The sequence below is a fragment of the Trichosurus vulpecula genome, chromosome 9 (genome assembly GCF_011100635.1).
Source record: "Trichosurus vulpecula isolate mTriVul1 chromosome 9, mTriVul1.pri, whole genome shotgun sequence".
In the NCBI taxonomy this organism is placed as follows: domain Eukaryota; kingdom Metazoa; phylum Chordata; class Mammalia; order Diprotodontia; family Phalangeridae; genus Trichosurus; species Trichosurus vulpecula.
This window is the reverse complement of record NC_050581.1, coordinates 203,791,691-203,932,543: the sequence shown is the minus strand read 5'-3', so window position 1 is coordinate 203,932,543 and position 140,853 is coordinate 203,791,691. Positions and strand designations below refer to the sequence as shown.

Genomic DNA, 140,853 nt, shown 5'->3' with positions numbered 1-140,853 from the left:
TAACCTCCCACACCCCCCCCGAGCTGGCCCCAAACCTTGCTTTCAGGCCTCCGGGGGGCCCAGACTGTGGCACAGCGGTGTCAGCTCAAGCAGGACCCTAGGCCTGTCTGTCCTTGGTGGTCCTGCATGGGCAATGGGCCTAGAAGAAAGACTTCATGCAGGCCTGTCCCCTGCAGCCCTGTAAGGAAGGCAGACCTGGTGAGAGGCAGACTGTGACCAGGCCCGCCTTCCACAGGTCAGGCAGCTTGGCTCAGGGGAGCGCCTCCCTGGCCTGGCCACAGCCCTGCTTACAGAACCTCTCCCAACAAGACGACCTGAAGGACAGCAATGTGCATCAGTGAAGGGAGCGAAGCACAGGCAGGCCAGAGAATGGTCTCCAAGTTTGAGGTCACTTAATTTTAACAAAGGAATCACTCATCTCCTCAAAAGAGATTCAGGATGGATGGCATAATGAAAATGAATTAAAGAATGGGTGCGATTGGATTTTTTTAAATGATCTGTAAATACAGCAATCAAAACATTAGGAAAAAACCATAACTTTCTCAGAAACTGCTCCCCTCTTCTACTCCTGAAACCCCTCTGCCACCCATCGCACACACTTCAATCTCTTGTCAACTGGGGCGTTAGGGGAGAATGCCCAGGGCCCAGCACAGAGTAGGGGCTTAATCAATGGCTGCTGCCTATGGGCAGGGCAGACCCCCTTCTTGAGATCCTTGGGAAAGCAACAGAGGAGGCCTGGCTCAGGTCAGCATCACACCATCTTGGATTAGGGTGCCATCATGCCATCTTGGATCAGGGTACCATCTTGGATCAGGGCTCCATCTTGGATCATGGTTCTATCATGCCATCTTGGATCAGGGCACCATCTGGGATCAGGGCTCCATCTTGGATCATGGCACAATGACACCATCTTGGATCAGGGCTCCATCATGCCATCTCGGATCAGGGCTCCATTATACCATCTCAGATCAGGGCACTATTTTGATCAGGGCTCCATCCTGGATCATAGTTCCATCATGCCATCTTGGTTCAGAGCTCCATCACACCATCTCAGATCAGGGCTGCATCTTCGATCATGGCACCATCACACCATCTTGGATCAGGGAACCTTCTTGGCTCATGGCACCACCATGCCATCTTGGATCAGGATGCCACATTGGATCAGGGCACCATCTTGGATCATGGTACCATCACGTCATCTTGGATCAGGTAACCATCTTGGATCATGGCACCATCATGCCACCTTGGATGCCACAATGGATCAGGGCTCCATCTTGGATCATGCCACCATCATGCCACCTCGGATGCCACATTGGATCAGGGCTCCATCTTGGATCATGCCACCATCATGCCATCTTGGATCATGGCACCATCATGTCATCTTAGATGAGGATGCCACATTGGATCAGGGCTCCATCTTGGATCATGGCACCATCACACCATCTTGAATCAGGGTGCCCTACTGGATCAGAGCTCCAGCTCCAATACCACAGCCCTGCCTGAGCTCCCTTTCCAGGAGTTTGCAGGATCCCTCACAGATAGTCTGGTCCATTTTTTACAGCTATCACAGTTAGTATGTTTTTTCCTTAAATGCACTGAACTTCTTCCACAAATTATTTAAATACCCACTCCAATTCAAGGCCTGACTCCAGGGGCTGAGGGAAACACAAGTTGGCCCTCAGGGAGCCAACAGTCTAAGAGCGTCACAGAATTGAGTTTGGCCTTCTTGCCACTTTCACCCATGGCAACCCAAGGGCTGCCGGCACCTTCCCCTCCTCACCCCCAAGATCCCAAGGCATTGAGGAAACAAACACCTGCGAGGACCTAAGGGCAAGGGAAATAAAGAGGGACCCTCCCTCCCTGGGAAGAATCAGCTGCTGGGGGACCAAAGGCCTTTTCATTCTACTTACATAGGACGTTTTAGCCTCGGCATCCCAACAGTCACAAGCATAATGAGCCATCTCGTTGTCCATGTGCTGCCGGAATCGAAGCTTCTCGGGGGACACCCCGACCTTGGTGAGGTAGAGGTAAATTCGGCCAATGAAATACCCCAACACGGAGTTGTTGATAACACCCTGGAAAGAACAAAGAGACAGGAGATTCAGTCCACTCCGAGCAACCTTTCCATGGTCCTGCAGACAGCGCTACAGGATGGGGTCTAGGGGGCAGAATGAAGATGGAAATTAATTTTTTAACAGCTTCTCATCCTCCAAATTGGCATTCCAGTAGCTCCTTGAACTTTGCATGTTGGATGACGAGCCCTCAAACAGGAATGAATGGATTAAACCCTTTGTTTCTATTAAGCTTAATATCCAACTCACTGACCCACTAAATGCCATTCCTCCCTGGTCTGGTTTTCAGTTTTTCCCTCAGGACATCAGGGGCCCCCTCGCCCTCTCCCTCCCTGACTACTCCCTTCCCCCAACTCCACACAACCCCTCACACGTGGCCATGCTGTCTCCCAGCTCCCTGAGGGTAGGCACCATCTGCTGGCTCTCTGGGTCCCTCGAGCCTCAAGCAGCGCCTACCACAGCAAGACTGGAATACAAACTTGCTGGCTGACACATGGAGCCCCTCCCTGCCTACTGAAAGGGCCGCACGGGCCCCAGGGAAATCTGGTCAGCAAGATCACAAATGGCTACAAAGAACCAGCATGATTTCTCAATCTCTAGCTTTTTTTCTTCAAAACAGAACAAACCAACAGCTTCCAAGACGGGGTTCACAGAACTGGGGCATCAAGACACAATCTGATTTCCCTAGTTATTGAAAGTGGTTTACTCCAGCTGTTTGAAAATAAGACTCCCTGTTTGCATAGAGAACACCATGGTGGGGAAGTGCCCCGGGAGTCTCAAAGGCTCTGAATCCTACTGGACCTGGAGCCAGGCCAGGTAAGGCTCAGCCTCAGGGGCCAGCCCCCAGTCAGCAAATGACTCCACCTGGGGGTAGGTGAGGAGGCCTATGATTCTCCAGGGACAGCCCAGTTATGGGATCCTGTCCAATGGAACCAGTGGTCAGAGATGGTTGCCCATGGCCCCACACAAGACACCACAGGGGTAAAAAGCCCCTAGCCTTGAATCCAGCCTTTCTGTGACTTCCGTTCTCAGCAGAATTTCCATCCATGGGGAAGGCCCCAAATGCCAGTACTTTCATGAGTGCCAGTCATTCTCCCACTAACCAAAACTCGCAACCAGCCGAGATCTCCAGAGGGAGCACTCCCTGCCAAGCCCCAAATACCCAAGGGGATCCGAGGTCCGATGGAGGCCCTCAGTCTGGGAGCCCTGCCCCCGCTACCCAGGAAGCAGCCAGGACGCCCCTCCTTACCTGCTCCACCGCATCCCCAAGGCGCATCTTGTGCGCGGACTGGCCGCTGACCTGGGCTCTTGCTGAATACAGGGAGATGGTGAGGTCTGCCACACTGTCAAACTTGGGGTGGTTTTTTTCCTTGGGATCAACAAAGTGCTCAATCTCTGCCATAGTGAATTCTCTAAACCAAAGACAAAAAGCCCATGATGCCCACGTCTGCATCAGAGTAAACCTTCAATTTCTAAGACAATCAGATGCTCTTCACCAGATGATCATGGCGGGCACAGGTCAGCAGGCCCCAGCGCTGTAAGGGGGAAACGGTGACCTCCGGTGATGGCCAAAAAAGGAAGACGAGAGCTCTTCAGAAGTTACTCATCTCCTGCCTCAACTGCCGTTTAAAATCGATTCGACCCCTCCTCCCCAAAGATGATGGCCATGACCCCCTCCCACAAAGACAACTGATCACAACGAGAAGCAACAAAAGCAGCCCCAAGAGGCCCCAGAAGAAGGTCGAGGCTTGCTCCTAGACAGCTTCCTCCAAGTTTTAGCTAGTGAGAAGAATCGTCATCATCATAGCAGCTAACACTTAGATGACGCCTACTACGTGCCCAGCCCTGTGCTGGGTGCTTTATGGCGCCTACTATGTGCCAGGCCCTGTGCTGAGCATTTTACAATATCATCTCATCAGATTCGCAAAACAACCCTGGGAGGTCAGTGCCACTATCATCCCCACTTTACACATAAGGAAACTGAGGCAGACACATAAGAGACTTGCCCAGGGTTGCCCAGGTAGGAAGGGTCTGAGGCTGAATCTGAACTCAGGTCTTCCCGCCTCCAGGGCCTGGGCTCTGTCGCAGCCCCCACATCATCAATGAAGACAGAGGAGTGAAGCTCCCTGTGACAACACCTCTGTGGACCTGGGAATGAAGGCAAGAGCTGCTCTTCTGCTGCACTACCTTAGCTACTCGGCCCAAGAACAGCCTGGATCTTGGCACTGTGCGGCTGAGCATGAGGGGGCCCCCGGGACAGGCCAGCAGGGGAGGAGGAAGGAGCTAAAAAAGCAGCCCCAGAGCTGCGAAAGGCACACAGCTCACAAGGCCTGGGGCCAGCACATGGGCTGCGCTGGCTGCGGGAGAGTCGAAGAGCCAGGCAGAGGTGCCGGGCCAGAGGCTCCAGGGCAGAGACGCCAGGGCAGAGGGCTGAGGGCGGCTCCTCCAAGGACTGAGCAGATTCACTTCAGATATCGTAATCATATTTCTCCATCACATGGCATGGAGGCAGATGGGGGCACCAGGAGGCCCAGGGTCAGGAAGACCTCAGTTCAAACCCAGCCTCAGATACTTCCTAGGGGACTGAGAAGCCACTGAATACCTGTCTGCCTTATTTTCCTTCTGTAAAATGGTGACAGTAGCGGCACTTCCCCCCACCCTGGGTGTTGTAAGCATCAACCGAGGCAGTATGGGTAAAGCCCTTGGTGCAGTGCCTAGCACACAGTAGGTGCCAGAAAGTGCTCAGCACAGGGCCAGGCACACAGTAGGTGCTTGATTCTTCCTTCCTTCTAAGCCTGCATTTAATACAAACAGATCTTCGGCCTTGCTCACTGATCCAGAATCTAGTAAGCGCTTAGTGCGGGCAGAGCTATTGTGTGCTCTACGGAAAACAAGCCTGGCCCTCCAGAGCCTCTGCCTTCCAGGCCCTAGACTTAAAGGCTCACTGCTCTCGAGGCTCCTCTGTGTCCAGGTATCGGAGCAGGAGCATCAGCCAGGCAACAGACTGACTCCGCCTGCCGTTTCAGTGAGACTCCCCTGGGTCTCCTCCAGCGCTAAGAACAGAGAGCGTCTGTTTAGCAAGAAATGAAGCTCATCTGTCAGGTCCCCTTCTTTCTCCTTTTCTGTTTAAAACAGAGTATTTGCTATCAGGGATGGCGGAAGGGCGGAGGCGAGGGAAGAGAGAGAGGGGAAATCACCAACAAAAATAAATTTAAGGAAGAACCACAGTGCAAAGACGTTGGAGCAAGGTCACGTACATACAGGGCTTATTCCGGCATTGGCCCAGACTCTCTGGTTGGAGACCTGGGCTCTCTGGGTCCACGCAGTGGCCACGACTCCTCCCTCACCGCCATGCCTGGGGCATCGGGGGCATCCAGATGGTGCCGCCCGCAAGCCCTCCTGTGAGGCGCTGACTACCTTGACAGGGAGGAGCAGGGGGGCATCCCCTCTGCGGCCAGACAAACAAAGGGGCATCAGGCCTCATGGGCACACACAGAACAAGATGGTACCTGACTCGAATCAGTCCCGACCGAGGAGAGATCTCATTCCGGAAGGAGCTGCCGATCTGGGCAGCAGCAAAGGGCAGCTTTCCCTGGTTGAATTCCAAAAGCCGCTTGAAGTTGAGGAAGATCCCCTGGGCGGTCTCCGGCCTCAGGTAACTGGGGATGAGAAGGAAGCGTCATCAGTACAGAGACAACCCCACCTCCAGCTGTCCCCGTGTTCTGACGAGCTGGGCATTCTGGACCTGACAACGCAGCGCTGCCAAGACTGACAAGCTCAAAGCCATCCGTCTACAGAACAATTTCCTCATTAGCCAACAGGAAGCAGCCGTCCGCAAGCACTTTTCCAAAACCACTCAAGCCCGGGGTGGCAGTCACAGGCCGAGGGCAGGGAGACTCGAGAACTTGGTGCCAAATCAATTCCAAATCTCTGCAGGTCCCGCTACAGGAAGAGGCTTTGTCTGACATGACAGTCAGTTACTCTAGGTGAAGACCCCGGCACCGGCGGGTCCTTCCCAATATGATACCTGCTGTCTGAAGAGGCCCGGGCTTGGGCTTGGGCTCAGGCTCTCTCACACACACACGTCACACACACACCCTAAGCTACATCAGACTCGAGGTCCATGCTGATTCACCCTCTTTGTCTCTCTGTCTCTCTCACACTCACACACACACACTCATCCACCCCGCCACAAACATCACACACAACACATACACCCACCCTCTCAGACTCAAACACACACTCATACACTCACACACACTCAAACACATACATACATGTGCTCTCTCTTACACACACAAACACATACACACACGCTCTCACCCACACCCACACACACGGTCTCCCAACCAGCCTCGGGAGCCTCGCCTCTGCACGACCTAGACCAGATCGCCAGGAGATGGCGCTCGGTCAGTCTCACAGTGGTAGGACAGGCCATGCAGCCGGTGTGCTCCCTGCATGTGGCCTCGGGGTCCTGGCCCAGGCTCAGGGCAGCTCACATACCCAGGCATGTTCCCTCCAGGCCCGATGAAGGTCTTGAACATTAAATTGAAGGATACAGGTGGGGACAGGTCATTCCCAGTCAGGGGGGACTTGACATTGTAGTTGACGAAGAGGTCTGCAAGCTCCTGCTGCCCATAGTTGTCCAGCTGCCAAGGCACAGAGGCAAAGTGGTCAGTTTAAAAGCCTGTCTACAAAATCCCCACCCACCATCAGACAGCTGCCCCGCCTCTCCCCACCCCACCCCACCCCCCCTGGACCGGACTCCGGCGAGCTCCAGAGCTGGCAGAGGGGAGGGACCGTGTCCTATTCCCTTCTGTGACCGCGCAGCTGGCAGTCCCCCAGTGTTTGCTGAGTGACTGAATGGCTGCCTAACAAACAAATGAGCCCTCCGAGTGCGGGAGAAAGGACTCTGGTGATAGAGCGATCAATGCACACTGAAGGATGCCAGAGCACAGACCATTAGCAGAAAAAGGGGCATTACATGTTGGGCAATCCGTGACGACAACATAAACGGACTGTGGCTGCTTCTCACCTTCCCTCACTCCCAGGTGGGTCTTCCCAGCAAACACAAAGAGCTCTTATCCCAACACCCATCACAGCACCTTAGATCCCAGCTGATCCCTGACCACTCCCTGCTGGCAGCTGCCTGGCTCTCCCACCACCCTAGCACAGGGAGGGTGCCACAGAAAAAGGCACTTAGCTGTGGGACCCTGAATCAGACCTCTCAACCTCTGTCTCTCATCTGTACAATACGGATCCCGAGGGCACCTCCCTTCCCAGGGCTATGGTGACAGTCAAATGTGATGTTCTCTCCAGGGTGCCCTAAACCGCACAGAGACTTTGGGGACACCCTGAGCATGCTCCAAAACTGTGAGCCCTCACTGCGGGGACCACCTCCCTCAGAGACCCCCCATCAGGGAAGGAAAAATGACCATGTCAGCCAACAAAGCCCTTTCAATCTGGCCACTGACTTCGTCTCCCCAGGGGTGACCAACGAGCTCCTTGGCCAAGAGACAAAAGGCTTTCCTTGTGCTCAGCCCATGACCCCCTGCCCTCCCTCTCTGACCCTCTCCTGGCTTGGATCCCCATCCAAGGCCCACCCAACTGAGAGTGTCCACCTGACTCCCACGGGCTCCATGACCCACCCAGGCAACCCCACTGTCCCTCCTGAGGGGGAGTCCTGCAGCAGCAGCTTCCTGAAGACAGACACCCTGGACTGGATGTCTGATCACCCTCCCCAACCCACTCCCATAAGAACTGTCCTGTTTCTTCAGGAATCCTCAGCCCACGGAGCTAGGCCACAGCCAAGTCAGTGGATTCTGCCCCAGCTTCTCTTGACTCCCCTTCACCCCCTCTCCACTCTCAAGGCTGCCAATCACTCCAGTTCAGGCCCTCCTCACTTCTCCCCCAGCCCTAAATCGCTAAGCTCCCTCAACGACCCTGCCCACAGCCACCAGGTCACCCCCCGCCCCCCCCGCCAACCGAAACACAGGACAGACACCCCCAGTACTCAAGAAGCTGAGGATTAAGTGGAGCTGACAGCTGCCGCCCACCCACGTGCAGGCGCCTCACCCGCTGACCCTGCTGTCTCCCACGTTAGACAGGGAGCTCCATGACGGCAGCCAGCCCATCCCCACGTGGGGTTAAGTGCCACAAAACCAGTGCACAGAGATTAAGTTTTACAGTTTCTCTACCAAGGGTCATGGGCCCAGAAGGAAAACATGGGTAGGAGAGAAATGAGCTGAAAAGTCCCCCTCCCACCCTACAAAGCGAGCAGGGTGTGTAGCAGGAGGCAGCCCCAGGATCACATGCCCTACTGCCTGAAATGCTCCAAGCTCCTCCAGAGAAGGCCCAGAGCTCACCTAAGGCAGGTCACAGACAGCCCATATCAGGGCGCCAGTAGAGGGCAAGGCCCTGTAGGAACAGGACAGGGAGGACAGGTCTGGAGAGCAGGAAGCTGCCCTCGACCCAGCTACACTCACAAGAATGGGCCAACCTCCCAGCAAGTCACCAACGCACCCTAACTGACCGGCCACCAGGCCCACCTGCCAGCCATCAGGTGAGGCCTAGGCCCAGCCCGTCCCACTGGGGGGCTCTCCAGAGCACTCACCTGAATCAAGACACCTTCCATCTCAGACTTCTTCTCAGCCGAACATTTCTTATCAGACATTAACTTCTGCAGATGAGCTATGAACAGAGAAGGTGCCGTCAGCCTCACCGCTTTGGGCAGCGCAGACCAACCTGACAATAAATGCGTCCACCCTTCGAGCTGTCCAGTTTGGGTCACTCTAGGACCAAGAGACAAGACCCTCGACCCTCCAGGATGAGAGGAGGGGCCTCAAATCCTGCCAGTCAGAAGAGCTCCTTGTGTGTCTCTGTGGCATCAGAGTGTGGCACTTACACCAACATTTGGTCCGGATGTAAACGGTAAAAACAGTTAGAATGACCAAGCCTAGAAAAAAGAAGGCCCATTTCCCCCGTCCCACTTCTGGGGAGAGGTGGGAAACTATGGGTGTGGAATAGGGCATGCATCAGTCATTCAACAGTCTGACAGCTTGGCTCAGCTCTGCATTCTCACTTCTGTTTTTACTGTAAGTTCTCCAGTAGGAGGCATCAGTTGATACCAACAAATGCAATCACAAAAAATAAGACACAATTTTGTTTAAAAGGCAGTTGTTTTGGGGAACGGTTGTATTTCGTTTAACTCCCTGGACCACGTTTTAAGTCCCTATGTAAGCCTTTGCAGGATCAAAGCGGGGAGCCCCAACACCTTCACATGTGCCTGGGCTCGTGTGAAATGAAACCCCACCTTTCAAGAGATGATCAGCCCGGAAACATTCTCCACTTTTCACGTCTTTCACCATGAAGTCGGCGAACTTGTCGACGTGGCCGGAGGTCCTGCAAGAACAAGGGTCCGGCTGAAGGCAGGCGCTCCTGACGCCCATGCGAGGTCGGTGACAAGGGAACCTGCCGTGGCGCTGAAGCCACTTTGCAGGCCAGCGTCCGCGGGGATTTCTTCACCACACGTGCTGTTTCACACCAGGGCTGGGTTTTAGGTAGCTGGATAGAGGCAGGCAGCCGACACTCCACACTAATTCTATGAGCGGGGAGCGCTCCGTGTCATGGGCAAAGTTGCTGGATCTGGCATCGCATCACAAGGACCCAAGTATCAATCCTGCCTCAGATACTGACTGCTGGAGTGACCTGCGGGCCTCAGACCTCCCTGGCTGCCCCTATAATAACCTCCTCTTACTAGGCACTAAGCCCAGGCAGCACCCATGGGGATGCGCTGTGCCCCCAGATCTCAGCCATCTGCCAGCTACCCCAGACAGACTGAGAAGCTGGGTTCAGAAGCTGGCCTGGGGGGCACAGCCAGTATGCGCTAGTCTCTACGGGCAGCCAGAGCAGTGGCGCGCGAGCTATGCCCACAGGAAACAGGCGCCCCCTGCCCATGTACCTGAGAACAGGCTCTGGGGTCAGCATCGTGCAATCGATCTCCAGGATCTGCTCCTCCTGGATAAAATGCTGCCGCCACAGCTGGATGACGTTGTTCTTCAGGGCGCACCCCACAGGCCCCAGGTCATACAGGCCACTGACCCCTGGGAGAAGACAGAGAGAAGGGAGGAATGCAAGCTGTCCCCGGGAGGCCAGGCTGCCCGGGGCCACAAACCGAGCCAGGGTCCCCAGCCGACGATCCCATGAGGCCAATGCTCCATCTGCAGTGAAGAGCCCGCCGACGCACTCAGGAAAGTATGAGGGGCAGACAGACACATGTCGGGAACGGAGCTTTGCTGCCATGTGCCAAAGGGGGCTGGGATTCAGCTCCCTCTCTTCCAGACCTGGGGATTACTGTCCCCTACAACTCCCCTGCCAAAGAAGTGAATGAGGAATCTGCTCTTGAGGCTGTCAATAATCCAACTTAAACTTTCGGCATCAATGTCTCCGATGCCAGCTTGGATGCCGGCACCATCTTTCAAACCTCAAGTCCGGTTTGGTCAGACTGACCGTGGGGTCAAGGTTAGGACAGTCACGAAGGTGAAGCATCCGGCTCTCCCTCCTAAGCACACAGTGGCAGCCCATGACACCCACAGAGATAAATGAGAAAAGATCCCACCCCCCATGACTGTGCTCCTCCCCCAACCTGTCCCACAGACCCTGGTCTGGAGACTGCCCAAGTAGCAGCTTCAGCATTACCCAGAAGGTCCAATCTCTCCAAGGGAGCACAGATGTGGCAGACATGGCAGTCTTCACCCAGGCCCACCAGCCCAAACCACCAAGGCCCTCCAACCCTCCCTCCACTGTCACGGCAGAAAGAAATCTAGCGTTGAGGACAGAAGGGCCTTTCTAACCTTCGTGGCTAAACATTCTCACACCACACGCAACCTTGTGTACCAGACAGGGAGGCGGGCCTGGAACGGGCCAGAGGACCAGACCCTGCCAAAACTGGGCCCTGACACCTTGGACAGAGGCCTACGTCAATGGGTGCTGGTAACAGAACCAGGATCCAAAGAGAGACTCGAACAGAATCATCCCCAGTTACACTCAGAGCTGAGCCAATTCCAATTTCAGCCCCGGGGGGAGAGGCAGATACAAGAGAGACCCTGGGTTTTGGCTGAGGGGGAGGCCCCTGGGGATCCCCAAGTCAAAGAATCAAACCTGAAACAACCTGCAGCATCAGGCAACTCGAGAAAACAAGAACTAAACTGTCCAATTACGCCCCTGATTCAAAACCCAGGGCACCAACGAGTGGAGCGCGCAGAGAGGTGCCGTGAATCCCATACCTCCGTAAATCGCAAAGGCTTGGTCATAGAAGAACCTCCGCTTGAGGGTGTCTTCCATTTTAACACGATCGACAATGTCATCTTTGGGCTGCAGCGCCAACTCCTGGAGAAAGAAAGAACACAGGGCTGTGAGTGCTGGCCAAAGGCACGGGCTGCATTCCACACATCCACAAGGAATCTGGACTGTTCGTAAACATTTACTGGGCATAAGACTGGCCTTGGTCCAGAAATAAACAGTGCTCTTACATCTGTGGAGCTCCAGGATGACGATTTAGTTTAACAACCAGGAAAGTTGGTCATACAGCACACAGTAGGTGCTTCCTAAGTGCTTGCCCCCTTCCCTGACCTTCTGACCATCCCCCTCACCCCCGCTTCACTAGACTCGTCACTTAGGACCATCTCCTCCAGCCATTGCTCTAAGCCTGAGATCACTGTCCTCCTGGACCCCTCCTTCCCCTTCTCTGGGGGGGCCCCTCTCCTCTTGCCACCTCAGCTCCAGATTACTCCTATCCACAGCCTCCTAGGGGTCCCCACTCCTATCACACGGGGATGAGGAAATCCTGCCTTCACCAAGCCTGGCCAGCCCCAGGCACAGCGATGTATTCCCCTCCTCCCCTCCCAACTCTGGATCTCACCTCTGGCCCCCCAGAAGCTATTCCTGACCTTCTTTACTTCCCTTCTCGAGCCTCCCACGATCCCCCCCACCAGCCTCTTCATCTCACCATCCCATCCTCCTCACCTCTTCCACCTTCCAGCTCCCCCGCAGGGGCCCTTGGTAGCTGCCCCCCAGGCCTCTCCGGAAGGCTGAGTCCTCTATCCCTCTCCCCCTCCACGGCTCCTTCTCTGCTACTTTCAAACAGGCCTTAGTCTCTCCTCTCCCTGAAGGTCCTTCGCTAGGCCCTAGGTGCCCTCTCCACCCTTCTCCTCTCAGCCAAACTTCTTTAAAAGGTGTCTACGCTGGCTGCCTCCATCTGCTCCCTCGTAACCAGGCTTTTAATCTCATCACTCAACAGAATCTGTTCTCTCCAAAGTCCCCAACCATCACATGCCTGATGGTTTTCTTCCCCCTCTGTCCGTCACCCTCCTCTCAGCTCGGTTTCCACACATGTCCTCTCCTGGGTCACCCCCCCCACCCCCCACCGGCTTCTTAGCCATATCCCTCCCTCACTGTCCTGGGCTCTCCGTTCTCTCCCTCGAGACCCTTTCCACTTCTCATCTCCAGCCCCACGGCTAGGCCCAGCCTCACCCCTGAGCTTGGGGCCCAAACCACCCCCCACCTCATACACTTGGAGCCAGCTGTCAGAAGCCGAGGGCATCATCCGTCCGAGTCCCTGATCCTGCCCCACCTCCGTACCATGGGGATCTCTGCACCCCCCACAGGTCCTTCTTTTCACATACCACTCTGTGCCCATAACCTCCTCCTCAGCCTCCCTGCCTCTGACCATCCCATACCCTGCAGCCAGAGATTCTCCTGACTTGCAGAGCTGACCTGGTCCCTCCCCTCCTCAACCACCTCACTGCCTCCCTAGAGCCTGGAGGTGAAAACATGACACCTGGCTTAACTTTCTCTGTTCTTGCATTTACAATCCATCCCCCCCAGCCCCTCTCCCCCTCCCCATGAAGTAAGGGAAGCTTCATCCAAACAAAGCCCTCAGGGCCTCTCTGATGGTCAATCCCCCCCCCAGAGGACCTTCCACCTCCCCCCTCCGCGCCTTTGCCCTGGCATCGGCCATGTCCCTACCTTCCGTGGGAAGCCTCTCTGGATGCCCACCTGCCCACCCAAAGAACCCTGGGTGACTGCTCTGTCCTGGGGGGCTTCCTCCCCACCTAGAAGGGAGCTCACAGATAGCAGGGACTGATTGCTGCCTCACCTTGGCTTCCAAAATCCTCTTGCGGGCCTTGAGCTCTGCCACAGCTCTGTCAATGTCCACCTGGGGGGCTTGGTCTTCTTTCAGCTTCCTCACCAGATCCCCCTAAAAGACACAGAGAACCACCATTAGCCAGGAAGGCCCAAGAACAGCATCTGCAGGACAGTACCGAGAAGGACTGGTCCTGTTCCTTTTAAAGAGCCCAGCTGAAAATGGGGAAAGGGAATCACCCAGGAACTGGAAGAGCCCTCCCCCCTCTCCCCCCACACAGAGGATGCATCAGCTGTCCTGTCACGATCAGCAATGACGAGTCCAGCCCACAAACATGGCCTAAGAGGCACCATGCCATGAGACCCCGCTGAGCAGAGGGCAGGGGAGAACAGTGAGTGGCCTCCTCCCTCCCTCAAGTAAGTTTAGTGACCGATGTTAGGGACTAGGGCAGAGCAAAGGGGGGCGGTCCCAGAGCTCAGCTTCCAAAGTCCAGCACGCCCCAGTCACAACTGACCTCTTCGCAGTTAAGGGAGAAGATGACAGAGATGGGTGGCGAGACTGTTGGCTTGGAAGGAGCACATGCAGAGATTCTGGAGACACCTCCTTGTACCAGGAGAAGGGAAGGCAGAGGCCCTGGTGGCAGCCAGCCCGCAGGAGGGAGGGAAGGCACAGACCAGGAGGAAATGCATGCCAACAGAAAAGGATTGCGCAAGGTTCAGGGGTACAGCCGGACCCGAGGATGCGGGAGTCAAGAAATTCTCCTGTGGGGCAGCACCACTACCCTCACTACCTTCCTCTGGAAGTGATAAGGCATGATGCCAGGGCCTGGTCGGGAGGAGGGGCCTCCCACCAGCCGGAGAGAGACTTACAGACAACATCCATGAGTCAAAGTTCCAAAGAGACTGAAGGGAAGAAAGGAAGGGGAAGTGTTTGCTGCAGAGGGGTCTCAGGAGACCTATCCTGGGCCCTAGAATCCAGGGTGACACAAGGCCTCCCTTTCTCCTTCGGTCCAAGCTCCCACAGCTACGCCACCATGATCATCAGATAGCGGGGGCCAGCCTCAACGGCTCTCTCCATCCTGGGCCTTCCCAACACTCTCTCGTGCATCCCCTCTCGCCTCCCCTCCTGGGGCTTCCCCAGGCTCAATGACCATCCCCGTGCACAGGTGGTTCCCAAATGAGTCTCGCCCAGGCTCCAAGGCTCCATCACCAGCTGCCTGTTACGAGCCGGGATGCCACAGAGACGTGTCCCACCAAGCACGTCCCTACGCAGCCTCGTTCATCCCCCCCAAACCTTCTCTCCTGATGCTCAGGTCGGTCTCTAGCGTCCGCCCCTCCCAGACACCCCTCAGCTTCCTCCAGGCTCCCGAGCCCAGAGGCCAAAGTGCAACTCACACCGTCTTCCTCAGCCAGCCCCACCCCCCCACCCTGTGTGGCCGGGCCCGGCCCGCCTCTCCAGGCTGAGCCGATGTCCTCTGCAGGCCCTGTGGGCCAAGCTGGCCCCATGTACCGTCCGGCGTGACCTCCGTCAGGTGGTGCAGACTCAGTTTCCCTCCCAGGGCTTTGTGAGAACGATCCCATTCATTCTGCCTCCATTGTGTCTGACTCTCCATGATTCCTTTCGGGGTATTCTTGACAGAGATACGTTTCCTTCTCCAAATCATTTTACAGATAAGGAAACTGAGGCAAACAGGGTGAGGCGATTTGCCTAGGATCACACAGCTAGTGTCTTCTGAGCATATCTGAACTCAGGTCTTCCCAACTCCAGGCCCAGCGCTCTACGCACTATGGTGCCACCCAGTGGCCTCACATGTAAAGTGGCTTGTAAACCTTAAGGTTTTACAGAAAAGGTGGCGAAGATGATTCTGCTCTTCCTCCCCAGAGGGCAGGGCTGGCTTCATTTCTCTGGGTCTCTGTATCCCTAGGGCCTGGTCTTCCATCAATGCCTGTTCACCTACGGCTGAACCAGAAAAAGGCAACAGGAAGAGCATGGAATTCCTCAGGACCAGAAAACCCATCTGCCTTCTGGGCAGAAGGGGGAGCCTATGGGCAGTGTCGCACACCCCGGCAAGCTGTGATGCCCTGAACTTGTCCACTCCTTCTTCCGGGTTCTGTGATCCCAGGCATAGCTCCCTGGGGAGAAGAGTCAGTGGTGGCCTCTGCTTCCATCCCATCTCAGCACCCAGGCTGGAGGAGGCAGGCAAGGAGGGCAGAGCAAGGCACAGACTCTGGCTACAGCTCCTTTCAAGGTCTGCCAACAAGCTTCGTTCATCAGGACTCCCCACGCGCTACCACAGGAAGCGTGTCTACACTGTGCTCCCCACCCAGCTTCACTGGCTGTCAAAATGCAGAAGTTCACAGGTCCAAGGAAGGAGGGGTCAACGAAGCCTGGGTCCAGCAGAAGCTCCCAGATGATCCACCACCCCCCCCCCAGGCCTCCCTCCAGAGCTCGGCTGGGTCCAGTCCTCATGATGACCAGCACATAGTAGGAGCTTCAGACCTGCCCTCTGACAGTCTGACGGACTGACCTTCGACAGCTCCGTTGCCCCTCAGTGTCCTATCCCACCAAGCTTTTCTTCCTGTATTTGTCTCCATGGTGCTCTAAACTAAGTCTTCCCTCCAGAGTCTGCCTCCATTAATGAGCCCTCATCTCCTCAGGCTTCTGCAACAACTCTGCCTCAGACTCACAATTAAAGATAAAATTATATACTGTGCGCTGTTTTATATGCGTCACAGCACCTGAGCCCCAGCTGGACTCCCTCCTACAAGAAAGAAGCTGACCCACCCAATGGGGAGGCTCCATAGAGTTCCTGCTGCCTCTCTGGATCCTCCCACTTACCAGCTCAACACCCCTTCTGAGAACCATGGATGGAAGGTATCTTATGATCGCCATTTACAGACAAGGATACTAAGACTAGGAGAAATCTGAACAGGATATGATCAGAGCTCTTCTCCAAGCCCCTTAAAAGCTCAAGCACCAAACGGCACATGGAAGGAGCCCTGGCATTAGAATCCAGGGTCCAGGGCTCACTCCCCACTTCACCAAAGCCCCTCATCCGTCTGGGCCTGTTCTAAACCTAGACCTCAGCCTCCCATCCATGGAGAGAAACTGCAGCAGTTCTCTATGGGAGGAAGAACATTGAAGGTTTCCAAATTAAAAAAAGCAACAAGAAAAAAGTCAACATCCCAGCTGGTCATCAATAGAGCTCTTTACCAGGGACACAGCAAAGCCAAGAACCACAAAAAGTGCCCACTCATATAACCGGCCAGTCGAGGCAACAGATACACATTGGAATAATGAGGAAGAACAGATGCTACCAAGTTAAAAGTCTTCATGTAGAAAATCTGTCTTTCAAACAGGAGGTCGGGACATTTACTAGAACCAACAAATTACAGAACTGTGCTGCTTTCTAAAAGTTCAACATTTTGGCTTTTCTTCCAAGTGGACAAATATTACTCAATCCCCTTTATTTTAGGTAGCTGGTTTTACCCAAACAGCTGGTCTGCATTGCAGTCCCAGGCTAACGTGGCAGAAGGAGGGGTTTAAATGTAACAGAACATTTTTTTTTAAACCCATGCCTCGTTTCCAAAGGGAGGAGAATGAAAAGTTGAGAGTTACAGAAACCACAGCAAAATGTGGGGCAGTCAACACCTCTTCTGACCAAGGAGATGCAGCCAGGGCATGTGCTCTAGAAGGGCGTGTCCCCCAATGCCTGGGATACCAGTCCAAAGACAGGAACAAGGGAGACCACCGGGAAGGCTGCAGATCGAAACCTACCCCAGCAAGGGAGGGCACCAGCTTGCAGCAGGGCAGTGCTGGCTCCTGCTGCTCTGAGTCCTCCAGAGGACCCACCCTGCTATTAGACTGAGGCAGAAATGATTGCATCAGGCACCTCGGCAGGAGAAACCAGTTTGGGGTTTAGTCCTAAATGAATCTGACTGAATGTGCACATCCACTTAAAACAAGATACATTTTCCTATTTATTTCCAGAAGCAAGAATGGGAATGGGATTGAATTCCCTTACTCAATTCTGCTTCTAGAAGGGGATCTATATCCTATTCACCGCCTGATAAATAATTATGAAATGTTCCTTTCTGAGGTGGGCAGAAAGCAGCCAGATATAGTGCAAAGAAAGGTCTAAGAGACAGAACACTCTGCCATACTCGCACGCACGCACGCACACACACATGTACACGCACACACACACACCCCTACTTATCCAGCCTTCCAATCTCCAAATGCCTATTGAATACTTGAACCAAATGCCCTACTGACATCTTAAACTAAATTGTCCTCCTTGTTGTTTGTCCTTCACAACAACCGTCAAACCCTCTTCTCTTCTTAATGTTTCTATTTCATCAAGGGCACCACCATCATCAGAGCTACTAGGATCACAACCTAAATATCATTCTCAACTCCCCTTCTCTCACCTTCCACATCCCAGCTTTGACAAGGCCTGTGGGTTTCACCTCTGTAACATCTCTCAATTTCACCTCTGCTACATCTCTCTTCAATTGCACGTCTCTAACATCTCTCCTCAATTTCACCTCTGCAACATCTCTCCTCAATTTCAGGCTCTGCAACATCTCTCCTCAATTTCAGGCTCTGCTACATCTCTCCTCAATTTCACCTCTGCTACATCTCTCCTCAATTTCACCTCTGCAACATCTCTCCTCAATTTCAGGCTCTGCAACATCTCTCCTCAATTTCAGACTCTGCAACATCTCTCCTCAATTTCACCTCTGCAACATCTCTCCTCAATTTCACCTCTGCTACATCTCTCTTCAATTGCACCTCTCTAACATCTCTCCTCAATTTCACCTCTGCAACATCTCTCCTCAATTTCAGGCTCTGCAACATCTCTCCTCAATTTCACCTCTGCTACATCTCTCCTCAATTTCACCTCTGCAACATCTCTCCTCAATTTCACCTCTGCAACATCTCTCCTCAATTTCACCTTGGCAACTTCTCTGGAATAGCCCTCTTTTCTCTTCTGAGGTGCCCCAGCCTGATGAAGGCCCTCATCACCATCACCTGGATCACTGCAACAGCTGCTGGAGGGGCAGGGGTGGCACCCTGCCTGCCTCTAGTCTCTCCCTACTCCAGTCCATTCTCCAGTTACCACCAAAGTGATTTTCCAAAAGCAGACCATGTCAACTCCCTACTCAATAAACTCCAGTGGCTCCTTCTTACCTTCAAAATGAATTACAAAACCCTGTTTGGTTTTTAAAGCCCTTCAAAACCTAGCCCCTTCCTACCTTTCCAGTCTCCCTCCTAACCCTTGGGTATTCCGCAATAGTAACCCTGGCCTCAAACAAAACTCTCCATCACTCAGCTAGCGGCATTATGCTACTGACCTCCCTGGCTTCTTTCAAGTCTCAACTAAAATTGCATGTTCTACAAGAAATCTTGCTCAGTCCTCCTCAAGGTTACCGTCTTCCTTCTGGGATGATTTCCAATCCTCATCTATCCTTTGTTACATACATGTAGTTGTTTGCATGTTGTCTTCCCCATTAGGGAAAAGCTGATTTTTGCCTTTCCTTGCATCCCCAGAGTTTAGCATATGGCCTGGCACACACAAGGCACTTAATAAATGCTTGTCGACAGGCCAGTGGGGTGACTCAGTGTGCCAGGCCACTCTCTAAAGCTCTCCACTGAAGAGTTACCCATCAGTCGTTATGAGAAGATAATTTGCACCAGGAGTTCCCACACAGAATCCAGATCAATGATCCCACCATGCCCCACCCACAACAAACTCCTGACTTTTCTACCTCAGCTGCACAAAAACATTTCTTTCAATCCCCCAAATTCATACTTCCAACTGGGAACCGAAAAATCTCCTTTATTCCTGACCCCTTGGTTAGTTTAGATTTCAAAAAGCGTGTCCGTGTGCAGGAAGCATTTAGAGTTACACGTGTATCTGTGTTCAAACTTCGGTGTTCGAGATGTTTTCAGGGTCGATGCTGGCCTATACTTTTGTGCGGCCTAATTTCCAAAAACCCTGGCACACCTGGCATCCCTGCCTGGACTGCAGGTTGGGTGCTCTCTCCTCCCAGGCACTGGAGTAAGGTAAGGAAGGCTCAGGCCCCCAAGGGCCAGAGCACGAACCCCAGCCCAGTCCCCCCCGAGAAAGCCGCATGTGCCCAGGCTCCAGACCGGCAGAGCCTGGTTTGCTCATTCCTGGCATCCGCAGTGCCCAGCACCATGCCTGACACACAGTGGGCGCCTAATAAATGCTTGCCGACTGACCAGCACCCAGCTGCCTCCACCACGCAGAAGGGACCAACAAGCATGTGCTTTTGGGGCAGGAGCGAAGGGTCATCCCGAGAGGCCACAAGGTCACGGAAGCCTGGGAGGCCGGGATGATTTATGGGGTGCTGGGCGCGAGGGGGGGGGACGGGCCAGGAGGGGCCCATCTGGTCCCAGGTCGAGCCAGGCTCGGGGCGGGGTGGGGGGGAGGGGGTCGTGTCACTTTCCAGGGGCGGTCACTGAGGGCCGCACAGGGAAGCCACTTCACAGGAGTCCAGGAATCGGGCCGAGGGACCGTCCCGCGCCACGCACGGATCTGACAAAAGGGGAAACCGAGGCTCCGAGAGACTGACCGGAACGAAGCCCGCGGGCCTAGAGGGGATCGCAGCGTCCGTCCTGTCCGGCTCCCGGAGGCCCACGAGGGCGAGGACCCTTCCCACGATGCCAGCCGCCCAAACCGAGGCCCAGCCCCCTCCCCCCTTACACAGGGGTAAATCGAGGCCGGGGGCACTTACCTGCTGCCGCACGGCCAGGCGGAAGGGGCCGAGTGCGGCCTCGGTCTGGGCCTGGGTTCCGTCCATGCTGCGGCCCGGCGGCCGCGCCCTCGAAGAGGCCGCGGAAGAGGAGGAGGTGGAGGAGAGATGGGCGGGGGCGGGGCCTGCGGCGCGGGGCTGGGGGCGCGGGGCCGAGGGCCGCACTCGCCGCAGGGCCGGCAGCACCGGTGGCAGCACCGGCAACAGCAAAAGCAGCGCGCGGCGCGGGTGCATGGACCCGAGGGGGCGGAGGTGGCACGGAGGTAGACGCAGGGCGCAGGCGCGTAAGCATGCGCGGCCCGGCCCGGCTGATGAAATCATGCAGTGAGCCCGCCCCGCCGCGTCCCGTCTGCGCCTGCGCCAGAGCCGCTGCACCTACTCTAGAGAAGCCAGGAGGAAGGAGGGCGAGCCCTAGTGCTCTGCCAAGCCCCGCCCCCTTAGCCCTCCGGGATTCCCGCCACCGACTGCGGCCAACGCGCGAGCCCCAGGGCGCAGGCGCGATCCGGCTAGACTGGAAATTGATCTGAGTGAGCGAGAAACCGACGCGTAGCCTGGGCGGGGCCGGAGGAGGCGGGGCAACGCTAGCCTCAAACAGAAGGGCGGGCAGGCAGCCTCCTCGCTCTTTCTGCTTCCCTAAGCCTCAGTGACTTCATTTGTAAAATGGGTGGGGGCGGGGAGGAGGGCAGACTGCAACCGCAGAGCTCCCAGGGCCCGTCCGCTTTGAATCACCCAGGAGACCCCGGGCAGTGACTGCCCATCTCGGGGCCTCGGTTTCCATACCTGTAAAGGCTAGAGTTGCTCTTGGTACGTGCACCGTCCTTAGCATTCTGCTGCTCCGACTCTCGGAGCATCGCCCGAGGCACCGAGAAGTGCCCAGGGGTCTGTGCCTACGAGCTGGGCTCTCCGCCCGCTTCACCTCCTTTGAAGGGGTCCGCAAAAGACGTGACTCCGTCAAACACCACCTAGGGGATAGTTATCCTTACCATCCCCAAGCTACATCCGAGAAAATGGAAAGGCATGTCTCAGCGAGTAAGGGTTGGAGGTGGGATTCTGACATTTGCACTTGTGTTCAGCAAACAAACTCCACCACCTGGCTGGCTGGCCGCGTGATTCATCTAGATCAAGATGGGGGGGGGGGGGGGCCCTAACTAGCCAGCAAGTTCATTACAAGTCGCCAGCCTGGTGAAGCTGCCTCAAAAGCCCATGGGATCTTTGTAAGGGTGGATTTATATACTACTTCCTCCACAAAAGTCGCAATCTGACGATTCTTCCCAGCATGGAGGTGACTGACAGTGAAGCCCAATTTCTGGCAGCTTCTACCAAAATTCCAAGGCTTCTAGGAGGATGACCCCTGGAAAAGCCCAAAACTGTTTTCCAATGACCAGTCTGACCAATCTCAGAGAACTTTTGGCCACAACAATGCGCCAATCAGAATTTTCACATGGCCCCCAGACCTGCGCAGTCCCTTTCCACCTATGTAACGACTGGCTGGAAAGGGGCTTAGCTGAGGGGGCGGAGAACCACAGCAAACGTTAGCCTTCCAATTTGTGCTTTAAATGTGAGATCCTTGTCGGAAGACCGGGAAACACATGGCTGCAAAAGCTGAATCATCTCCTTCTTCACGTTCCTATTCTACATGTCCCCGGGAGAAAAAGTGTTATTTCACAGGACGTTTCGGTCATGAGCTATTGCAGGATTCATCATGAATATTTCGTCATTGGTATTTGCAAAAAGACACCATAAAAATAATCGCAGTTTGGGCTCCAAAATCCAATGCTAAAGACAAAGTAGTAAAGAAATTCTAGGAGGAATTCAAATCACTTCCTCAGTTGCCCTGACCCTGGGTGACTTCACTGCAAAAGCAGGAAAAGGTACAACAGGGAGAAAAACGTGGGGAAGTAAATGTGAGAGGCCAAAGACTTTTAGGATGATGCAGAAGCCTCACACACCATTCAATGTCACAAACTCATTCTTCAAAAAAGGATTCAATAAGCGTGAGATGTGGTGAACAGCAGCTAATGTCACAGAGAATGAAGCTGACCACATCTTACCAATCAGTAGCATCAACTATGCATTTTACCAATCAACCAACCAGTATTTATTAAGCACCAACTGTGTGCCAGGTCCAGGGCTGAGCTTTAAGGAATACAAGGATGAAGGAACAATCCCTACTCACAAGAAACTTCCACTCCCGGGAAAGGCGAGTGCCCTGGAAGTGTAAGGAGGGCCCTTTCCTTAAAGAGTGCCCTGTTTGGTTCCAGTCCACTTGGAGGCTTAGTGGGCCTCTTTCCAGGTACCGCTGAAGGGAAGGCGCTCTTCTCCCTTCCCCCACTTCGAGGCAGTGACATAATATTGTAAAGTGCTTAGCACAGAGCCTGGCCCATGGTGAGCATCATGTAAATGTTAGCCACTGTTATATTAGGTGTAATTACTCCATACTGGGTTTTGAATGCATTTGGTCCAGAATGCCAAAATGCCTAGCTTTAGAAGAGATTTCAGAAATGCACTCAAATGGCCAGATGTTATTTGACTGGCAAGAAGTTTGTTACATTTTTTACAATCCATTATATTGTTTCTATTGCCGTTAGCCTCCTAACTTTTCTTATATTGTGAAGATAAGAGATACTGTCAATTTTAAAACATATATACCCAAGGGGGTACAATTGTATCATTTAAAAAAAAGAGTTCTCTTCTAATCTGAATAGGAAGAATGTACAGGGGGTCAGGGAAGCAGACACAAACAGATGTCAGTTGGGTGCAGCACACGGGACCGGGAACAGACGTTGTACCCGATGGTGGACAGATGAGGGTTGTGAGTGAGCGGGCAGAGAGGGGCAAAGGCAGGGGTGACAGTCTCTCTAAGCAACTGGTCTGCTTTTACTTAGAGGGGTTTTCTTAGGGTTTTTTCTAGAGAGGGCATGGGAGATTATGGACCAGGCCTGGCCCATGAGCAGAGAGCACAGCACTGCATGGTAAAGTTAACATAGGAGCATTTTGGAATGCACATTTCTTTCAGAATCCTTTACCTAAAGGTCAGTTTGTGTAATGCAAATTTACATAAAGTGAGGACTGTCTGTAATGACGTTTGAGAAGCTGGGACCCCTGTGGAGAAACCTTACAAGTGTGCTTCGAGTACGGTGAGTTTGACCTGTTGGGTTGTTTGGCTGTCCTTACGAAAGTGATAAAATTGGACCTCTCGGTAAGTATGTATTTAAGTCACGTCTTTGAGCCAACTTAGCGATGACAGACTTTAGATTCAAAGATTTCATGTTTGCCTTGGGGCTTGGTAGGCAGTACAGATTGGAGGCCTACCTAGCCTGCCTTTTCCTGGGCTTTGGAGGCCACTGTCATATATTGTCTGTATGTGTGAAGCTCCAGAATGTGTTATTGTGCATTTATAAATGAAGGATTAAAAAATATCCTCATATGTGTTCATCAGGAACCGTTATTTCAACATAAGAAAAATAACCTAGTGAATTTTTTCTATTTGAGGTAAAATCTCTTGGGATTATGTAATGTGATACTATTCTGAGTTTTTATTGCAGGTATGAAGGTCTGAATTGTCATTCAATCAATAGTCCGTGATTCAAAGGAAATGCCCTGTGCTGGCCCAAAGGGAATATAGTCTGAGAACTGCTGCGGGTAGATTCTGTGCCTGGGAAGAATTGAGGAGACGCCGCTGCATAGGCCTCAGACCCAAGCATGGAAGGATGAGTGGATGAGAACAATTTGTTCCAATAGCCACGAAGGCAGCTGAAGCAGGTGGAGTGCTTAGAGTTTGCTTAGACATGGAGGATGCCAAGGTCACCCGCTGCATCCTGGGCCATCACCAGTCATCCTGACTTTTGTCCTGCCACTGGACTGTGATGAGTCTGGAAGAGAGAGTGGGGCTGATGGTTTTGTGCAGCTCTGCCTCACTTCAGCCCAGTTCACAAGCGAGTCAAGGCATCACCCCATGACGTCATTGGACATCTTCAAAAACAAGGACCAACAACAGCAGGAAGAAGTAAATGGTTCTTAGGCTTGTCCACCCCGGCTAATAGTTATATATTTATGGATAAGATAGGCACCGCTAGATGGCGCCATAGTGCACAGAGGGCCAGGCCTGGAGGCAGGAAGACTCATCTTCCTTGAGTTCAAGTCTGGCCTCAGACAGTTAGTAGCTTAACCCTGTTTGCCTCAGTTTCCTCATCTGTAAAATGAGCTGGAGAAGGAAAGGGCAAACCTGTTCAGTATCTTTGCCAAGAAAAGCCCCAGTGGGGTCATGAAGAGTCAGACATGACTGAACAACCGTGACGTGTGTGAGATTAGGTCCCTAAAGCGTGTCATTCTCTCAGGGTGCTATGTATCCTCAAAGGAGAGGGATAGGAAAAAGGCATGAAAGTTTGTTTTTTGTTTTTTCACGGAGCAGTAAACTTTGAGAAAGCAGCAGGATTAGACCCTTAGAAATCTATACGCAAGTGACTTTCAAGTGTTTCTAGTAGGAAATACAGGCTTTGAGTACGTTTTAGTTCTAAAAATTAGATGAAGGCTTGTACTTATAAAACGGCGCTAATAATTGTAAAGAAATGTTTAATGCCCCTTGTTTGTGTTTTGAAGTCTCCATCTGATAACCTTAAGGGACAGAGGGGCCCATCTTCCGGGTCAGACCCTCATGGATCCCGTTAAGATTTTCTCTTCAGCCTCTCGAGGACATTGACCATATCAACTACAGGGTCTGGGCAAAGACAGAAAGAACCAGTGCAGCGGAAGAAGGGAAATTCTCACAAGTTTCAGGTAAATTCCAGCTTCCTAAATTGGTGTTCTTCTGGCTCTACTGGTAATAGCATCAGACCCCAAAGGTCCGAACTGAATTTTGCCACGGGAGCTACTTGCTGTAAGGCCAATCTGATTAGATTTGATTACTTTTCCCTAAATTACACTGCCTTGGGACTAGCTGGCCTTTGCAGCATTGCCTAGACAATCTCTCCAAGCCTCCTGGCACCAACCACCTGCCCTACTTCATGCACAGATGGCCAAGGGGTGTCCAGGAAGTAGCCACCTGGGCGCCTGAAGATCATGGACACTGCCAAAGGACTTGACTTTCCTAGAGCTGCTGGACTCCTGACCCTGTCGTAATTCTGATTGTTTGATTCTGTCCGTGTGTTTTGGCCCTGCTATCTGTTCTGTAAGATGCTTATCATTTCTGCTTGGACTGATCACGATTTGGGAACCTTGTACTGAGAGTTTGTAGGTTGTGGTGCCTGCAATCTTTAGGCAGGGCCTGGCATAGCCACTAGCAAACTTCCTTATCAACAGTTTAACTCCCCAAAACTGAAAAAGCAGGGAGAGGGTGGGCGGCTTGGCCCTTTGCACACCTACAGATTGACTCGAGTTACCAAAGTCTTTGGGCTACAGATGGGTTTTGGTGTGCTGAGCCCAGCTGAACCATTGGAGAGAGGCTTTTCTCCATCCTGCTAACCAGTCACACACACCAAGGTAGCTGAGCAGACGGCCCGGATGCATCGCTCCCATATGAAGCCTGCTGTGATTGACCTCAGCCCAGCCATGACTGAGAGCCCTGCTCGGTCTTGGACCCAGTTAAGTTAAATCAGTGGTCCTTGGCCACCTGCTCATTGGACCCTGAAAATTAAGACCTTCTCCCTTCCCTGTAACCTCTCAGGTTGCACTTTCTGCCCCGGATGCTTGGGGGAGGGGGAACAGAGGCTGAAATGCCAGGCACACCTTTAGTGGAGATGCACCCAGACCCCTTGCACCTTGGAGAACCGTAAGGCCACTCCTACTGTGTTATGTACAGAATGGGGCATGGCAGACGGGATGTAACCATACCATGTCCCACTATAAAGACGTGACTATCCACAAGGACCAGGGATATGCAGAGGCTTTCTTTCTAGGCGGGGCCAGGCACACACTGACGGGGTTTTAGGATAGCCCCTCTGGGTTTTTAATTTTGTGCAATAACAAAGCCTACTATTGGCTTCTCAAAAATTGGCAGGGGCGCTGTGGGATGGGCAGGGGTCTTCTTAGCCCTTGGGCACACACGCCATCCCCACAAACACATGCTCATACCGCAAGAGTGAAACAGTCCAAATATCTGCCACTTATCCCCATTAGTAGAAGAACCTGCTCCACCTCCCGCACCTTACTGCCCATGTACAGGGCACCTGTAGCCTGGCTCTCCTGAACTGAAGGAGCAAGTTTTTGAGATCTTTATCAGTGAAACCAGAGGTACCATGTAGGGTGGGGGAATTTAGTACCACAGTTTGAGCACTCAGGGCTGTGGCCTCACCAAAAGGCTGACTCTAGACTTCCTACTGGAAGAATAGGGAGGGGGTACATACCTCCATAGGGTGGGAGTGCTGTGCCCAGGGGGCCTAACAACGTCATTCAGACCCACCTGGGCTCCTAGGCCCTGGAGTCAGTTCTAAGCAGACAGAAAGGAGCCTTGGTCTCCATGGGAGTAGCTACCATCCTGGCTCCCCAACTTTCCATGCCTGAAGTATTTATTTATAGGTTTTCCACGGGTCTTTTTATAGGGATCATTTGTTGCATGTGTTTACAGTGCCTCCCCTGGAGTAAGGAACCACTCCCAAGGCCAGCCCCCAAATTACAAGTGGCCAAGACCAAGATGGTACAGTTGAGGATAGAAAGGGATGAGTCCAGCTATGGGCTTCACCATGACTACGGTTGGCACTAAAGTGAGGGAGAGTGAGTATTGTGAAAAGTCAACCTAAAGGGCTCCAAGCTGAAGCCTGCTGAAGATCTCAGTGTCTGTGCCTGCAGGAGAGGGTGCTCTGGAAATGCCTTTAATTCTGCCTGTGCGCCAATCCCAGGTCCCAGTGATACCACAATGGGGGCTGAGGGTGGGGGAGGGCTGAGCATCACTCTTCCCTTCTCCTCCTGACTTCACACTGTCTTGCTGTGCCAAACAAACTTCTGCCTTTTGACTTCCCATGGGCAGGAGCTCTGTCTTACCAGAAGACAGAGGCTCTGATGGCAGCAAAGAAGGTGTGCATGGCCACTGTGGAACAGCCAGTGCCAAGGCCTAGAGATGAGAGGTGAGATGTCTGGGCCAAAGGAAAGGCTATTTGGGCTCCATCCCAGAGGGCCCTTGAACCCTAGATTGAAAAGAGCAGGAACAATACTTTCCAGCCTTCCTCCTTGCTCCCCAGACCCGCTCAGCCAGTGAGGAGCAGACACAAATATATGTACAGAGCTCGGGCAGTAGGGGCCATTTTAAAATTGTCAATAGGAGCATTTACACATCATATAGGAGTCACTACTTGGTTTGCTGTTTTGTTCATTGTCTAGAACAAGGGCCAGCAAACCACTGCTCTCACCCAATGGGGCCATCCAAACCAGGTGGAGGCCACCTTTGACCCGCTGGCCTTGGTGCTCTAGACTTCAGAAGATGAAGTATGTCCCAGGCACTTTATTTGTTTCTTTTGGGGTGGGGGAGAGCAGCTGGTATTTACCAGCACAGACAGGAATCTGAACCACCTGAACAATTGGAGTTTTTAGTATAACTGTTAAGAAGTCTTCCACTAAAGTGGACATCAGCAATTTGGGGCTCCCTTGCCACCTTTCACTGTCCCGACTTCTTGTGGCTAGCTGCCCTGGACTGGGAAAAATTGTTGCTGACATTGAAGAAATTCCTTTTCCTGAGCCTGACTGCTCGGCTGCACCTTCTTAAGTCCAGAACCCCAGGGCCTGGCATTTACAGAACTTTGCTTATTCTCTCATTTGTGCCTCCACAACCCTGCAGAGCCACACTATGAACACCCTCATTTTATGAAGGAGTAGTTGGAGGCAGAAGGGCTAAGAGACTGGTCAGAGCCATTTGAGGCCAGGCCTTCCTGACTCCTGATTAGAGGCCAAGCACCGACTCCGTCAACCACCAAGGTTCCTCTCTGCCAAGGGGCTTTCTGGGGCTTTCCCCAGATTCCCTGAAGCATCAAAAACATTGTCACCAAACCGATAAGCATGTATCAGCCCACACATGCATCTGCTGCTCCATTCCATCATATGGCTCCACCACGTTATCCATCGTCGCTCTGCCTTGTTCTGGCCTCTGGAATTAGCAGTAACCAGTATATTAATGCCTCGGTCCTCGATAGCATCAAAGGGCTGTATAAACCATGTCATTACTGTCATTGCTATTACAAGGACCTCCTGACTCCAGGCTGCCTCTGAGCTAGATCTTTGTGGTTCTCAAGGCAGAATCCTCCAGGGGGCTGGAACAGGATGAGCCTTGGTGGAGCATCCTGAGCTGCCCAGGAGAACTCTGCCCCGGGTTTCTCTCTTGGGACCAAAAAAACGCTAGTTGTGGGCACTCCTGGCCAACGTCCTGAGCCCTGACCTGGTTACAGAGAAAGAGGTCGGGGCTCCTAATACTTGGCGGCTGTATCTCTATTTGCTCTACAGTGAAAAGAGTGCCCACCCGATTCCAAGAGTCCCTTTGGTGTCTTGGCTTTGCTCCTTGCTCAAACTCTTTGGGCCTCCTTTTCTTCATGTAGGACCTCCAAGGTGCTGTGTCACATGGGTGGTCTATGGGACTGCTCCTGCAAGGAGCCTTTTGGCACAGGTCCCACTTGCAGGAGACTCCCAAAGCTTCTATCCAAGAACTGGCCATCAGTTCTCCTTCCTCCAGGCCCACTTAGCCCTGCTCTGCCCAGCCCAGCACTGCCCTGCCCTACCCAGCCCTGCCCAACCTGCCCTTGGCCCAGCCCTGCCCTGTCCTGCCCAGCCCTACCCATCCCTGCCCACCTCAGGAGGGAAGTGTGCACACCCTCTTCAGGGTGACAATAGTAGAAATCAGAAGAGCTGGGTCCTGCCCTAGCTTCACCATTCACTCCTTTGTGACTGTGAGGCCTTGAACCAATCACTGCAGAGAAGTCATCTAGAGACCAAGTCCAACCCCTGCCTGGCTTTATGGAGGCCCTGGCTGCGTGACTGGCCCAGAGTCTCCTAGTTAATCTACGTCAGGGCTGGGACTTGAACCCAGACCCTCTCTGCACTGCACAGTTCATCTGGGCCTCCGTTTAGTCAGACTCTCTGAGCTGTAAGGTCCCTCCCCTTTCTGGGCCCACAGCTTGGAGCCTCTTGGAGACCATGCTGAAGGGGCAGCACAGGCTGCATCTCATCCAGCAGGGGGCACCACAAGCACGTAGATGAGCACATCCCACAGCTGCTGGTGGCCAAAAGAGGAGAGAGCCTTGAGGCTGAGGTCATCATCCTTCCTTCCAGCCCTCCCTCCAGGAGAGCAACCTTCGCCCAGGAGAGCCTGTCTCATGCCCATGCACCATGCCGTCCCATCACCCTCTTGGGCGATGGGGCCAAGGAGAGCCATAGAGCAGCCGGGTGTTACAGAACTCCTGCATGGAGGCAGCCAGACACATGGCGGGTAGGAAGGGGGAGGAGACAGTGTGATCAGGAGCGTCCAGAGTGGGAGCCATCTTCCAGGGGTGCGGCTGAGCCTTTGGAGTCTCAGAATTGGAAGGATGCCCAGAGTCCAGCCTCCCCCTCAGTGCCGAACCCCTCCAGGGACAGAGGGAGGAGGCATCCTGTGCCATGGCTGGCCTGCCCCTGTGGTAGATGGGTTCTTCCTTCTACCATCATACAGGAAGGCAGCTGGGGGCACCTCAGGCTGTACTAGCTCTGTGACTCTGGGCAGGTCACCTAATCTCTATTTGCCTTAGTTTCCTCAACTGTGAAATGGGGGTCACACCTCAAAGGGTTGTTGTAAAGATCAAATGAGATGATATTTGTAAAAAGCACTCAGCACAGTGTTGGCACATAGTAGGCCTGTACAACCTGGGGCCCATGGCGGCTTGTGGCACCCTCCAGGCACCCCAAAAGACATTTCCTCTACAGCTTTCCCAGGCTACTTGAAATCCCCTGGCATTCGGCCAGCTCAAGGGCTTCGAGGGGCCACAGGCTGTGAAAGCCTAATGTACATGCTCCCGTCCCCTCCCCTCCTTCATTTATCTCAGCCTCATCCTGCAGAGAAACCCCAAGCTCTTTCATTGGAGTGTCCTCTAGGGATTGGATGTGTGACCTTGGCTAAGTGCGATCATTCCTCTGGACTTCAGTTTTCTCACCTCTGAAATGAGGATTCATTCATTCTACGTATATTCATTGAATAACCTACTACATATAAGACACTGCCAGGTGACGAAGGAATGTCCTGAAAAGATGGCCAAGGTGTGTTTCCTGCACGTGGTCCAAGTTGCCAAGTCTTAACTTGCTCTCTCTTCCCTTCCAAATTCCTTTTACTCTTCTTCATAAAAGATGGCTTCCAGACCCCTTCCATTCCTGTCATCCCCTTCTCAGTGTGCTCCGGGTGGTTAATGTGAGGGCATTTTCTAAGCAGGGGGGGGTCTTGGGGACAGGGGAAGGATAGAGGAGCATAAAGCCATGACCCAAATGGCTAGAGATTTCCTAGTAAGCTCCCCCAAAAAACATCCATGTCTTCTAATGAAAACAAATTTCAAATCCAAGTCAACCAAGGCATGACTCCAAAGGACACGTGGAATGTTTCATCTGGAATGGACAAATGAGGACAGATCTGAGCTCTCAAATCTCAGCTAGGGTGCAATCTGCCACCATCGATGGGTTTTGCCTCATGCCCCAGATGAGCTGTGCCATCTCTCTGCTTACTGAGAGGTAGGGAGAACAATATTTGGGGGAAAAGAGTGGGGCGAGAGGCAATCTCCACATAGACACTGGAAGCCACCAGTGCAGAGAGAGCATAGGTGGTAATTGATCCAGTCCTTGAGATTAAGGAGATGGGGCTCTTGTTTGGGGTCTTGAACACCTAAGGAGGGTGTGGACATGCCCAGGAGAGCCTCTTACAGTGAACTGAGGTCATCTCCTGAGCCTGAAAACTTGTCAGCCGCTTTGTACCTCACTGAAATGAAGTGGTTTGAGTCTCAGTGCCTGGGAATGATTCACAGCAATCACAGGCTTTGGCCACCCTTTGGTACTGGCTCTATACAAAAGGGAAGCTGACTCCCAAGTTCTCACAGGCCATTGAGGAGCTCCAGGAGAGACCTGAGAGCAGACTTCTGTCATGGTGGGTACAGCCCCCAAGAACCAGCCAGCCCCACCCCATGCTCCACCAGTCCCAGAGGTGGAAACCATGGGGCTACAGGGGTAGAACAGGCAGTGGTGGCACAGCCAGAGCTCTAGGACTCCACAGACTCAGCTCTCGACAACATGGCCCAGGACCAGACATAGGGGATCCTCAACCTGAGCCTTCTTGAGAGATAACAAGGGATGTGTGGGTAGCGCCTGCCTTTTGAGGAGAAGAGAGTCACACCTGCAGCCCTGGAGCTAGCAAGGCAAGGCACAAAGCCACAACGTGGAAGAATGAATGAATGAATGAGTGAGTGAGTGAGTGAATGAATGAATGAGCAAATAATAAGGCATTTATTAAGCACTTCCTATGGGCCAGATGCTGGGCAGCTAGGTGGAGCAGTGGATAGAGACCTGGGCCTAGAGTCAAAAAGACCTGAGTTCAAATCCAGCTTCAGACACTTATTAGCTTGGTGACCCTGGGCAAGTCACTTCACCCTGTTTGCCTCAGTTTCCTCATCTGAAAAGATGAGGAAAAAGAGAAAAAGATGAGAAAAAGAAATGGCAAACCACTCCAGTGTCTTTGCCAAGAAAACCCCAAATGGAGTCATGGAGTGTTGGACATGACTGAATAACAATAATGGTCCAGGTACTAGATCATTGAGGATACAAATGTCAGCAGGAAAGCCAGCCCTGGCCCTCAAGGAGCTTATATTCAGCTCCATAAGGAGAGGCAGCAGCCAGAGGAGAGCCAACATTCTGTGGAACAGGCAGGAGTGGGGAGCCTGGTGCCAGGCAGGACAAGGCAAAGGCATCAGGGCCCAGGGCCAAGCTGTGCAGGGACAAAATGGGGAAGGTCCTCTTCACTATATCACAAGTTATTCCAACACCAGTACCAAGTCTGGACAGCAAGCCCAAGCTCAGGGAAAGTCTACACCCTTAGGGCAGTGGAGAAGCTGTGCAAGGTCCCTGGGCATGAAGAGAATTAAGCCCATGACAAGTGCGGGGCGGGGGGTGGGGCGCGGTAAGGTACAGAAGCAGAGCTGGCTCTCACCATCCCTCCCTTGGCACATCCCAGCTTTGGAGGTGTATGATGGAAGGGGTCAGAAAACGCCAACCTCTGCCAACTTTCAGGTCCCTCCCATAGCGATAATCCTACAACCTGAGGCCTTTGAGGAGACAAGTAAACAGCCAGTACTGTTGCTGCTGCTGTCCCTGTGGCTTAGTGACAGGGGCACCTTGGACAAAGCTCTTGGCTAACTTTGGTTGCGGTTGTAGTTGGGGTCGTGGTGGTTGGAGTTGTTCAGTCATGTCTGACTCTTCCTGACCTCATTTGAAATTTTCTCGGCAAACATGCTAGAGAGGTTTGCCATTTCCTTCTCCAGCTCATTTTGCAGATGAGGGAATTGAGACAAATAGGCTGAAGTGACCTGCCCAGGGTCACCTGGCTAGTAAGTGTCAGAGGCTGGATTTGAACTCGGGAAGATGACTCATTCTGACTCCAGGCCCAGGTCTCTACCCACTCCATCTGCTGGCCTTTGTTTCCTCAACTCTAAAATAAGGGGATTGAAGAGACATTCCAGTTCGGCCATTCTCTGAATCACCAAGGAAGATTAACCGAAGGAGAGGGGCTGGTCACCAGGACTGCAGGCAACCGATGGTAAAGCATGTAGTGCCCACCTCCTGACAAAGGGTCGAGGGAATCATGGTGCAGACATGCATTTGGGGACATGTTGGGGGTAAAGGATCTCAGAAAGTGAAAAACCCTAGACATGTTTCCTGGCAAAATGATCAAGATCCAGATTTTTGCCCTTCAAAAAGTGAGTCATTTGTGAAATTTGTCCATGAGGACTCGCTCCTTCCCCACTTCCCCACCCCAGCCGCCAAAATACAGGTGTCTCAGTCACAGGAGGGAATGTTCCCGCCTCCTTGGTGTTGTCCAGCTCCATCCCAAGTGGAGGTAGCCCCTGAACCACAAACCATTTATCCTTCCAAACGCTGGCTGTTCTGTCTTCATCCTCTGCCGCCCACCTGTCCACTGCCCCAGGTGCCACACCTGTTTCCTCTGCAGTGGGAAGGAGCTATCAGAAAACCCAGGAGGGAGAGGAGAGGAGGCCGTTGTTGCCTCCAGTGATGGATGATTAGAGTTCTGGCTGTTGTCTCCCAAATTGTGAACAGGCCTAGCCAGCCCTTCTGAGATAGACCCTCGCTTCCAGGCTCCTTCTTTAAGGGACGATCGTTCCCTCTGCCCAGGACAGCCCTTTCCACCCTTCAGGACAAATTTCTCCATGTGTGGTCCAGGCAACCCACAATCGAGAGAATCTGCCAGCAGTGCAGAGAGAAGACCCACTTGCCAAAGGTCTCTGTGGCCTCCACAGTCCTCCAATAGAGGCCACTGGCAAGAAGCATCTTCTGGGCCCAGTCTTCACTCTGCTTTGACTTGACTTTTCTGGGTGGGTCTGTGAGAATGGGATCCCAGAGGGAACGATATATGGGCCGCACATGCCACACTCGCTGGCAGAAGGCTGAGGGTTTGAATCCTGCCTCTGCTCCATATGGCTGGTGTGATATCAGCCAATCACTCCCTTTCCCTGGGTTTCTGTTTTCTCAAAGACAAAGTGATGAGGTCAGAGCTTCCTGCCTCTAAGTTTGTGATAGGTTGGAGCAGTTAAGCCCCAAAGAGAGAGAAAATCTGCACTTCTGAGGAAGGGAGTGGATGTGTGGAGGGAGCAGGGAATGGACTGTGCTTGGGGCAGGGAGTGGACATGTGGGGGGCAGGGGATGGATGTGTGGGGAGGTGCAGGGGATGGAAGTGGGGGGCAGTGGATGGATGTGTGGAGGGGGCAGGGAGTGGACTGTGGGGGGCAGGGGATGGATGTGTGGGGAGGTGCAGGGGATGGAAGTGGGGGGCAGGGGATGGATGTGTGGAGGGGGCAGGGAGTGGACTGTGGGGGGCAGGGGATGGATGTGTGGGGAGGTGCAGGGGATGGAAGTGGGGGGCAGGGGATGGATGTGTGGAGGGGGCAGGGAGTGGACTGTGGGGGGCAGGGGATGGATGTGTGGGGAGGTGCAGGGGATGGAAGTGGGGGGCAGGGGATGGATGTGTGGAGGGGGCAGGGAGTGGACTGTGGGGGGCAGGGGATGGACATATGGACAGGACAGGGGAGCAGCTAAGAAGCCAAGACATGCATGTGCTTTTTGTCCCCACCTATTGCTTTATTTTATTTTTTGGATAAGATTTTATTTTTTCCCAATTACAGATTTTTAACATTTGTTTTTTAAATTTTGATTTCCAAATTCTCACCCTCCCTCTCTTCTTCCTGAGATAGTAAGCGATTTGATATAGGTTACACGTGGGCAGTCACATGCTTCTGCCAAAGCACCCACATTATTTCAAGACAAGGTCAACATTCAAGGAAGTGCAGAGGGTGTCACGGCAGCCAGAAACAGACCTGGTCAAGGATCAAGAGCTGGTCTCCTTTGTCAGAAAAGCCAGACTAACTTTTCAGGCCTCAGAGGCCGAGACTTATGCAGCACAAAGGGCTGATTTTGTTAGAGCAGGGATGGAGGAGGGGGATGACAGGCAGCCAGGGACATGCTAGAGCCACCTGGCTTGGCTTGGCAGGTCCAAGAAGGCCAGGGAACCATGTGCTTCAGCCCTGACTGAGACCAAGGCTGCCTCTCCTCAGAACTCCAGAGGATAGTCAGCTCGGTGCCTGGTCCTTCCTTCTCTGGCTCTCACCCCCAGTACTGTGAAACCCCAAACCCTCAGCCTTAGGAGTTACAGGTTCTCTCACCTAAACCCTAAAACTAAAATGGCTTCAGCATCAGATGAGGGAGATGCTTGGGAGTGAGCAGGGCTTCTTCCGCTCCCTCATCACCATCTCCCTCCCCTTCCCTGCCTCCCTCCCTCCCTGCCTTCCTCCCCCGATGCTTGGCATCTTCCTTTAAGAAGTCTCTAGGAGCTGGTTGGAGTGAGAATGGGGGAGCGGGAACAGGAAGACTACCATTTTCCCCATTAACTCAAATGGATTTTGAATTTGAGGTATGAATGAGTGAATGAGAAGCCATCTACTAAGTGCTAAATCCATGAGATGGACTGCTGAGAACTCAGGATAGAAACCCAAGTAAGCCAGGCAGCAGATCCTGCCCTCTAGGAGCTTCCATTCTAATAGGAAGAGAGCAACCAAAAAGGGAGTGGGTCAGGGAGTGTCCATAGCACTGTCGGGCTCCCTGACCTGTTTTGGGTTGAGGCGATCACCAATCCCAGTCCTATCTCTGATACTTTGGGGTTGGGCTAGCAAAGGCTCAATGACCACCCTGGGGGCAGCTGGGATCTCATTGGATTGGACCTTCCTTCCAGCCCACCTCTTGGGATCCAGGCTCCATCCTGCATGGGGGGATGCAGGCCAGCAGATGAGCAGGCTTCGTCCCTCCCTCCCTCACTAGAGGAGCTGAGGGGTTTTCTCTGGCTCATAGCCAAAGAGCTCTTGGACATCTTCAATAGTGTTTGGTCTATTCTAATGGGGATAACTTCCTGGCCTTCTGTTTACTGCTCTCTTTGGGGTTGCCTGGCTACCTGTGATCATCTTTGATGTAACTAGCACTTGGGAGGAAGGGCTTAGCTTACTGAGGATCAGCTAAGGGCTACCATCCCCCTTGAGAACAATTAGGAAAATGGCTTTCCTTCTGCAGCCAGACTCCTGTCCCTAGACAATGTCGTGGAATGGCAGGCACACAGACATTGCCACTTGGAGACTGGAGGGTGGATCGCCCAGTCTCAGGGGTCCTGGATACTGCCCAGCCCTTCCCCCACTCCCCTCGGCTAGGCTGGTTATAGTGTTGTCACAGTCCTCCAGGTCACATTTATCCGTGTCTTCTGAATCTCTATATCGGAGAGCAGACATGTACCTCACACATAAATGTGTGAAGCATCTCATGACTTCATGCAAGGCCTGATAAGAATTTGGAAAAGAATAATGCCGAGGACAGCACTTTGGGCCACTCCACTAGTGACCTTCCTTGACACTGACTCCAGTCTGTTCATTCAACTTGGTCCCCAAGGACAGCCAGCTCCTTCTGGAATCCCTGAAGGATGTTTGTCTTGGCCCCCCATCACCTACTGCCTCTCCTGACACAAGAGGGTCCCTTCTATCGTCCCTTACAGAAAAATGCCAGGGAAACTCAGTGCAGCGTAACGACTCTGGGATTCTGGGCAAACACTGAACTACAAAGCCCTCCCCCAACCCTCCTGAGAGTAGCCGATTTCCCCATTGAGAGGGAGGGAATGCCTAGATCCTGGCGTTTGGACCAAGGTGGCCATTTCGAGCATTACCCTCAGCTAGGTCATGGGATCTTCTACCTGCCACCATACTGCAAGTATATTTACCTTCACACCTCTCTGGAAGTGATCCGAGGCCACCCAGTGCACTTCCCCAAGGGACCCTCGATTTAGATATTGGTCAAAGGCTGTTTCCTATGGATTATCTTCTTAGGCCTGGCAGGCTTCCTGGAGGAGTAGACAGGCATGCAGGAACGGCTTGAATAAAGAAAAAGAGAGGCCTTGGCATGAAGTCAGAATACCCCTGACTATTAAGCTACAGGCAGAAACTTGCTCTGAGGGGGCGAAAATCTCTTATTCCCTTTTTCACCCCATCTGCGCCCCCAAAACAGGTGCGGAGCATGCGTGCAGCTCAGTCAGGAGCCAGGGAAGCAAGCAGCTGGGAATTAGAGGGGCGGGACCGCCCTCTCCTTTGTACTCTGACAGGCCCTTCCCCCCTCCTACCCCTGAGCGCCAATTTAGGAAACAGGAGCCTTTCCCTCCCACACTGCTTCTGTTCTCCCCAGTCCCCTTACCTGGAATCCCCCATCTACCAGCAGCAGAAGCACCAGGCACCCCGCCTCTTCCTAGCCAAATCCCACTCACCCTTCATAGCCCAGTTTGGGTTCAGTCTTCTCCAGGAAGCCTTCCTTGACCTCTCCAGCCAGCCAAAACCTCCTCCTTCTGTGAGCACCCACAATCTAAGCCTCAGTATAACCACAAACAGGGAACAAGGATCTTTGAGCTGGGGAGCAGGAAGGTGGCAACCACTACCAAGAACCTTGACAAGGGCACCAGTAAATCCCCCCCATGAAGTTTGCTTGTGGCCAGGTCCAAAAAGCTCCCTCAGCTCAGGTAGCCCCTTGGGGACCCATTTTGTCTGGGCAATAGCCTGGGACTTCCCCCGGCTCTTTTAAATGTGTTTTAGGCTGGTTATTGCTGGCTGTTGGTAATCAGGACATGCTGACCCATCCAGTGCCATATTGTCCAACAGAGCATCAGCATGGAGAAGGGGGCCTTTTCCACCCAGGCTTGGTCCAGGCTCATGGAACAACTGACATCTTTCCTCTGTAGCACAGCCTCCATGGGCCTCCCAGGTATCCCTGTTCTTCCACCCCACCAGATGAGCTGGAGAGCTGCCCATGGGGACCCCACAAACAGTAGGGCCTCCTGTAGCACTTCCTGGACAGTCATGTTAAATAGTGGGGAAAGTCCTGAGTTTTCAATGTAGAAAAAGTGAGAAGAGAAACTGTTCATTGGGGAAGAAAAAAACCCAACTTTGTGCCCAATATCTATGCCCATGGCTGGCATCCAGGGAGCCCTTAATAAATGCTACTGACTGATTGGTTTATCTACATGGAATTGATGGAACTGGATGATGACATATAAGATTGGGAAGCAACAGACACAATGACCATAATAACATAACCAAGCAAGACTGAAAGGCAGGTTTATGGGCAACGCTGGAGGAGATGTGTGCCAGGCACTATACTAGCCCTGAAGACACAAATGTAAAGGCAAAACCCAAGGAGCTTCCATTCTAATAGGGAAGATGACACAAGAAGATTAGTGATGGCCGGGGAGGGCAGCTCAAACAAGAAAGAACCCAGGATGGTGAGTAAGGCCATTGGGGAGTAGATTGGCACAACCCATTCATGGAACAACGGCAAAGTTGAATTGATTCTGGCTCATGATCTCAGAACTGGGGAGGGGTGGTCAGATGATGAGTGAGACTACAGGAAAGATATCCATTTGGCCCCCTACAGATGAACTAGGATCAATGGGCAGAGTCTTGATTTGGGCTCCATAGAAGGAAACCACAGTAACAATCAAAGCTGCTCAAAGGTAGAAGGAGCCGCCGAGCCCCCCACCCCCACATCCTGCTATCATTTGGTGGTCTTCACATGGATGCTAGATGAGCCATATTGAGGAGGGCTTCTTCATACTGCCATACCTAGGAAGCCAGCAGAAAGCAGGGGAGACAGAGAGCCTTCATCACCCCTCTGCCCCCTCACAGCGGGCAATAAACAGAGAGTAAAAACAAGATGGAAGCAGGGTGGCTTCAGCCTGGGAAAGAAGGCTCGTGTTTAAAATTGTGAGTGACTCTGACTTTTCCATAGCCAGGTCCTTGAGACAGAGGTATGTGTATTCACGGGGCTGTTTGACTTTACTTATCATTTTAATAAACCTTTTTCTGCAACAATGTGAAGGGTATATTAGCAAGTACGGAGTTAGTCTCCCAGGACTGGTTGGCTACAACAGCCAGTGATTTTCCCAGATTGTCAAAGAGAACCTCTGAGCCTTCCAAGGCTGCTTCCACAATCCTGTAGTACCAGGCAGCTTCATCCTGACCTCCCTCACAGGACCAGAGACCACAGCTTCTGGCAAGAAATCTCAAGAAGGGAATTAGCAGGCCATCCACCCCTTTCCTCCCCACTCTCCAGCTGCCCAAGGACTGACAAGGTATAAGTTTGGGTCAACCCAACAGTGTGTGAGCGTTCCATGGAGTGTGTCTGCGTATAAAGAAAAGGGTAAGTATGTCTATGTGTCTGTGTGTTGGAAAGGACCTCAGAAGCCCATCACCCAAAATAAAAGCCTTTCTCTGATATCCCTGGGAAGTAGTCATCCGGCCTTTGTGTGAGGACCTATGGTAAAATGGAGCCCACCCTCTCTTGAGGCAGGCAGCCTCTACCACTTTGGGCCATCTCTAGCTGTTAGGAAGCTTAACCCAAGCTGCTGGGCTCACAGAGCTTCAATCTTCTTCCCTGCCACTCCCTTCTCCTCCCCTCCCCCTCTGCTCCTCATTCTGCCCTCTGGGGCCAAGCAGAACCAGTCTAGGAGGAGAGGCAACATTCTGTCTGCATGGAGAGCAATGAAAGTGGGAAGCTGAGTGTGATCCAGGCTGGAGGGTGTGGCTCAGGCAGCCCAGGCAGCAGCTCCTAGCTGAAGTCCAACTTCCCTGAGGAAGCCCCCCATGATTTTCATGACTGGTGGTCAGCACCATTTAGGAAGGACAGTGCCCCTTGTTAGAGGTTAGAGAGCAGAGGGACTAGGGCTGGGAAGGGCCCCAGAATGCTTAGCAAACCTGTCAGTGCTTATGGAATCAAAGGGAATTGAAGTTTCTCCTGGAAGGAACAGGGATGCTGCCTTCCAGGACCTGAAGGGCAGCCCTCGTGAGAGGCGTCAGCACCTAGCCCAGCGCCTGACTCCTGGTAGAAGCTTAACGTTGATCCACTGACTGGACAGGAATTTATCTCACTCTGTTTGGCCCCAGAGGGCAAAGCTCAGAGTGGGAGGGATGAAAAGGGGCAAGTTTCCTCCGTCCTAACCCTGAGAGCAGCCCCAAAGCGGGGGGATGGTATTGAGCATGCCCTCCCTCCCAGAGGGGCCTCAAGCAGGTGGTCGTTCAACGAGAGAATTAGAGGGGCAAGTCATATGCCAACTCTGAATTCTGTAATCTGGATTCTGTGATGTTCCATTCTCCCTGGGGACAGTCAGGCTGGGATTTGGATGGGAGAGAGAGAGAGAGAAAGAAAGGAGGAGTAACTCAGGATAAGAAAGTGGCATGATCAGTGAAGGGGAATGAAAGAGCATGCCCTGTGTGCAGGGACACGCAGTGAGGATGCCCACCTCGCTGAGAAAGCCAGTGGGCTCATATCTCTTGCTCTGAGGGAGGAACAAAGTGAGTAAGAGATCTGACCTTGAGAAGAAGTGCTGCAGCCTCGTTGGTACTCCTGAGGCCACAACAGCAGCCCCAGGGCACAAACACCTTGTTGGAAAGGAACAGGTGACACAGATGCGCCCATGCAGCACATCATCCATTGCACGGAGCAGGAATGTCCAAAGCTGCTCTGGGAAATGTGGCATAAAGGGAGAGAGCCTTTGAGTAATAATCCACAGATGGAAAGGTGGCAAGGAGATGGGGGAAGGGGGAATGCTTACGCAAATCGAAGAAAGCCAAATAGCCTAGGATTCTGGAGAAGGGAGCTTGGTCTAGACCTAGGCCTTTTTCCCGTTATTTTCTTTTATTTTGAACTTATCAAACACCAAACAAAATGAGCACTTCCACGTCCACAAGGGAGGATTGTGCCCGAAACTGTGAACTTTTAGTGGCTGTTCTTTTTTAGAATCTATCAATAAGTTTGATTGTACTTTCAAAGTAGTCCTGCTGCTCTGGGCTCCTTTCCAGGCTGCCTTGATTTCTGGGCAGCTTTAAAAATGCTTCAATGACTCTCTTTTCTTCCTTTTTCAGAGGTCCTCCCTATTGCTACTCCCCCCCACTCCCCCGCCAAGCTGGAGAAAATAAAGAGAAATAAAACCTTTGTAACAAATAGGCGTAGTTAAGCCCAACAAATTCCCACATTTGGTCGTCATTCAGTCATTTTCAGTTGTGTTCGACTCTCCGTGATCCCATTTAGGGTTTTCTTGGCAGAGATACCAAAGTGGCTTGGCATTTCCTTCTCCAGCTCATTTTGAGGAAACTGAGGCAAACAGAGTGAAGTGACTTGCCCAGGTCACACAGCTAGGAAGTATCTGAGGCTAGATTTGAACTCAGGAAAGTGAGCCTTCCTGACTCTAGGCCCAGTGCCGCATCCACTGTCTTATTGTGTGTACATTTCATTCTGCTCTTAAGTCTGGGGCCTCTCTGTCAGGAGGTCAGTAAAATACTTCATCACTTGTCTGCTGGTTGGTTGCTGGCTTCATCAGAGTTCTCAGGTCTTTCAAAGTTGTTTTTCTTGCCCATATTTTTGCCATTATATGAATTGTTCTCTAGGATCTAATTCTGACTGAGGAAGTTGGTGAAGTGGGCCTAGCCAGAGCCTTGGTTAAGCCATATCCTCACCTGGTGGGAGCTCATGGGCCAGCAGGTGGGAGCACCAATCCTAGTAGGCCCGAGTCTAGGATTTAAGTGCTGACAGCCAAGAGCTCAGAGATAGGACAGAGAGGAAACCATGATCTCAGTTGGCTCCGAAAAGAAGGGGGGACCCAAAAACAGACTCCTGGGGAGGCTGAGGAGTCTGTGGGCTAAGGTGTTGGAGCCCCACTCATCTGTTTCCTGAACCCAAGGCCTAAGCTGCCCCAAACCAGCTCCTTGGCTGTTTGGCTCAGGTGGCGGTGAAGCTCAGCTCTCCAGGCTTCCTGGTGATCAAAGGGAAAAGCCAGGCTCGGTACCCAGGCCAAGACTCCATGAGACAACAGGCCCTTGGGACCAAGAGGGGGAGGATGTGGTTAGAATTCAGAAGCAATGTGCCCAATGGCAGAGCAACCGGGCAAAGCCATGCCAGGGAAGCAAGGGAACGAGCGGCGCTTCCCAACAAGTTATTTCTTGTGCAGAATCTGCAGAGGCAATGTCCTTGTCTGGTGGCAGGATGCTGGCTCTGCCAGCCCCTTGAAGTCGAAGGCAACAGAGCCCACACCCCTGCTGAGCATCCCTCACTAACCAGCACTCAGTAAGCACCTACTACATGTGCTGAGCACTATCCAAGGGCTTGGGCGTACAAAGATGAAAACCAGTCTCTGCCCTCATGGAGTTCATATCGTGCTAGGGGCAGAGGGCAGGGGTGGGGGTGGGCACCACTACGTACACAGGAAATAACTACAAAATGCATGACTCCCAGTGGGGACAATACCAACAAGTAGCCCCTAGGGCGGGCAGCCTGGAGGAGATGCTACTTGGGCTGTGTCTGAGGAAGGCTGAGGATTCGAAGAGCAGGCAAAGAGGAGCTGATTCCAGATGTAGGGGATGGCCTTTGAAGAGGTATGGAGGCAGAGGACAGACCAATTTGACCCAACTGTAACATGCATGAAGGAGAAGGCTATGAGATTCTCCTCTTGGCAAGGTAAAGGCTGGGAAATACAAACAGAATGCCCACCATCACCTTAAACAGCACGACGATTTACCTGGGACACACAGGTCATCCCCAAGGTTCACCAAGGACAATCCCTGCCTAGCATACACATTGTAGGCCCCTCAGGAGGCAGGGGAAAGCAGAGGCCTCCCTGGAGTTTCTCCAGCAAAGGTTGGATTTGTGGTAGAGGGCATGGACTGGACTAGACAGGGGCCAAAGCCCCTCCCAACTCTGAAGTTCTGTGATCTGAGACAAATGCTGATAGATTGAATGACTGATGACTCCTGAATGGAGCATCCAAGACCAGACCCCAACAAAGGGTTCTTAGCTGGAAACCCAAAAAGCCAAGGAGGGGAAAGTCGTCCCCAAGCCCTCCCATAGAGTAAGCGCTTCTCCCCACCTCCAAGGGGCATGGGAACTGGGGAGGGGGAAGCTGATGGAAGCTCCCAGGCACTGAGCACCAAAACAATTCCTCACATCTGTCCCAGCCAAACTTTCTCTTTTCTTCCAGAGAATAAGTGGCCTTAGAACTGAAAGCAGCCTTAGAGACTGTCTAGTCCAAACCCCCACCCTCCCCATTTCATAACAAAGGGCTAGAGACTCTTGCCCCATTTTTACAGGTAAACAGACTGAGGCCTGCGGAGGGGACATGATTCCCCTGAAGTCCAGGAAGTAAAAGACAGAGCCAGGCTGTCTCCACCCCCACCCCTCCACCGCAGTGTCACAGCCAAACCAAGAAGGGCACTGGCCTTTTGAGGCCGCTGACAAGTCCTGCCAGAATTCCACTAGGTCACTGTCCAAAGACTGGGTCTCACCTACGTACCATCATTCATGTTCCAAAGGGACTATCTGATTCCCAAGACCCCTCTGCATGGCAGCCCTTCCAAAAGTGAAGGATGCCCCAACCGCCTTCCAAAGTAGTGGGGATGGGAGCAGAGGTTAGAGCCACAAGGGCTTAGGGGTGTGCTCCATAAAATCCAACCCCTGCAGGAATGCAGACGAATCACCCGATGGGCACATCCCAAGAGCTCTTCCCAAGTTCCAAGTTGAAAAGGATTTCTTCCCTCCATGGCTCCCGAGGGCTCCCAGAGATGCCCTTCACACCATCCCTTCAGAATCCCATTGCTGCCTCATGCTGGGAAGAAGCGTGGGGAGGTCAGTCAGGGCAGGACACGATCCCCGGGATCCCTTCTAAAAAGGAGCCAGAATTCCTAGAAATTGGCCAGGTTCAGCACAATCTAGGCCCAGAACTGTGTCCTTCCCAAGATCCTCCAGGCTTTCACATTTGCAGAGTCTCTTCCACTCGTGACTTGTCTAAGCAGGGTCCAAATTCCTGCGGCTGGGGCTGGGGCCAGTCTAGGTCAGGTCAGGAGAGGGCAGCCTTCCCACTCCTCCAGGCTATGGCGGCTGTATCTCCTCAGCCCATTGTTCAGAGCACCAATTAAGCAGGGTGAGGCAGTTTGGGAGAAGCGCTGTCTGGAGGCAGGGCGATGGACTTGGGTCTAGTCACAACTCCTTAGAGACTTGGAACAGAGTGGAGTGAGGCCTTCATCTGACAGATACAGAGACTGAGACCCAGCAGGTGGCTTGATCAAAGTCAGTCAGCCAGCTAGGGAAAGCGTCAGAAGCTCTGGTTAGAGCCTGGTCAGACCCCAGCTGCAGAAGTGGGTGCACTGCTGGGGGCCGCATTGTGGGAGGGGCTCTGATGAGTGGGAGGGTAACCAGGATGGGGATGGAACTCAAGGCTGTGAAGACTGGTTAAGGGACCTGGGAAGAGAAAATGGGGGTGGGGAAGGGGGCTCGGGGGTGGGGTGGGTGGAATGCTGGTTGTGTTCAAGTATTTCCAGGAAGGATTGGCCCTAGGGGGCAAAAGGGAGAAGGTCTGATTTGTCTTGATGTCAGAAATAACTTCTGGTCACAACAGTGGAATGAGGGAGCTCCCCATCAACGATAGTCCCCGGCCCCTGTTGGGAGACCCCTTCTGGTAAATTGTGGGGGGATCCATCCTTGCTCAGCTTGAGCTGGATGGCCTTGGAAGTGCCTTCCACCGTGGAGATTCTGGGACCATGGCACCCGAGCCTCTGAAGTCCCAGGCGCCATTTGAGGAATGGGCGGGCTCAGGTCCTGAGCTGAGCCCCATGAGGGCAAGTGCAAGGGTCCAGTCTAAAATTTCTGCTCCTTCTCATTCCGGGCTCAGTCTGGAGTCAGAGGCCCTGGGCCCAAATCTGCCTCCTCCCCATACTCCCTGTGGGGTGGCGGGCAAATCATTCAAGTGCTCTGGGGCTCGGTTTTCTCAGCTGTAATGAATAGGTTGGATTAGACCAACAGGAGTCCCTTCCAGCCCTATGGCTGGAATTGGGGGCGGAGCCAGTAAGGCCAAATTAGTCTTCATCTCAAACACAGCCTGAGCCCTCAGCCTGCCTGGCCTAACTCCCCTCTCTGTACATGCAGACTGAGCCCTGGTCGCAGCCACAGGGGTGAACACTTCAGACGGAGTCAGTTCTCTGGGGCAGGGACAGAGAATGATGTCTCAGAGGCACATTTAGGTGCTCTCAGGTACCCCAGGGCTCCCAGTATCTGGCTGACCTCTATCCCTGGGTGGCATCAGGATCCTTCCCACTTCTGCCACCATCCTCCAGGTGACTCTGATGGGGCTCCACATCTCAGATTCTGAATCCACTCTGGGCTGACCATGCTTTGATATCTCATTGATGGGAGCACTACTTCTCCAGGAAGGCGTGGAGATCTCTTCTCCTTTGTAGCTCTGGGAGGTTTCATTGCTCCTGAAGCTGCCTGATCCCTGAAGACCTCACCTTCCCACCACAGGGTCAGGCACCAGAGACTGGACCTCTCCTCAGCAATAGCAGAGCCAGCACTGGAAGGTGGCAGCTTTCCTCTATATCTGGGGACAGAGTCTTCACCCAGCAGGACTTGCTCCCCTGAAGCCAGGGGCTAGACCAAGGAGCCAGTTCTCGTGCTATGATTGGCTGATCCTGGAAACTGGGATGGGACAGTCTGATAGCTTGGCTTGGCCATCTGGCATGGAGCGAGTCTGCTGTGATCTTCCTCGGCTTTCCTATTTTAAGTAAATCATCCATTTCCACCACCTCCGTGTAATGTCATATATGAACAGTGAAATGGCCAGGACTTTGGAGGAAAGCACTCCAAGGGCCTGGAGCTGGGGAGCCTTGTTGAGTGATTAAAACTTAACCAGGCTTTAAATGCTTGGGAGTGGTGAGGAGGGAGAGGGAGAGGGGGCACTCCCTTCTTTCAGTGTTAAGTCAATTCATTGGCCCATGGATGAAGATTGTGCATTCAGAGGACCCACAATTATTCTGGGTGCAGATGCTCTTTGAACTGTGTGTTCTTAGCCCTGCTCTGGGCCCTTTCCCTGACTCTGCCACCATCACTGCTGGAACAGAAGGGGTCCACATGGGATCCCATCTCCTTAGATAAGACACAGCTGGACTCTGAGGTGTCGCTGCAGGAGAGACAGGTTCCTCCCAAAGGACCAAATCACTGCTGCCCACAAGTGTCTGTGGCCTTAACTTGTTCACTAGGTAAAGGGAAAAGAGGGTGGTGGCAGTGGGGGGAGGGGGGAAGTTTGGGGCTAAAGATCAGAGGTAGAAATTGAGCTGCATGCTGGTCAGGGCCTGAAGACAGGGGTTATCACATTCAGAGGTCTGACAAAAGAGCCGATGCCCACGACCTCTGGGGTGACCCTCAAACCAGTCAGATCTGGGAAGCAAGGGAAGAATGAGAACCAGCTAGAGGGGTGTGGGCCTGGGGATCTCCTGTGGCCCCCAGTGACTCAGAGTCCCTAGGAAGCTCACCCAGAGGGGCCATGGAACAGTCCATTTACTATAGACAGGCTCTGGCTCGATTTCTTCCTGAGGGTCTGGACCCATGTGGCTGCCTTGTTCTGCGTTCATTTGTACCAGGGACCAATTTGGAGTCTTTTCTCTTCTCTTTCCAAAGGGTGTGTGGGGCTCCATTGCCAACTGCTCCACTCTCAATCACAAGCATTTCTGTATGTTACCAACAAAACACAGTAAGAGAAGACAAGGAGAAACTTCATCTAAAATAACCGCAGTATCTCTAGACTACTTCAAGGCTTACCTCCTAAGATACACAGAGGAATCCTAAGACCACAGATCACGCCACAGAGGCGTAAAGCAGGAGTTAAACCACTGGAGAAGGGGTCATTACTCTTGGGCCATCCAAGACAAAGCAATAAAACTGACAACATCCTGTTGGATTTATTTGACTTTTTTTGATGCCAAATCAATCAAACTACCGAAGGGTTCTTTTGTAGAGTTGGAAAAAATGATTACAAAGTTCATCTGGAGGAACAAATTTCTCTCAAGAGAAATAAAGGAGGGGGGTCCAGCAGTACCAGATCCCCAGCTACATTCCAAAGCAGTCATCATCCAAACTAGGAGGTGCTGGTGAAAAAGGAGCAGACCAGGGATGGAGCAGACCAGGAACGGAGCTCTTGGAAGCCAACCAGCCAAGCAGCCTTGTGTTCAGGGAACCCCTAGACCCAGCTACTGGGAAGAGGGCTCAGTATTCAACCGAAACTCCTGGCAAAAGGAGAAAGCAGTCTGAGATAAATTGGGGCTAAACCAACATCTCAAAAGGTCCTGTTGTAAACAAATTAGAGGAGCCAGGAAGAAATTGCCTCTCCCAACTATGGGCAGAAGAGATCACAAGCAAATAAAGGATAGAGAGGATCATAAAAGAAAAATGGACAATTTTATTGCACAAAATTGAAGTTTTGCACAAACCCAATGCAGCTAAAATTAGAGTAGAGATGGTCTACTGAGAAAACATTTTTGTAGCAAGTTTCCTCCAGCAAAGGTTTTATTTCCAAGATATATGTTATTGATTCAAAATCACAACTGATAAATGGCTAGTTTGAGCAGACCTAGGACAACAATCCACACAGTAACAGCAATACTGTAAAGAGATACCTTTGAAGGACCCAAGAACACTGGCTGATCAGCCTACTACCGGCTGTGACTGCACATGGCTCCTGAGGAAGCCTGCCACCTGCCTTCTGGCAGAGAGTGAACGGACTCAAGACACACCCTCACCTTTCTGGCCACGGCCAATGTGACAGTTGGTCTTGCTTAACTATGCACATTTGTTATAAGGCCTTGCTTTTTCTTTTTTCTCCAATTGGTGGGGGGAGGCAAGAGGGAAAGAACATGAGTACTTGTTCATTGAAATAAAATAAAAGCAAAAAAAGAAAAAACCACGAGGCAGCAAGATTGCTCACTAGATAGAGAGCTGGGCCTAGAGTCAGGAAGATCTGAGTTCAAATCCAGCCTCAGACACTGACTAGCTGTGTGACCCTGGGTAAGTCATGTAACCTCTGTTGGCCTAAATGCACCGGAGAAGGAAATGGCAAACTTGTCCAACATCTTTGCCAAGAAAACCCCATGGACAGTATGGTCCAAGAGGTCCCAAAGAGCTGGAGAGGACCGGATGGCTCAAAAACAGCAACAAAAAAAGAAACGATATAAAATCGTAGCAGCCCCAAGGCAACTGAAGAAGGCAAAAAGGGAGAACCTTTGATTTCAGGCCACTTTGCACTCTGCCTGAACAAGATGCCCAGCTGGCCCTTCCCCCAGCAGCCCAGCCCTCAGACCTTCCTAGCTTAGGTAGGCATGACTGGCTACTGGAAGGCTGGCTTACCCTGCTGGGGGCTGGAACCATTTGCGCTGAGCCTCTAAAAACCTGGTGGTTGTCAAGCTGCTTAGCAGATCCTGGGCCTGCAGCAGAAGTGGGGTGGAGGGGCAGACTCCCCCAAGAAAGCAGAGAGATGCACAGAACACGTATTAAGCACCTGCTGTGTGCCGGGCACCAAAGTGGGCAAGTGATCGAGCCGGTCCCTGCCTGCCTCTGGAAGCTGGTGCTCCAGTGGGGAAGACAAAATGGATTGGGTAGCTGGAAAAGTGGGGGTGGGGTGCAGGGTAGGCACACAGATGAGGATGGGCAAGGCAGGCCAAAGCCAGCCTAGCAAAGCCCAAGGTGCTTCAGGGTGTGGGCTACCATTCTTAAGAGGAGAGAGAGTGGAGATAATCTCAAACTAAATGCCACGATGGGGGCTTCTGCTCTCCGGGAATCTGGCTGAGCTCTCCCTGCTAAAAATAGAGACTCCAGTGAATCCTTGATTTGCCCTGACGATCATTGCATTATTCAAAGCGCAGCAGAGGTGAGGAGAGGAACAGCCGTTCTGGGTCAGATTTCAGCCCATCGGGCGCTCGCTGCTCAAGTCGAAGTGATGTGAATCTTGAGAGAAAACCAGCTCCCCCCCCCCCATCTTTGGACCTTGCATAGGGGAGAGGGGAGAGCTGCTGGGCAGCCTGCCTTGTGGAGAGCAGAAGTCAGGCTCTAGGGCAGAATCAGCCTCCAACTTCTCTGCACAGCCTCCGATTGGGGGCCTCCAGCCCAGGCATTCTGCAGTCCAGGACACAGAAAGCGCTGGCAGATGCACGAAACCCTGGCCACAGATTTGTTTAGAGGCTGGAAATGGGCAGAACTTTTCCTGGTTTCCAAAAGGGGGAAGAAAAAATTATTTTTCAAACTCCAGACCAGGGTCCCTGACAAGGCTCGCTTAAGGTGATGGCTTGGGAATGCTTCCTCCAAAGAAGTCTTCCACTGTGGGCACAAGCCCTGGCTTGGAGGATTGTCCAAGCTGTAGACTGCCACTTGAGGCCCAGCTGTGCCAGAGGTGGAGAGGTGGTCCATCTCTGGCCAGTGGGCCCTGGGCTTCTGAATTCTCAGTCCATCCCTGGCTGGCAGGCCCTGGGCTGCTGGATTCTTTGGCCACAGCAGCCCACAGAAGGGAAAACAGTCCTGTCTCATCCCTGCTGCACTCAAGCCAAGTCAACAAGGATTTACTATGTGTTTACTATGTGCCTGTCTGGTACTGTGCTAAGTGCTGGGAATACAAATACAAGTGAAAAGAAAGACAGCCCCTGCCCTTGGGGGGCTCCCATTCAAAGGGCAATACCACCCAAGCAGGAAGCTGAAAAGGGGTCCTTGGAGTCCTGAGAGTCAGGAAGGGAGTCAGCCTGGAGTGGGGTGACTGTGAATGAGGGTGGGAGGCTGCTGCCAATGGGACAGGCCCAGTTTTTAGATGGTCTGTCAGCATTACAGGGCTGTTAGCATCCTAAGAGAGGATGCCTGCCCAATGAGCAGGGAGTCAACAACAGGCTCCTGGAAAACTGAACCCTATTAATATTGACATTCTGGTTATAAACAAAACCAGAAGACACAGGGAGCTCCACTCAAGAGAAGTATTCAGCTCCAATCCCACAAACTCTTGGGGCTCCCAGGTTCTTTCTGGAGAGATAGATACACAAGTTCCCAGAGCTGGAGTCCATGCGTGCCCAGAGACAACAGGAATGCCATGACGTTCAGAGCCAGTAGGCCCCATGATGATCATGGCACCTTGTATCGGTCACAGAGCAGAGCCATGTGTCGAGTCCCCCAATAACTCCCTGTGACTCTGTGACTTCAAAGTGAAAGGGGCCATAGGGAAGAACAGTGACCAATGTGCTAGGCATTCAAGCTCAAGGTAAGAAATGAAAGGGGCAGGGCAGGTAGGTGGCAGAGTGAGTAGAGCACTTGCCCTGGAGTCAGGAGGACCTGAGTTCAAATCCAGTCTCAGACACTGCACACTTACTAGCTGTGGGACCTTGGGCAAGTCACTTAACCTCAATTGCCTTGCCCTCCCCCCTCAAAAAAAAAAGAAATGAAAAGGGCCAGAGGGCCGTTGAGTTTGCAGAAGCCTGGCACTATCATATCATGAAGCCTTTCTTAAGAAGAGAAACTGGTCCTGACTCCTTAGAGCAGAGATCAAGTTCATTCCCAAATTGGAAGAAATTGGACAGATAAGAAGAGGTTACTCATTGCAGGCAATCACTACAGTTCTACTCTGATTTATCCCAAGCTACTGATGCCAACAATTATAAATGGATAAAGGAAAAGACGTTGACACGGATGAGCACCATTTCCTAAGGAAATTTAGCTGCTGAAAATCGGTTGTCACAGCAAGGAAATCACAAAAGCCCAGAAACGGTTGCCTTTGCCAGCAGGCCCTTCTTCTTGCCAAGAAACAGTACCGGTACAGGACAGAAGGTCATTTGAAAAACCAACTAAAAAAATAATCCAAGAAAAACAAGAAGGTTACGGAAGGGAAAGTCAACCAGTTAGAAAAGGAGACCCAGAATCTCAAGGAGGAAAATGACACCTTGAAAATCAGAATTGGACAAAGTGAAGCCACTGAAATTATAAGAGATCAAGAAATAATTAAACAAAATATGAATAATGAAAAAATGGAAGAGAAAGTGAAATGTCTTATAAGAAAAACAACAGATTCGGAGAATAGATCAGGAAAAGAAAATATAGAAACAATCAGAGTAACTGAAAGTCATGACCAAAAAAAAGAATCTTGATACAATAATACAAGAAATAATTAAAGAAAATTGTCCCGAAGCATTAGAACAAGGCAGGGAAGTAGAAATAGAGAAAATCCATCGAGCACCACTTAAAAGAGATCCTATGAGAAAAACTCATAGGAATACCATAGTCAGATTCCAAAATCCCTAGATCAAGGATAAAATATTAAAAGCATCAAGATTAAGACAATTTAAATATGATGGTGCCACAATCAGCATTACACAAGACCTAGCAGCAGAGACATTAAAGGACAGCAGGTCTTGGAACACAATATATTGAAGAGCAAAAGACTTGGGGCTCTGACTGAAAATATCATACCCTTCAAATTACAGTATTACCTTGAATGAAAAAAATGGACATTTGACAAACCCCCAGACTTTCAAGTCTTTGTTAAAAAAAATCCTCAATTTGATAGAAGATTTGACATATGAGAACTAAGAGACCCAAAAGGTATATACCAAAGACTGATTATAAGGGAATTACAAGAACAGACTGTTAACCCTTTATATAACATAAAATGTAAAATCTATGTCTAACTTTCTTATTAATAATTCTTGTGCTTATAAGAAAGAGGGGGATAAACCTGACTATAATATGAATTTTAAAAGTAAAACCATTTAGAAACAGTTAAAAAGAGTAACTATTTTATACAAGAGAGGTGCAAGAAGAAGAAGAAAGGATACAGAGGATTTAGATGGGGAGGAGGGCTGGTAGTTCTGGTAAACTACTTTCATCGGGAATGGGTTTAAGAGGGAACAATACATATATATTTAGAAGAGTATAAAAGTCTTCTACATTTAGAAGAAATAAAATGGTAGGGGTTTAGTGAGGGGGGAGAGGACAAGGGAGGGATTAGGAAAAGGGAGGGATTTTTAGAGGGGAGAATGAGGGAGTAGGTAAAGGGAGTTTAGATTAATGGGAATGGAGGTATAGGGGAGGGATCCTTAGAAGGGGGAAGGCAAGTAATAGGAGTTCAGGGTGGTTGGTGGAGGAGAGGGGTAGGCAAGTAATAGGAAGTCGATGTAGCAGGTAGAAGTAAAATAGAGGAGGCAGGAGGAATAGGAAACAAAAGATATGTACAAAAAAAACCAAGGATCAGGAGTGGAGTATGTTTGGGAAAGTATATGTCTATATATGCATGTATATATGTATAAGTGTATGCATATATGTATATGTATGTGTATATATCAAGAATATCTAAATTATATTGTAGACTTCTGGGGGTGGGGGAAGGGAAAAAAGAACAAAGTTAAAAAGTGCACAGCAGAGAACAAAAGAAAACACAAGGAAGCAAAGAAAAGATGGACAACTCTCAACACAAGGTGTATTTATCATACAGGCTTTCTTGAAATGAAAATTTATTACATATTTTGAATCCTCTCCTATGTTCTGCTATGCACATGACATGCTTCTTTTTCTTCCTTTATATTTAAGTTTCAGTATTTAAGTTTATGATATGTTTTTGTTTCTTTTCTCTACTTTGCATTTGCGTTCTGGTAAAATGCAATTTAACAAAAAAAAGAAAAACCAAGATGGTGCAGAGGAAGCTGATGGGAGATGGAAAGCAGTAGGGAGCCACAGCATAGCAAGAAACAACCGAGAGAAAAAAGGATGGGTCCTCTTTGCCACGTTGGGTATGAGACTCAAGTAAGGCCCCAAGATCATTTAAGGATGAACCTAGAAGAAGAATTACCCAGAGAGGAAAAACAGAATCAATCTGGCAGTTCTGGCAACGCCGTCGTTCTTCCTCAATGATAACAGAGCCACCCATTTGGACTTGAGCAGCTCAGGTGCTGACATACTGCACAGAGAAGAAAGATAAAATCGGGAGGAGCCCCAGGAATCCACCCAGGCTGCAACCAGTGTTGGGAGCCCGTGGAGGGGGTGCTTAAAATGCCTGGAAAGTCCTCCCTGCACTCCACCTGTTCAGACCACACCCCACTCAATTCCAAGACTTAGAAGGTCCTTAGACATTGTCTGGTGGAACTCATCAGATGAGAACACTGAAGTCCAGTGACACTGGCCCTTTCCAGAGGTCACACAGCACTCTCAGGGTGGGGGTGAGGGTGGCAGAAGGAAGGCCTCCTGCAGAAGCTGGGGCTTGACTGGCTTTTTACAAGTTCATTTTTGACTAAGAAGCATTTATTTTCACTTCTTCCTCTCCCCCTTTCCCTCCTCTCCCAACTGGAAAAAGCAAACAAGCCCTGCCAAGAAAAACCAATGCCCACATTGACCATCTCCAAAAAGTTGGTCTCGTTGTGCAGATATAGTCAGGCTTTGGCAAATGTCCAGATCCCCTAAGATGGAGGCACATATGTGGGAGATTCCAGGGACCCACTTCTGGGAGCAGACATTCTGTGGTCACCTACCACATGGGCAGCGGAGACTCATCTTCCTGAGTTCAAATCTGGCCTCAGACATTCACTAGCTGTATGACCCTGGGCAAGTTGATTAACCTTATTTGCCTCAGTTTCCTCAACTGTAAAATGGGCTGGAGAAGGAAATGGCAAACCACTCCAGTATCTTTGCCAAGAAAACCCCAAATGGGGTCAGGAAGAGTTGCGCACAATTTAAACGACTGAAGAACAGTAACAAAAGCCTTTTTCCATTGGCTGAGTAGTTGGAACTGGTTGCATCTCTAAAACTACCAGACTGGAATAGTCACTCTGTCTGTCTCAGTCCCTCTCTGTCTCTGTCTCTCTGTCTCTGTCTCAGTCTCCGACTGTCTCTGTCTCTGTCTCTCTGTCTCAGTCTTTCCCTGTCTCTCTCGGAGTCTCTGTCTCTCTGACTGTCTGTCTCAGTCTCTCTCTGTGTCTGTCTGTCTCAGGCTCTGTCTCAGTCTGTCTGAGTCTCTCTCAGTCTCTATCTCTCTGACTGTCTCTGTCTCAGTCTCTCTCTGTGTCTGTCTCAGGCTCTGTCTCTGTCTGTCTGTCTTAGTCTCTCTTTGTCTCTCTCTGAAGTCTCTGTCTGTCTGTCTCAGTCTCTCTGTTTCTGTCTCAGTCTCTCCCTGTCTCCCTCTATCTGTGTCTGTCTGTCTGAGTCTCTCTCAATCTGTCTCAATCTCTCTTTGTCTCTGAGTCTCTGTCTCAATCTCTCTTTGTCTCTCTGAGTCTCTGTCTGTCTCAGTCTCTCTGTCTCTGTCTGTCTCTCCCTGTCTCTCTCTGTGTCTCTCTGTGTCTGAGTCTCTCTCAGTCTCTGTCTCAGTCTCTGTGTCTGTCTGTCTCAGTCTCTCAATCTGTCTCTCTCTGAGTCTCTGTCTGTCTCAATCTCTCTGTCTCTGTCTCCAGGGGGATCAGATCTTCTTATTCACCTACAGCATGGGCACCATGCACTAAGCTGGATGGGGAAGGATGTCTTCCCATCCCCTTAGGTCTTGTGGCCAACAGCCTTGAGATTTGGGTCTGTTTCACCGGTCCTTTTCAGTTCTAGGTTCAGGGAGTGGAGTTGTCAGACCTGAGGGATTGAGTCCCTGGAGGTCAGGATTCCAGGCCAGTTGTTGCTGCCAGCACAGCAGACAAGCCCTGAGAAGCCAGGATCCCAGGGACAGACAGGGAATCTGGAGGAATTAATGTTATGTAGGAACTGAGCTAAATTTTGAACCTAATCTCTCATTTTTTTTCCTGAACCTGAGGTGGTTGAGAGGGATTCCGCTCTTGGCTGTTGGAGGATATGTATGTGTTCTTGCTATACCTTTGAAGTCAATGTTTCTTTGTTAATGATTGGCTATTAAGCGGTTAGTTGAAACAGAATGCTTGGATTCTTGAAATTGGGGGACCACAGTTGGTGAGGACTTGGCCAAGGGCCCAGACAAGAGAAACTCCCCTCCCCCAACCTCCTTAAGGGCATGGAGAATCCTAGGAGGGATGTAAAATGTAATCCTGGTGGTCCAGGGAGTCGGGGCCAAAGTACATCACCTCTGTTGGAGTGGAGTCTCGAAGGAAGCCAGGGAAGACAGGAGGGACAGTCCTGGGGCAAAGCCACTTGGATGGAAGAGGCAGGGAGTTGGTAGATGGAGAGCATGAGGAACAGAAAGAGGAGAATCAAATGGAAGAAGACTGAACCCTAGGAAGGAGCCAGGTTGTGAAACAGCATTCTCCATTTGGTTCCAGGTCTGATCTCATCTCCCCTCCTCTGTACACTCCAGTGTCTCCCTATTAGCCCTAGGATCAAATATAGGTTCCTCTGACTTGCCTGCAGAGGCCCCACCCTACCCTTCTGGCCTTCCTGCCCTGTAGAGCCCAGGCCAGCTGGTCTGCAGCATCTTCAGCAGGCCTGTCTCCTGTCTGCACTCTTGGAAAGCTCACTGCCTCCCTCTGTAAGCGCCCTTTTTCTGATCCTTTCCCCCAACTCCCTCCCCAGCTGCCAGTGCCTCCTTCACCTGCAAAAAAAGGGAATTTTCTTCTGTCACTAGCCTGTAAACAATTATATAGGTGCATGTTGTGTCTCTCGATATAGCGGCAGCCCCTTGTGAACAATCTTGACATTTTTGGTCTGTAGGTGCCTGGTGCCAAATGAAGTTCAGTTAATCATCTGACTCACAGCCCAGCCCTTAAGAAATCCCTGTGGGATCGAATTAATTCAAAGTTCTCTTTCACGGATTTCTGTATGCAGTGATTTGTGGAGGATGAATTGGGAAATGGAACCGTATGCTGACTGTCCCCATGAGAAGGATGGTGCAGGAGTCCAGGGGGAGGTGGCGGACCAAGCCAGGGGGCACACGTGGTGGGTGGTGGGTGAGGAGGCAGATTTAGGGTCAGAGATCAGGTGGAGAAGTGAGCTTCCCAGCAGGATGGCCCAGGCTGAAGTACCTTGGGGCTGGCTTAACTCCCCCAGGGATTGCGTTGTATCTAGGCCACATATACTTTGTATCCACAAACCCAGTTGTTTTCCTTAATAGAATGGAGGCTCTTTGAGGATGAGAATTTGTCATTGCACGCCCAGCACCAGGATCAGGGCCTTAATGAAAGTTTGTTGATTGACTGAGCGATTGCTAGGAACTTATCCCTGGCCAGATGGGGTGAACTAGAAATTCTAGTCACTAGATGGCCTCTGGGTCCACTTCCGCTCTTAAATTCTTTGCGATTTGGGGGAGTAATTGTTCAAAATCTCTCTTCAATTACTTTAGGTAAAAACTGGATTGCAGATTTTTACAATCGCCTCCCTTCCGTTTTGTTTGCCTCCCCTCTTCATCGTCCTTTGTAACGATGAATTTGTCCCCAACCCCTTTTTCCAAGCTCTTGAGCATCAATTCTCGGAAGCCTTGACCTTGTCTCCCGGTGTGACTCTGGCCAGGTTCTTCAAGCTGTCTGGGCCTCTTTTAACAGGTGAGAAAAGGGACCCCCACCCCTTCCCTCCCCTTCCGCGACCCTGCTGGCTCTGGCACCGCCTCCCCATGGACCAGCCCTCTGGGTGGAGGCCTGCTCTCCCACTGGGGTGGGATCCACGGCCAGCAAGGGGCCACGCCCGGATTGCAATTCGCAGGCAGAGCGCCCAGGCCTGCCTCGGGCCTCGATGGTCCAGTGTGGATGCCTCTGCTAGGCATCTCCAAGCTGCCCTTTCTCGCCGCTGTCCAGATTTGTCCCTTCCACGGAACCCCCGAGCCCCTAACCCAGCATGCCCCGAGGCACCAGATCGGGAATAGCCTCAGTGGGGAGGAGAGGGGTCCCGCCGAGGGACCCCCGCCCCGGCTCCTTCCCCACCAAGGGACCCCCATCCCGTGCAGACTGTGGGTGGGCCCCAGGCAGGCGGCGGGTAAGCGGGCGGGTCTTCATGCCCACGCCCCCATGGACACACCCGAGAGGGCATGGGGCCCACGCCCACACACGGGCACAAACACACGCACGCGTACAGGCGTGCTCGGACTCCGGCACTAGCCCACCCAACCCCCCACCCACACGCGCGGATTGGGGAGAGAGATGCCTCCCGCCCAGCTCTCGCCCGCCCAGTCCTCTCTCTCCCGCGCGGCCCCTAGCTCCGCCCACCCAGTGGGTCCCGCCCCGCCCCGTAGGCCACGCCCCCTAGAAGGCCCGCCTCTTGTTTACCAAGTTCTGGAGCCTCGGCTCTGCCTCCCTCCCCCAAGGCCGGGCCCGCCAGCGGGCGGGGCCAGAGCGGCTCGGAGCTGGCCCCGCCCCTCGGCCCGGGCCGAGCCTCGCGGAGCCGTGGGCACGCAGGCCCCGCCCCTCTCCCGCTCTGCCCCGCCCCCGCCCAGGCCCCGCCCCCCGCTCGGCTCGGCTCTCCGCGACTCCCTCCCCTCCCCTCCCCCTGGGCTCCGGGCCCGGCCTGTGGCGGCGGCGGCGGCGGCGGCGGGGGCGCGGGCTCGGGCTCGGGCTCGAGGGCCGGCTCTCTGTCCCCGGCGGCGCGGCCCGGGATTCATGGTGAGGAGGCGACGGCGGCGGCGGCGGCGGGGGCCGGGGCCGGGGCCGGGGCCGGGGCGGAGCGGCGGCGGCGGACACGGACGCGGGCACGGGCGCGACGACGGGAGCTGGAGGCCGGGCGGCGGCTGAGCGGGCGGCCGGAGCGGGCGGCCCAGCGCGGCCCTGCCGGGCCCCCCCCTCCCCGGGCCGCCGCGGCCGGGATCGGGGCCCATGGACGCCCCGTCCATCATCACCCAGGTGACCAACCCCAAGGAGGACGAGAGCAGCCCGACCCCCTGCGGCGGGCCCGACAAAGGTGAGGGGGCGGGGGTCCGCGGCTCCTCCGGGCCGTGCGCGCGCTCCCCGGCGCCCCTAGCCTGGGCCCAGGGAAGGGTGGGGACTGGGACTCCCCCTCCCCCTCCCCGTCTGGACAGCTCCCAGGGCCCCCGGGAGCGGCCGATCGTGCTCGGGCCTCGGCCCCGGGGCCAGCGCCCGAAACCCTCCGCCTCCCCCCAGCCTGGCCCCTGTCCACTCCCGGGCGGAAGCTGGCCAGACGCCTCCGGCCGCCTCTGCGGAGGCCATGGACACCCCCCCCCCCCGCTGGCCGGGGGCACTTGGGGAGGCGGGGAAGGGGCCCGACCTCGAAGCCCCGATCTGCGAAGAGGGGACGGGACTTGGCGCCCGTGATAGCGCGCTGCCCATCTGCCCCTCACTGCCCGTCCCTTGTGAGGGAGAGAAGCCACAAGGTTGATCCCCTTTGCAAGAGGGGTGGAGTGGGGCAGGTCCCTGCTCTGCCAGCTCCTCTGCTCCCTGGGTGACCGACTCTGGGGGAGCTTCTGAGTCCGTCGGTCAGTGCCCCTAGTAAGTTTCTAAGTTACTGTTAGCCTGAGGAGGAGGAGGAGGAGGAGGCGCTCCCCCCCCCTCCTGGCCTTTGTAATGAGGGGGAGGGGGTGCCCGGGCTGGGGCGCCTGCCATCCGTGCTTTGGCAAAGGCCGGTGGGGGAGGGCAGGGAAGGAGCACACCCCATCCTTTGGTGTGGCAGCAGCGCTCTGGAGAAGCTCTAGCTCTGGCCCTGTGGGATGTGTGTGCACTCTGTCTCTTTGGTTTGCGTTCTCACCGAAGCGTGGTTGAGTTTTCTTGGGTGGCCCTGGGGAAGATGAGGCAGAGCCTACCAGGTGTAGGGTGTGTCTGTCTTCAGATGCACCTGGTGAATGGGTGAGGTGGGAAAGGAGTCCCCTGTCCCCTCCCTAGCGCCTGGGGCCTGGCTGGGGGCTCTTTTCTTTGTACTAGGTGGTGGCACTTCTGGCTCCACTGGGGTGCTGGGCTCTCCCTCGGCCCATAGGACTGCACGTTGGGTAAATGGGCCAGGGAGAAAGGCACGTGGAGGCTTCAGGAATTCGTGGCATCTGCTGTGGCTGAGGCAGGCCCACCAGGGCATCTCCCTGGTGCCTTTGGCACATTGGTCTGGGTTTTCTGGAGGCTGGTGTATCCTGGGACTCTCCCCCCTCCACACACAAACACACACATGCACGCAAGGGAAAAGATCTGGCCAAACTTTGGCAGCCTGGTGCCGAATGCCAAGTGACTCCTGGGGCCTGGGAGAGGGAGGGAGCCTCACTCAGCTAGGAGTCCTTCAGAGCGAGGAGCACAGTAACTCCTTTTCCAGTGGGGGCTTCTTGGGCCTCTCACAGCTGCTCTGAGAGCTGGTGGGGAGAGTGGCCGTTGTTGGAAGGCTAACATTTATTTAACGAGGCCCGAAGAGGCCTGTACCCAAAGGGGGGGGGGTAGCCACATGCTCTGCCCGAGTCTTCAGTGTGGGTTTCTGAAGCAGCCTTTGATTATTTCTATCTCTTTAGCGACTCCCCAGGCCTGCTGAGGGAAATTCCAAACTTAAGCCTTTCCTGTTCCTGAAGGGGGCTGGAATGACCCATCATCACCAGCCACTCAGTGTCTTAAAATCGGCTTGATCAGTGTTTAAATTAGATTCACTAACAATTTAGCTTCAGACTTTGGGGAGGAAAGTTCATTTCAGTTTGGGTGGAGAAGCCAAGCCCTTCTGCCCTGCTGGCCCCAGGAGCAGGCCTTCTGTACGGTTTGGTCGGGATGCTTTGAGTGTTCACCTGTGTTCTGTAGGAGAGTGGAGGCTTAGCAGACAAGCTGGCATTACTTAACTTTTGGAGAATGCTTTGCTGAGGGTTCCCAGATTTCCCCAAGAAGAATGTTGGGTTTAGTTCTGCCTTTGTTCCCAAGACTTTCAGAATTGAATTGTGGCTAAACCATACAGGGTTATATTGTTATCCTGCAAATTAAAAAAGTAAACAAACAAAACTGACAGCTTTGGAAAAGAAATCTCTGTGCCGTTTGCTAAGGAGGCATTGAAGTTAGCTTGCAAGCAGGCAGAACGAATCACCTTTAGCTAACTGGTCTTGTTCCAGGCCATTTCACAGAGGCAGGACAGCCATCTTTTGGTGGGCTGCTCCCTTTGGGGGGTGAGTAGCAAAGCGGAAGAGACCCTCGTCCAAAATACTTATGCTGCCATTCCTTCTATGACTGGATTTCTTCCTGGGCCCCCTAGCTTGTTAGCCTCCTGAAATGGGTGTGAAGTGGGTGGGAACAGGCAACGTTGTCCTGAGTATGTGACCTTTCTTTGGATGGGGTCAAGCCATTCAAAGGGAGAGTCGAGGAGTTTTGCCTTCCCATCTGGCTCAGGAGCCACTCCAGGCCAGCCAGTTGAAAAGCCCTCTTTAATGGGCTCCATTTAAACCTCATTGTCCTTCTGAGGGAGATGCTGGGGGGGGGGGGGCGGCGGTTCAGTGCTGAGTGGCGGTCCTCCAGATTGGTAAAGTACTCAGGACAGTTGGCAGATGTTTAGAAAAGTGGGGGCAGAATTAAAGTCTGGGTTTTGCACCAAGACTGATTCTAGCATTCACAAACACTCTGGATTAAAATCTCTATTTTTTTTTTTAAATTATTATTTTTAAACATTTATTTTTAAATTTTTGAGTTCTGAGTTCTCCCACTCCCACTCCTCACCCATTGAGAAGGCAAAAAATGTTGTCTTCATAAATTTCTTACAGTTCATTGTAGTTGGCAGATTCATCGGTATAGAGAAGGGTGAGTGGGAGCCCATGGCCTAGGACTGTAACTGGAAGGGTAGTAGGTACAAGAGGGGTAGGGTGCTCTCCAGGACAACATCTGACCAAAACAATCCAAGGGATCTTGACGAGGAAGAGAAGGGGGAGCTATCTAAACAAGCTGATGTGGCTACACAGGGAACTCCTCTCACCAAGCAGGATTTTAAAGAAGATTGTGAGAAGGTGGAAGGCAATAGAGGAAACTGAGGATGAGGACAGAAAGGTGGCCCTGGCTTGTTAGAACATGGCCAGGAAAGCTGAAACCCAGAAGGAGTCAAGGCCATGGCCAATGTCGAGGAAGACAAAGGTAGCGCAGGAGGGCAAGAGAAAGCTCTGAAGGGATGGGGCTGATATCAGGGCACAGCAGGTTCTGACAAGAAGGAACAAAAATGACTTCTGGGAAAAGGAACTCAAGATGAATAAGGAGATAAGCAGGGGAGCTCCTTGCTGCCCTTGAGGAACCTCCAGGTCCCAAAGATGGCGAACTTTCCCAAAGCAGGAGAGTATCAGCATCAGCTCTTCCCAGAGCTGTGGGGGAAAGGGAGAGGTGCTGGAGGCCTTGGGGCACATCAGGGTATCTTCCAAAGCTGACTTGTTGGGCTTCACTTTGATTCTGAGCAAGACCAGAGACCACCTTATTAGTGAGATGGTTAGTGGGGACTTGGAGAAGGTAGCAGCGATCACCGGGAGCCAACTCTGGTTCAGCAAGAGCGGCTCATGCCAGCTAAGCTCATTTCCTTCTCTGACAGTTAGAGTTACTCCTCTGCTGTCTCTTTAAGGTTTAGAAAGCACCTTATACACATGATCTCATTTTATCCTAGCCACCCAGGAGGGGAGGTGCTATTACTCTCCTGACTTTACAGGTGAGGACACAGGTTAAGTGACTAGCATCTGTGGCAGGATTCAAACTCAGGTCTGCTTGACTCCAAGTCTATCCACTGGGCCACGAATCTGCCTCTAGATGACGGACGAGAACACTGTAAATGGAACGGACAGTTATTTCTTCAAGGAACGTGAGAAAGGCTGTCGTGTCATAATGTGTACAATTGGGAGATTTGTGAGCTGGCTCATGGTATAATTATAGATGAGGGTTCAAGTTTTGTTTAATAGCCAGACCAAAGGAAAGGGTGACTGGACCAGTGTTGTCTTGGAAGTCAGGGTCCTCATTTGCTCTATCCTTGGCCCCGTGGTATTTAACTATTTTATCAATGACTCTTAAAATTTACAGAAGAAATGGAGCAGGAGAGGGAAGGCTAATATGTTAGATTACAAAATTGGAATCCCAAAACTTGACAATTGACTTAAACTGTTGGCTGAGTCTAAATAGATAAAATGTAACAGAATAAATGTAAAGTTCTGCATTTTGGGTTATAAAAATCAGTTACCTTGAGAGAAGATGTGTAAGAGGGGATGACACAAGGAAGCATTCATGAAGGGTTTTAGTCTGTCTACTCCAAGCTACATATGCCAAGAGGATGAGCTGGCCACAAAAGCCAACAGCCCCCTCTGTGGCAGAGAGGAGGCATCTCCAAAACCACGTAGGAAGCAGGCCTGCTGGGCTCTGCTGGTTGGGGCCGCCACAGGTGGAAAGTGTGTTCACTCTCAGCACTCCATTTTAGGAAGGCCATTGGCCAGACAGATCATATCAAGAGAAAAGCAGCCAGTCTACTAAGGCGGCCTTGGAACCATGGCCCAGAAGGATTGCATTCAATTCCTGTGCATCTATTAAATTCTCATCTCTAATTCATCCTGTTTGTGGCTTGTTTGTACATAGCTATCTGCATGCGTCTCCCCTTTTAAACTGGGAGCTCCTTGAGGGCAGGGACCTCTTTTTGGGCTTTCTTTGTGTCCCCTGGCACCTAATAGGCACTTCATAGATGTTTATTGACTGACTGCTCCCTCAGTGGCAGCGGCCCCTGGGGATACAGAAGGAAGGTCTGCACTGTGGCCTGGGAAACAGTGTGGCACATGCCCGTGGTTTAAAGTGGGTAGAGCTTATGGCTTTCTTCAAGGTTTTGAAGGGCTGACATATGCTGAAAGAGATTAGATTGGCTCTGGAGAACTGGCAGCAAGGTGGAGATGCCATCCAGGTGGGGAGGGGCCCAATGGAAAAGAGAAACTTCTGTGTCAGATGTGGCCCAAAGATGAAGCTGTCCAGGTGGGCTGGGAGACTTCCATCCTTGAGGGTCTGTGAGTGGAGGCTCGGTGGTCATTTGGTTTTGGTTTTGGGTGGTCACTGGTTGGGGCCATTTTGAGATGTTTCTTGTTTCAGGTGTGGGCCAAAGCTCCTACATCCCTTCTTCTAGCTTTGACACTCTGGTGATTCAGATTTTGGCATTTCCATCTTCACTTTGATTGGTTCCTTAAGAATATCCAAATTCATAGTGCTGGGAATCATAGCTGGAAGGCTTCTTTTTGGACCCACAGGACCCATCGAGGTCAAGTGATTTGTTCAGGGTCTTACAGGTAGGAAGTAGCAGGGCCAGGATTTGAAGGCAGGTCCTCCCTCCCCAACCTAGTGCCCTGCCTGTCACCCCCACCCCTGGAGGTGTCCAAGGGTTAACTTAGCCAGATGCTGAGGAAGGTGGATACTGACCAACCTCCAGACCACATTCTGTACATCGCCTTTCATCGGTTTCTGAGAGAGTGGGGCTTCTGCATCTTTGGAGAACGGTCTGCAATTGAGAAAGCCAGGCTGGGTGTCAATGAGCACCTTTATGGGCATCTGTGTCACAGCCATGAACGACAGTGCTGGAGACCATTGGCTTCATCTCCAGATGGTGAGAGCACAGAAAATGGCCACTGACCACCTGGACTCCAGTTTTCCTGAGTGTTCTCTGGCTCAAAGCCTGTGTCATTCAAGATTTCTGGAAAAGAGAGGCAGGGCAAAAGGGGGGCCCTGCCAGGGGGATGGGGCTGGAGGTCTCTGCAAAGCCTTCATGGTCCTGCACAGCTCTCTGGTGCAGAAGCTGCGATCCACCCAGGCCTAGGCATAGCAAGGCCAGGCTCTGTGTGGCTGAGTCTGTTTTTGGCTGAGGCCTTGTGCTGCTGCTCCCTCTGTCCCGTCCTTTAGGCTACACTGGGGACAGCTGGAGGAAGGCCAGGGAAGCTGAGATCAGCTGGTGCCCAGGTCGGTCACCTCATTTGACAGATGAGTTAAAGTAAGGCTCAGAGAGTTGAGTGCATTGCTCCCAGTCACCCATGGGACCAGGCTTACCTGACTCTCTATCAGACTGGTAGGAGAGAAGACAAAGCTTCCCTGAATACTGAAGGAGAGCTGGCCGAAGTGTTTGGGGGGCGGGAGACCACCCTGGGCTGCTCGGCTTTAATCTCAGGTTCTTCAGAGCAGTGAGGAGGGAGATGATTGGGATCAAGGCCACATGGGCCAGCCCCTCAGGAGGAGGAAAGTTCAGGACTGAGCAAGGCCTTGTCTCTGGCTGAGGCTCTTGCCATGGGGTAGTGCTTTCCTTTTAGGCCAGGAAAGAATATCCCTTGGTAGATGGTACCAGTCTCAGTCTGGTTTGAGTTTATTTAAGGCTGCAAACATTTCAAGAACCAGCACTCACTGTGAGATGTGCAAATGGTTTCTAGATTAAATCTGTGTGAGCATGTCTGTGGATGTTTCCTCATTTTCAAATGGCTAGGAATATGAGCATTGCTCAGAGGACGCCAAGCCTCCTCTACAGCACACTCGGAGGGCAGTCCTGCAGAGGAGTGCACTAAGGCTCTGGAAGGTAAATGACTTGTCCAAGGTCATGAAGGTGTCTGGGGCTTTCTGGTTATCTTTGCCCGCTATCCCACTCTTGGCTAAATGCTGTGAGTGACTTGCATGGTGTGGAGTCCGTCCAGTCCTGGGGCATTGGCCTGCTGGGGGAGGCAGCTGGTCTGCTTGTGGAGACTTCAAAAAGCACCTTTGAGAACTAGGTCTGCCTTGGAACTCTGAGGGCAGCCTGGCTGAGTTGTGGCTTCATTTCCCTAGATCTCACCCATGGCCTGGCACTAAGTACACACTTCATAAACCCTTGACAAATCGAATTGGCTTGTCTGCCATTCATCGATTAGCTGTGTGACCTTGGCCAGGTTACGTAAGCACTGCCTGCCTCAGTATCCTCCCCTGTAAAAGGGTGGTAATAACAGGACCTGCCTCCCATGATTGCTGTGAAGATCAAATGAGATCATATTGAAAAGCACAGATCACAGTGCCAGGCACACGGTAGGGGCTGGATTATCGTTATACATGAGTGTCAGGGAGTGTGGCTAAAGAGCTAACCTTTGGACAGTCCAGCCTGTCTTACCCTGCAGCATATGTGGGAATGGTCTTTGTAAGGGGGACAGAGGCAAGCCTTGATGCTTCTTATTGGGACAGTCACTTTTGGCTTCCTTGGGTCAGAAATGTGTGTGTGTGTGTGTATCTGTCTGTCTGTGTCTCTGTGTGTGTATCTGTGTGCATCTCTGTGTGTGTCTGTGTGTCTGTGTGTCTCTGTGTGTCTGTGTATGTGTGTCTGTGTGCATCTCTGTGCGTGTCTCTGTGTGTGTGTCTGTGTGTGTGTGTATGTCTCTGTGTGCGTGTGTGTGTGTGTGTGTCTGTGTGCATCTCTGTGTGTCTATGTGTGTGTGTGCATCTGTGTGCATCTCTGTGTGTGTATGTCTGTGTGTGTGTCTGTGTGCGTCTCTGTGTGTATGTCTATCTGTGTGTCTGTGTGTGTGTGTGTGTGTGGAGTGTTTATCTTTTAAAATGGAATCCAGTGTGGTCAGGCATGTGTATGGAGCCAAAGGCCCCCAACCCCGTAATTCAGCCAGACCTGGGCTTAGATCAGAATGTGTAGAAATCGGTTCCTTGTGCTCCAGTGGGAGGGTCTGCCTCCCATTCCTGACTGAATGGCCCCTTTGTATCCTCTGCTTTGCCTTCCAGGGCGGGCCTGCCAGGGTGGATGCTGGGTGCGGATGTCTGGCCCCTCTTCCAGTCAGCCGAGGTGCCCCTTTCGTCGCTCATAGACTGGGCTGATTTTCCCGTTCAGAATTTCTGTTGCTGTGCTAGAGGCCGGGTTAGCAGTCGGGGCTCCACCATATCAGCCCAGCCCTCGTAAAGGCGCCTGGGAAATGCCCAGATATGACGGATTCCAGCAGAAAGCCAGGCTGTACTTTTAAATTGCAGATAATACCAACCTTCCCAAATCTAATCAGTGCTCAGGCTTCATAATTAGCATGCCATAAATTTCTTCCAAATAACTTGGCTGTCTTCCATTAAATTCACAATCTATTGACTTTGCTTTCAAAGGCTTCAGTGTACTGAAAGGAAAAGGAAAAATCTCCATGCCCTCTGCTCAATCCTAGTCTGTTTTTATTGCCCTCTTCAAGGCAGTTTATCAGCATCTTAATATTGGTAATGGGGTTTGGGGCAAGCAGGTTTTTGTTAGGACACAAAGCCTTCTTGGATTCATGGGGAATCTGAGTTCCACCCAGTGGGCCGGCTTTCGTTGGTTTATTACACCCCTACTGTGTGGCAGGTCCTGCACTAAGCACCAGGGAAGCACAAGGTCCTTGAGGCCCTTCCATTCTTTTTTTTTAATATGGAACGTGTGTCATGAATTTGCGTGTCATTCTCGCCCAGGGGCCATGCTAATCTTCTCTGTATCGTTCCAGTTTTAGTATATGCGCTGCTGAAGCGAGCACAAGGCCCTTCCATTCTACTGAAGGAAAACATGCTCTCTGCCTTGCTACACTGTCCCCCATCCCCATGATTTATGGGTGCCTGCTTTGGGGCTTTTATTGGCCTGTTAGAAGTCCTGCAGAGGCTAGAATAGCAAAGCATTTCCCAATTCAGGGAGACAGATTCTAGATGATTGGAACTTTGGTTTCCTGCACCGTTGGTGGGGGGTGGGGGGGAGCTTTTTATTCAGTAAGGAAAGGCCAGAGGAAGGTCTGTCTCCCCAAGGAGCTGGAAGCCCTACTCCAACAGCAGAGAAGTCGAGACCCATTGAGTACGTGAACTGCCCAGGGTCACACAGGTTAGACCAAGGGCCAGAGGCCAGACTCATACCTGCCTCACTGAAGTTCTGATCTCTGGAGCCCCCTGAGAAGGGGCCTGGGTGGGCAGTTAGCTCTCATTTCCCATCCCAGCGCCTTGCAGATCATCAGTATAGGAGGTAACACAGGTGCCAAGGGTGAATGAGGGAGGGTGGGCAGGGTGGGAGGCTTTCAGGACATAGGTGTGTGTGTGTTGGGGGGCAAGGTTAGTCCTACTTTTGTTGTTGGTCTGTTTGGCGTTGTCCTTATAAAACCCTCTGCCCCCTTTGGTTTTCCATAAGCATTTATGTGCTAGGGTTACAAAGACAAAAATGCACTAGGCCCTGCCTTCAAGGCACTCACATTCTGCTGAGATGATGCAACATGTAAACATAGCACATGTGTGATGGTTTGAGGGGGAGGGAGGGGCCACAGCAAACTCCAGGGATGGGGAAAGCCTTCCAGAGGAGGTGGCCCTGGAGTGGAGCCTCGGAGGAAGTCAGGCTTTCTAGCCAAGGTGAGACCTAAGTGAGGTCATGCAGGGGAGCTGTGTGCAGTAGAGCTAGAGAAGGGGGTTGGTAAAGGGCTTTCAGTAGCATGCACTTGATCCTGGAGGCAGCGGGAGCCCCAGGAGGAAGGCTCTGATACAGAGGACATCTTTCTGTGACCCAGCTTGAGGTTTCATAAGATTGCTTTGGAGGCTGGATTGCAAAGGGCAGAGGCAGGAAGCCAGGAGGCCGGGGAGGAGGCTATGACAATAGTCTGTATAAGAAGTGGGCAATGAAGGCCAGGCCGAGGGCTCACCGTGGGAGTGAGAGATGTCCCAGTGCAGTCAGGAAGGCTTAGCGTTGATCCGATATGGGGCTGAGGGAAAGGGAAGACTTGGGGATGGTGCTGGGGTGGGGGTGGGGGGCAGACTCGAGTGACTGGAAGGATAATGGTCCTCTCGACAGAGAGGCATTTGAAGGAGGGCTGGACCAAGGGTAAGGTGCCCTCTTCCCTCTGAGATGAGGCCGGCTGGCTGGGTAGATGGGATTCTGAAGCACTGAGGCTCTTTTGATCTCAATGCTAATCTTGACCTGCTAGCTAGGCCTGCTCAGCTCCTGCTGGCCTCATGCTCCCTCCCATGAGATTGGTTGGCAAGCACTATAACACAGTCCCAGACCCTCCTAAGAAACACTCCTTTTTTTCCTCTCTCTTTATTTATTTTTAGTTTTCAACATTCACTTCCATAAGATTTTGAATTCCAAATTTTCCCTCCGTCTTTCCCCTCCCCCCACCCCAAGACAGGCTGTAATTTGATATAGGCTCTACATATATATACACACATTCATATTGAATGTATTGTCACATTAGTCATGTCGTAAAGAAGAATTAGAAACAATGGGAGAAACCGAGAGAAAGAAGAAACCAAAAAAAAAAAAGAGTGAGCAAATAGTTTACTTCGCTCTGCATTCAGACTCCAGAGTTCTTTCCTTGGATGTGGGTGGCATTTTCCCTCATGAGTCCTTTGGAAATGTGTTAGGTCCTTGCCTTGCTGAGAAGGGCTAAGTCTGTCAAAATCAGTCATAGCATGTTGTGGCTGTGGCTGTGTACAGCATTCTCCTGGTTCTGCTCACACCACTCCGCATCAGTTCATATAAGTATTTCCACATTTTTCTGAAGTCCACTTGCTTTTCGTTTCTTAAAGCACAGTAGTATTCCATTCCATTCATATACCACAACTTGTTCATCCATATCCCCTCAATTTCCAATTCTTTGCCACCACAAAAGAGCTGTTATAAATATTTTTGTATATGTGCGTCCTCTTCTCATTTGTGTGATCTCTTTGGGATACAGCCCTAGAAGTGGTATTGCTGAGTCACAGGGTATATACAGTTTTATAGCCCTTTGGGCATAGTTCCAAATTGCTCTCCAGAATGGTTGGATCAGTTCACAACTCCACCAATGTAACAGTGTTCAAATTTTCCCACATCTTCTCTCCAGCATTTATTGTTTTCTTGTTTTGTCATGTTAGCCACTCTGATAGTTGTGATATGGTATCTCAGAGTTGTTTTGATTTTAATTTCTCTGATCAATAGTAGTTTAGAGTATTTTTTCATATGACTCTAGACAGCTTTAATTTCTTCCTCTGAAAACTGCCTGTTCATATCCTTTGACCATTTATCAATTGGGGAATGACTTGTATTCTTATAAATTTGACCCAGTTCTCTACATATTTTAGAAATGAGGCCTTTATCACAGACCCTAGTTGTAGAAATTCTTTCCCACTTTTCTGCTTCCCTCCTAATCTTGGTTGCATTGGCTTTGTTTGTGCAAAACCTTTTCAATTTAATGTAATAAAATTATCCATTTTGCATTTCATAATGTTCTCTATCTCTTATTTGGTCATAAATTCTTCCTTTCTCCATAAATCTGACAGATAAACTATTCCTTGCTCTCCCAGTTTGCTTATAGTATCAGCCTTTATATCTAAATCATACATCTGTTTTGACTTTATTTTGGTATACAGTGTAAGATGTTGACCTATGCTTAGTTTCTGCCATATTATTTTTCCAGTTTTCCCAGCATTTTTGTCAAACAGTGAATTCTTGTCCGAGAAATTAGAGTCTTTGGGTTTATCAAACAGTAGATTATTGTAGTCATTGACTACTGTGTCTTGTATACCTATCCTATTCCACTGATCCACCACTCTGTTTCTTAGCCAGAACCAAGTAGTTTTGATGATTGCTGCTTTATAATACAATTTAAGATCTGGTATGGCTAGGCCACCTTCCCTAGCATTTCTTTTCATGAATTCCCTTGATATTCTGGACCTTTTGTTCTTTCAGATGAATTTTATTATTTTTCCTAGCTCTATAAAATAAATTTTTGGTAGTTTGGTTGGTATGGCACTGAAGAAGTAAATTAATTTAGGTAGAATTGTCATTTGTATTATATTAACTCAGCCTACCCACGAGCAACTGATATTTTTCCAATTATTTAGATCTGACTTTATTTGTGTGAAAAGTGTTTGGCAATTGTGTTCACATAGTTCCTGGGATTATTTTGGCAGGTAGACTTCCAAGTATTTTATAATGTCTGTAGTAACTTGAAGTGGAATTTCTCTTGCTGTTGGGCTTTGTTAGTAATATATAGAAATACTGATTATTTATGTAGATTTGTTTTATACCTGCAACTTTGCTGAAGTTGTTTATTATTTCAAGTAATTTTTTCCTTGATTCTCTAGAATTCTCTATCTTCATATCATCTGCGAACAGTGACGGCTTTGTTTCCTCTTCGCCTATTCTAATTCCTTCAATTTCTTGTTCTTCTCTTACTGCTACAGCTAACGTTTCTAGTACCATATTGAATAACAATGGTAACAATGGACATCCTTGTTTCACCCTCGGTTTTATGGGAAATGCTTCTAGCTTATCCCCATTACATATAATGCTTGCTGATGGTTTTAGGTAGATGCTGCTTACCATTTTAAGGAAGATTCCATTTATTCCTCTGCTCTCTAGTGTTTTTAATAGGAATCGATGTTATATTTTATCTATTGAGATAATGATATGGTTTCTGTTAGTTTTGTTATTGATATGGTCAATTACACCAATAGTTTTCCTAATATTGAACCAGCCCTGCATTCCTGGTATAAATCTTACCTGGTCATAGTATATTATTCCCATGATAAGTTGCTGTAATCTTTTTGCTAATATTTTATTTAAAATTTTGTCCATAATTTTCTTTTCTCTGTTTTGGCTCTTCTTGGTTTAGGTATCAGTACCATATTTGTATCATAAAAAGAATTGGGTAGGACTCCTTCAGTTATATTCCCAAATATAATTGTTAATTGTTCTTTATATGTTTATATATTCCCAAATATGTTTGGGAATATATATGTTTGGTAGAATTCACTTGTAAATCCATCTGGCCCTGGAGATTTTTTCCTAGGGAGTTGATTGTCTTGTTCAATTTCTTTTTCTGAAATGGGGTTATTTAAGTATTTTATTTCCTCTTCTGTTAATCTGGGCAATTTATATTTTTGTAAATTTTCAACCATTTCCCTAAGACTGTCAAATTTGTTGGCATACAGTTGGGCAAAATAGCTACTAATCATTGTTTTAATTTCCTCTTCATTGGTGGTGAGTTTACCCTTTTCATTTTTGATACTGGTAATTTGGTTTTCTTTCCTTTTTTAAAAAATCAAATTAACCAAAGGTTTATGTATTTTATTGTCTTTTTTTCATAAAATCAGCTCTTAGTTTTATTTATTAGTTCAATAGTTTTCTTAATTTCAATTTTATTAATCGCTCCTTTGATTTTCAGTATTTCTAATTTGGTATTTAATTGGGAATTTTTAATTTATTCTTTTCCTAGCTTTTTTTTAGTTGCATGCCAAATTCATTGATCTCCTTAAAGGAACACTCTTGATGCTCCCTCTGGGGATGTGGATTTGCTGGCATTCCTTGCTTAGTGCAGGTTGGGAGCTCAACTTTATAAAGAGAAAAGGGACTGGGAGGGGGGGTGGTCCTTAAAGTAATTTGTAGATGTCTTCACACTGGGTTTGGAAAGGGAATTGACCAGAGCTTTTACTGTGTGATGGTAGGCTGACTTCTCCCCTCTGCTTGCCAGTGTCCTTGTCCCCATTTGCATCGCAGGCTGTCCTCCTATTCCCTTGTTCACTAGGGCAATATATGCAGCCTTTTTTCCTTCTCTGGCTCTGGGTCCTAATTATTGGGAATGGAATCATTTCCACTTGTTGCAGGAGAATTCTAGAATGTTTTTCAATGTCATGGAAATTTGTTAAGTAACAAGGCAAATGTTTCTCCATGTGTTCATTCCATTATAGGAGATGACCAGATGGGTCCTTCCTGGTGAATGTGCTAGGGTTGCTGTGGGCCTGTGGGATTTTTGTAGGAATTTGTCAAGGGAAACTTGGTAAAGGAGTTTTCTAAGCAACGTAAAAGGCTTTGCTGCTAACCCAGCACTGTCTGTCAGTGCTTGAGAAGAACCAGCCTCTTGGGCATCCCAACCATCAGCAGGCATCAGGACAGATTTTGGTGTAGAGTTCAGATGTGGAGGTCATGAAAGCTAGCTTGGTTTTTATCATGAGTCGATTGTCAATAACATTTAGGCAAAGCAGGGAAACCTCAGGCAAACTCAACAGGAGGTTAGCAGAGTCCTGAGGGTGAGAGGAGCCAGACCAACCTCATTGCTCCCTTCGCTGGTTAGACCCCAGCTGGAGGATTATGGTCCTTTCTGGGAGCCACTGTTTGGGAGGGACACAGACGAGCTTCAGAGGAGGTAACCAAGATGGTGGAGAGTGTCCAGACTATGCTGGGCTAAGGGCATTGAGACCTTCTGAGTTCATGTAGCCTGGAGGTGAGAAGAGGGAGTTATTTACACATATTTGAAGGGCCCTCCCGTCGAAGAAGGGTGAAACTTGTTAAACCAGAAGGCCCAACTTCCTAAGGACTAGAGCTGGTCCAGAGTGGACCAGTTTGCCCTGGGAGGTCATGGGTTGGAGCAGCTGACCTCCAACCTTCCTTCCCATTATGCTCTTCTCTGATTCTCCTGCTGTCTAGCTGGGGCTTTGCTTCTGAATAAAATGACTGAGATGTTTGAGTCCTGTTCTCTGGCAGGAAGAAAAGAAGAACCAAGAAATACATGCAGTTCAAAAATCAGGGTTTCCATCAAAGACTTTATTCTTAATAACATAAGGATTGAGGGGGCAGTGATTCCACTGGGATTGACAGTCCTGCCCCTCAGGCTTGTCCTTGCCATAGACATCCAGGTGGAGGGTGTATTTAGGGCCTTCTTTCAGCATAAGAGAGAAGCCTATGTAACATGGGCAGGGAGAAGAGGAGACACCCTTGTTGGTGGAAAGAGGCTGATGTGGGCTAACATCTGGGGGGACTGTGCCTCCTTGGCTGATATGGGCAGTAACATGTGGGGGGACTGGGCCCCCCTTGTTCAGACTGTGAGGATGGGCTTTCTGAAGGAGGTCATTTCAATAGAGTCTAAACGATCCAAAGAGTCCTGTTCTTGCTAGGACAGAGTTGAGCCTGACCCAGTGCCAGGGGCAGGCAGCCGGGAATGAGAGGGGCTGGGAGAGTGGGTAACAGAGGTCTCTGGATACCAGCATTTGGGAGCAGGAGGCAGAAATCCTCGTTGTCCTTGGGGAGCCTCCCAGTGTTAAGAACTGGGGGGAGGGGGAAGAAGCCAGGGTTAGGGAGGAGCTCACCTGTTTTAGTGATTTTTTTGTCACTAAGAAAGCTGCCAAAGGAGCACAACATGCTTGTGGGACTCTCTAAACTAAACACAGTGGCCTGACTTGGAGCTCCAACACACTTCCCCATGGCTCCTGGAAGACCAGGATAGCTTTGCCCTGGGGGCTGAGCACCTGGTTGGACACCTCACTGGGAGCTTAAGTAATACTTGGTGATGGATTGATGAAGATTACTTTGGGTCTGATGTTATTTCTGCCAAAGCCATGTTCAGGAGCCCCTGTGGCAGACTGATGGGGGGACTGATATAGCAGGACTGGGCCATGATCTGCATGCTTGAGGGTTGGCCACCTCGTTGAGGTCCCAGAGCCATCAGAGTCCTTGAGTCCAGCATCTTGCTTTGCCCTGGAGGTATGGAGATCATTTGTCACTTTCATTTTCTGAGCAAACCAAGGCCCATTTCCAGCCCCCGGAGTGAGTTCCCTGCACCCAGCCTGCCTGTGTCCTTCTGGCTGAGAGCTGCCCATCACACCTGTGGTCTGGCTTTGGGATTGAGAGGAGGAGGGTGGCCTCTTGGCACAAAATGGCCAAAAAATGAAACTGGGCCTCTCCATCCCCTATCCTCCCTCGTTTCCTAGCCTACAGAAATGATGTGCAGACCACATGACCCTTTGTTTTCGTGCCTTCTCACCAGGCAGACCTGAAAAGTGGCATCTCTCTCCCTTGGAGGAGGGGAGTTGAGTTGGCACCAATGTCATGAAGGCCCTTGAAGTAGAAGGAGAAGATTTGGGACCCTGGGTTTGGGCCGGGGTGGGGAGCCCCTCATCCCTATGCCAACAGCCGTTTGCCTTGCAGTTCCCAGCCTTAGGAGCTGGCTGGGACCCTAAGCTCACTCTCACTGGTTTCCAGTTGGAAAATCCAGCTGCCCTGTATGCACATGGGCCTTATGGGTGCTGGGCAGGGGTCAGTCCTGGGCTTAGCCTGCACTCTGCAGTAGGAAGCTGGCACAGGCTCTTCCCCAAGGCCTTCTCCTTGGTCTCACAGCTTCCTTTTGCATTTCTTCTTCTCCCTCCCCCCTTCTTGACTTCTCATCTCCCTTCACAGTTACACATTCTCTTCTGCCTTATTGACCTCCCTGCCCCTAATGGGCTGGTCTCTAGCTTCCTCCCCCACTGTCCAGCTGCTCCCCAGGCCTTCCAGTCAGAGTCCCTTGGCAGACCCCACCACCTGTTCCTAACACATCCCCTTTGCTCCTTTGTGGCCAGGCCTCCTGGGAGCTGTCATCTGATACTGATGGGAGCCACAGGCCAGGCTGCTGTCTGGGCCTTTTCCCCTGGCTCTTTGCTGGCTCAAAGACCACCCCAGATGTCCTGGCCCTCCTGGTGACAAGGATGCTGTGAGCAAGGGAGTAGTTTGTCCAGGGCTCTTCCACAGGGGATTGAGGATTGGGGAGAAGGAGCCACAGTTGGAGGTTTGCCAACAAAACACCCTAGGAGAGACTTAGGGAGCAGCTGTGGAGGTGGAGGGAGGCTGGGTGTGAAAACCCTTGTGGGGTCCATGTTTTCAAGCTTCACACTGCAGGAGGCATGAGCAGAGAGTCAAGTGACTTAGGTCTGAGCCAATACTGGGGAATGAGACCTGGGCACTTTGCAGTGGTATGACAGGTGTGTCCTTGGAACCCTCTGACTTGGGAATGGTAGGAGGAAATGAAATGACCAGAAGGGAAGATAGCATGCTGTCAGATGTTGCCACCATTCTGGCAAATAAGGTGGCTTCTTGCCTCAGGTATTACTTATGTAGACAGACCCAGAGCCACAGTGAGATGCATCTGGGGGGTCTGCCTTTATGGACTCCCTCTCCAGCCTCCAGTGCCAAACATAGCCAAAAGTTACTGGAATCCCCTGGGCTGGTGTTCAGGGACTACAGGGAAATGAATTATTCTACTGTATTGGTGTCCTAGACGATACAAGCATCACCCCTTGGCCACTCCTTGGGGGATCTTTCAGGACTGACCTTCCCAGCCCATTTTGGGCAGTAGTGAATGACGTGTTCCAAATGTCAGCTCTTCTCTGCAGAAGGGACGCTTGCCAACATGCTCATGACTGAGAGTCTGGCTAAGGGCCAATCCCCAGCGCCATTGAGTGAGGGAGCAAGGACTGGTTTAGCTGCCCAGGAAATCTGCACCGCATAAAGAAGGAAGTCTTACCTTAGTGAGAATTTTGGCCACTTTGGGCCTTTAAAAAGAGGGGAGCTTTTAACGGATTTGGAGTGGCTCTCTCACAGAGGATGGAATCCAAAGCCCTGTGCTTCTTCTGTTGCTCAAATATCTGAAGTACGGCTCAAAAGGTCCCAGTGGGAGCCTGGATCAGTCACTAAACTCCGAGAGAATGGGCCTGTCCCCACAGCTGATCCCCTTTCAGCCTGAGGACAGTGTGGCCCGCATTCTGTTAGCTCATCCAGGAGCAGGCCATTGATTTTGGGCATCTTGAGTCTGAGATTGGCTGGCTAGTCAGGCCTGGAGGGAAGCTGAGTGACTCTGATTAGCCTTAAGGGCCAGTGGCAGAGGGGGCCAGACCCTGGAGGGATTGGGGTTCCAGTCACCAGCAGAGGCTTGTGGGAGCCACCTGTCCTGGGCTTGTTGCAGAGGGGGCCGGTTTGGGCCTGAGTCTAGTGTTTGAGTTTAGGCAGATCTGGGCCCATGTTGGCAACATTGTGACTTGGCTTTTGGGCTCCTGGAAGTTTTCTCCTCGTGGGTCAGAACTTTCTGAGAGGAGGTGAATGGGCTGATCTATGGGAAAAAGTGGTTTCCCAACAGATAGAGAGCCAAAGGAAGACGGAAGAAAGGCCAGGACTCATGACTGCCCACAGCTCCAGCTCAAAGTGCGGCTTTTGGGCTTGTGGCTTAGGGCCTGCCACTTTAGGGGAGCATGAAGAGGAAGGACAGAGGAGAGCCAGGTGCTGGCACTTCGGCATGTGCTGGCTTCTTTTTTTTTTAAATAATATTTTATTTTTTCCCCAATCACATGTTAAAATTTCTTTTAACATTTTTAAAGAAAGTTTTAAGTTCCAAATTCTATCCCTCTCTCCTTCCTCTCACCCCTCCCTGAGATAGTAAGCAATCTCATATAGGTTATACATGTGCAATCGTATAAAACATTTCCATACTAGTCATTTTGTACAGGAAGACGAGAGAGAGAGAGAGAGAGAGTGCGAGAGAGAGAGAGAGAGAGAGAGAGAGAGAGAGAGAGGGAGAGGAGAGCGCTAGCTTCAATCTGTATTCAGACAGTATCAGGTTTTCTATCTGGAGATGAACAGCATACTTTATTAATCTTTTGGGATTGTCTTGGATCATTGCATTGCTGAGAAGAGGTAAGTCATTCACAGCTGATCTTTGTTACAGTGTTGCTGTTGCGTTACCATGTACAGCAGTCTCCTGGTTCTGCTCTCTTCACTTTGCATCAGTTCATGGAAGTTTTTCCAGGTTTTTCTGAAATGCTCCCACTCCTCATTTCTTATTGGACAATAATATTCCATTACACTCATATACTACAGCTTGTTCAGCCATTTCCCAGTCGATGGGCATCCCTTCAATTTCCAGTTCTTGGCCACCACAAAGAGAACTGCTCTAAATATTTTTGTACAAATGAGTCCTTTTCCTTTTTGGAATACAGACTTAGCAATAGTATTGCCGGTTCATAGGATGTGTTGGGTTCTTCAGGCATGGATGGGAATTTCCCTTCTCAGGTGGAATGTAATGGGAATCCTCATTCATGTGAAAGTTGGACCAGTGGGCGTGAGGTCCCTCCCAGCTCTGAGATTCTGGGGTTGGTTCTGCTTGGCCTAGACAGGTCAGTGTCGATGGGCACTGGACCCAAGGCCAAATAACTTGAGGGCTCCACTAGCAAGGAACAAGATCCTTGAATGGGAAGGGGAAAAACACCGGAAGTCAATAGGGCATTGGAGCTGAAGGTGAATGAAGGACAAAGCGGGAATCCCTTCAACACTGGCAGGTTATCTTGGGTTTGAATCCTGCCGTCAACATTTATGAATGACAGGACCATGGACAAGTCATTTGGCTTCTCTGAGACTCAGTTTCCTCCTCTGTAGTATGCAGATGATGTCTATAGTTCTTGCTCCGTAGGGTTATGGAGGGACCTAAATGAGATGAGACTGAGGCATTTTGTAACTTGAATGCATTATAAATGTCAATGCTGGATGAAGTCATAGCCAGCCTAACTACCAGATCTGCCTACAACACACCAGCTGGAAAGGGCTGAGGAAGCCTGAGGTAACAGGCAGGATCCAGCAGGATTGAAAGAGTCAGGACCTTGGGCAGGGACCAGGGGTCAGGCTTTGAAGTCATTGGCAGGAGGAGCTCCTCGGGGAGGAAACCCTTGGATGTTCACAATGAAGCTTAGCGCCTTCTCTGCCCGTTATAGTTTGGGAGTACTGTGCCCAGTGTGTATCAGGGGTGGGACTTGAACCCAGGTCCTCTTGGTCTTCCCCCACGAAGCCCTCACTGCTTCTCCAACACTGAAACTTCAAAAAGCAAATGTTCCTGGGCCAACTTAAAAGGGGCAGAGAGCCCAGAGTGGGTAGCTGCTGGCATATGCTACTGGTCCCTGCCCATGGCAGATGATAGCTGAAGTAACAGGCATCCCCGTTAGGAAGGGCATTCATGGACTGGAGAGTGTCTAAAGGAGGCCTGCGGCCCATGAGGGCACTAGAGATCATGCCGGGTTGGTTAGTTAGCCTGGAAAGGAGAGAGTGGGAGTGGGGTTTGTATAGGAGGGCTGTTCACAGATGCTGGAAGGCCTGCCCGGGGGAACATTCAGTTGGCTCTTTTTGACCCCAGAAGGCAGAACTACAATGACCATGGGGCAGGTTTACAGAGAGGCTGCTGTAATGCCAGGATCCTGGCTTCCTTTACATTCTGCCATTCTAACACTTAAAAAAATAGAAAAAAAAGTCTTTAGAAAAGCTTCAGTAATCCAACACGTGCTTTATGAAGCTATAGAACATAAATAAAATAGGTTTTTATGAAAGAACCTCAGCTATCCAAATTCCGGCTACAAATACTGCATACGGGTGATTTCAGTTTAATTTTGAAAACATTTGTTAAATGCCTGGAGAGTGCAGCCAGGAATAGAGAGGGACAGAGATGGGGGAGGGGAAAAGGGAGAGAGAGAGGGAGGGAGAGATAGGGGAAGGAGAGAGAAAAGAGGAGGGAGAGAGAGAGAGAGAGAGAGAGAGAGAGAGAGAGAGAGAGAGAGAGAGAGAGGAAGAGAGAGGGACAGGAGAAAGAAAAGAGGGGAGGGTGGGAGAGAGAAAAGAAGAAAAAGGAAAGGGAGGGATGAAGATATAGGAGGGGAGAGGGAGGGAGGAAGAGAGAGGGACAGGAGAGAGAGGGAGAGTGGGGAGGGAAGGGGGAGGGCTTGGGAGCCTTTGGGTGCCTGGCACTGGTATTGTAACTTGCTTAACAACTGTTTTGTTGATTGATTAAGAATAAGGAGATGGGACCCATAGATAACTGTACCACTCAGTAGGCTATCCATGTGCATGTCTATGTCCATGTGTGTACATGGATGTATAGAGAGATGCAGACCTGAGAGGGCTGGCCCCATGGGGGGTACTTTCTCTTTAGGCCTTTTCACCTTCTGGGCAGCATAGACCCAAGGGCAGGGAGCCGAACTGAGCAGTGCCTAGAGCTCCCTCTGGTTTCCTTTCCGCCCCTGGATAGGGCCTCTCCTCTCCCAAGGCTGCGCCAAGTCCCCGAGCAGTGATGGGGAGCTGGCGGCTGGGCTGAGCAATGGGGTGGGGCAGAGCCGAGCTGGACGTGGGGAGGAAGCGGGGCCTTGGCTTCTGGTACATTCCGGACCTCCAGAATGAGCCAAAAGGGTGATGGGACAAACAGCCCATTGCTGCATGGCCTCCCCTGCCGTGCTGACTTCCTGCCCTGGGACAGGGCCTGGGGTGGAGGCTGCTGGGGGGTGGGGGGTTGAGGGGCGGCTCCCAGCTGTTGGTTCAGTTTGGTTAGTGAGCGGCCTGGCAGCCTCCAGGGGATTTTTCACTGGTTTTAAAAGTCAGCTCTTGGGCTCAAAAAGCCAAAGCAGCCACAAGTGGTTGAGGGGCTATTCTTGGGGCAAAAATGGTCAGCCCCCCAAGCTCAGCATCTTGGACCACCCATTTAAGAGCTGGAGCAGGGGAGGAGGAGGAGAGTCGAGCCCGGGCCACGCAGGAGCAGAGGGGAACTTCCCAGCAGTGTTGGGTGGAGGCTGGTGTCTCGGCACTTTGGGTGGCTACCTGACCTCGCTGTGCACCTCAGTTTGTCTGTCTAATGAAGGGGTTGGAACTGATGACCCCAAAGTCCACTGCAGACGTTAGATCAGTCATCCAGCTACAGATGAGGAAACAAAGTCAGAGACACAGTTCTTTGTCTGGGGTTGCACAGCGACCATAGTGGAGGGCTGAGGGAGGGTCTGGTTTAGTGTTGGGACCCCCAGCTGCCCTTGCACCCTGACAGGGACAGCCAGGTTTCCTCTCCAGCGCTCTCAGCCAGCATCCTGGGGAGATGCAACCACAGCCACTGAAGACCCAGAAAAGAAAGGTCTTTTCCCCAAAGGCCTCGGCCTGAATCAGAAATGGGGGGGAGGCATTTAATCAGTGGGCATGACATGCTGGAAGAGGCCTGCCCTAAGGACCAGGGGCCCTTGCTCTCTGCCCTGCAGCCGAAATTGTCCTGGGTCTCATTTCCCTTATTCCAGCGTCTGCTCCTGGAGCACAGGGATGGGCTGGCTTTTCTCTTTGTGTCCCCAAGGCTTAGCAAAAGACTTTGTACACAGTCTGTGCTTAATAAATGATTCATTCAGTCATTGGGAGGCCAGGAGATCTGTCTGAGTGCTACTGATGGGCTGACAGGCTGACTCTGGCATTGCCTTGGCCTGGGCCCCTTCCCCTCCCTGAGCCGCTGTGTTGTCCTCGACAAAACAGTGAGAGAATTCTCCTGTTCATGCTCCCAGACACACAGGGTTACCTTTGGCCACGCTCAAAGTATTCTAGGTTACTGAAGGGATGGCTTCTCCCGAGAACTTGCTGGCCCCATTAGCCCAGGCTGTCCAGGTCCTGTTTGGAGGGAAAGGGCACCTGGGAAGTCAAATCTCCTTTTCTCTCTGTGAGCTTGAACTAATTAGAAGATGAATTTAAATCCATCGAGCATTTATTTAGCACCTACTGTGTGCAGGGCATCGTGCCAGGTGCTGGAGATAGGAAGACAAAGTCATGGCCTTGAAGGATCTTCTGTCCCACCCTGGGCAGGGGAAGAATGTGCAGGATAATTGGAGGAGCAGGGGCACCCTAGTTGGGTTCCTGTAGGACATGGCCCTGCAGCTGAGTCTTCAAAGAAGCTGCGGACTCGAAGAAGGGAATAAACGAGTGTCTGAATGAAATCCTTCATTTCAAGGCCACAGAGTAGCCAGTCCAGCTGGCCAAGGGCTGGCCCTACCTATTGTGTGCATGTGTTGTGTGTGTGCGTGTGTATGGACAGGGGAGACAGGGCATAGTGCACAGAGAACTGAACCCTAAGGCAGGAGGCCCTGTGTTTGACACTCAGCACTTCAGGCCATCTCTCAGACTGCCAGGCGCGAGCAGGTGCCCATCCTGTGTGCCCGCTGAGGCCCCGGGTCCAGGCCCTGTCCCTCTAGAGCTTGATATACTTCATGTGGACGCATTGTGTTTCCTGAGGGCAGAGACTGTGGGGCTTTTGTATGCCCAGGACATGGAGCCATGCCTAGTGCACAGTAGGGACCCCAGTGTTTTCTCTTCATTGTCTAGGAGTGCACCTGGTTAATGAATAGATAAGAAAGCTGGGTGAGCATCACGTTGGGTGGTTGTGTGAAGCTGATGCTTGGGAGGAGCTCAGGGCAGCTCCTGGGAGGGGAGAGGGAGCAGGATGGGTCCCACCTCTCACCTAGGTTTGCCCCGCCTCCCCCCCAGGAGTTCTGTCACATGCCATTGGAAGGAGCCACCATGTTTGACCTCAGCACTCTGTGGTTTTGTTTGTGGACAAACCAAGGAGGGAGGGAAGAGGGGGAGTCTCAGGGTTTTGTCCTCACCCCAGATGATGCTGAATAATGAAACCAGAAATTGTATTGTTCGCTGAATGCTTAGATTAACTGGCAGGTCCCCAAATTCAAGGCAGTGGAAATTTTTTTTCGTTATGATAGAACAGTAAAAAATATCTTTCTGGAAAGAAAAGCTGGGCCTGTTTGAGCTCTTAGGAATATTTTAATTTATGTCTGATGGAGTACTTGTTTGCATCTTTAGCCCAGCAGGATCAGTCTTCTTAAGATGCCCCCTGGCCAGGGAAGCCAGCCAGTCCATTACTGAGGCAGACTGGCTCCTGTGCCTAAGGCCTGTTCAGAGGGAGTGTGAGGGAGCTGTGACCCTTTTAGCGGAGTGACCGTAGCACTGCAAGCACAACAGCCTGGGAGGGAGGCACAGTGAGGCCTGGCGATGAGGCTGAGGACTGAGAAGGGAAGTGACAGGGCCAGGGTCACACAGCCAGGCCATGCTGAGAGGTGCCCCTAATTCCCACTATCTCCTGTGCCCCTTGTGCCCCAGATCTACCAGCCTCCCCCACTGTGAGAATCTGCTCCTTGGGGGCAGGAACTATTTGTGCCCAAAACTTAGCCCTAGTGCTCGGCATACAGTCAGCACTTAATAAGTGCTTCTTGCTGGCTGGCTCATTTGCAGGTTTCTAAGCTGCCTTCCAGCTCTTGAGACCCTGCTCTTCCCATCACCCAGCACCCCTCACCTTCGACCCCTTTGCAAACAGGAATGTGGGCCTTGAGGTCTTGCCTCTCTGTCGGAGGAGGAAGGCTATCCTGGAAGAAGCACAGCTGTCCCAGCTGGCTGACTCTGCCCACCAGCCCAGCCTCCCCAGTGCCCAGATGTGGGCAGGAAAGCTGGGTGCTGGATGGGTGGCTGCCAGCATGTTGTGTCTGGATTTCAGATGTGCCGGTGACGTTGGCTGCTTATGCCATCGCTGCAGCTCGTTCTGGGGATGAAGCGGACCACCAGTCCAGAGAACTCCTGTGTCTTGGGTGCATGATCAGGAAGGCTGCACCCTGGTGGCCAGTATATAATTAGTTAATCACTGACATCTGTTACTTGCTGATTGTGTGCCAGACCCTGTGCTAAGTACTGGTTATACAGAAAGAGGCCTGCCTTTGCGGAGCTCAGAGCCTTACAGGGGAAACTGAGCGCAAGCAAGAGGTACTTGAGAAACCAGAATGTCAGTAGAGGGACACCGCCCTAGGAGGAGCCCCGGCATGGGGTCAGCAGTGACAGTGCACAGAGTCAGGACACAGAGGCTCTCCTGCTTGCCGGAGAGGGGTGTCAGGATGCCAGAGGCGGCTTATGGAAGGCCAGGGGGAGGATTTGGGCTTTGCTCTGGGAGATGATGGGCCAGAGGCCCATGGAACCAAAGGTGAGGAGCAGAAATTTCCTGATGGAGTACGAAAATGCCCCTTCTATCCACTGTGCTGTTCAGTGAGGCCCCTTCTGTGTGCTTAGCACCCCAGCAGGGCACCAAAAAGAACTGACCTACCCTGGAGCCTCCATTTTGCATTCTTCCTGGATTGGCCGCTGGTGTGTATGTCAGGAGCTGTCCTGAGTTACTGGCCAGGCCAGCAATGAGAGGGAGGAGCCAGTGGGCAGTGGTTTGGCCAGGTAGCCCTGGGGAGATCTCCTGTGTGCATGCTCTCACGGAACCAGGAGAGTATGGGAGGCCTGCTGACAGCTGGGAAGAGAAGCCTGACTCTTCAGTCCTTCACCACCTGCCTGCTCTTCAGGGAGACCTGGACCTTCTTCTTTGGAATGGGGAGCTGACTGCTCCTGCCGACCAGCTCTCTACTGTGGGAGGGTGGGCACAGCCCCCTTCTCTGGCTGTCCAGTAGTACTTGGTCTTTGGAAATGTTCCACTTAAACCTGTTCATCACTATGTTTGGTTTTTGCCCCCAGTCTCCTTTCCAAATATCTCTCTCTCTCCACCCTCCTCCCCAGGGAGCTATCCTCGACAGCCAAGGTTTGTTTGGAAGGAGAAAAACCAAACAAGCAAAGGACATCATCTACCCTGTCTGATGGCACATGCCACACCCATAGGCCACCACCTCTACCCTGAAGAGAGGGAGGTGAGATGTGGCATTGGATGGAGCTGGCTGAGGAATGCTTCTCCCAAAGGAATCCCTGCTGAGATGCTGGGCTTGCAGGGTCCAGAGGTGCACACAGGGCTGGTGCTGTGCCTGCACGGAACTGTTGCTTCACCTGGAGGGCCCTGGTGGGCTGGGGAGGGTGCTGTGGGGCTAGGCTGTCTGCAAGGGAGTTGGCGACCTGGGTTGGTCTGATTTTAGTGGTTTGCAAGCCATTCCTTCCTCTGACCGCTCCTCCTCTTTCTGGCTGCCCCTAATGTGTGGCTCTGGCCCGGTCACCTCACTCAGGAGCCTTCTGGGGCTCTCCAGGACAAAGGATGATCAACTTGAGTCTGCTCTGCCAGACTTTGTGCTCTCCACATTCCAGCCCAGCCTTCCATCTCCTACCCCCAAGTCTTTGTCCAGGTCATCACCCATATCTGGAATCCTCCCCTCCCTCATGGCCAGCTCCTTTCAAGGCTCAGTGGCATTGTAAAAGAGGACAGGCCTCTCCTGATCCCTCCATCCCCGACTCTGAGTAGTCTGCGCTTTCTGTCCCCATCTGCCCATCACCCTGAATTTAACTCGAATATATTTTGTATTGAGAAGCAGAGGTCCTATTGGCCTTGGAGTTACTGTGGCTGAACCATCCACGGCCCCACGGCTCCCTGGTGTTGGCCCAGGCCTTGGCCCACTAGAACTTGCAAGGGTGAGGGCTAGTGCTTCTGCTGCACTTGGAGCCCTGGGTTCTGGGCTCCTGGCCAGGAGAAGACGTGCAGGAGGCTTGAGGAACAAGAAGAAGCCTTGCCCCAGGACAGGGGAGGGGACAGCTCCCCTCCGGTTAGGATTGTCTACATCAGGAGTCATCTCTGGGGTCTCAGGCCACGATGCAGATGGACGTAGGACGCTTCCCTTATTGAGACAGAGAGCCAAGGAGAAGCTAGCATGGGTGCCATCTTGGCCTGCCGGGGAAGGGACCAGAGTGTGATTTCCTTGTCTTAGGGAGCTCTGGGGTGAGGAGACATCCTCTCCCAGTGCAGGGTGGCATCGTCTCATCTGAGGGAGTCTCCTGGGGCACCAACAGGTTCAGTGGCTCCCATGCATGATGGGCAGGACCTGTGCCTTGGGGCCCAGGCACCACCTCAAGAAGCAAAGGGCCCAATTCAGGAATGGACGGGTTACTCTGTTAAATCATTCTTCGTTTCTCTCTGGACCCCTTGAGGTCTCCTCTGAATGAAAGGACTTTTGAGGGAAGGGAAGAGAATGTGCCCAGAGCTGGGAGTTCCATCGATGGGGAGAAGTCAGATTTTCCTTTGGCTGACAGGGGAGGCAAGAAGAAGTGAACTTTGTCATCGGTGTCTCGCTGCAGATTGAATTGATCTCAAAGGTTCTCTCCACCCCTAAGTCAGATTGTGGAAAGGACCTCAGCATAAGGAGGTATTTTGTGGGGCTCTGCCCAGGGCATGTTTGGAGGCCCAAGGGCAAGGTGTCAGTCCAGAGTAAGGAGAGGAAATCTGGGTCTTCAATCAGCCAGGCAGCAAACATTCATTAAGGGTTTGCTGCATGCTAGACACTGGGCTGAGTGCTAGGGATGCAAGGACAGGAAAAGAGCCTTGCCTTGTGGGCAAGATTATCACAAAGAGGTCTGGAAACTGTGAGAATGGCGGCTGGGACTTCTTGTTATCTTGATAATCACGCCAGGAGTTGTTGTTGCTATGGGCTTAGACATTGGTCTTTGACATTGGGTTTAGAGGCTGGGGCCATGCCTGCAGATACGCCTGTGCTCGTCATTCCTCAGATGTTTGTCCCACGGACAGCCCAGCCTTGGGCCCTTTTCACTCTCCTCTCTTGTGCCATACTTACTTCTGGGCACAGGATGAATGAAGGAGGCAGCCCACGACACCTCCCTCTGTGCGGAGGGCCACATCAGTCCAAGCTCTACCCTCCCTGCCGTTGGTCTCCCCCACGCCTCCCCTTGGCTTCCTGCTGCCCTTCATGACGCCTGGCTTCTCTGTTTTCAAGCCCACCATGGGTGCCGAGCTCCAGGTCAGCCTTGGCTCCCCTGGGCTCGCAGTCTGCTGTGGGGAGCTTGATGCTGGCCAGTCTAACAAAAGTGAGTGCTGGCGGCATCAGTGGCCAAGTCAGAGAAGACTTTCTGGAGGAGGTGGCATTAGAAGACTTTGGAAGGTGGATAACAAGCCAGCCAGTAGAGCGGGAGGCAGAGTGTGTTAAATAGACAGTGCCCCATCTGGGAAAGGCCACAGTGAGCAGACATGAAGGCAGAGCTTGTTAGACCTTCAGAGAGGTGTCCACTTGGGCACATGGAGGATGCAGCCAGTAGCACTAAATAATAGAGGGCCTTGAATGCTCAAAGCTCTTCAGTGGCTCCCCATTGCTTCTTAGGTCAAGTTCAGGGAGCGACCAGGCCAGAGGTTTGCAGGGGGACTGGGAAGGGCCCGAGAAAGGCAGCTGAAGACCTTTGAGGGCCAGCAGCCCAGGCAGGTGACAGGAAAGCTCATCTCTGGGAATAAGGCGGTGGAGGGAGATTCATGTGAGCCCGCAGTATTGCAGAGGTGAGATTGCTGCCCAGTAAGAGCAAAGTGGGGCAGGAGGGATGAGGCCAAGACAGAACCAAAGTTCTGGGGGTGGGAGATGGTATGAGGTAGGGGGGATATGCTAAGAGGCTAGCTGTGTGGGGCTTGGGTCAGGGTTTGGGAGTCATCTGCTTAGAGATGGGGGCCGGAGCCTAAGGGGGTGGGGGAGCTGGATATGGGAATGCACATAGAAAGGGAAGAGAAGGATGGCGTAGGTCCTTTCAAAATGCCCTCCTCCTGTGCCCGGGACAAAACCAGGAAAAGAGGATGGATCTGGAACCCAGGGAGGAGCAGGTGGGCTGTAGCATCCAGCAGCACCAAGAGGTTGGGCCGTTGGGTGTACTAGCACTCAGATACACCCCCACCAGGACCAGACTGTCCCTTTGTTACTGCTGTGAGTGAAGGTGAAGGACAGCCAGGCTCTGTGCAGATCACTGTCTTCCTCCCTGCTACTTGCCTTTAGAAGTCCACTTCTGGCTCTCCTCGGCGGTCATTGGCCTACTTTCTGTGGGAAATATCAGTATCCAGTTCAGGCAGATGAAGCTATAGCAAGATGTCAGAGTGTTGGCATGTGCCCATTGCCCACCTGGTTCTCTTCATGTCATCTGAGCCCGCCAAGTTCCTGTTCCTTACATCTGATATGTCATCTCCCGATGCCATACGTTTGCCCAGATGCTTCCTCCCCCCTTTCCGTTGTCTGAGACTCCCTTGCTTCTTGCAAGACCCAGCTCCTGGCTCCTTTCTGCAGGAATCTAGTGTGATCACCAGGTCCAGTTTCAGTTCACACTTACTTAGCTCTGTGCTATTTGTGTCCCTTTCCTTCTCTACTCACTCCCCATCCCCACCCCCGTGTAAGCACCTTTATAGTTTAGAGCTTCATTGTCATCTTTGGACCCCCCTCGCCTCCCCACAGCACCCAGCCCTGTGCCACGTATGTGGGCAGGGGTGTTCGATAAATCAGAACCTGGACTGAGGGAGAGACCGCTCTACGCTGGGCCTGGGAGCCGGGCACTTGAGGACTGACATGAGGGAAGGGCAGAAGTGGGGATGGGATGCCCTGGACAAGGGACAGAATGGAGCTGGAGATGCCTTTGGAAAGACCTTGTGGCCAGACTGCAGAGGACTTCGAATGCCAGGATCAGGAATTTACACTCAGTGGCAAAGCCAGCAAAAGGGAATCCCATGCTAGTAGCGTCTTAGGAGGCTTCATCCAGGGAGCTTGAGGAATTCAGGATGATGTCTAGACCCCCAGTGCACTGTGTCTCACAGGGGCCGTTGTTCAGTATGCAGATTTGGGAAACAAGAAAACAGGAGAAGTGATTTCTTCTTTATGACAGAAATGTACCCCAAGGAAATGGGCCTGAGGGACTTAGTGTGAAAAATAATTTCTCCTCTCAGCTCTAAATTCCTGCCTCTTAGATTCTGCCCATTGAATCTCGGAAAAATCAGCCACTCCTTCCAGCTGCTCTGGAAGGTAACTGTGGAGGGCCTGACACAGAACAACAGCTGTGTCCTGGGCGGGAACCCTCGCGCCAGATGAAAGCCCTCTGGGTGCGGGGCTGGCCTTCCCTGCATGAAACTTTTCTCCTATTAGGTTATTTGTATTTCCTGAGAGATGCAAAAACAGCTGCATGAGCAAGTGTGTGGCTAAGAATGAGCCTCCAAGTCCCAGGCTGGCCTTTGTGGTGACTCAGCAGGAAGGCGTGGGAAATAGCAGAAGATGCCTAGGAACGGTCACTTGGTCCTCTGAAAATGCTGCCTTCCCCCACCTTCCGTGATGGAGAAAGAAGCTGGATGTGGACAGGGCCTCCCAGCACCTCCAAGAAGCCTGTAGCCTAAAGTTGACCGGTACCTGTAGGCCCTCAACGTCCACGGACATTTAAATGGTTGGGTAGCCATTGTGCCTTGTGATGGGGAGCTTAGACATCTGTTCCCCCAGGGCACAGAGTCAGGAATGAGGAGGGTCTAGGTGCACCTGGAGCAGAGAGAAGCAGCCAGGCCCAGGCCAGGTACTGGATAGAGAGAGGCTCATGAAGACCCGGGTCCAGCTCCCAGCCCTGACATTCCATGGGCAAATCATTGGGATTGTTTGAGCCTCAGCAGCCTTCGAAGGTCAACGCAGTCACCACCTTTGGCAGCTGTTAGCCCCTCTGCTGGGATCACCTTCCATGCTGTAGGTGCCAGGGAAGCTGGGGGACAGAGGCCAGGAAGGCTTGGACAAGAGCCAGATCTGTAGAGCAGGGTCACTGCACTGGGGAGTGTATGGACAGGGGGAAAAAGAAGGGTCTTGAAATGCCCAACTGAGGATTGTGTATTTGATCCTGGAAGCCCTGGGGGTGAGTGAGCATGTGTGTGTGGCACGGCCACACCTGTACTGAGTGGAGGACAGCTCGATGGGTCAAAGAGACCAGGGAGAAGAGCCCTTTTCCCTTCCACAGCCCAGGGCCTTTGTGGGTGACCAGTCATAGGCTGATGAGGAGCAGAGCCTCTGACCTCTTCTAGGCCCCTGTGCTGAGTCCTTGGACTTCTTTACAGCCCCTGTGCTCCTCCGCCTGAAGGCAGGACTGTGTGTCCTGTGATGAGGCTTAAAATAAGTCCAGCATGACCCACATGTGACCTTTTGTCCTTCTTTAGAAAAGTCTGCTAAATAAGGTTGTTTACCCATTGTCGCAGAGGAAATAAAAATTGTTTGTGAAGTCCTGGGTTTTACAGTGGAGGTTGGAGGAATCACTAATCCCTGAATTTGGAAACCACTCAGGCTGGAGTCAGTGGCAGCTGGCTCACTGGAACCCAAGATGCTGAGGAGTCTGCCCATTCCAAGAATGCACCCATGGCGCTGCAGAAATGGCCCAAACTAGGCAGGCTTAAAGCACCCTGGGGCTTGGGTGGACTTTTCTGCCAGCAGGACTGGAAAAAACACTTTTTAAGCATAAACTCTTGGGGCCAGATTGATTTTGGTCAAGCTCCTTTTAGCCCAGGAGATTGTGTAAGTCAGGCTGTTGGGGGCAGCCTGGTAGGCAGTGGGGCTTTTGTGGGGTGGAGCTGCAGACGTTGGCACTGTGGGCAATCTGACTGTCACCAAGGTTGGAGAGGGGAGGCCGCTAGGGCCCCACTTCCCTGGTCACCTCCCCCCATCTTTCCCTTTCCCCCAACTCTGAACAGCTCAGATAGTTCGTGTGTTCCCACATCTGACTTTTATCATGATTCCTTGGCTTAGAAAATGTCCGTGGTTCTATCTTGTCTTTCAGTCAGGACCTGGCTTTCAGCTCATCAACAGTCTGGGCCCAGTAGGAGAAGGGGAGCTCCCCAAGGGCAGGGCGGCTTTGTTTTGTTTGTGACCCCAGTGCCTAGGCTGGTGCTTGGCTTATCAAGAGATGCTCATGGAGGGAGTAAATGAATGAATTCCTCCTTTGCAGTTTCTCTGTAGGAATGCAGATTTGAATGCTTGAGTTTTCCAGGGGTACCCTTTTTGGGGATGTTGGGCCAGCTGCTCTTCAAAGGTGGCAGGGTCTCTGGCTACCCCTTGTACACCCCCTCATCATGATCAACAGGGCAGCTACTCACTAGATGGCTGCCATTGGGAACAATTGTTCCGGGACATTCTCTGGGGATTCGTGCCCACAACTCCCTGTGTCCTGACTGTGAACATCTTCTCTGCCTTTTCCCAAAGCCTGGAATCCCATCCCTCCTCATCTGCAGTTGCCGGCTTTCCTGGCTTCCTTCTAGACTCAGCCAAAGCCCCACTTTGTGCAAGAAACCTGTCCTGGACCTTCCCTCAGAGACTTCCCTGATCCTGGCTGGAGCATGGTCTTGCCTAGCTCATGGGCAGGGCCACACAGTAGGTGCTCAATCAATGCTGATTGACTCACTTGCCCGGTCTCTGGCTCTCCATCCTGTCATTCCATCATTCCCTCTCTACCACGCCATCTCTCATTTGCAGCGATTGTTAGGGGCAATACTCATGGTGTCGGCTAACAAAGAGCAGTAGCTCATTTGACCCTCCTAACAACTGTGTCAGCTAGATATTATGATGATGATGATGACCCGGTGGGGCGGGGTTTGAACCCAGGTCTCTCCTTCAGACCAGCCCTCCTTCCACACTTTATCTCATTTTTTCTGGCCTGGTTGGCAGGTGGTCTCTTGCTGGTCCTCCCTGGTCTTTTCTGTTAGTGTTTGTCTCTCTCCGAGATCAAGGGGTGGCTCCTCTTCCAGAGGAGAAGCTTGTGACAGCTGTATTAACACAGAGATGTGCGTGTGGACTCCCTTACCATCCTCAGACCTGACCTTAACCTGGCTCCTGGGGGGAGAAGCATTGTGGGGAGCTGGCAGACAGGGCTCTCTTGGAAGCTGAGAGCAGAGAGGAGGCACAGTAGGCTCTTTCCTGGCACTGTGCCTCCCCCCCCACACCCCTTGGGGGATCTGTGTAGCTGTCCCCAGGGTCTTCTCCTTAAAAGACAACACCTCGCCTTCCTAGATCGAAAAGGGCTTTTTAACAGGTCCATATCTGCCGACTCGGTCAACAGTGTAGCAGGTGATGATTCAGGAAGCGTGCTAGTCTGTGGAGTTACAAAGATGGGAACATAATTGTGCCTGCCCTCAGGGGATTTGCTTCCTTCCAGGCTCTTCCTTAGTGGGACATTATCAGGAGCAGCTCAGGCAGCTGTGCCCCTTGGTCATAGGAGTTTCCAACCTGACGCCTATTGGAACAAACAGACAAGATGGTAGAAAGGCCTTTATGGGGAAAAAAATCATAAGACATTCCAAGAGAGCTAAATTTTTTTTTAAACAAATAGCTCTGTGGGAACCAGCAAATTATATCATTGCCTCAGAAGAAGGAAAGGGATAACAAACATGAACTTGGCAATAGAGACCTGAAAGCCATTGGGAAGATCCCCATGTGGAAGTCAGATGGGCTCACCAAGGCAGGGTGAGAGGAAACTAGGTGAAGATTAGAAAAGCTAACATGGAAGCAGAGTCAGCTTTCTAGAGAAAGTGGAGGACAAGAAAGCATTCTTCCACTTTCCACAGACTAGGATCCATGGGCAGAAGCTGCACGGAAGGCGCATTTCAAATCTACATCAGAAAAAACAGTAACAAGTGTTTGCTCATGGTGAGAGCTGGCCCCAAGGAAGAGCCTGAGCTGGGCTCCCCTCCCTTCGGGTCTCCCAGCTGAGACTGGAGGCACTGTCTAGTCAGGGAGTCTTGGCCTCAGAAGTCCTTCCAAACCAAAGCTTTTCTGAGTGTGTGACACTAGGTGGGAAAGAAGTGCAGGGAAGATGCAGCCTCTGCCAGGAAACATGCAGGGAATTTGGACGCACAGTAGGACTAAATCGATGTGGGGCCTTAGGCTTCAACTGTGGATGGTTCCACACACTCACTACCAGGGCAGGGTCTCCAGTTCCTGAACAACAGAGGCTGTTATTTTCCCTCCTTAGATCATCGATGGACAGCCCCCAAGCTCTGCCGACATCCACAGTGTCACATAACCTACGAAGGCTTACCTCGTCATGCTGGGAGGACTCCCTGGGAGGACTTCCAGGAGCATTGGTCACTCAAGATGAGAAAGCATGAATGGGTCAAGGTGTGTTCCATGGAAGGGAATGTGTCCACACTGGAGAGGCCAGCGGTCCATTGAAGAGCCTTCCATACACCACACGCCCCCATTTGACAGGTGAGGGAGCCCCAACCCCGAGGCCGCACAGCTCCTTAGTGATAGGGCCTGGCCCGGGCTAGAACCGAGCTTCCTGATTCCTTCTGACGCTTCCTGGTGCTCTTCTACCTCCGTTACTTTATTGCCATCATGCCGTTAATTCTGAATTTGATCAGCTTCTTCACCTGTAAAGGGGAGGGGGAGGTTGGACTGGGTGATGTCTGACATTCCATGACCCCCTCCCCGGCGCCACATCCCTCCTCCCCTCCCCCCCATCCCCTCCATCAGTGCCTGGCCCAGAGCAGATTCAGGCAGATGCTCGGATCACCCTGGACATATTTAGGCGTAACTTGCACTCGAATGCAGTAGAGACAGAAGGACCCTGAGTGAAGGGGTCTGGAGCACCCACACTCTCTCTACCACAGACCTGCCAGCAGGGCCCCTTCCTGGGAGGAGCAGGTAGACAGACAAGACAAGATGAGTCACTGAGGGCTCCGGCCCTCCCTTCCCCACCCCGTGCCCCCACCACATTCTCTTTCCTCAGAGGCCTTGTCTGGTAGCCCTGAGCTCCTTTGGGTGTGTGCTTCAGAGAACTCACATAAGAGGCACCGTGGCCTCAGAGGGTCAACCTTGGAGTTGGGAAGACCTGGGTTCTAGTTCTACCCCATACACTTCCTGGCAAATCCCTCACCCTCTGTGCCCCTAGCAGCTCTCTGAGACTAGAGGATGGACCATGTGTGTGCTGATCTGCACCTGAGAAATTTCACAGCAGGATTTTCTTCTTTCCCTTCCCCTCCCCAAACCAAAAACAAAATGTAGACATCCCTGAATTCTGGACAGACTCAGATAGAGGGACTCTTCTGTCACTTTCCCCACCCCACCCCCCTTTTTCTTCCTCTAAGGAGAAAGGAAGATGAGTCACGGTGGTTTGGGCAGCTGACCTTTGATAACTGGGAACATACTAACAAAGCTCCAGGCGGGTCTTTGGAAGCCTTTCCCAGGCATCCCCAAAGCTGAGCTGACCTTCGGCTAGACAGAGCCCAGCAGTGTGATTCTAGGGCCAGAAGCTCGGGGGTGGCCCAGAGGCCTTCAGTGAGGAGTGGCTGGAACATGGAGCCCCGGACGTGTCCTGGCGCCAACCCTCAGCACTCGGGCCAAAGGCTTTTAGAGGGATGGACATCGTCACAAATTGGGCTGCTCTTTTTTTCTAGATTCTGGGCTAGACTGTTCTAGGCAGCTGCAATCTAGAACGACCGTTGACCTAGTCCCTGCTATTAGTAAGGCTGCTACACAGAGTCGAGTTCCAATGTAGCCTCAGACACTTAGCAGCTGTGTGACTCTCAGGCAGACACCTAAGCATTGTCTGCCTCAGTTTTCTTCTCTGTAAAACTGGGCAATAGCAGCACATCCATCCCAAGGTTGTTGTAGAGATCACACCTGAAGGAACCCTGAATGCCATCTTGGATCCTTTTAGATCTCTACATAGAATGCTGAGCTGTTGATAACAGTCTCTGGTTTCTGAGGACATGTCAAACATTAGCTCGCTAGGCCTCTGGAGTGGAAAGATTCGTCTTTAAGTTTCCACTTATTTAATAGGGCCTTGAAAACTGAATGAATCTTTTGGGAAGGCTTGGTGATGGTCCCTGGCTTTCCGTTTCATGTGAAGAAGCCCAAATGCCTCCGCCCTTCACAAACAAGACAACACAGTGGAATGGGGCTGGTGTAATCTGTGTCATAGACCTGACAGGGCAGAGGAGTGTGGACAAGGGCCTGGGAATCCTTCACCTCTCATCAGCTGTGAAGGCTTCAGCCCTGTGGGGCCTGGGGGCACAAGGCACTTCCCTGGATCTTGATATCATTCCCTTCCTTTAGGCAGATTGCAGCCATCCGCACCTTCTCATTCTGTTCCTTTGGTGCTGGTTCTCCCACAAACCCTCCGCACAGTGTCACCCACCATTCCAGGCTTTTATTCCGACATGGCCCCTTGGTGGCCCTCACAGGCCTTGCCTGGATTAGCTTTCCCCACTTGTGCTTCATCCATGGTGTGTCCTGAGGAAGGATCTACTTGGGAGCGCCTCCCCCATGCCACCCTTAGCCCCGTGCGGTTTTCATTCTCTGGGAGTCGTGGTGTTGGATGATTTCTAGATATGAACCACCAAAGGAAGAACATTGGTGTTTAAAAGCCAACCACATTCCTCCTCCTTCTCCTGGGACTAATTTTAGAAGCCTCCCCTGCACTTCCTGCTTCTCTTAGCCCTGCCTTCCCCACGAGGCCCCGGCGGGCAGTTGGCAGCTTCCGGCCCAGAGCTCACCCCCTGCCATCATCTTTGTCACCCTGCTCCCTTCATCAAGGAGGCCCTGCATGTGTGTGGATGGCTCTCCTCGAGGTTTGCTGAGGATGCAGAAGTACAGACATGGGAGGCAGCAGCTGCAGAGCCTGCCACTTGTTTTGGTGATGTGTTTATTTACATACGGCCTCTCTTTCAGGTGTCATCATTATAAAGGCTCACATTTACAGAACATCTACTATGTGCCCAGCACTGTGCTGTCCACTTTACAAATCGAATCACATTAGATCCTCTCAGCAGCCCTGGGAGGATCACCCAGCTGGTCAGCATCTGAGGCCAGATTTGGACTCAGGTCTTCCTGACCCCAGGCTCAGCTCTCTGGGGATGGTGGCACCCCCTAGCGGCCCCTTCTGTGGCACAGTCCAGGGGGTGGCATTGTATTTGGGCAAAGGAGATGCCAGGCCTCCAGAGTGAGGAGCCAGGCATTCTGGACCTTCTTCATCCAAGTAGGGACTATTTGGGCCTGAAAAGTCAAGTCTGGGGTATCTTGAGGGAATGTTGGCAGAAGCAGCAAATTGGAGCAGATTGTGGGCGAGCAGTGCGGTCGTTCCCCACAGCATTGAAAAAGAAGAGATCAGGTGTGTTCATGAAGCTTCCGTGGGCACTTTGATTCTCAAGTCTAATTACTCCATGAAGACTTTGTGCTATTTTAGTGACATCATCTTTGGGAATGAGTTTTCAATTAAGCAGAGATGAACCTTGTTTTGCTTTGGGAGTTGGTCCTGCCCAGCTGGGTGCGAGCTGTGGCCTCAGGTCTGTACTTCTAGACCCTGTGATGGAGGGGTAAAGCACTCAGCTGGAGAGCCATGGAAGCAGTGTGTCCTAGACCCAGAGCGATGGGGTCCTGGCAAAAAACACAGTTTGGATCAGAACTGTCAGCTTTGTCTAAAAGGACCCTGCTCATACACACCCTTGTTGTACAGATGGAGATATTGAGGCATAGAATAAGAGTGACTGGCCCAAGGTCCCCACAGATAAGTGGCCTAGTCAGGTTTTGAATCCAGGACCTGTGACCCTGAATCCAAGGCTCAAAGGAGAATTATATTTAGATTTTTTCCTCCTGAAGATTTCAGGATTGGGGCTTGTGCATGGTCCCAGATTGGAACAGTGAGGTCACTTTTATAAGGCTCAACTCAATCCAACAAGTAATCATGACACTCCCAACTGGGGTCAAAGATGGCCCCTGGAGCTTCCAGTGAAGACACGGAACCAGGGCTGGCCTGGAGCGTGGGAGCTGGACAGCAGCTGGATGCCTTGGCTGAGCCTGAGCCAGGGTCCTGTCTGGAGTTTCTGCCTCACTGTGCTTGTTGACCCTGGGCAGGTGAATGGGAGGCCATGAAGAGGCTGAAGGGGCAGGTGAAGAGAATCAGGAGGGGAGAGCATGGGGCAGTGAGCCCAGGTAGGAAAGATGCCTGTGCTGAACCTTGCAGCTGGGCAGCAATGCACCACTGGAGTCATGACGCCTGGCCAGGAACAGAAAAGAAGTTGTCAAGTGTCTTCAGGCTTGGGATCCAGCTGCCTGGGAGATGGGCTTTCTCCTTATTCTAGGTGATTAAGGCTGATAGCTTTCTTCTGCACCTGAGAAACTGAAAGTAGTGATTCCAGAAAGCCTTCCCGAGCCTAGCCATGAGGGTCCAAGGTGCCTGCGCTACAGTAATAAGGGCAGTTTCCTTCCTCTCCCTGGGAGGGTATGGCCTGAAGAAGCCTTCTGGTCCCCTCTTCAGCTAATCCCTGCATCTCCAGTCACAGCTGCCATTCGTGGTCATATAGAAAGGACAAAGGTCTAAACCCAGATACTTTAGGCCAGTGGGAGGCTAAGAAAACCAAGGCTATACAATTGCAGTGTTTCAGATAGAAAAGGTTTTCATTGGTGATAATGAGATTAAAGCTTAGTTCCCTTTGAAACATATTTTGGCCTTTCAGGGCCCCATGAATGAATCATGAAGATGGCAGCCCCTTGACAATGTGTTCAGTGGTCATTAGTAGTGGCTGTGGCTTGGAAGCTCCCGAGGGCCCGCTCTTTGTATTTAGGCAGGCCAAACCTCAGCCAGCAGAACACAGGCCATCCCCAGACTTGGCCTTCCAGAGCTCAGTCAGGCTTACTGACTACTAGTGCATCTGTGCAACTTCTAAAAGGGGCTGCTTGCCCTCCCTGGGCCTCCTCATCTCCCTTGGCCCCTGGGGCTCAGTCAGCCCAGGCCTCTTCCCACTTTGGAGGCCTCCCAACCCAGCTTTTCCGGAAACAAGTCTCTCCCCTGCCTCTTCCAGGACACAACAGGGTCAGCCCCTCTGGATCCTCCCCCAGCAGCCTGCCTTTTTTTAAAAAAAAGAACCAAAAAACATTATGCTGCTTTGCCTTCTTATTTATAAGAATTTTATTCTAAACTTAGTTTCCACAACAACAGAAATCCAGCCAGTCAGGTGTAAGAGAGCTATCGACTTCAAACTCACTCCATTTCACCAGAGGGAAAAAAGCAGAAACAGCCTGCTAAGGAACCCCATGGATCCTCCCCTTCCCCCAGCGGATCTGTGGGGATCAGAGCGTGAACGTGAAGCCGTGTCGTCGTGGGCTTTGGCCCTTGGTCATGGGGTGGGGATGGGGGCGGGGCTCTTACAATCTGGGCATCTGGAGGTTTTTCTGCAGAAGCCCCCCTCCAATGTGGTTTCTTTTCATTTGATCTTTGATGCATTTCCTTTTTTATTGGGGGGGGGCACAAAACCTTTTTGTGTCGGAAGTCCGTCTGTTTTGGGTATTTACCATCTTTCATCCTGCACAGTTGAGACAAATGCATGATCTCCCTTTGCTTTGTCCTCAGTGGGTCTCCTTTCTTCTCTCCCAACTCGTTGGGGCAGGGGAGGTTTGTTTCGCAGATGGGGGCGGTGGCCTGGTCCCCACCACAGCCACGTTTTCCCTCCCCAGGAACATTCTGGTTTTTCTCCGGTGCCTGGGCAATCTGACCATCCTCTTCTTTCACTGGATTCTCTCTTCTGTTCTGTCCATCTGTCTGTGCATTTTTTACTCCTTTGGGGGTCTCCAGGGTCAGTCTTCATGCATTTTCCCCCCAATTATTCGCCTTTATATTCTTCCCCATTCATTTTCCACAGCTGAATCTAACTCCGTGAGAGGGTTGGGGGCATCTTCATTGGGATCCTAGTAAACGTGTAAATAGATCTGAGCCGCTTGCACAGACCACAAGGACTCCTCCCCACCCCCCAGGAGGGGGCTGCTCCAGGCTTTATTCTCCCCACTTTGCAAATAAAGAAGTGGAGGCAGAGGGAGGGGAGGAACTTCCCCACAGTCCCAGAGCTGGTGTCAGAAGCAAGATTCAAGCCCAAGGCTTCTGCCTCTGAGGCCAGCAGTGTGTCCGGTGTGCTACGGTCCTTAAGTAGGGGGCTCACATTCAAGGCCAGATACTTCATCTAGCTTATTGATGAGTAAATTTGGTTGGGTTTTTTTTTTTCCATCTTTCTTGCCTCAGTTTTGTTAGCGATATAGAAAAATGCCCATGATTTCTGATGTCACTCTATATGTTGCTAGAGCCATTTGGTATTTTAATTTTTGGTTGACTCTTAAATCTTCTGAATGTACCACTGTCTCTCCTTCCCCAAAAGGGAGAATTGAACAAAGCTCCTGAGGGTTATTTCTAAGGCTTAGGGTAGTAAAGCAAGTGGTTAATAAAGGTAGTGGATTGCATCTTGGACTTCTAGACATGTAAGAATCACAGGACTTGAGTGAATTAACAGGGCAAGTGAAGGCCCTGGAGCCTGGAAGACTGAGCCAGAGAAGGGTCAGAGCCTTTGAGAAACATGTGGAGATTGCATAGAGGCACCATCTTTCTTCCCCAACTCTGGCCCAGAGAAAAGATAATGCCTGGGCCCTGGAGGCAGCTCCTTGGCCAGGGCACTGCCAGGGTTTGGGTTGGGGTTTTTTTCTCCTTTTAGCTGTGTGGTTTGTGCGTGCAGTGACAGTGATTTGAGTAACCCTCAAAGTGCAGAGAGGCCACTGTGTCAGGGACCAAAGCTGGGCCTGATACTAGGGTACAAAATTAAACATGGTCACGTCATTGGAGGAGCACAAGATGAAGTGCCAGGGGACAGGATTCCCCGGGGCTTTCAGAAAGGCTGAGTCTAGGAGGTGAGGAAGAAGAAGGGAGATAGCCTGGCAAGAGAATAGCTCAAGCAAAGGCGTGGAGGGTGTTTGAAGGCAGTGCCTCCAGGCCGGCAGACTCTGCCAAGGCAGGGCAGTGCCAGGGGAAGGAGGGCCTTGAATGCCATGGGAAGAAAGTTGAACTTTCCTGGGAGACAGCAAGGAGCCCCTGACCCTTGGGGTCTGGTGGGAAGTATCCTGCTCTCACCTCTGCTATGGATGGCCCATGGGGGTGACCCTGGGCAAGGCCCTCGGCATCCTGGGCCCCTTTTGGTGCCAGCCCTACGGTCCAGTACAGAATGCTGCTGCTGCAGTAAGAAATGGCTTGAGTAAGTGCAGTAGGAGATCTACTGCTAAATAGACGAAAGTCGAGATGTACTTGACTGTCTGTTGATGGCGTCAGGTAGTGGCTGGGACCCAGGAGCTGGAGCCAAGAGGTCTGGATGGGAAGCCCTCCTCGGACGCTCACAGGCAGGGCATTGGACCTTGCCCAGCCTTGGTTTCTCCATCTGTGAAATGGAGACAGCACCTGTCCTCCCTCCTAAGGTTGTTACAAGGCTTTGAAGGTTAAGTGCGATGACTCAAATAACAGGGGAGGTGAGGGGGTGACTGGGGAAGCGGGGGGGGCATCCCTGGTGCTGGGGGTGCCCTAGCTAGTGATGTCTGGAAGCAGGCCAAGAACTGACACTAGCACTCAAGGCTTCCGTGAAAGTCATCTCGGTGTCTGAGGAACCTGACAAGCGTACTGTTTGTTGGCTTCATACCAGAAACCCTGGCCCCAGAGAGTACCTGGGGCACCCAGAAGTCAGAGCTGGGCTGACAGCATGGTGGGCCTGTCCCTGCCCACTCCTATTCCCGACATTAGCTAAAATGATTTGGGGGGGGACCCAGAATAGCTTCCTTAGAACTCTCTATCAAATACATTTTAAAAAGAGATAGAAGGAGAGGTGAAAAGTCCAGCTGTTAAAATGTAACCCCAGAGAATTAGAGTGTGACGGGACAGAGGGCAGCCAGCCAGGCTGATTCCTTGGCTCCCAGGTAGATCCACACCCCAGGCATCTCAAATCAATGAGAATGCAGCCAAGAAGGCCGCTTCTCATCCAGGCTTTTGCTCCATCCTCACCAGTTCCTGAGGTCTCCTGTCTGCCTGCTGCAGGCAGAGGCAAGCCCCAAGGGCCAAGGTGGCACAGAGATGCTAGCTGGAGCCAGGGCCAGCCTCTGCACCCTGCTCACAGCCCCTTCCCTTCTAGTTCTAGCCTGTGAGTGGCAGAGTTCTCCAGGAAGGGGCACCCCGTGCCCACAGAGTGGTGACTGGGGCCCGGTTTCTGAAAAGGTGGCTGGCCCTTCTCAACCTGGGCTTATTTTCCTCAATTGGAAAGGATGTCTGGATTTCCAGAGTCCCCATGTGTTGTTGAACTTTGTGCTGTCTGCCTTTTTTTTTTCCTAAAGAGAAGAAAGGTTTATTTGTTTGGCCACTCCTTTGGAGGGGAAAAAGAATGTGATGTATGCATGGACTGCGCAGAATTTCCTGTTCCAGACCCATTCCAAACCACGGCCCTGGCCAGAATTCCAGAGCAGCTAAGCAGAGTCTTCCACAGTGGAGAAATGACGCCTTCCTTTGACCCGGTGCAGCGTTGGGCATCCCTATGCTCGGCTCCCAGGGCCATCTAGAGACACAGCAGGGCTGTGGGACTTAGCCCCCAGCCCACATGTGGAAAGTGGATCCATCAGCAATGTGCCACTGTTTAATGTGATAACCTGGACACCCGGAAACAAGGGTGTGGGCCAGAGAGTGTCTCTGGCTTCTCTGAGGTAGCCATCTTGAACACTGGGTTGCTTCTGAGGCCTTGGTTCATTCCACAGGGACTCTGCCTCTTGGATGCTGGGGAGCTCTCTGCTTTCTCAAGCTCGGCTCTGCGGTCTGAGGCCAGATCCTTGACTGGCACAAATACCCACCTGGCTGCTGTTGACATTTTGGTTACCTTCTTACTTCACCAGTGGCCAAAGTGTGATTTCTCCATGAGGAAAAGCACCATGAGCGCTTTGGGTGTGAAATAGAGAAGCATTTGTGGACACTTACTTGTAACTGCTGCAAGGTCCATGGGGGCAGCCTGGTGGCTTCATCTCAAGCCTAGTGGCATCCCCAGTCCCAGTATGGTCTCATGGGGAGCCAGGTGGGAGTGGGCAGGTCACCAGCGGGCAGCTAAGCCATCATCTTCATTGAGACAGGACATGGGTCCTAGATCTGGAGGCGAAGGGTCCTCAGAGGCCTCTGATGTGCCACCCTCATTTGACAGAGCAGAGAAGTTCATTGATTTGTCCCAGGTAACCCAACCAGACCCTGTCAGAGGCAGGATTTGAACCCTGCTCTTCTAAGTCCAAAGCCCTTGATATTTCCACTGTACCATAATCACTCTGGGTAGTTAGGGATGGCTTAAGCAATTGTTTTAGTATCACAGAGTCAAGGAAGGGCCTGAGAGGTGGCACGAAGCTCTGTGTCTGCCTCAGCTGGCCTGTGGGAAGTAGAATCCCTTTGCCCTCATCCCTGGCAAGCAGGGGCTTAACCTGCACTTGGAGGCAGCCTGGCCCATGCTGGGACTGCTCTCCCTTGCAGGAAGCTTTTCAGTCAGTGCTGAGCCTCAGGCCATCGTCTGCGGGTGTCAGCTTTGATTTCTTTAGTTTGTCCTAAGAGATCTCTGTAGAAAACCAGGCTTTTTATTCTTTATACTAATAGTATTCCCATCATCCCAGAAGGCAGTTTGGTATGGGGACCCCTCCCTGATGCAGATTGCCAGACCTCCCCTAGCTCCCCAGCCTTGTTGCTGATAAGGCTGAATTGAATATTTCTGGACATTCCGAGAGAGGCAGTAGACCTGGCTGTATGACCCTGGATGGATTTCCTGACTTCTTCGTAACTGGAGCCTTTCTTTAAGATAGCTACATTACAGAGAAGGTGCCAGACTGCCCAAGAGCTGTGTGTGGTCTATTCCAGGACCCTTGACATAGAAGGGGATGTAAGGTTTGCCAAAGCCTCATCCAGTCTCTTCTTCCTAGTTGAGAAAGTGAAAACAGCCTTTTGTCCATCCACTTCTCTTGTTCAGACCATCCCGGGGAGTTCTGGGATGGTGGCTTCACACTGGTATTGCCGGCTCTTTGGGGACTTTAGTCTGTACTGGGAAGAAATGCATTTGATTTCTGGTCACAGCATTTAAACCATCAGAGCAGAAATGGCAGCAGGGGAAGAATCTGGGCTTTGGGGGAACAGCGTCATCGTCGATTAGAAATGCTCCATATTCACTTGGTGTGTGGAAGACTCCCAGGAGCGATAGCAGAGACCAGACGTCAGTGCAAACACTGGTGTCTGGTCCATGTCACACAAGGGCAGCTGATGGGGAAGGGCATGCATCCTCCAGATTCCAGCCACATCCAGAAATCGCAGCGTTGATTGCTTGGTGGCCTGTGCCTTTGGTCCCAAAGGTGGTGACGGGAGTGATGATGAGAACAGCAGCCATGGCCAGCACTTAGTGTTAGGACTCCCTGAGGTGTGCAAGGTTAGATAGCCAGAGAGCTGGATGGAAAGCTAGAGTACATACGTGTATGTGCATGTGTGTATTTGTGTATCATGTGTGTCGATGCTGTATTTCCCCATGTATAAGACGCACCTTAATTTTGGGGCCCAAAATTTGAAAAAAAATGTATTACACAAAATTATTGAACTCGAGTTTTATTCGTCTGCTCATAGCTTTCGGGCATCTTTTGGGCAAGTCTGGTGCGTGTACACATGCTTAGACCGTTCTGTTTCATGAACCTGAAGCACCAATTGTGCCCTCCTTTGAAATCAGTAACTTCTTTTTCATCATCAGTTCTTCTTGCCTCATGCTGAACCATCTTTGTGGACACAGGAATTCCAATGGCCCTTTCCCCTTCAATCCATATCTTCAGTTCCCTCTCCAAATCAGGCCGTTTTGCACTTGCCTCTCATGGCCTTCTGCTGTGGTGTTTTCAGTAGGGTTTCTTCTTCCTGTAGCCAGTCTCAGATTGTTTTCTCAGTTGGAAGAGGACCATTCACTTTTGCAAACTGGATCACTTTTAACTTGAATTTAGCACCGTACAAAAATCTTTTCTGAGCCATTTCTGGGCAGAATGTGGCAAAACGTAACCTAATATACCAGTTACAAATGTGAAACAATATGCGCAAAGACAACAAGCACAAAAAAGCAGGAAATGCAAGTAAAAAAATCTACAACCACTGTATAAGACGCACCATTTTTAGACACAAAATTTTTCGGAAAAGATTGCGTCTTATACATGGGGAAATATGGTATTTCTGTGTTGAGGACACATGTGTTTATATGTTACGTGTGTGTATAGTATCTCTGTGTGTTTTCTGTGTATAGATATGTAGCTATATAGTACACAAGTGTGTGTCTTACTATATGGGCCTAGATTTTGTGATCTCTAGTTCCTTATATGTGTATAATTGTATGTGTTGTATGTAGATATGGTGTACATATGTACAGGTATCCTTATGTATGTAACTGTATAGATACATCAGGGGTGTGTGTGTGATGCGGGGGTGTGTGGTGTGTGTGTGTGTGATGGGTGGGTGTGTGGTGTGTGTGATGGGTGTGTGTGTGTGATGGGTGTGTTGTGATGGGGGTGTGTGTGTGTGCATGTGTGTGATGGGGGTGTGTGATGGGTGTATGGTGTGTGGGATGGGCACACACCCATATACATGGTCTTCTGAGAAACTTTGAACTTGCCTGCCCTGGAAAAGCTGATACTTTAAGAAACCTCGAAGACATTTAACTTCCATTCGGCATCGGTGACTGTTTTTGGTTTTTCAAGGGGGGACAGTGAGAACATGGGGTTGCCTTCTCCAAGATACTCTATGTGCTCATGCAGTGGGGGGGTGGGCAAGGCCCCCAGAACACCCACGCCCCAGAACATCGAAGCTGCTTTTGCTCTTTGGATCTTCTGTTAATCCAGGCTCTTGGAGCCTTTTAAATCTCGGTGCCCCTGAGACCTAGTAGGCTAGCTTTTCAGGTTCAGGATGCCTGCCCACGTTCCACTTGCCCAGGCCCTTTCTCACACACACACACACACACACACACACACACACACACACACACACACACACTTTTCCTAATCATTAACATGCCTCACTGCTACCATCCCAAGCCCTCTTGTTCATAAGCCTTCACATGTGACATCCATGGGCTCTGGCACCGACATGCTCCTAGAAAGGCCCTGGAAATAGCCTAAGAACCCAGCAAAGGGGCAAGGCTGGAGCAGACCGGGTATGACGGCAAGGGCGTATGGCTGGGCCAGCACACAGGGAGAATCCTGTGAATTATGGGAAAGATGAAGATTCAGTGAGGCAGGACCGGCCGGACAGTAACGCCTCGAGGCGCCCCCAGAGTCCAGCAGCGGGGAGCTAGCAGCTTGGGGGTAGATTTCATTTGGCCTGTGGATGCTTGTTAAGGAAGACTCAGTTTACCATTCTTAAATTTAGCAAAGGACTTGTCGTATGAATGCACCTTTTATTTTCAGTTGTGGGTGTTTGTCTATATTTGCATCATCTCCCTGCGTGTCTCCATTGTCCCGACCTTCAGATTGCAACCTCCTTGAGGGCAAGGAGTCTCGGGTTTGTCTTGGTACCCCCTGTGCCTGGCATGTAGTAGGTGCCTAATCAGTACCTGTTGCTAATTATTGTCTACAATGATTTTTAAAAATAAGTTTTTATTGATATTTTCTGTTTCTTACATCATCATAGTTATCCCCAATATCCCTTCCAGAGAGCCATCCCGTATGCCACAGAATATTTTAAAGGGCGCAAGGGGGCGCCATAGTGCACAGAGCACCAGGCCTGAAGTCAGGAAGACCTCTTTTTGAGTTCAAATCTGCCCTCAGGCGAGTCACTTGCTCCTGTTTTTGCCTCAGTTCCTTCACCTGTTAAATGATCTGGAGAAGGAGGAGGCAAACCACTCCAGTATCTGCCGGGAAAACCCCAAAAGTGGTCATGGAGAGTCGGACGCAACTGAACAGCAGCTGACAGGAGTCCACTTTGTGTCCAGTACTTGGCTGTCACAGAAGCGCCGCTCTAAAGACAAGGACTTCCAGTCATGGAGTCTCTGCATTTTATTTGGTGACACGCACTTTGTAACTTCAGACAGAGAAATCAGGAGTATGGAGCGCTGTCAATTCAGACTCTGGCTGCCCAGCGGCCCGATGCACACGCACACCCAAGTCACGCCACAAGACAAGAGAGCCTCTTGGGACCCGCTTCTTCTCATCGCTTGTTTTAGCGGTGAACAGAGTCATCGATCGTCCCGTCACACAGTGTCCTCCGTTTGGAAATGCTGAGCGAGGAACGCCATATTTGATATACTTTGGTGGACCGAAAGAATCTTTGATTGGAGAAGGGTGAGGCACAGCGTCCGGGAGAGGTCAGGCAGAACCTGGAATTAGAGTTATCAGGCTCTGACGCTGCCAGCTTCAAGCCCTTTGTGAACGGGGTCCCTGCTCCTTTAGCTGCTGCCGGCCAGGTCTGCAGACTTAGGCCATTTCGTTTCACCTGGGCCCTCGCCACAGCAAGGCAATTCGACCAATTCCGTGCCCCACTCACCACAGCGTCTCTTCCAAGCCTCTCACCTCTCCTCAGACTTCTCACGCCACCCCGTCCTCACACGGATGTTTGATCCAGGCTGCTCCTTCCCTTATCAGCTGTAGCTCTGTCCCTTCAGGATCAAAGGGAAACTCTTCCTTTGGGCATCTGAATCCCCTACTGACTTGGCCCTTTCTGCCCTTCTCAGTCTCCTTTGTACATTGGACCCCAGGGCCCCCAGGTAGTCTGCCAGGCTTGGTATACTGGGTATGCCGGGCCTAGGTCTTCTCACTCACTTACCTGGGCTCTGGGAACTTGGTGGGCTCTTCAGAATGTCTTTGTAGCTAGGTTCCAACAGGATTGTTTCCTTTGCGGTCCATCGTATTTCACTTTATGCATTAGGTCTGTGACCCGCCCCATGGGTCTGTTTTTGCTCCTTGTCTACAACTGCCTGTTCGGTCTCCCTCTTTGCGGCTGCCTCTCGGCGTCCCTGGCCAGGCTTTCTCAGGAGGCAGCACTTGTGTGGTCAGTCCTGCTGCTTGCGCCATCCCCTGATGTTGTACTCCATTCAGATAGAGGTTTTGTCCTCCGTTAGAAGGGCAGGGACTTCATATTCCCAGTACTCAGCCCCGCACCTGGCCGATAGTAAACGCTACATTAGCCCTCGTTGATTGATCTGGTGTTCTCTGGGAACAGACAGCGGGGTGACCTCTGTCTTCTAAGTGGAGGGATGGGGGATGGTGGGGGCATCACCGCTACACTGGTTTGGGTTTAACTTTTTTCTTTATTATAAGGGAGCTTTCCATTTGGGGCCTGGCAGGGGAGGGTATCCAAAAATGGTTCAGATGTGAAAACAAAAGGAATCGATAACCCTTCTGTTCTTGACAGTACAAGGGGGCTGTCTGCCCTCAGGGCCCTCTGCTCTCCTGGGGGGGTCCATCCCTGCTTGGACTCCTGGGGCCCCTAGGCTGGGGAGGCACTGTCCTCACAGATTCGCTTTCTTCAGGGCTCTGTGTTCTCTCTCTTTTCTCCTGCAGCATCCCAGAGCAGCATCAGCCTGAAGAAGCAAAGAAGCCGGAGCATCTTCAGCTCTTTATTCTGCTGCTTCCGCAGCTATAATGTTGACACCACAGCCATCCATACCACGAGCGTGCTGCCCCCGGTGGTGGAGGAGAATGGGGGGTTTCAAAAGGTCAGTTCTCCCCCACCCCCCCCAACACAGGCTCAGAGTCTGGCCCAGATGCCCCTCGGGGGCTCGCCCCCCAGCTTATGCTCAGGCGGCTCAGCGGATTGCTGAATTCTGAACGGAATGCAGGCGGCAACTTGAGGTCTTCTTGGCTAAGGGAGAATGCAGACGGAAGCAGCTCATCTTCCTGCACTTCATCCTTCCTTACCTTAGAATCTGACCGCTTGCACTCATTTTCCCTTCCTCCAGTTTCTTGAGTTGGAAAATCCAGATCGTGGAGTTTGCAAGCCCACCCTGCTGTGGGGGCTGTGTCACCTCAGAGAAGTTGGTCCCTGCCGGTAGTGGGATGTCACCTCCCCCACTGAAATATGCGTCTGGGGCCCAGCCTTCATTAGCACTTGTCTGCATGGGTCTCAGCTCAGCCAAGACCTCTCGGGAGTTCTCTGGGTAGGTTGAATGAGGGAGGGTTTGGGAGATGGCTGTCTCTTCTCCTAAGTAATTCTAATCCCAGGCCCTTTTGGGAGTGGAGGGGGGCTGCTTATCGGCACCTGCTCCCGCACCACCTTTCTTCTCATCCATGAGGTTTTCCAGAAGGAAGCCGCTACCTGTTGTCAGGTCAGGATGAGAGTATGGCACCCTGGGCCCTTGGCAGCCAGAGTGGAGCAGCTGCAGATAAAAATCGTCCCAAGGGTGCTGATGCTTTCCTTTCTGTCTGCCGGTCCTGTGATGTGTGAGCAGCTCAGTTGTCAGAGGCAGGCAGCAACAGGAATACATTAGGACCGTGGAGAAGCCTGCATTCCTTCACCAAGCAGGAGGGGGTCGATGCTGCCATGATGTTTAGGGAGACAGACACTGACTTAGACTCATGTGTTAGTGGAATCTCACCGTCAGTCATAATTCTGTCTTTGCTGGAGTGTAAAGGAAGCCTTCCCCATGGCCGGGAGTTCCCCAGATGCCCTTAGTCGTAGCTGTCATTGTACTGACGAACTGCACAGATGTCTCCTCACTGATGTTTCCAGCGATTAGAAATAGATTGTTCTAAACCATCCATGATGGAAAAACAACATGGATGAAAAATAAGTGTTGCTGGTGGGCTGGCTTCCCCACATCTTCCATGGCCATAGCTATTTGAGTGAGCTAGGCCCAGAACTAAGCAGAAAGATGTAACTCCAGTGCTTCCAAACTACCTACTCCCCAAGCCTTAGCACTGGTATTCTCCTGGTAGAGTGGCCATGTGGCTGCGAGTCAGGGAGCATCACAGTCTAGGGAAAGTCCAAATGATGGAGACCCCACAGAACAAGAGAGGGACATGGGAGTGTAAACAGACCGCCTCCAGTCCTCTTGTGCAACATGTTGGGAAGAAGGGGCAGAAGGGACCAACATCCCAAGGGTGCAGCTGGTCAGAAAAGGAGCTGGGCCCATGACAGAGCAAGAAAGAGAGGTAGCAGCTGGGAAAAGGGACAAGAGTGGGGGGAGAGCAAGCGAGCATTGGGAAGGATGCGCCAGGATGGCCAGCTGGAGGAGTCACGAATCGCTGTGTGCCCAGTGCATCCTGGCTTCTTTCTGGACATCTGAGGGCCTTGCGCTGGCTGGGCCAGGCCAGGTGGTAGCTGGCACTGCTGCACCACAAGCCATCTTGCCCTGCACCTTTGGTAGAGCGGAGGGCTTCAAGCATTCCTGATGAAAAAACCAGCCCAAGAAAAGTTTTGAAATAGAAAGACAGGAGTCAAGAGAAATCTAGAAAAGCAAATCTATTTGAGCATTTCCCAGGGCTGTCCAACCTTAGGTTTTTACTGAAACAATGGACAATATATTTTGATTTGCTGTTTTAGTGGGAGCATTTGTGTAAATTCTGTGTTCTCACTGCGGGAGCGTTTTGGCCAGCTCTGAGGTAGTGCTGGCATTCTAATGGAGGAAAGGAACCAAGTGTCCCGGAAAACCTTTGAAAAGACATTGAGGGAGTTAGACAAGGAAAACAAGGGTGTGGGGGAGGGTTTTCAGAAGGGAGAGGAGGACAGCTGTTTAGAAAAGAGGGCGAAGGTGAAGCTTATTGTTCTCCTGATTGAGGTGTTTGAGAAAGGGGATTGGGAGGGCAGGGGAGGGGGTAGCACCTGTTACAGGGTGAGAGTGATGGGGGGATGGGTCAGAGAGAGGAGAACACTGGCCAGGAATACCCACAAGCCAAACCAATGCCCTGATCCTAGGGGGCTGTTAGAAGGAGAGGGAGAGTGGGACAGACTGGCAAAAGTGGCCAAAAGAAAGGATTTCTGGAAATCCCGGGTAGAGCCAAGTGACTCAGAGGGAAAGTGAGCAGAATCGCTGTCTACAACTCCAGCAGCATCATAGCGAGAACAAGCTTGGATAGATGGAAAGCCATGAGGAAGACTACGGAAGACCAAAGCCAGGAGAGGAGGAGTGTGCCGAGAGGGCCGCCCATCGGCAGAGGAGCCAGGAGGATGCCTGGGGCACCAGACAGAAGCCAGTCGAGGGGGAGTTGAGCAGATGCCTTTTGTTTTTTAAGAGCACAGAATGGAGATTTTGTTTTATAAAGAATCTTTTCCATCTCCTTTGTAGATAGAGGGAAAAGCTCTCTTTGGGCCTCCTTATCTTGCTCTCCTTCAAAAAAAATAAATAAATAAACAGATAAAAGCCATGTCAATAGGAGGGCCAGAGAAGGCTTCCTGGAGGCAGGGGCACCTACTGAAGCACGCACAGAAGCCAAGGACTCCCAGAGCCCCCAGCAAGGAGAGCACCTGGTCCAGCCAAAAGGCCACTTGAGCCAGGACAGCGTGAAGGGGAGTTAATGCAAAGAAGCTTGGAATCAGGGGCTCGAGCCACACCGGGGAGAAGCACATCCTTTGTGGTGATCAGACCCTGGGGAGCTGAGCAGGCCACAGTCAGGCTTGGGCCTGCGGATGGCCGCGCTGCCATTAAGAGCTCTCGCATGTGGGAAGCCAGGCTGTAGACGTGTGATGTTTGAAGTCAATCGGCAGCATTGAAGGGTGACAGCCTGGGTGGGAGTGTCAGGAGCCGTGAGCGGCCCAGGTTCCAGCAGACCTCAGCTCTGAGGGCCCGGCCTCATTCCATTTGTGGCAGCATCTTTGGTTAGTGTCCTTTAGGAGGGGCCAGGCGATGGTGTAGGAAGGACCCTCACTCTGCCACTTACCGACAGGCCCCTTGAATCAGTCCTTCAGCATTTATTAAGCGCTGATTGTATGTCAGGCACTTGCTAAGTAGAGAGGTACAGAGAATGGCAAAAGCTTGGCCTCGGCCTGGTCTCAGTGGCGTCTTCTCTAAAATAGGAGATGGGCTCTTACTAAGAGTGATTTCCGAGGTCCAGCCTGGCACACAGATCCCAACATCGGTTACTTTCACGGACTTGGGGGTGGCTCATCTTGGAGGCCACCTTGCCTGCTGAGTGGAGTGATCCCGCTTCTGGAGTCCGGCCCTAGTGAGGGACAGCATCCATCCATCAGAGTGGATCTGATCATGTCATTGGCAGACTCTCTGTCCCCTCTAGCACCCCAAAGCAGAAGGACTCAACCCTCAAGAGGCCGTTATTGGTTCCCTAGAGGCGAGGGAGCAGGGCCGGAGTCTGACCCTGTGCCTTAAGCCCCTCCACGCCAGGCTCCCTTGGGGACCTGAATGCTGTGAGGAGCCGGTGCTGGTGACCGTGACAACCTGGATCTTCAAGGCTTAATCAGTGCTGAAGGCGGCCCCTCGCCTGGAATCGAATCCAAGGAATTCTCTGTCTGAAGTCCGAATGGGGCGCTCTTCTGTCTGAGGCTTCTGAAACTGTGCCTTGATCTGATTGTAATGACAGAGTATAAGAGAATTCTCCCTTTTTTTCATCCCAACTTGTGATTTTCTTCATGTGGGAAACTCCTTGTGTGGAAACTCCCTCCCCCAGTGCTGACCTGCAACTGCCCGGTAGCATCTTTCTTAAGCAGCACCTTGGGGTTTGGTGGCTGCCCTGGGTCACCAGCTCAGGGTGTGACAGGGATGCCGCTTAAACCCAGGCCTTCCTCCTCTCCCAGCACTGCCCAGCCAGCCTGCCTAGAGCTGGTTTTTCAGGAAAGAGTAAGCAAAAGCCCTTTTTAGAGGGGGCAGTGTGAGAGAACGGAGGCCAGTGAATGTCTTGGTGGCTATTTGAATACACACTGAGTCTATTAATAAGAAACATCAGCTGGGAAGGGAGTAGAGCTGCAGCCGCCAATGGGAGCTTGGGACCCCCTCTCTGAGGCCAGAGCCACCCCACCTGCCCGCTGGCTCTGCCAGCCAGGGCCCTGCTGGCATGGTGGTGGGGCAGAGGCAGAGGCGCCGTGCATGTGCTCCCTAGGGCTCTGAGATGTCATGAGTTGGGGCAGCCGTGGGCATGGGGAGGCCACCATTGGGATATTGCCATGGTACAGGCCATGGTACCAAGGAAGCCCCAAATCCGCTTCCTCCACTCTGGAGAAGAGAAGCTTTCTGGCCCCTCAGCTGGCTCCTGGCTGGGTAGGACACACCCAAACGTGCTTACTGTTGCCCCAGACTTTGTTTCTCCTGTGTGTGCCCAGGCCCTGATGGAGCATTAGGGCGTTGTATGCAGGGAGAAGCGGACACCATGACGTGGGGGAAGGAACTCCACACCAGGTCCCAAGAGTCCTGGGTTCTAGACCTGGACCTACCCACCACGCACTAACTATGTGACCTCAGACAAGACAGCTGACCCCTCTGTGAGCCTCAGTGGCCTTATCTGTAAAAGAAGAGGGTTGCACTAGGGGGCCTCTGAGGGGTCTTCCAACTCTAAATTTTTACACGTCTGTAGTTCTGTTAGTTTCTCAGGTTACAGCTGGACCGAGGCTCTTCCCACCAGCACTCAATCCCTTCTCCTGGGTGTGTGGGCCTCACAGGGTCCAAGACACAAGGCAGATGGGGCTGGGGGAAGGCACTGTTTTCCCTGTAATCCAGGGCCATGCAGTGGGTCAATCCAAAGTCTCTTCGGGGCTCAGAGGCCCCAAAAATCATCCGTGAAGAGTGGAGGGAGATGCGCTTATGGGTTCCCTTGCTTTTTCACAAGTTTTTAAACTCAAACCCAGCAGCCCCCAAGGCCCCAGCTAGCAGCATTTGGAAAGGTTCATCACCTTGTCAGGACACACCATTAACCAGCCCCTCCTCAGGCCAGGAAGGGTCCCTTGGCATTGGTGCAGCAAGCTGGGCTCAGGGCTCCTGTGTCCCGAGGGAGGGTCAGGGGTTAGGAATCCTTGGTGATGCAGGCACCAGGGCAGGGAGCTGGCCTAGGGGTGGGGATGGGAGTCCTTAAACTGATGCAGAACAGTATTTCTAAGTTTGCAAAGCCCTCTGATCTGCCTGAGGACTTCAGGGCCTCCAGTGGGCTGGTGCTGCTGAGGACCAGGCCAGTGACATTGGTGGGAGTAAAGGGCACCATTTTCCAAAGTCTGGCTTAATGACGATGTGTGTTGCCGCACCCCCCAAACAGAGCAGCCCAAGGACAGCAGGAGCTGAGGGGTCAGTTCGTCCGTCCCCCGGCCCAGTGCGTAACCATCCAGTGCTGGATCCTCACCATCTCCCAAGGTGGCCCATGCCATTTCCATTCAGCTCTCCATGTCAGGGGGTTCAAGTTACACATGAGAAAAGGGCAGTGGGTGGCTCCTGGTGCCGCCACTGCAAGATGCCACGCCTTCCATGGGTCACCGCTGGCTTCTCTTTATGTCTGCTGAGAGGTTATTCATTAATCTCCTCCATCCAGAGAATGTTTATCAGATGATTATTGCTTTGCTGGGTTTTCCCCTCTCATGCCCTCCAGCAGGCCTGTGGGGTGACCGATATCTCGTTTGTTCTCTCCACAGGGCGACCAGAGGCAGGTCATCCCCATCCCGAGCGTACGTATCTCTCTCCTGTTCTTGGGCACACTTACTCTGGGTTCTTGCTGAGATTCCGCCCCTAGTCAGATGGCTCACTCAGTGAGCTGTGACACGGAGCTATTGTTTTAAACAGGGACAGGAAGGACAGCCAGTTCAGGACTCAAAGCCTGGCCCCGGGCCCGAGGGGCCACCTGCCTCACCTCAGCTTCAGCCTCAGCCTCAGCTTCAGCATCCAGAAATGCCCGTACAGTCCAGGCCATGCCCTCTTAGCCCTCAAGAGGACAGTACGGAGGGGACACTCACGAGACAGGCCAGTGATGCCGGGCTCCCCTAGAGGGTGTGTTCCCAAGGTTCCAGTGCCCTGGAGGGGCCCTTTAACTGTGCTCTGGTCCCAGGCATCCACCCCTGTCACGGCCACGATGTGAGGTCAAGGGGCCCTGGGTTCCAGGCTGTGACTCTCACAGGCTGTGTGACAATAGGCAGGTCACTTACACTCTCTGAGACTGTGTCCTCCTCAGTAAAGTGGAGACAAGGACCCTGGGGGGATCAGACTCCCTTAAGTAGACCCTACAATGCGAGCTTATTGTTGTCACGATTTCTTTAGGGCTGGGTCATGGCCAGGGGTGGGCAAGTGGCCCGTCAGAGGAGGCAGTCATTCTTGATACATCCTTCTGTGAGCCTCAGGCTCTCTACAGACATGGGAGCTTTCTTCCTCATCAGGGGGACAGGGACTAGCCCTGAGGACCTCCCAGGGGAGGAAACTCCCTCTGCAAGGGCAGGTCAAAGGTCCTCAGCTGCTCAGAGCACAGAGAGGTTAAGTCATTCAGCCAGGACACATCAGGGATCAATCTCAGGTCTTCCTAACCCTGTCTATGATGCACTGGCCAGGCTGCCTCTGTCGTCGCTGAGATGATCATCCTTGTCACTCCTCCTCTAGCTCAGTGGACAGAGGTTTTGGAAAGCCCAGTTGGCTGTTTCCGGTCTTAGGACAGCATAGTGAAGCAGGTGTTTCTCTGGTCTAGGAGTTGGGAAGATGACCCAGATTTAAATCCCACCCCTGGCACTCACTGGCATGTCACCACCTCTCCTAGACTCAGCATCCTCATCTGTAGCATGGCAGGCTGTGTGACCTTGGGCAAGTCTGTTCACTTCAGGCCCTCCAGGGAGCTGGACTTCAATGCCCTTGAGCTTCCTCTGGCCCTACATCTGTGCTTTCATGTCCTGCTTCTGTTACCTCTCAGATCTCCCCTGAAGGACCTATAGGACCTCCCTCCCCCTCTGGACGAGGGCCTCAGAGGGCCTGGTCAGCCTGAGGTCTGTGGTCCTCTGGGGATAACCTCGGAGATCTGATGAGGTCCAGCTGCTCTTGGTGACTCTGAGTATGGGACCAGTCTGGTTTTCCCCGACACCCTGGAATCTGCTACAGCAGGATCTCTTGGGCTCATAAATGGCCTGGATTTCCTGTGATGTCCTCGCATGAAGACTCATAACCTACCTGAGAATTCCATCAGAATCACTTCAGGCTAAAGAAACTAAAGGAATTTAAAGGCCAGACGCTTCCTCCCGTCAGACAAAGCCCTTAGTGGGCAAACATTCGGAGCATTAATGAAGCACTTGGCCTGCTTTTACCTTCTCTTAAAATGCAAAATCAACAGAATTCTGAAGACCTGTTTGGCTGCTTCTGTCACCCACTCTAAAGCCAGTGCAGAGAACCTTGTCTGCCCAGTTCGTGTGTACCTGTCTCCCTTTAGAGGGTGGTTCCATGGCATGGAGGGGCCTCTGGCAATGAGCTGTGGATTCTTCTGGGGTCACCACAGTGAGAACAAACCCAGGGCCTGCACGGGCAGCCTTTGGGCCAGTCCTGCCCTGCAGATGTGGCTTAGGTGAGACCGAAGCCTTCGAAGACAGCACCGCCACAGGCAGGCCCTCCTTCTCTGAAGCTCGCTGAGGGTCTTCTGCCCCTCCTGAGAATCTGTCTACAAATCTTCTTCCCCTACTCTCAAACTACCAAATGGCATCTTGTTATTCCTGTGAAGTAACTGTAAAATGTGCCTCAGGTTAGGCTCCAGGTGCAGTCCACAGGGCTCAGATGGAGAGTGCTTCCTGCAGAATGTCTCTGCCCCTGCCCTTGCCCCTGTGTGGATAGAATCCCCACTAGTGACCAGGATCCTTGCTAGTGACCGAGATCCCCGCTCATGACCGAGATCCCTGCTTGTGACCAGGATCCTCACTAGTGACCAAGATCCCTGCTAGTGACCGGGATCCCCACTCATGACTGAGATCCCCATTAGTGACCAAGATCCCCACTCATGACCGAGATCCCCGCTAGTGACTGGGATCCCCACTAGCAGCCTCTTGCCTGTGTCTGCCTGACCCCACCTCTGAAGGAAGCCCTTCCTATCTTTGGCTGACTCTCATTATCTTCAGGAAGCCTTTCCAGACGTTGAGCCTAACTCAGCCACTGCTCCTGGCTCTGCCCTCTCGGTCACTGCCTAGTCCCTCTGGCCAAGGTCCAGTCTGAGCTAAGGAGCAGCAAACATCCTTTCATTTCCTTCCTTGACAGCTTCCCTTTTAAATTAAGTGGTTCCTGCCCTACCTGGGGTAACAGCAAACAGAACGCAGCCCTCAGGCTAAGGTGGGACAAGTCATAAGAGACCCTAGAAATCTGTTCAACCCCTTCGTTTTATAGCTGGGGAAGCTGAGGCCCAGAGAAGTGAATTGACTGGCCCCAAGTCGTACTCAGCATATCTTCTCTCTCCAAACCTAGTGCTCTTTTTTCTTCCTGAAACATGTTAGTAATGATAGGGATAATAACTTGCCTTTCTACGACCATTGGTGCTTTACAAAAGCTCTTACCTTGCAACAGCTCTGGGAGAAGGGTAGGACAAGCATTTCATCTCCATTTTAGTAGAACCCAAGTAGTAGTAGAAACCAAGGCCCAGAGGTGAAGTCACAGCTCTGAGAGTCTGACCCCAGAGTGCCCAGGGCCTCCCTTGCACCAGCCTAAGGTGGTCATAGACCAAAGCCCAGAGGTGAAGTCACAGCTCTGAGAGTCAGAGCCCAGAATGCCCAGGGCCTCCCTTGCCCCGGCCCTAGCTGCTCACAGACCAGGGCTCAGAGGTGAAGACACACACTCTGAGGGTCAGACCCCAGAGTGCCCAGGGCCTCCCTTGCACCAGCCTAAGGTGGTCGTAGACCAAAGCCCAGAGGTGAAGTCACAGCTCTGAGAGTCAGAGCCCAGAGTGCCCAGGGCCTCCCTTGCCCTGGCCTCTGCCCCAGGTGAGCTGAGCTGATCACAGACCAGGGCTCAGATTTTAAAGGGCCATCTAGAAACTCTCTTCCTTCTAGTCTAGGGTCATGAGTGGGTTCTGGCCACTCTGCTCATGGAGCCAGGGCCTCCTGGAAACCATGGGCTTAGACAGTAGTGCCTCTGAGCAGTGTGTGCACCATAGAGAGTCTGAGCTCCTGAGCTTGCTCACCATAGGTGCAGATGGAAAAGGGGCCTGGCCTGCATTTAGCACAGGCCATTCTCAATTGTCTTTCATGAGATTTTCCAGGCCCTTGAGCACCCTCTTTGTAGACGTGTGTGTGTGTGTGTGTGTGTGTGTGTGTGTGTGTCTGTCTGTCTGTCTCCCGTGACCCCAGGCAGAAAAGGGCCACTCTTTGTTCTGTATGCAGACATTGGTTCCATTGGTTAGAGGACACTTAGCGGTGGCAGCAGTGAGTCCTGCTGAATGACTATCACTTTACACTGGGCAGTGGGCTCCCTAGAACAGCAGCAGGAGGGCACACGTTCACTAGCTTTGGGCACTGCTCAAAGTCACAATGTTGGGAGGTTATTTCACTGTTGGATGTTTCTCTTTCTTTAGCCATCTGCTAAATACCTCCTTCCAGAACTGAAGGTACCAGACTACGGCAAGAAATGCATGGTCATTGACCTTGACGAGACCTTGGTGCACAGCTCGTTTAAGGTAAATGAGAAAGCCAAGAAGTCTGTGCTCTGGGGCTTGCGAAGGGCGCTGAGGGTGGGCTGGGGGCCATCAGCAGCCCCCTGTGGCTGACCCACCCTTCCCAGGGACTCTTAACCCAGGGGAAAGCTCACTCTGTTGGGTAAATATCAGCTTGCTGGGTAGGAAATAGGGGGTTGCAGGCCAGCTGCTTTCTTGCTTCAGGAAATAGGATTTTCTTTGGAGTCGTGACTTTTTAGCCCTGGATCATCCTTCTTGGTGCTTCTGGATGGCCCTGGTCAGACTGGCCTGGGAGATGAACTGTGTGCTGGGGGGATCTTAGGAAGCTTCTGCCCTGGGAATGGCATCCAGCTGTGAGGACAACAGCCCTTAGCTGGTAGATATTCCCCAGCTTAGAAGTGTCTTTTCATAATTATTTGGTTTGTTTAACTTCTCTTCTCTGAGGAATCAATGGTGCGGCCCTTGTCCTCACCATTGTCTGGCTGAGTCTGCCTGAGCCACACTCATGAGCACCATGAAGGCCTGGCCCAGCCACTTGTGGGCATCCTACCCTTGGCCCCCCATGGGGAGGTAGTGGTGGACATGCTGAGGAAAGGCCTGAGTCTTCATGTCTTGGGTTCTAGCCTCGGACACCAGGAGGAGGTGGTTAAAGTAAGGAGGAGAGATGGGCTAGAGTCACATGTTAGAAGGCTTCACGATCCACAGTGAACAAACTGGGGAGGAGGAAGGCAGGAGGAGGCCCTGCTCTCAGCACTGGTGGCCCCGTGTCATTTATGTAAATGGAAATTCCCCATCTTCGCCTGGCCAGGGATCATTCATCGCTGCTTCCTCCATGACGGGCTTTATTCACAGCTAGCCCAGGAGATGGGCTGTGGGGCCATAGGCCTCATGAGAGGCAGAGGTTGTCTTAACAGCTGGGTAGCAGTCATCTTAAAGAAAACTCAGGCCTTCTGCGGGGCTTTTCTCAGACCTACTTCTAAAGGAACGAAGCCATCTCTGTTGCCCAGTGCACATAGGAAAGCTCTGAAGAAAGGGGGGACTCAACAATTTCCTGCACCTAGTAGTTACTATTTTCCTTGCCAGGGAGATTTCTTGAGCCATGGGGACATGATAACAACAGCTTGGCCCCAGGTGGCATTGGAAGCATTTCTGCCAGGCCTCCTCAGGGAGGTATTACTGTTGCCCACAGACCAGTAACCATCAGAGTGGCAGGCAGAGAGATGCTGAGCTGTCCTAGAAAAGATGGGCAGAAGTAACCTGGCTCCCCACACCGGCCCCTTCATTGGCTGCAGTTTAGAACAGCCAGCCAGATGATGCTGAAGCATCTCTGCCCAAGGGGACCATCCCCACAACCTCGATGGACAGGGCTGCTTCTCAGAACCAGCCAGCACCCAAGAGACCTTGAGGTGAACTGACTGATCCTTACCCAGGCCTCTCCTTGAAGGTGCCCTTCCCAGCTGTCTCCCTGGAGAAGGTTTGGCCAGGCTTGAGTTTTCCGTCTTACTTCTTTTAGCCATGAATCTTTATTCCCTGGTAAAATATGGTGTCTTTTTGATTCCTGTTTTGGGGGGTGGGTGAGGGGCTCAGGGCTGACCACACTAACCTGTGTGATGAAGTCTCAGAGCTCCCCGCTCCAGGCTGAGAAGAGCCAGCTCAGGGAGCAGTCACCCTGGAACTGCTGGTGGTTTGTAACATCTTGGCAATGTCCCCATCCTGGCGGAGTGGTTACTCACTGCACTGAGTCCTAGTGGGCCAGGGGGATTTCCCAAGCCGGATGAATGTACAATGGAAAAAAAGGATCTGATTAGAGCCATCACAGTTACTGGCCATGTAGGAATGGTGGAGGGTCTGAGTTGGGACCCTCCCCCAAGTCATTAACATCCCCAGATGCCCAGAGGCTGATGAGCCCCGATGGCCAGCCCCAATGAGATGAGCCTGGATACACAGTAGGGCAAGCCAGGCTGACGGTGCCAGGCCACTCCCCACTCCTGCCCTGGGCTGGCCCCATGTAACTGCCCCAAATACAGAGGGGCTCTCTGCAGGCCCCCCAGTGACTGACTGGGCTTCCAAAGACTGAAGAGCCCACATTCATCTTCACACATGAGCACCCCTCATCCCTTCACCCCTACCAACCCAATCTCCTCTGTCTGAGAGAGCACAGAATTACCAGGGCATTGCTTGAAAATTGTCCTTGCCCGAGTGGGGGTGGGAAGGGGGGAGGGGTGTGTTATTTGTGAACTTTTGTCTACCTTTTACACTCTCCAAATACTCTTCACCCTTGTGCCCACAACTTCCTAGGCAGCCCACAGCCTCTGGAATTCAGTAAAGCATTTGTCACTCAAAGTCAGTCATCAAACATTTACATCTTGAGCACCTACTCTGTGCAGGACACTGTTTAATGAAGGAACAGGAAAGGACACAAATAATTGGGATATGGGGGGAGGGGGGAGTGAGAGAGAGAAAGGAGGAGAGGAGGAGGAGGAAGAAAAAGAGGGAGAGAGAAAGAGACAGAGAAGGATGGAGGGAGGGAGAGAGAGAGGAGGAGGAGAGGGAGGGAGGAAGGGAGAGAGAAGGAGAGAGAGAGAGAAGAAAAAGAGGGAGAGAGACAGAAGGATGGAGGGAGGAAGAGAGAGAGAAAGGAGGAGAGAGGAGAAAGAGACAGGATGGAGGGAGGAAGGGAGAGAAAGGAAGAGAGAAGGAGAGAAAGAGGGAGGGGGGAAGGGAGAGAATGGAGGAGAGAGGAGAAAGGGAGGAAGAGAGAGAGAGACAGAGAAGGAGGGAAGGAGAGGAGAAGTGGGAGAGATAGAGGAGAGTTCCAGCTCAGGAAGTGGACACTGGGGTGGGGGATGTGGAGAGGTGGCCTCCTTGAGGCCAGGCATGATGCCCCAAGGCCCCTAAGTAGGGCATGTGCCTGAGCTTTCTTGCCTTCCTGTTAGCTCTGAGGTGAGATCTAGAAGGTTCTGGAGGTGAGAGGCTTCATCTTGGACTTATCTCCCTCAGGCACCCAGAACTGAGTTCTACCACTCAGGATTATTCATCTCTTGTTTTTCCCTTGGACTCAGTGTGTGGGGCCATCCATGCTTTTGGTTTGTTCCCTCATGGCCAGAGGGGCCAGGATAGCTAGGCTGCCCCACCCAGGGCTGGAGGAGAAAGCTCCCCGCTCTGAAGGAGGTCTTGAGTTGTCTTTGTCTACACCTGTTCCAAAGAGCTGAACCAATCCACAGCCCACTTCTGCAGCAACTTAGGGTGCTACCGACACAGCCGGCTTCTGAGGGTACATCCCTAGGGGAGACTTAAATCTCCTCTGAAGAATGGGGAAAGGCATCCTTGGAGGCCAGGAAGATCTGGGGCCAAGTGTCACCTCTGGTGTGTCCTGACTGTGGAACCCTGAACCAGTCATTCATTGAGCAATTCCCTGGCAGCTGCCAAATCCCAGAAGGAGGAGAACCTTCTGACCTGGGTCAGTAGAGGAAAAGCCTTCCCCCATGACAGTCACAGGTTATAGGGTTAAAGCTGAGTCCAGTTTCACTGATAAAATATCTCCTGTGAGCAAGTGGGTGACATCCCTGCCCCCCAGAGTAAGAAAAGGATTAGCAAAATTGTTGAGTGAAATCTCAGGAAAGCCCCCCCGTGGGTGGAGTCTCTCTCCCGCCTCTAGAGGCAGGTAGCCATTCTCTTCTAGGGACGCCCTGCCCCATTGTGCACACGTTCCTGGCTCTGGGCCCTTGGGAAACACTGATCTTTCTTTCATTCTCTCCAGCCTATCAGTAATGCTGATTTTATTGTTCCGGTTGAAATCGATGGAACCATACATCAAGTAAGTACCCCTGCTGGGCAGCCACCCTGATGCGACTCATAGAATTTGATGCCTATGGAATGTGGTTGCCCAAGCCCTCGCCGCCACCCCCAGGGACCCTTGGCAGTGCCTTCTCCTTTGGCCTGCTGGCCCCGGGCTTCATCTGCTTGGTGTCCCCGTGCGTGGCTAGCTACCTGCCTCTCCTTCCCTCCCTGACCTAGCCCCGTCCTCGGGACTGGACAGAACCCCAACCCAGCCTTGCAGAAAAGCAGCCTGGCACTTTGAAGAGTTGGAACCATCCTGGAAGAAGTCACAGGATGGCATCCTCCATACGCTTGCGCCCACAGACAGCTAGGCCTCACCCTTCCTCAGGAACCCCCAGCTCCTACCCAGCTCAGGGCCTTCAGGCCTCTAATCAGCGAGCCTGCTCTGGGTAAACACTGCGTCTCAGTTCTTCCCCAGCCCTTGACAGAGGTTCCCCTTTCTAAAAAGTCTCCCCCTTTCCCTGCCCTTCCGACGGCCCAGCCCTCTCTGGGCTTCAGCCTTCCTAGGCTTCTCTATCCTCATTGCTCTCACACGTTCGCTCTGTGCTCATTCCAGGCTGGCCAGCTCTGCCCTTGTTCGGAAGTAATCCTGCCCCATCTAGAGACGCTCCTCTCTGCAGGAGCCTCCTCCCCACCCCCACCCAGACCCCCCGGGCTAAGTTACAACCGGCAGCTTCCCTGCCCGTCCTCTCCCCAGGTTCCTATTTCCAGGGCCCAGTGTCTTGTCAAAGGTCAGTGGCATCTTTCCTTCTCACTACCATACTCACTCAGACCCCTGGCCTGCCACCCTGCTGTCTGTAGGCAGCAGCTTCCTCAGCTCCAGGGGCCACAGGAAGGGACAGAGACATAGAATTGCTTGGCCTAACCTGGACCCATAAGCCTTGTCGGACCCCTCCCCTCCAGCAAGGACCCCATGAGACCTGTTGGGCCTCGTTCAGCTTGGTCTGAACTGAGCTTCAGAAAACTGGACAGAGTTAAATAGGGCTGAGGGGAGCCTCCCTGCTGCTTTAAAAAAAAAATCACACGACTCATTTTTTTTAACCTGGTTTTAATAGACCTTTCTTTGGCCTTTTTAACTTCTTAATGACTGGGAGCTGGCTAGGTTTTAGGCCCTGAGCAATGCAGTGGAGACAGTGCTGGGTCTGGAGCCAGAAGTCCTGAGTTCAAATGTGGCCTCAGACACCAGCTGTGTGATCTTGGACAAGTCATTCAACTTGGCTTTGCCTCAGTTTCCTCACCTGTAAAATGGGTGTGATCACAGCACCCAGTGTTGTAAGGATCAAATGAGAATATTGGTAAAGCATTTAGCACAGTGTCTGGCACACAGTAGGCATTCAATAAATGCGCGCTATTGGTATGTCTGAGAACTCAAGCTCCCCTTCTAGGCAGGGGAGCCTGGGCAGAGACCCTTACCTACCCTGAGCTGGAGGTCCATCCTCTCTGTGGGCCGTAGGGGTATTGAGGCTCGCGGTGAGTGGGTGCTCCTGGTGCTGTTTCTGCATGCCTCTTTCAGTGTGGGGCCTGCACCTTCCTGGGGGGCTGGGGGGCTGCTGCAAGGAGCCTGCAAAGGCCCATGGAGAAGCCATGGGCTCCCCTGCTCTCTGTCGGACCCCTCGTTAAACAGCGTTCGTCTCCATCGGCAGTTTTGGAAGGGACCTTGCCAGCCCACCTGGCTGCGTTTCTACTGAGGGCAGCAAACCTGGGTCATGTGAGTGGGGAGACAAGGACTCACAACTGGGAAAGCACAGAAAATCAAGGAAATCTTCCTGTAGGAGGTGGCTCCTCTCTCAGTCCTGAGAGGCAGAGGTAATGAGGGAGCGCCTTTCAGGGAAGGGAGCTGGCTGGTACTGAGGCCCCTACAGAGAGGGCTGGAGGCTGAATTCTGCGCAAGGAATGCACGCTCTCTGTAGTAGATTATAACTGGTAGAGGACAGAAAGGGATGGGCGCAAAGGGGCCCAGAGGACATTGAGGAGGCTCATGGTTACCTGGCAAGGGCCCGTCTGGGGTGGTGGGTGGGAGGATGGTGGCCGAGCTGAGGCCAGGGATACCTGGGAGCGGCCTTGCACCTCAGGGCTGGGTGACAGTGACGGATTTCAGTAGCATCAGTGCTTGGAGCCAACCACTGCCATGGTGGGCTTGGCCTCTCATTGGAGCCTTGAGACACATGCAATAGTCTTTTAAACTATCCAGTGGGTAGGAGACTCTGTGTGTGTGTGTGTGTGGATGAGTTTGTGTGCGTGCGCACATGCGTGTGTGAGGATGAGTGTGTGTGCATCCTCGTTAGCCTCCAGACCTCTCAGCAGCCTCTGTCTAGGCCGTGGCCATCCGTCCTCTTATATCTGTGTTCCTTCTTTGCCTTTTCTAAGCTCTTAGAAACGTTCTCTTGTTTGGACTTGGCCAGAGCCCTTTGAGGGCAGCTGGCCAGCTCCATTTTACAGATGAAGAAACTAAGGGTGAGAGAATGGGTGACTGGCCAGTGCTTGCAGTGAGGATTGGGGCCTTTCAGGCAGGAGATGTTGGAATGGATCCTTGGGGCGCGCCCAGGACTGGATCCGTCGATCAGCAGACATTCATTACGTGTTGCCTGGGTGTCCAGCCCTATGTTAAGCAGACTATATGAAGAAGGCCTGCCCTTCCCAGAGCATAACCAGGGAGACAACATGCATGTGCTTTGTAGCATGCAGAGAATAATGGGGGAAGGACCAAGAAGGCCTCCATCAGTGTGGGAGGTGGGGAGGCCTGGTCCCTGGACCCCTCCTCCAAGAGCTGAAGGAGCAGGGAGAAAGAGGTAGGGTTCTGTCCTTAGGTGCAGGGTCAGAGGAGAAAGGGGAGAGGAAGAGGCTTGAGGCCAGCAAAGAGCGTTCTTGGTGAAAACTTCTTAGGAGGAAGTCGGGAGCTTTGGCCAACATGGAGGACTATCCCTACCCCCACCTTAGAGTTGCTGGCACGATTTCATCTTGGAGGAGCAACTGAGGCCCCACTAACTCTGTTCTTTTCTCACTTGTCTGGCAAAACATAACCCAGGCTCACCAGAAATCTGCTTTGGTGCTTCGGTCTTGCTTTCTCCCTCCTGTAGAGCTTGGAGAAGTTTGAGAAATGGGAGGGAATCCATGATTTTATCTTAGAATTCAAATCTTGAAAAGCCTTTTGTGAGCCAGACCCCCCCAGGAAAGGCAGTGTCCATTTCACTTGTACGTTCTCAATCTCCAAGCTGTCCATGGGGTTAAGAATTGGAAAGCCTAGACAAAGGCCTCCCCGACAGGTGTCAGCCAGCCAGCCCATCCTTTGGCCTGTGCTCTCAGCAGTCAGGATTATGGGTGGCTTGTCACGCTGTGATACCGGGCCCCAGTCAGCTACCCCTCATGCACTGTCCAGCTGAGGCCAAATGGAGATGTTACCTAGAGGGCTGTTTGGGAGCCCTGCCAGGGAACTGGAGGAAATAAATCATCAGGCAGTCATGGTGGCCTCCATGGGCCCTGCCAGCTCCACCCGTTCACACCGTAGGTAGGTGCTTCCCGTCCCTGAGATGAACTGCAGACACGCATTGTGCTCCTATGTTAGATGGATGGTGAGCGCCCTCTCCCTGGAGGTCTTTGGGGAGGGGCTGCGTGAGCTCTCATCAGGGATGCTCTGGGGGACACTCTTGTCCAGCTTAGAGCTGGAGGACCAGTTGGCTCCCATGTTGCCCTCCAGCCCCCTGATGAGGGGCTGGTGCAGGTCTGGACAGTCAGTGGCTGTGTCTCCTCATGCCCAGCCTTTGTGCTGACTTGGCTAAGATGGTCTTGTTAACGTGTACTGCCCACGCTCATTCAGATCATCCAAAATGCCCGGGTGTGCGTGCAGAAAAAAACTGCATGGCGCATTGGCAGCAAGAGAACTCATGCAAGAAGCTGCTGGTTTCTTGTCTGCTTTTCTCACTCAAGATGGTTCTTTTCTTACACTTGAGCCCAAGCCCTCCCTAGGTGTCCTGGGGAAGCTGGGACTTCTCATGCCAGGTGGTGACTACCACCCTTCATACCTCTCCTTCCATCAGCTTAGGCCAGAATCCCATACCCAGATCATCATTTAGGGCTCTGAATGCAGTAGCTACCCGGTTAAGGATGGGGAGGCCAGGCTTCTCCTGGCCTCAAACCTAGACAGAAAGCTGAGCACCAGAAAGAACAGAGTCTTGGGTTCCATGAGAGCCCTCTGCCTGCCACTGAATGGGTCCTAGCAAGTTGGGCCATTGGGTTTTCAGCAGCAGCCACTCTGAGGGAGGTTGGGGCTACAGGGGAGATAGATGGTCACCATCAGAGCCGGCCAGCGGTCACATCAAGAAGGGAGACAGAGGCTTTAGCTTGAGGCGGGCCCCAGAGTTAAAGAACATTGTTGGGGTGCTTTTTTTATCTTCATCATCCCCAGAGGCACCAAGGAAAGGCCAGATTGTGGTTAGGATCCGAGGAAAGAAAGGGCTTTGCAACATGCCCACACGTTCAGTTAACTGGAAAATTCACTTATGAGGAGCCCCTAACGATTCTGCGGCACTGAACTGAGAATCAGAGACAGCCAACTAGAAGCTTGCGTTCCGCCGCACAGCCAGACTCGGTTTCCAAAAAGCACTCGTGAATGTGCAGTATACTCTAAGAGGGAGCCTGGCGCCGTCGTTTCTGGGGGAGGGGGGGGCGGAGAATGTGCTGACAGGTCAGCGGCCCTGCCCATTAGTGCTCTCGCTCACACTGGGCACCGGTAAGAGTAGGGGTGCAGCCTAGGCTTGGTGCAGCCGGGGCTTTTTTAGAAATAGAAACCCGAGAGGGTGCAAGCGTCTTGGAATGCAGAAATCGAATGCAGAAATCCCGGCCTCCGGGGAGTTAAGCCTCGACGTTGACAAAGCCACGGGAGCCGTCCTCCTGGAAAAGGCTGTGACCTGGTTCAAGTAATCCAGGATAGGCTGGGCCCATTCTCATTGGCCTATTCTTGGTTACTTGCACTCGGGCACGGCCACACTAAGCGGCACCAGCAGCGGGAGCCCTAGACGGCAGCATCTCGGCACGTGCTAAAGGATGGACGGCCGGCCAGCGCGGAGGAGCAGAAGCTGCCTGTTGTGGGTGGCCCGGCTCGTCCGTCGGAGCCGTGCTGTGGAAACCGCGATTTCAAAACGAGTGTATTCAGAACGCGATCTGTACTTGTCAAACTACAAGGAGGAGCCCTGTGGCAGAGAATGGGTGGGAGCACCCTGGGGTGAGCAGAGGGGCTGGGAGGCTGGGCCGTGAGCACAGAGGGTGAGAGAGGAAGATGAGGGCTCACTCGTGCCATGTTTCCCTGCCTTCTGCCCGCTCCCCAGAGTCGTCTGGTCTCTGGGCTCCTGGCCCCGGTGGTATCCGCGCCCCACCCTGCCCCCAGCAGGCCTCAGAGCCCTCTTGGATGGCGACCCGGATCCCTCTCAGCACGCTGCTTCATCCTTCGATTTTCGTTTTCCCACTTTGAAAAGGACTAAAGGACCAAAATTCAACTTCTCATTTCAGCAAATCCTGGCATTTGGGGGGGGTTTTGGCTTTGGTTTTTTGCTTTGGTGAAGTTTTTTCCTGTTTTCAATAAGAGTTCTTCCCTGCCTTGCTCTTTCCCTTTAGCTGAGGTTGCCCTCCTCTACCCGAGTTCATGTAGGTACCAGGTATGACTCCCCGAGATGGCCCCACACCCAGCCTTGCTCTGGAAGCAGCCCAGGCAGGAAATAGGTCGGGAAGGGCAGGACAGCTGAGGGTGTAGCACCTGGGAGAGATGGGCAGGCGAGCAGGGCCTGGGGGCAGATGCAGGGGCTCCAGGGCCATATCAGGGCCCCAGAGGTAGGACCTGGGGGGACAAATACCAGAGCTCTATCCCAGCACCGGAAGGGTGGGAAGGGTGAGGGTGTGGTGCCCAGGGAGATGGGAGCAGGGCCTGGGGGCAGACACAGGAGTGCTATCGCCCCAACAGTGACTCCTTCCTTACTTGGGATGCAGGGCAGTGACACCGGGGGTGGGGGCAGCCTGGGGTATCATGCAGACAGAGCCTCAGATTGGGAGCCAAAGGACTCAGGTTTAAATCCTGGTTCTACTTAATCACTGTGATCTCGGTCAAAACACCTTTCTGGTCCTTGGTTCCCTTTCCTCTATGACCTCAGTGGTCTTCTACAGCTCCTGAAACAGCAGCACTAAAATTATTCAATATCCAGATCTCCAGTGGATTGAGGAGCTCCCTCCAACGGTGCCGATTGCAAACCCTCCTTGCCCACCTGTGCCGTGGGACCATTGTCCACATTCTCCACAAAGATTCCTGGCACAAAAATGTGAAATGCAAAAATGCTTGGAGCTTCTTGGCCTTTGGAACTTCCAATTCCATTGTATGAATTGGGGATTTGGGGGAAAGCTTGAGCCGGGGCCAGGGTGGAGGCCAGGGGGAGGCTGCGGGGGGCAGCTTCCTCTAAGCATCAGGAGCCATAAAAGCCTCGATAATTGTGTGGCCAGCCCTTGTCCTTCCATCCTGCTGTCTTTGAGCTCTGGTGACTGGGGATAGTATCACCTACAGTAGCCCCAGCGCTTGGCACGCAGAGCCACCATCGGCTGATTGGTTTCTGTTGCTGCCTGTACCCCAGAACTCAGGGAAAGGGGCCTTTACCTTTCACCAGAATAGTGAGGGTGGCCCCAAGGGAAATGAGCCAAGGTCTTTTTCAAGCCCTGGGTAGGGGGATGGCATGGTCCCTTCCTCCAGGAAAGCTCTTCCGGTACAGAGCTGGATGCCCCTGCCCACCCCAGCCCCAAGGAGCCTGGAATTATTCCTTCTGCGCTGCCCCAGCAGGCCTTGCCACCTCAACCATGCCCTGGTGCTCAGCCTCCCCAAGCAGTCACTGTCAGTAAACAGCCCTGTCTTTTTCCAGGTCTACGTCTTGAAACGACCACATGTGGACGAATTTCTTCAAAGGATGGGGCAGCTCTTCGAGTGTGTGCTTTTCACAGCCAGCCTGGCGAAGGTTTGTCCTGAGGGGGCGGGGCGGGGGCATCCCAGAGGAGGGCACTGCACCTGTCCAGGGTGACTGTCTTATTCCTTCCTTCTCCCCTTCCCTCCCTCCTTCCTTTCCTTCTCTTCCCTTCCTTCCTTCCCTTTCTTCTTCCCTCCCTCCTTCCTTCCTTCTTTCCCTCTCTACCTTCTTCCATCCCTCTCTCCTTCTCTCCATCCCTTCTTCCCTTCCTTCCTTCCCTCTCTCCCTCCCTACTTCCCTCCTTCCTTCCTTCCCTCTTTCCCTTTGTCCCTCCCTCCCTCCTTCCTTCCTTCCTTCTCTCCCTCCCTCCTTCCTTCTTTCCCTCTCTCCCTTCCTCCATCTCTCTCTCTTTCCCTCCCTTCCTTCTTCCTTCTCTTCTTCCTTCTCTCTCTCCCTCTCTTCCCTCCACTGTCTGACAAGGGTTTCTCTGTCTCTGTGTGGCTAGGGGGTTTCCATGGGGACCAGATACCAGCCCATCTGGGTTCGGCTTACAATAGAGCCTCTGTTTATGCAGCGGGGCTCAGGATACCACAGTGAGAGGTTTGTGGTTGCCATGGTTATAGGCGACAGCAAATGAAGGAGGCCCAAAGTTCTGGGCCATAGGGCGAGCTGTAGAGCATGGGACACCTGGGCGCTAATGCCGTGCAGCCAGGGGCAATGACCCTAGAACTGTCCTCAGTGGAACCCACGTATCTGTGTGCAGCCACCTGCCCTTGGGAGCTGCCGGCTCCCACCCCGAGGGAGTGTCCTGGCATTGGCAGCTCTGGGGTGAGGGAGGGGCCCTTAGGATCAGGACCAGCTTTTTTTGCTGACATCATCAAGTTCACGTGTCAGGGCACTGGGCTGAGTGCAGCCCTCCATCCGACCAAAGGTGACTGTGTGAGTACTCCCACAGCTGACCCAGAAAAACAGCCTAAAGAGAAGGTGAAGGGCCAGCCTTGGAGCTCAGCAGGGCTGGTCTGCAGGGGAGGAACTTGAAGCCAGAGCCCCCTGAGCTAGGGTCTTGCTGGGGCTCAGCCTTCAAGAACGCAGGCCACCACGAGATGAGAGCCGGCCACTCTCTCTCCCCTCCCAGAGCTTGCAGTCTGCTGTGGGGGGTTCAACATGGACTCACATGAAGACAGTACTAGGGGGTGAGGGCAGAGAACAAGACCCCGGCCCAAATCACAGCTGGGCCTCATGGCCCTGGCCCAGGGCTTTGAGTGTGATGGGGCGCACCTCATCCCACGGCTACTGCTTGGGACCAAGCCAGAGAGCTAGGCCCTGGGTGAGGGACCCGATCACCAGATTTGCTGACCGTTTAGCTCTGGCCCCTCCTACAACTCCCTCTTCCATCACAGGATTCCAGGGCCCTGTCAGCTCGCTCTTCTTTGTCTTGTGGCTGGCACACCCCCAGCCCCCACTGCCATTCATTGCCCTTCCATCTGTCTCCAGTTGGGCTCTGTCTGTACCCACGCCCTCCCCTCCTTTGCTCCAGCCTTTAGGAGCCATCATCTAATTCCCCTTCACGCTTCCTCTCCCTCAGCTTTCTAGGACTCAAGGAGACATGGCTTGTCATGAGATGCTTCAGCCCTGATGGCCTTCTCTAGTGCTGGTAGCTCCTCTCATGCCCCAACATGCTGGCCAGCAATTAGGGCTTCCTTAGTGATGCCCAGGACCTCACACAGTCACCCGCTGACCCCCAACAAGGCCAGGACCCAGTTTGGAGGTGTCCTGGCTCCCCCCCACCTTCTGCAGCCCTGGTCACTCCTGAAGTCACACTGTCACCCATCACTGCACTGCCATCCTGGTCTAGAGCTCTGAAATCCCAGGGCCTCCTTCCCGTGCAGCCTCACAGTAGACTCAGCCCAGTGGCACCCTGCCTTTGGTCCTTCCGTCACTGACACCCCTCCACCATGCTGCTGACATGGCGGGGCCCAGGATGGATTCACACGGGCCCTTTCCTTTTTCTCTGTCTGCTCCTTCCTGCTGCTTACAAACATGACTCTGCTGTCCCCTCAAGTGCCCCCTTCCCTCTGTCCTCCTCACCGCCAAACTCCTAGAAAAAGGGGTCTCTGCCAGGTCACCCCAGGGCTCTTTGCAGCCTGGCTCCCAGTGCTGCCTGGACAGCTACCCACGAGCAGACCCCCAAAGGAGGCTGGTGGGTGAAGGGGAGACTGTTACCATTTGTAGCTGGCACTTTGCTGGTGCCCCTGAGCTCCCAGAACCTTGTTCAGCAGGTTGGTATCTCCACCCAGAGCTCCTGCTGGTCTCCTCGGTGCATCCCCATCACTTTGCTGAGACCGCCATGCCCAAGGCCACCCCCCAGTCTCTTTCCCACTATTCTCAGTGACCTTTCCTTGGGCCTTGACCTGCCGGGGCGGGGGGAAGATCCCTGCTGACCATCCCCTCCCCCCTCCAGGGTCATCTCTCGACTCTTCCTGGCTGACCCTTCTGAATTCTCCTTCACTATCCGCCCTCCACTGACCTCTGTCATCATCATCATGGGCTCCTCCCACCACCCTTTACAAAGTCCTCCTGTTCCTTTCTGTGCATGGTCTGTCCCCAGGTGATCTTCTCAGCTCCTGTGGGCTCGATAATCCCCTTGGGCATGGCGCCACCACCTAGATGTCCTGGATGCCTGTCCAACTCGGCATCCAAAGCAGAATCCATCTTTCCCCTCCTTCTGACTTACTGACTTCTGTAGGAGGGATCTTAAGTGATGTGTCAGCCAGCTGCCTCCCTGGGTCACCCGGGTAGTCCAGACAGAGACAGGCCTTGCACCCCAGTCTGACTCCCAGGCTCGTGCCAGAAGCAGGCAGCTCAGTCTTGAAGTCAGTCTGGGCTCCTCATTCGTCTGTCCCTCATCACCTCTCACACGGCCTCCCGGTGAGTGGCCGTCCTGCCGACAGCTCTTCCCATGATGCTGATGGGCCTTTGCTCCTGTGCCCTCCCACAGGCTCGGAATGTGTTCCCTTCTCCCCTCCTGCTTCTCAGAATAAAGATCTTCAGTCAGTCAGCCAGCCAGCATTTATTAAGTGCCCACAGTGTACCATGGGTTCTGCTAGGCCTGGAGTGCCTGCCCTTGGGGAGTTTCCCTTCTGCATGTTTGTAAATGGGCTGGCTTTCCCTTAGCCCCGGGCTCTTTCCATCCCCAATGTGTTCTTTACTTCTCTGGACAAAAGGACTAACCCCCTCATTGGCAGCATCCTCAGCGCTGGGCCCAGCAGAAATGCGCAGAGAGGCTGTGATGTGGCAGAGCCCCAGGCATGGTATGAGCCATGGCTACACTTACAGGGAGCCCGAAGGGGTCTCTGGCCTTCCACGCGCAGCCCCATAATGGGAGCCAGGCCAGTGGGGGTGGAGGGGGTGGGAGCAGGGCTTACCTGGGCCCTCCCTGGGAGGCTGCTGAGCTCCTCTACCCGCTCTGGGCAGCAGGGGGTGGCCCTCCGCCCAAGAGGGAAGAGCCTGAAATTCCTTCCCTTGTTTAGGCAGCTTTTCCCAGGCCAGCCACCCACAGCTGCTTCTGTTATCTGCTCCCCCTTCTGGCACAGCTGATGTGAGTGTGTCATGGCCCAGCCAAGCATCCTCACATACATGGACTAGACCTGTCAGAGCCATGGGGGGGGCAAGGGGAGGGAAGGGCCTGTGCTGTTCTGGGCCCTGCAAGGGACCACTCGCTTTGGGACAGGAGACTGTGTACAGCAGTGCCGGCCCCTCCTCGTTAAGCTGGCTAGTCTCTGGCCTCTCCTGGGTTTTAATGGGCCTGGGCCTGCTGCTTTTTCTGTATTCAGATTGGAAAAGAGACTTGGGAAGGTCCAGTTTTTCCTAGAGCATCCTCTAAAAGGTGAATGTTAATGAGGTTGGTCCAGCCTAGCCCTCCCACAACCTCTCTGTGCTTTGAGCCTGAAGACTTGGCATTGTCTTGGCTGGGAGCCTCTCCCATGTGCCAGACCCTGTGCTAGGCACTGATGAGAGAGGAGGGGACCTCACCTGCAGGCACCCATTGTCCCTGCCTGTCCCTCCATCTGTCTTGTTCACACCAGCAGCTGAGATGAGACCCTTCCGGGTGTAGCCATCCCCTCCCCAGCTGATGTGAGTCTGGTAAGCCATCCTTCCTGGGGGTGAGGGTTCATCAGCTTGATTGGTCACTCTGTGGGCAGCAGGCATCAGTGTCTGGCACTCTGGGGCCTGCCACAGGCTTTCCTTCAGGCCTGGAGCCTCTGAAGTCGGGTTAGCTCTTCTCTTGGAAATGTGTGTGGTCATTTGTTCAGGCCCAGGATCAGGCTGGGAAGCGGCAGGGTGGGCTCATTCTGTCGGGGCTCTTGCTCTGGCTTGAACTGAGGGCTCAGCAGCTGATTCCAGCCTGTTAGGGACAGGCAGAGACTCTTACCTGAGTCCCCATCCTTCCTGGACCTCTCACGCAGCCTGCCTCCCTCCCCAGGGGCTTCATTCCAGCCTCTTATGCAGACTTGGCAGACCCCCTCTCCCCAGCACTACCACTTCCACACTCCACGGGGTGACTATTCACCAATCTGATGGACTCCATTTACAGGCTGGTGTTAGAGGGGAACAGGAGGGAGACCCCACTGGGGCTCTGGCTCCATCCTGTGTCATTCCTTGGCCCCTGGCCCACCTGGCCTGTACAAGGACAGAGATCAGGTGAAGCTCGTACAGTGCCACATCGATGGCCTCCAGGTGGCCCTTGCAGAGGCTGGGAAATGGGAATTCTCTTAGATCAGCTCAAGATAGATAGAGACATGGATGGATGGGCATATAAATATACATTTGATACATGTAGGTCTAGGAAAATTGAGCAGCCTAGCTCAGCTCCTGCTCTGGGAATAGCTCGCCTGCTGGGACAAGAAGGGAGTCCTTGGAGAGATGGTAGAGTGGATACCTGCATGGCCTCCTGTGATACTCTTAGTCTGTCGCTCTCTTAGGAACACTGTGTTCTGCCCCTCGCTGTTGGCCAGCCCACGTGCCAGGGCTCCGGCCACATGGGTTCTCTGGATCGCCCATTCCTTCATTCCTTTTTTTGTTTCTAAAGTACGCAGACCCTGTGGCTGACTTGCTGGACCGCTGGGGTGTGTTCCGGGCAAGGCTCTTCAGAGAGTCCTGTGTTTTCCACCGAGGAAACTACGTGAAGGACCTCAGCCAGCTGGGGCGGGAGCTGAGCAAAGTCATTATCATTGATAATTCTCCAGCCTCTTACATCTTCCACCCAGAGAACGCAGTAAGTGCTTCCTAAGGACAGTAATCCACAGACCACGTCTGAGGGCTGTGCTGAGCCCTCTAGTGGGCACGGTTTGGGGGCCGCTCCAGCCAATATTAAAGCGGATTTCCTTTCCTGAGGGTGGCAGCAGCCCCTTGGGCCTTGCCTATGCCCGGTCTTGGCCATAGGCTCTGCATATCAAGAAGGGAGCCCCTGCTGTGGCCAGAGAGGTTCAGCCCATGGGGTTACACAGATCTCGGGAGCCCCCAGAGAGGCCCCTCTTTCTCCTCCCCATTGCCTCCAGCTGACCCTGCATGCCAGCCTCCAAGGCCAGGCCCAGGGAAGGCAGCTGTACAAATGCCAAGATCCCCATATGATGGTGGAGTAAACTGAGGCTCACAGGCAAGGGCCTTGCCATGGTGGTTACAGAGGAAGTGCAAAAGCTGGACATCAAACCTGGGTGTCCTTGCTCGAGGTGGTTTATCCTTCCTGCCTTGCCCACTGCCTCCCTCCCTGCTCCCTGCTTGGAGGGCTGGAGATTGGGCCAGGGAGCTGCAGGGAAGTGGGAGAATTAGTAACCACCAACTTGGCCCCTTCTGCTCCACTTTATAAGGCCTGTCCAAGGTCACAGAGGCCTGCTGAGCTCCTGGCTCCCCAGGAGCCAATCTGTCTAGGGAGTCCCTGAGAGGCCTGGACCATCTCAGAAACAGGAAGTATCCTAGATTAAGGGACTCCCCCCCACCCCGCTCCCCCAGGCCAACCTGGGGCTGAACGTGGCAGACCTCCCCTGTGCCCAGCAGTGCTCCACAGGCATGAGTGGAGTCACCAGCTCACACTGGAGGAAAGGTTTTTTCCTGACCCAGCTCTGGTCTAAATCTGGCTGAGAGTGTCATGGTGAGGGATGTATCTGTATGAGGCAAGTCAGCCCTTACAGCTCCAAAACCATTTCTGAAAGTTAAGAGGGGGCAGCACTTCCTCTGGCCCCTGCTCTAGGTCTGTGCCATCCTGCCCCTGGAGGATGAAGTCACACACCAAGAGCACCAGGTGGGATTCTGGCTCCTTCCTGTACCCCTAAGCTTTTCCAGGAACCAGACTACAGCCCCTGGACGCCTGGAGGCCTGCCTCTGCTCGGTGGCTCTGTCCCCATACCCCTGACCGGGCCTTCTACCACTGGAAGAGTGGTTACTTGGAATGAGGCATGGCTTTAGTTTTCTCGTTTTTACCACTAACTTTCTGATGCCCAGGAGCACCCTGAGGTGCTAATAAAACATCAAATCGGAAAGAGGAGCTTTGTACTTGGTGTTTAAAGAAGTAAAACTCTTCTGTCTGATGGGCCCCTCCCCATCATCATGGGGGCAAAGCAGCTCCCCCAGAGGAAAGGCGTGGGGGTGGGTAGGGGGTCCAGGAGGATAAAGGCTGGGCCCTGAGGTGGGATTGAGGCCCAGGGCTTCCTGATTCCATTTCCCCAGCACCCATCCGCTCCTCTCAAGGGCAACAGCATTGGCAGAGTCACTGGTTGCCATGGTCGGGCTACCCACCTATCAAAACAGAAGACACCGGGGTATGTCAGCAAAGCAGATTACTCCGCAACGGTCCCCTTAGAGTCACAGATTAGAGCAAAGGGGCCTTGGACGCCCCTGAGCCCAGCCGCTTGGTAGCAAGGTGGGGATGCAGCCAGAGCACATGGCTGAGCCAGGCTTGGTGGAAATGGCCATCCCGTGGCCCCAGGCAGCCAGTGACCCCCCTGTTGCACACTCTGTTCCAGGTCCCCGTGCAGTCCTGGTTCGACGACATGGGTGACACCGAGCTGCTGGACCTGATCCCCTTCTTCGAAGGACTGAGTCGTGAGGAAGACGTCTACGGCATGCTTCAGAAGTTCTGCCACAGGTAGCCTTGGTCTCATCCCTCCTTCCACCCTGGCTGTGGCTGAAACCGCATCCAGGCTCTGACCATCTCCACCGGCCACCCTCGGACATGGATGCTGGGAGGAGGCAGCTTCTTCCAGACCTGGAAGCAGGGGTCACGTACATCTGTACTTCTCGCCCTGGGGCCTCAGACACCAAGGACAGCAAGGGGAGGCCTGGCTCACCCTGCCACGATTCCTGTCTGTCTCCTAGAGTATGGTCGATCATGCCTCTTTTTAAAAAGGAAAAGAAAATCACTATTTTCAAAGGAACTCTTTTCATGAATTTCATAAATAGAAACACGTTTTACTGGATCGCTTTTTCTTAAAACATACCAAAAAAAGGAATGAATCTGGATGTGTTTCAACGGTTGAACCCTCCTCCTGACTGTCCTTCCTACAATGCCCACATTCAGACCTTCTCCCTCTTGTTCCTGCTCAGAGCAGTTGAACTGACTCTGAGTTTCTTTCCTACTGAATGAAGTGCCTTTGGAATGTTATTTTGAGATAAAAGTTAATTTTTGTATACTGCATATTTCCAGACATCTTTTAATCTTTTATTGTCTAACTGCTTTAAAAAAGAGAGAGAGTTTTATAGAGCACTGTAATATATGATAACTAAACAAATGGAGCGAAAGGGCCCTCTGCCCCGGGTCGGAATCCGCTTCGATGGCTCCTGACACGCTTCCATGTCGGGCTCCAGATCTTGGAATCTTTGGGTGTTTCCTGCGGTTCCATGTTTGTCCTCATTGTCTCCATCCATCCTGACAGCTTGGAGGGTGTCTGCGTGTGTGTGGCCTCAGCACTCTAGCAAACGCTTCATGTCATGGAGGCTTTTGGTTGGTGGTTTTTTAAGTGGTCACAGATCGGTCTTTTATCCCTCTCCCCCCAGAGTGGTGACACATCTCCTCTCCTCTCCTGCCCAGCTGCCATCCAGACATCATTTGCAATGCGATGACAAAACCCCATTCACTTTGGAGGCCAAAAACGAATCCCTAAAAGTCTTTCCTTTCAAACAGCCTGTTGGGGTGAGCTGGACGTTCCCCTCGAGCTGTTCTGGGGATTTTCTTTTCACTGCTGCTACTGTTCAGTCAGACGATGGAACCGGCCCTGGCGGCTGTGATACTGTTCTTCGCCACTGTGCCTACACCAAAAACCCACTTGCTTTGATCTGCCAATATGGGAAATCTCATCCCTGAACAGGGGGCACCCACTGGACCCGGGAGCTCTCTTGTCTCCACTTATGGGGGAAACTATAAATGACAAAAGAGAGCATCGCTGCGTGGCATCCTTTTTGTATTAGAGAGAGAATCCTCACCAGTGGGATCAGCTGGCCAACCTCGTGCCAAACAAAGGGAGAAAGAACATGCCTTGAGAAGTTCTGGAAGCTGGGCACCTCCCTCCATCAGGCCTGCTGATGGAGCAGAGGGAAGGAGAGAGCTTTCGTTCCTCAGCCAGCATTTGCAGTGAGGTCTGTAAACCTTGTTGCAGAATAAGACCATCTGGGTGGCATCACTTAAAAAAGAACCAGCCAGTCTTTTATGTAAGCATCATCCCCATGTCTCCATCAGAGAGGCTCTGATAGAGAAGATGGGCCAGGAATACCCAGGTTAGGCGCATTCTTGCTGAGCTCAAAACTGGTTTTTTGCTTTAATTTGTATTGGAATATGGAGTGATGAAACCCAACTGCCCATAAGTGTGCTCTCTCATGGCAGATGGCTGCCATGGTGGCTTTGGCCTGCAGAGCAGTCTGATGGGAGACCACCCCGGTGGGACCTGGGGCCCAGATGGCTCGCCAGAGTTTCCATTCTATGACCACGGCGGGCAGAGGCATTGTTCAATGCTCATTCATCAAACCAGTGATTGGTCGTACCCATTGCCTTAAATGTCTGTGAATGAATGTTGATCCTAAGTGTCTTTTCATGTCTCAAATCCCCACGTACACAGACATTGGACCTTCTGTTCTGACCTCCAGCAGACAGATGAATTTCAACAAGACACAACCAAATCATGTTCTTTCTCGGCATCCCTGGACAGCCTTGAAAGAGGATCAAGAGCCTTTAAAGTCACAAAGCAGAGAAGACTGGTGCCCCCCACTGCTGGGGGTGATGACCCTTCTGATAGGCTGCTTGACCCAGCTTGAGAGCTGGGTGGGGCCACCTTCTGCCACGCCTCAAGATTCCGTCTTCACTTCTGGCCCGTCAGCCAGTGTCGGACACATGGTCAAAGCGCCTACACTTTAATGAAGCAATAGCATTGGAACCTTGAGGCCAGAAAATGAGTGGAATGTTTGCTTTAAAAAGGAAAAATGGATACGGGTATTCTTAATTATTGCCATTGGTTAATTTATAGGCATTTAAAACAACAAAAGGCTAAAAATGTTTTATCTACACGTGCCATACGTCTCCCCCCATCACCAAAGCAACCCTGAGTTCAGTTTTCTGTTGAGCCCAAGGAAAAGCGCAGTTCACCCAGCCATCTGTGGTCCTTTGCCTTGTTGGGCTGCCAGGTGCCAAGCCTACGTGCCAAGTTACTGGAAATCCAAGTAAAGGTGGCCAAGCCGAGCAACAGTAAACTGAGGCCATGAGGAGAAGCTGCCCGTGCATCTCTGGAATGTCAGGGCCCCCCTGTTGCTGTTCCTCGGATCTCTGAAAGCCTGTCTTACTGCTTCAACCTCTGGTCTTCTGAACAGTGTTTTTGTTCATTAAAAAGAAGAGTCCCCTGCTCCTCTTGGCTGGTGGAAGGGTCGATCCCTTGATCACATCCTAGGGGTGCCGAGAGAGGCTGATGACATGGCCTTGTAGAGAAGAGAGCTTCGGGACCCAGCTGTGTGGTGAACAAACGTGCACAGTCTCGTCTGTTTTAAGTCACTTTCTAATCCAGTGCCAAGCTGCAGCCCCAGTAGACCCCGGGCAGAGAGCTCCTAGCCACTGATTTCCACAGTGCTGGGATGGCTGGGAGGAAGCGGCAGCTGCTCGGGCTTCTCTTGGTTAACTATGCAAACTAGGCTGTATGGTGGTTGTTGCATTTTGCCGTAAAGTTGGTGCCGTCTGCCTTTGGTCTGTTGTGCCGGGAGCCTTCTGTGCAGATCGCCATGGTCACTTGGTCACTTGTCTGGACAGGCCCGACTCTGTCTCGAGGCCTGCAGAAGCGTGCCCAGGGACTGTGAGGGCCGGGAGGAGCACTGTCACTCTGCAGGAGTGCCGGGCTTTCCTCACTGTCAAAAATAAAAGTTTTTAACAATGGATTCACCTGGTGGCTGTGAGTTGTTTCTGGCGCTCAGCTTCTCCCCCTTCCCATTCCAGGCTTGCCAAGCACCTCCTTCTCTGCTCCCTTGCTCATTTTTAGCAGGAATGGAGATATTGGGTCTTTTACTTTGCTTTTCCGATTTTTAAATGTGCTTTTACTGGTGCCCTTTGTACTCCACCTCCATTTCCTGAAGTGCCCCTCCCCAGCCCCAAGCAGCAAGCCTTCCCTTGGAGCAAGGAACATTTCTTGGCGTCAGATAGCGGAGGTAGCGTCAGGCACCCCTAGTCCACCGCCTACCTCTGCAAAGAAGGGAGGGGTGCATTTTGCGAATAGTCATTCTCCTTGAATACATTGACAGCCGCTGTTGCAGTATCGACTGGTGACTGGCAGTTGGCCCATCCAGGGTGCTCCTAAAGCTGTGACTCATTTTTTATAAAAGTGGGCACAGCTTCCAGGCCCTTGAATGGCTGGCTTATGACGCCAAGCTAACACAAAGACCGGCCACTCCTTCAGCAGCTGCTCAGGAGCCCCACTCCCACCCCCAAAGGCAGACCATCTTTATTTAAAGCTAATGCTCCCAATCCAGGAGCTGCTTTGGCCCCCAGGTATGCAGGCATCTGGCCATTGTAGCCTGGCATTTGGCAGTGAAGGTCAGCGCTCCCTGAGTAGGCATCCCTCAGGATGGCAATGGGAAGGTGGAGCTCCCCTAAAGAACGGTGAGGTGACCTCATTTGAAAACACACCCAGCTCGGTGCCCAAAGATACCAAGGGAGACCAGGGAGCCTCAGTCACAAAGATGGAGCCGGGGCCCAGCTCGGGCATTGATGGCTGGATGCTCCTTTCTCTGTGCCCCCGACATCCCCATCTGTAGGGTGAGGAGGCTGGAGCAGATGGTCTCAAGGGGAGGCAGTGAAGGGTAGTGGTCAGGGCACTGGCTGTGGCTGCAGAGCCCCTCTGGGCTAGATGACCGCTGAGGTCCTTTCCAGCACTCTAGTATTCTATATGCTGTGTCTGTCAGAGGTCAGCCAGTCGTTCGCAAGCATTTATTAAGCATCTACTATGTGTCAGGCACTATGCTAAGTGCTAAAGGGGTACAAAGGTTAAAGACAGTCCCTGCCTCCCAGGAGCTTCCAGTCTAATGGTGGAGACCACATGCAAACTGCTAGGTACACACAAGACTCATCCAGGAGAAACTAGAGCGTCTCCGAGGAAGGCACCACGCCGCTGCCCCCCCCCGGGGGGGGGGGCTTCTTGAAGAAGATAGAACTAAGGAGAGACTTGAAGGAAGCCAGGGTGGTGGGGTGGCAAGGAGAGGGGAAGCAGGAGAGCTGTGAATGGGCAGAGAGCTGAGGGATGCACATCCTGTGGGAGAGGCAGTCAGGCGGAGGAGCCCCCGGACCTGGCTGGGGTGGAGAGACACAGGACAGGCAGGAGAGTCCACTTCCTGGGTATCCAGGCCCCAAGATGGGCCCCAGACTTTGAGGATAGAAAAGGACAGCCCTGAAATCACATAGTGTGTCGTCCCATCTGGCCTTGAACTGGGTCTGACCACACAGCACGCTGCAGACAAACCACCTTGGCATTAAGGATGCTTCCTCCCCACAGCTCCACTTATTCCGTCCCTCCCTAGCTCCCCACTATTCCCAGAGCCATCTGTCTCCCCTGCCAAAGGCACTCCGGCCACAGGACCATGGGGGCAGCCCGCTGCTTTGAGAACACAAAGGAAAACCGATGAGATGCTGTCACTCACTGCCACCGAGCATGCGGGCTCAGCGCTCAGGAAGAGACGAGGGCACAAAGTGAGACTGCCCCTGCCCTCGAGGACCCTGCACTCCATCCCAGTGTCAGCGCATATAGGTCTGGGCACAGGAAGAAGACAGTCAAGGGGATGGGGGATGGGGGAAGGGGAGGACGAGGGAGAGCAGCCAGCAGGACTTAGAAGGCAGTAGCTGACGGGTCCTGAGAGGCAGGGGTGAGGTGTGGATTACAGGAAGAAGGCCAGGAACATGGGGGATGGAGCCACACATGGGGCCGATTTGGCTTGGCCGTAGAGTGTAGGGAGGGGAGGGATGTCTAGGGAGGCTAGAGAGGTCCCCTCCTAACACACCTCGCCACCCTGCTCCTTCCTAAGACCATCCGTTTCTGGAATCTTCATCCCGACCAGTCAATCTCTGGCTCCCCACATCTGTAACATCAGACATAGGAAACCAATCAGACCCATCTCAGAGATACCCTGACCCTCCCAGAAAATGCCCACAGCCCTGGTCTGCTCCCTGGTCTGGCCCCAGGGCACAGGCCCACCCTCTTCCCAACCCCTACCTGAAAAAAGAATTCCCACCCAAACGTCCCTGCTGCCTGCTTGTCCAGACTGCTTACAGACAGACCTCCGAGGAGAAGGAGCCCACCACCTCCCAGGGCAGCCTCTCCTACACTGGGACTACCCTCATGGTTCTAGGTTTCACTGACAGCCAGACCAAATCAACCTCTTTGCAACCGACCCCCACCCCATTGCTCTTGGTTCAGCCTCTGAGGCCCTGCAACAACCCTAAACCCCGCTTCCCTCCCCCCACCCCCAAGCACCAGTTTTCCTCCTGAGGCTTCTCCATTCCTAACCACAAGGGCTTTCCTAATGCAGGGAGGAGATGATCCTCTGCTGGTTTGGGAGACATAGTCTCCTGGCCGAAGAATTGGGGGAAGGGGAAGCTGCTCTGCTGCCTTGGGGGCAGAAGAGATGGTCTGAAGAGCTGAGGCCTCCCTTGGACCCCTTTCCAATCCAGGGGCCATCATCGCACTGGTGTCTGCCTGGTTTGCCACAGCCTCCCCTGCCATCCTCCCCACCTCAACCTGAAGCCTCTGTGGAGGGTCATGTGTGACTCACAGAGAGGCAAGAACAGAGCTCTCTGGTGACATTCTCCTTCCCCTGCCCTGTCTTAAGGGAGAGCTTAATTCCTGATAGGAAGAGGCTTTCCTCAGAGAGAGGGGGTGCCAGGCTAGAATCATATCTCATTGCTTTCTTAAATATTGTCAGTCTAGAGAAAGTCACTTCGGGTTTGAGTCAAACTCCTGATTGCTGTTCATTAATGGGGAAAGAGAGGCCCCCCCAAGCTTGATATCCAAAGCCCCTCATTCTTCCCACAAAATATCGCTTCTACAAAGAGCACACGTAGGAAGTACCAAAGAAACCCACTCATCAATTCCAAAGCAAACAAATCGGAGAAGGAAAAGAACATAGGAGAAGGTACCAGATGATGCAGCAAAGGTGCTCTCCCATTGGGAGCAAGGTTTTGTTGTGGTTGAGTTGCTTCAGTTGTGTCTGATCCCATTTTCAGGGTGACTCAACAGGAGAGATGTCCAGCTCTCTCCCAAGGGGAAAGTTCCCCAAAGTCCCTCATGTAGCAATCTGGGGACAGGGACATGATGGAGACTCCCGGCTCCTCTCACACTGCCTTCTTCCTGGAGGCTTTCCCTTCAGTGACCTGAAGAGAGGCTAGCCTCTTCTCTCTTAAAGCTGGAAGCCAGGAGAACCCTCTTTTCTCAGTAAGCCCACCTTGCCCTTCATGCAGGAACAGGTATTGACCTCCAGGAGAGTCCCCTAACAGGGGGCTTGGAGGCTTGGGTTCCATGACAAGGTCCTAATCCTCTCTTCTGAAGTTGACGCTGAGTTTGCATTCTCCATCAGTGGTAACAGGCCTGGGACTAAACACCTTCTAGGGATAACTCCATGCCTGGATAACCTGGTGACGTTTTAGTGATGGAGATCACTCTAGCTACTAAAACCAGGATTCAGTTCCCAGCTGCATTCTTGTGCTCTGCTCAGTATACACTCACTGTATAGTATTGAATGACTAAATCAAGCTTGTCTATGTGGAGATCTCTGGAGGGCAGCCTGCCTCCCTGACCATGGCTTACATTGGGCTGCCCAGTGGCCACAGAGGTCTCAGGTCTCTCCCTATTCCAAGATGTCCTCCAGGCTGCTGTCAAAGGGATATTCCCTAAGCCCAGGGATGCCTAGGTGACTCCCCTACATAAGAAGCTTTAAGGACTGACTGCTTCTGACCTTGGAGATACGACGGAGACTCCCATTTGACATTTTTGGCTGATCACATGATCCTTCTGCTCGTGCTACTCCAGCCAGACTGGTCTGACTGCACCCAGCCTTCCATCCCCTGCCTTCTCTCTCTGCCTGTCTGTCCCACTGGCTCAGGTGCTTTCTGCGCTCGTGCCTAACTCCCTTAAAGCTGCGGCTCAGGTGTCCCCCCCTTCCAGAAGCCTTTCCTGAGCTCAGTGGGCTGGAAAAGATAGAGGGATGTATTCAGAAATGATTGTGTGTGAACAAAGGATATCAGATTTTAAATTGTAAATAAAAAATCCATGTTAAAAGAGGCCTTTTTCTGGTTCTCCAAGTTGTTGGTGTGCCTTCATTCTATGAAATCACTGGGCTGATCTTGTACGAGTCATGGCTGCCTCTGGCCCCACTACCAGGGTTCAATGGTACCCCAAGGAGGTTGAGGATCTTCTCTCCTCTACCACTGGCTCCAGCCTCCCAGACTGTGCTCCTCCCATCTTCAGGGACCTAGACCAGCCCTCCTTCACTGAGCTGCCTTAACTAGATTCCTTTGACAAAGAAATATTTACTTCAAAGAGACCAAGAACAAACATACAGATGGTCTCCTCAGTACTTCCAGGGCCTGATCTCCCTTAT

At 52.3% G+C, this 140,853-nt stretch overlaps 2 protein-coding genes and 1 non-coding gene across 3 annotated transcripts in view; 1 reads left to right on the top strand and 2 right to left on the bottom strand.

The window, feature by feature from the left end:
• The window catches only part of GARS1 (glycyl-tRNA synthetase 1), a 25,860-nt gene extending 5,614 nt beyond the window's left edge, over positions 1 to 20,246 (bottom strand). The window contains exons 1-10 of the mRNA XM_036738483.1: positions 19,980 to 20,246; positions 13,228 to 13,329; positions 11,357 to 11,459; positions 10,033 to 10,174; positions 9,385 to 9,473; positions 8,686 to 8,762; positions 6,576 to 6,721; positions 5,582 to 5,731; positions 3,322 to 3,484; positions 1,911 to 2,075 (exon numbers count right to left, since the gene is read on the bottom strand). Of these exons, the coding sequence (XP_036594378.1) occupies positions 1,911 to 2,075; positions 3,322 to 3,484; positions 5,582 to 5,731; positions 6,576 to 6,721; positions 8,686 to 8,762; positions 9,385 to 9,473; positions 10,033 to 10,174; positions 11,357 to 11,459; positions 13,228 to 13,329; positions 19,980 to 20,231 (1,389 nt within the window). The 5' untranslated portion in view covers positions 20,232 to 20,246. The remainder of the gene's footprint in view (positions 1 to 1,910; positions 2,076 to 3,321; positions 3,485 to 5,581; positions 5,732 to 6,575; positions 6,722 to 8,685; positions 8,763 to 9,384; positions 9,474 to 10,032; positions 10,175 to 11,356; positions 11,460 to 13,227; positions 13,330 to 19,979) is intronic.
• A 36,961-nt stretch (positions 20,247 to 57,207) lies between these two features.
• On the top strand, positions 57,208 to 136,149 carry CTDSPL (CTD small phosphatase like). The gene is made up of 8 exons (XM_036738201.1): positions 57,208 to 57,383; positions 104,990 to 105,144; positions 110,991 to 111,023; positions 114,875 to 114,976; positions 118,734 to 118,790; positions 125,704 to 125,796; positions 130,835 to 131,020; positions 132,765 to 136,149. The coding sequence occupies exons 1-8, from the start codon at positions 57,299 to 57,301 to the stop codon at positions 132,888 to 132,890; spliced, it is 837 nt and encodes a 278-aa protein (XP_036594096.1). The 5' UTR covers positions 57,208 to 57,298; the 3' UTR covers positions 132,891 to 136,149.
• Positions 65,768 to 65,874, bottom strand: LOC118832412. The gene has a single exon (XR_005009177.1). It is a non-coding gene; the product is annotated as a U6 spliceosomal RNA (small nuclear RNA).
• Positions 136,150 to 140,853: the final 4,704 nt, after the last annotated feature.

Bases quoted from the DNA above. Each gene is read 5' to 3' on its own strand.
- CTDSPL (XM_036738201.1), top strand. From the start codon at position 57,299: ATGGACGCCCCGTCCATCATCACCCAGGTGACCAACCCCAAGGAGGAC. The intron at 57,384-104,989 runs GTGAGGGGGCGG...TTTCTCCTGCAG, and splicing joins CTGCGGCGGGCCCGACAAAG to CATCCCAGAGCAGCATCAGC. The intron at 131,021-132,764 runs GTAAGTGCTTCC...ACTCTGTTCCAG, and splicing joins TCTTCCACCCAGAGAACGCA to GTCCCCGTGCAGTCCTGGTT.